At 38.9% G+C, this 105,824-nt stretch overlaps 5 protein-coding genes, 1 long non-coding RNA gene and 1 pseudogene across 6 annotated transcripts; 4 read left to right on the top strand and 3 right to left on the bottom strand.

Annotated features, from left to right (window-relative positions):
- Window positions 1-7,423: 7,423 nt before the first annotated feature.
- On the bottom strand, window positions 7,424-12,784 carry LOC122651382 (probable serine/threonine-protein kinase PBL7). The gene is made up of 6 exons (XM_043844755.1): window positions 12,398-12,784; window positions 12,063-12,308; window positions 11,839-11,974; window positions 9,369-9,627; window positions 8,558-8,690; window positions 7,424-7,868 (listed from the first exon to the last, which is right to left on the bottom strand). Exons 1-6 carry the CDS (start codon window positions 12,554-12,556, stop codon window positions 7,593-7,595), a joined length of 1,209 nt encoding a protein of 402 aa, XP_043700690.1. The 5' UTR covers window positions 12,557-12,784; the 3' UTR covers window positions 7,424-7,592.
- Window positions 12,785-16,224: 3,440 nt separating this feature from the next.
- LOC122651380 (50S ribosomal protein L1, chloroplastic) lies at window positions 16,225-31,121 on the bottom strand. Its single transcript, XM_043844752.1, has 10 exons — window positions 30,261-31,121; window positions 25,955-26,032; window positions 22,193-22,234; window positions 21,992-22,097; window positions 21,590-21,654; window positions 21,455-21,499; window positions 21,261-21,368; window positions 21,019-21,106; window positions 19,649-19,695; window positions 16,225-16,531 (listed from the first exon to the last, which is right to left on the bottom strand). The coding sequence occupies exons 1-10, from the start codon at window positions 31,059-31,061 to the stop codon at window positions 16,454-16,456; spliced, it is 1,458 nt and encodes a 485-aa protein (XP_043700687.1). The 5' UTR covers window positions 31,062-31,121; the 3' UTR covers window positions 16,225-16,453.
- Window positions 31,122-31,807: 686 nt separating this feature from the next.
- On the top strand, window positions 31,808-64,195 carry LOC122651379 (annotated as a pseudogene).
- Window positions 64,196-67,425: 3,230 nt separating this feature from the next.
- Window positions 67,426-69,789, bottom strand: LOC122651378 (calmodulin-binding receptor kinase CaMRLK). The gene is made up of 2 exons (XM_043844750.1): window positions 68,308-69,789; window positions 67,426-68,082 (listed from the first exon to the last, which is right to left on the bottom strand). The coding sequence occupies exons 1-2, from the start codon at window positions 69,704-69,706 to the stop codon at window positions 67,463-67,465; spliced, it is 2,019 nt and encodes a 672-aa protein (XP_043700685.1). The 5' UTR covers window positions 69,707-69,789; the 3' UTR covers window positions 67,426-67,462.
- Window positions 69,790-77,566: 7,777 nt separating this feature from the next.
- Window positions 77,567-83,272, top strand: LOC122653106 (large ribosomal RNA subunit accumulation protein YCED homolog 1, chloroplastic). The gene is made up of 2 exons (XM_043847041.1): window positions 77,567-78,158; window positions 82,664-83,272. Exons 1-2 carry the CDS (start codon window positions 77,614-77,616, stop codon window positions 83,112-83,114), a joined length of 996 nt encoding a protein of 331 aa, XP_043702976.1. The 5' UTR covers window positions 77,567-77,613; the 3' UTR covers window positions 83,115-83,272.
- Window positions 83,273-91,060: 7,788 nt separating this feature from the next.
- LOC122652074 (CBL-interacting serine/threonine-protein kinase 12-like) lies at window positions 91,061-92,497 on the top strand. The gene has a single exon (XM_043845744.1). The coding sequence runs from the start codon at window positions 91,108-91,110 to the stop codon at window positions 92,473-92,475; it is 1,368 nt and encodes a 455-aa protein (XP_043701679.1). The 5' UTR covers window positions 91,061-91,107; the 3' UTR covers window positions 92,476-92,497.
- Window positions 92,498-102,140: 9,643 nt separating this feature from the next.
- Window positions 102,141-102,578, top strand: LOC122649878. Its single transcript, XR_006331335.1, has 2 exons — window positions 102,141-102,269; window positions 102,374-102,578. It is a non-coding gene; the product is annotated as an uncharacterized LOC122649878 (long non-coding RNA).
- The last annotated feature ends 3,246 nt before the right edge of the window (window positions 102,579-105,824 follow it).

Below are 105,824 nucleotides of genomic sequence, written 5' to 3' on the forward strand. Positions count from 1 at the left end.
GGCCATACCAAGGCCTGGCCCAACTTTATGTAGGCCCCACCAAGTAGGCTACAATATATTTAGGGTTTTTTTTTTTAACGATACAATGGCAGTTTATTTTGTGGGATCTAAATTATGAACATGTTATTTATGAGATTATCTAATCATTGGGTTAAATTTCAAATAATATAAACTAGAAATAAAATCCCTGTTTGGTGGCATCTCCTACGTCCTCTCATAGGGTATCATAAAATGACACCCCTACCCCTAAATGGACACTTAGACGTATTCCTTCATTGTCCCAAATGTTGGTGAAATGACCATGAGATCATGTAGTGATCACATATCCAAGAAATATAGTATTTCTCAATAGAAGGGACGGATTAATTAACATATCTATAAGTGTATTTAGAACTTAAACATTTTAATTATCTTTTGTCTAATTTTCAAATACTTTTTAAATTACAGGAGCAAAAGAATTTTAAAAATAATTGAAAGTGATTTATCATTATTTAAAGTTGTCATTGTTATGCATATTTTTTTAGAACACTTGTGAAATGTAGAGCTTGTAAATGGATAACCGAAAATCTAAATTCGATCTGCATCCGTATCTGTTTCGGAGCATCCGAATTCGTTTAGAGATATCCAAAAAAAAATTCGAATACTCCGATAAAAATCAGAATCTGAATACTTAATTATAAAAAATTAAGTAAATAATGATCTTGAGGGTTTTTGAAGATTCAACATGTTCTAGAATATGAGGAAAAGAGAATCATGATCTAAAACTATGAATTGAGAGTGAATTATATCCACTAGGGGGAGGAAGGTTCGGGTTACACAAGGCAGAGGTGTAAACGGATGGTCGAAAATCCGAATTCGATCCGCATCCGAATCCATTCGAATCCGTTTAGAGGTATCTGAATTCGACTAAGAAATATCCGAATCCGATTACATCCAATCCGTATCCGATCCGTTTACAGGCCTAGTGAAATAATAATAGTTATTCTCATTGAAAATAAAAATATATGTTCTATTAAAAAGATAAAAAAGTCAAATTATAAATTTTAATACCTTGAGGGATATTAATAAGAATATAGCATCAATATAATGTTTTAAATATTATTTAGAAAAAATTAAATTTACTTCAAACAGTCGAAAAAAAAACAAATATGAGATATATGGTGGGTCATATGATCAAGCGGACCAACACATTTGACCTCATCTATTAGGGATGACAATTTACCTTGTTGTGGCCTCGCCCATCCACTGGGCCTCATTATTTGGGGGCCAAGCCTGCCGTAGGGTCGTGTCAAAGCAAGCTGAGCTTTGGGCCTTAAGGCATTGTAAACTTAATACATACTATATGAACTTTTCAAAATAAGTACTCATGTAAAACTGTTTAGCTAGTTCTATTTTCTTTTTAGAACCGAGTTTCCTCTAACCACAGGTTCACAGTGGTGGAGAATCCCTTGACTACGACTTTCGGATGGATAGGAAAGAAAATAATGCAACAGTTGGGGGTTGGGGGGGGGGGGGGGGGAATGTTTTAGGACCTTAGGATCATGGTTGAATCCTTCCTGTACAGTGAAGGAAAACATTCTCCATCTTTCTATGTAGTAAATCTTTTTCTTATAATAAAAAAACGGAATCCTTGCTGCCAATGAAAGAAACCATCCTTGTGTTGTTGTCACGTGTTGTAAGTTTTAATTGTCATTTTGACAATCATAGTGTTCATAACAAATGTTATTCACCCCTGTTAAGTGTTGATGCAATCAAATTTTACCATGTTTTAAAATAAAAGTTACAAATTTTTAAGTCATTACTAATAAAAAAAATATGGACTAAGTTTCGTTCCACCCATAGAGGACGGTTCCCCCACCATCTAGGGTTCGCAACCCCCCTCCTATGGTTTTAGTATATTCCTAAAAACTCTCCCGATACCCTTTCCCACAATGAATGGGACCTTGGGTGGAGGGAAACTCAATCCAAAAATATTAATAAATTCATGAGGAAAATATTATAATACATGGTAATTCATATAATTGTAAAGATCCATCAAATTTTAAATATGAGAAAAGTGTCTCTAAACCTATGTTGTTTCCTACGCCCTCTCACATATTAATTTTATTATTATTTTTCTCTCCCATAAAAGAAGACCATAACATCAATATTACCTATCAATTAAAATTTATTTATTTTTAGTAAAAACCTATCAATTAAATAACCACAAAAACTATTTCCACATATTGGCTTTTCAAGAGTTGGGGAAACTCAATGTTGAGAGGACCATTGAATAAGCTAGGTCAACCTCACTATTAGGATTGGAAGATTGGAAGAAGTTATGCATACGAGTCTTTAATCTTATCTGTATACCCATGACAACCACCATCAGTTGCAATAGTTTCTTAAAGCATAATCTTCACCACAATCAGGAAGACTTCATGCACTTGGTTAAAAAATTTCCACACAAGGAGCAAAATATATAATAGGAATTCAAAATTTTCATATTCCATTATATGCTTAAGCTAGATTTTTATTTAACAATTGTATGCATATGTTTATTGATATGTTAATGTTTTAAGGCGGTAATGTTAAGGTTTCATGATGGTAATAGTAAAAGGCAGTATTTAGTCAAAGTTAGGCGATAAACCAAGGTTAAGTATTAACCGATTTGTGATGGTTTGCCCAAGAGGTGGTGATTAATATCAAAGTAAATGAGGACCCATAAGGGTATGACAATAAGGGATATGTGATCACAGATTGGTTGTCATGGTTAATTTTCCAATGCAATTCTGGTTAGTAAATAGGCTTGTCTTTGTGACTGATAGAAAGTTGTATACCATATATTGAGGTGTATTTTCTACTGTTGTTCGACATGAGTCAATTTCTTGACTATTTCAAGTTTTTAAAGTGGTAATTTGCAATGTGACTCACAAGTCAAGCCAATAGGGAGGTGTGTATAATTAACGTAGTCCAAGTGAAAGATTGTAAGATATTTTCAATAACATATTGGACTTAATTAATTATGCCCTATTCTATTGGTGTAGGTCCATAGGCATAAAACCCGATTTTGGACTACTTTAAGGTTAATGGTGGGTATACTAGTCTTTTCTATTGTGAAGATGGATTGGATTAGAGTTTGTATTTATTATAAATATATGGTTAGAGTCCCTACAATCACTTGATCTCATTATCTGTTCTTTCTATCAAGAATGAGAGGCATGTGTGAGACAAGGAGACTGGAGAAAATCTTGATCAAAGTTTCATTGAAGAAGAATAACGACATAAAGGGTATTATTCTTTTCCAACATACGCGGGTGCAAGGTACACTATATAAAGATGGATTCGGGTTTCACAAAACCCAAAAAAATTCTAACACTCTCTTCCCACAATGAGATAAACTTGAATGGTTTCCATCTAAGACAAGGGTGTCCTTAGTTAAATTGTCTTATCACCACATCTATACCAGATACTGTTTTGAAAGAAAATCTGGTCTTGCTCTTCATTGGCCAAGTTTAAACAATTCTTATGGCATTGTTGCGCTTCAAGTTTAGCAACTGCAGATGCTCTTCATCGTGAGGATGTTGACGTTGATTTGAGATACTGTAAAAGTTCAGATTAAGAAACTATCACCCATAACCTCTTTGACTACTCTTTTGTATGAGCATTTGGCTTGGGAGTAATCTGGGATTTTATATCCCTTCACTTCCTTCTATTGTGAATTGGATTCAGGGGTGGAAATCATTTTCGCATTATAGAAGAGCTACAACCCAAAAAATGGTTACTTTATGTACTTTCATCTCTTGGTATTTATGGATTGTAAGGAATAACATTGTGTTTAGAAGACGGTTTTAGAATTTTGATGATGTAATTTAGGTTTCAAAAAGGATCTCATAATGGTCTCCACTTGCCATAGGGAGGCTAGCTCCGATTCACATACGAGAACATTCTCATACGTCCCTGAGTGGATGAGTCTGGTGACTCTTCACGTAAATGAATGACTCACAATTTTTCAAATGAAATATTCTCATAGATTGGATTTCATCTAAACGACGATGAGTCATTCACGTATATAAAGATTTCTTGCTCACCGGGCGGACCTGATGGAATCCATAAAATAGGATCCACAAAATGGATTCCATCAGATCAGCTCAGGGGCGTACATGAACCTGAGCCGAACTCTACCATAGGTTCCCCAGGGTGGTTTGGCAATTAGTTACTCGTAGGCACCGAAAGAGAATTGAAAAGCGTACGATGCTAGAACCCCTCTCGTCCCTATCTCATACTCCTCGGCAGCAGTAGTGGGTAACTGTAACTGCACTTCGCCATTACCTAACCAGAAAGAGGGCATTATAGCTTCCGCTCTCCTTCTCCTACTCCGGTCAAACTTGGACCAATCTAACCTTTTGATATTGATATTGATATTGATATAGATATCTCGTGTTGTTTTCTTCTTTGTTGCATTTATTTGGTCCAGAACTCTACCAGAGTGTCCAGGGTTAGACCTGTGATCATATCCATCCACTATCCTGGAGGACCATTCATTACCCACTTGAAAGACAGTCTTGGTCTGATGACTGTACTTATTAAGAGTTATATTATAATAAGTTATTATACGTTGTTCAAAGCAAATGCCCTGGTCCACCAGGTCCAGCGTACGATCCGACTCTTTGGCTCGGAAATCGAGATTCTCTTTTTTACTCTAGCACGGCATCCTCTCCTTTGACCGTCCAGAGACTGTGTGTCGTGTCTGTGATTACTGTGCGAGTCTATCGAGGAGCGTTGTTAATTGTTTCGGTGATTACTATTGCAAATAGTATTCCTCTTCTTGGCACTTAGTGACGTGTGCATGCAGAGCCATTAACTGTTCTTATTTAGACCTTTCGAAGCTATTTACTGAGACAAACTTTCTACATTCATTAGAGAGTTTGTATGGCCTGAGTAGAATTAATTAGTTCCAATGAATTTGGTGCAGATGGGTCATATGGCAAAGCGGGGCAAGATGAGCACCAAGCATTTTGATTACAAAAATTCAAGAGTTAAGGAGTGGAGATAGGCCAATCTATGTTATTTGTCACAGACAAAACTCTCTTGATTAGAGAGTCAATAACACTATTTGCTTTCAACTTCCATTGAAATACAAGACGGTTACATAATCCCATCTATTTGGATCACATGGAATTAGTGTTGATGCACTTCTACATTCAGACTATCCCTGTTGGTGTTTATATATACAACAATAACAATCATAATCTTATCCCCACTAAATGTGGTCGATTACATAGATTCGATTTTAGAAATATTCCCTTATAAGGGGTCGGTTACACTGATCTTTGTCTTCCACACCACTTTATCGACTATCATACTAGGATCGAACCCTACCACATGTATATCATTTCTTATCACTTCTTCAATAGTCATTTTAGACCTACCCCTACCTCTTTTAGTTCCGTCAATCTGAATCTGATTACTTTTCCTTATTGATGTTTATATATATGTTTGATTAAAAGGTTTTGCCAAAAAGATAAAAAAAGATATTTTGCCTCAAAGAAAAATGAAAAATATGGATAAGGGATTTTTATGTGCCACATGGAGATCGGATGGGTCTAAATTTGAATGACAAGGAGACCCCACCCTCCCTATGTATGTTCCATGTTTGTTCTCTATTGACTCTTGCATATTTTCTGAAATGGCAAAAGAATCACAAAACGCCCATTGAAGTAGGTAATTGCACAAGCTATGTAGTCTATGTGGTCAGTCCAAATTGTTGGTTTAATATCACTTTGTTGTTTGACTGGACTATTGTAGCCTATGTGGCCAATTGATTGTGGAGAAAAACTTTCGCAACTATTATTGAGCAAGAGTTCTTTGTGAGGGAGTGTGATCCTTACATTTGTGGGGCCAATGGAAGAATATGCAATGGCATCAATAGGGAGATCATTACCATCATTCATGGAGGCCGGAGCGATCATCGTCTCCATTATCAACTACAAGGCTGCCATGCAGTTTTGACACCTTTACTATAGATGAATTTGTAGTTTTTCAGGCCGGCTCCAGTTGCATCAAAAGCCACTGGACCCATTGACCCTAAAATATATTCATCAAATGAAAGTATTAAATTCTCACAAAAAACTCAGTCCAGCAACAATTACATAGAATCAACCATGAATTTATTGTAGCATCAATGAACTTTGACCATGCAAGATGTGCACAAAGACTGAGGCCCAAAAAATGGAGGTTTGGACAGCTTCAGTGGAGTTGTGGAGTTGGATGACTGAGGCTGAGAATAATTCATGGCCGTGGCACTCTATCCATATCTCTTTGATTTAGAGGCTTCACTTCGGCTCCTAAAGCATGTTATAATCCTTAAAAAAACCTAGACATTTTATTTTTCCAGCACATAATTTAGCTGTTACAACTCGTAGGTCTAAGATCCATAAGATACATATAAGAACAATGTTGTAGACTTACCCCGAGTCCAGTTCCTCTGCACGTATGTATGAGAGGTAATAACCTATACCATTTCTGCCATTTACAAGAGGAGAGGTATTAATGGAAATAAAAAGGACAAGTGGTTACCTCTCACATGTACGATCACCTGCACGCATGTGCAGATGATCCATTCTCACTTACACCTCCCCCCAAAATAAATTGTTGTATACTTTATTTTTTCTTAGTTAATTATCTTTGGATTCTCATCCATAAAAAAAACAAAACACATAGAATCAAATTTTGTAAATTAAAGTTGCATATAGAATGTATTCTATGTCGATAATGCATTCCAAGAAATCATACCAAACACAATCTTAATTTCAAGGAATCCACCATGTGATTTCAACAACTGTATAATTTATTCTCTTTAACTATGATTTAGAATTCAGTCTTGTGAGGGTAGCAATGAGGTAGAAAACATGAGATGACAAATATATGTTGAAAAAATCTTAGGTGGAAGACTTGGGCTAGGTTTGGTATGATTTATTGGAATGCATTATCAATCTAGAATGCATTCCAAAATTGAAAACCAAACGCAGCCTAAATGTGGCTGATGGACCCTGCTATAAAAAATTTAGAACACCAATCTTGACAAAGAATCTAAAGACATAGAAGTTCTCATAATGTGGACCCAATTACTTACTATTCACAATTTCATTGTCGCATGTTGTCCAGGAAGAGGAAACAAAAAAGGTCAATCATAACCAGAAATGTGTCTAAAGTGAGAAACGTGTAACTTTTAAGAGTTTTAAATACTATTATTGTTTCCCCACATTACACAATTACAAGATTAGCAATGGGGAGAAAAGAAGAATCATATGAGATTTCTAATTATATTTTATGAAAAAGCTATGCAGTTATTGAGGCTTTCTCGTCTCCCCAGTCCCACTTCAGTGATGACCTTACTGATTCAACGAACATTAATGATGGAAATTGCATAGTGATTGAGATAAGAACTGGTTTGTTTGAAATCTCCGAAGATACATGGGGTAGTTAAATAGATGAAACCCAATTTCTAAAACTTAGGAGAGAACAACTTTGAATCTTTGAAAAAAGACCTAATGACTACAAAGTCTATATATCAGCAAGAAGCCTGTGAGTAATGCTAGATTAAGTTATTCTCATGCACTGGCTTTACCAAATTCACTGTTGGTTGGCGATTTGATTGCATGGAAACTAGAGCAGCTGCCAACTTTTGCAGTTGATTTATGAAGCTTCACAAGAGGGACCAATGACTGCACTACATCTGCCATTAAAGGCCTATAATCCGCTTCAGGCTGCACGCACATAGCAGCAATGGCAGCCACCTGAATAACCTCCTTCATAGAGTACTGACCTTCGAGGGCTGGGTCCATAATCTGCTCAACCTTCTCTCTATCTGTAAGCCGGGGTAGAGCCTTCACTCAAACAAACAGAAAACAGATATTACAATGAGAATATGCATCAAAACAAAGGAAAGAGATAGTCTTGAACCTAAAGCCCATTAACTCAGCATGTGTCATAGGTGCAGAAAATCATGACCTATAGTTAGAATTTCATCTAAAAGACTTTAAAGAACTGAAAATCAGCTCTCTTATTTTTTATTTTTTTATTTGAGGGGGGTGGGGGGTGGGGGGTGGGGTGTGAATTTGTTAAGTAGCTTGATCATGGATGATTAACCATCCAATCTACTATTTCTCAAAGATTTTGGAAACTTCACTAGCCAGTTCAGTTACACAGAAAAAGGAAATGTCTATGCAAGCAGTTCTGAACACTTGATCTCTTATTGGAACCTAATGCCTCTTACAATGAAAGAAATAGCAAGTTATTAGGCCCCAGCCTGTTCTACCAGCCATGAAGCTCCAGAAAATAGATGCTGCAAAAGAAACTTGGGATGGGGGGTGGGTGGGGAGGGAAAAACAATGGACAATGAGAGTTCAAGACCTCAGTGTAACATAATTGTAAAATGTCTGTAAAGAAAGTGTATAAGCAGATGTTGCAAGTCATAACAGAGTGGACGAGTGGTCTCTCTACTATCTTCTTTTTCTTTCTTCCCTTCCACCCCCTCCTCAACAAGCCTACTGAGAAATGAGAGATAAGTGCCTACCCAAGATACAAGCACACCTTCCCCAGGAGCCCTTGTCATGTCTACTGGCACTCTGCCTGTGAGCAGTTCCAAGAGCACAACCCCATAACTGTAAACATCTGATTTTGTTGTAAGATGCCCAGTTAATGCATACCTATAGAGGAAACAAATACAAATTTTCAGATTAAACAAGAACGCAGGAAATACAATGTTTGGGCCTAATACTAATAGGAAGTCATTTAACAGTATCTGTTATCAAAACCTGAATTCTGAGAATTGCACTGTTCACGCAAACAGTGTCACAGCCCAAATTACAACTCTACCCTTGTTCAAAAGTAGATAAATAAAGCATAAATAAAATACCAAAAGTACCCTTATAATATTGGGTAATACATCTCAACAGTATCCAACATGTATTTTAATGGTCCATGCTCTGCAAAAATTTATTTTAAGACCTAAAACAGGTTGGATATACAATTTTGCAATGGTAGTCTAGTACTATTTGCAGTCCCTCTATTTTCAGCAATTTGTTTGGCCAACATAGGCAAAAGCATGAAATGGCAGGACCATGCCATAGTTATGCATTTTGCCCAAAAAACAAGTTGCAACGTATCTCTGATTTTGGGAATATTCTTTTCCCAACAGTTTTCCATTTCCCAACAGCTGGAAACCAACTCATCCCCACAAACTCTTGTTACATACATTTCAAAGGAGATATAAATGTATCCATGAAAATTCTTGTATGTGCACGTACATGCATGTGTGTATGGGTATATACGCAAATGAGGAGGGGAAAGGGAGAAATAATGAATAAATATCTTCTGATTCTTACTCAGGGGCCACATATCCCTGCGTGCCCAATACACGGGTTGAAACATGCCCACCGGCCTTTTCAGATCCAAGCTTCGCCAACCCAAAATCGGAAACTTTGGCATGAAAGTTCTTGTCTAAGAGGATGTTGCTGCTCTTAAAATCTCTGTGGATCACAGGGGGGGTAACATGTTCGTGGAGGTATTCAAGCCCTTTTGCAGCTTCCAGACCAATTCTCAACCGGGTGTCCCAGTCCAACTTTGTCACACCAGTGCTGGAACCTTTTAAATTCAACAACAGAACACTAATTCAACAAATGATAAATTGCACAGAAATATATAAAGGAATACCAGCTCTATGGGTAATACACGAATTCAAGCTTCAATGGTGGCCCAACATCAGCCACTAGGCAGTTTGATTGGCTGGCACTCACAAAAGGTCCAACATGTTGCACATGTGACATACCCCCTCCTACTCATGTGGTTCAATTGTTCAAAAGCACCCCCACCACCTGGCAAAAACAATGCCCTATTTTTGTTGGCATGTTTCACCTTATGAGTTGATATTTGGATGTCTCGAATGGCCATATTAACCCTCTAAAAGACTCAAATTAAGCGGCTACCCACCTAGGTTGGTTGAGTAACAAAGAAAACCTTCTCCCATGTTTGATACCAGATAGCTCAATTGATTCTCAAACATTGTAGCAACTAAGTGGTAAGATTCAGGTAAAACACAGTCTACAATGTGGCAAAATAAACCTTGGAGCAATGTGCTAACGTACAAAAGCCAATCATTTCTGTAAAAATGGCTTCACAGATAAAAGTACTAGGGACAAACAAGGTGCAATAACAGTTATAAATGTATAGCAATGCTGCAGCTGCCGCTTATAGATAAACTGAACCCAGAAACAAGACTGCGATAAAGTGAAGGCACCTTCACATTGCAACTTGCATATCACAGATGATGAAATAATCAACATGCCCAAAGTGTCCACAATTTGAAATATTCAACTCAAAAGCTTAAGATGTTAGGCAGAGAGACCCAACTAGTATATGAAGTCATCCAAGGTCCTAGAGTTAGGTCGATGTGGGATTTTTCCCAACAAGAGAGCGCCATGAACACACCTATTCTGTTAATATCAAGCCTGCCTCTCACAAAGGAATAAAATTTCAGGGAAAAGGAACTCTGTCTGGGAGTGTGGCCTACACCAGCACTCTCATGAGTCTATCTCTCTGCTCCCCATATGAAAAGACACCTTTGCCCCCTTGTTTTGAGGAGGGGAGATATAGACATATGGGATTGCTGGCGTAGGCCACACTCCCGGACAGAAAACTACTTCCCAAAAATTTAAAACCTTGACCACACAAAAGTCCCCACATTCGACTTTCCAAAATCTGGTCCAGTCCAGACACATACAAACTGCCAACAACCATCTAATTGATATATTTTTCCTAGTTACTGCCCTTGAGTTTGTGACCATTAAATAGTCTTGTCCCATCAATTTTAGCTATTTTTTATGTGGTAGTACATTATTGTCTAAATGTCTATCTTGCAGTTTCACAGCATAAACACATGTCCTTGGATTTTCAGGTAGCATACTTGCATACAAAATTTCTTAAAGATGCCATGGTTGCAGGCTTTTTGGGTTGGATTTTGTACTCTGATTGTGGCAGATCGTCTTCTCATGTGGACATGTCCACTTATGTCATGTGTGTTCTTTATATCCCCTCCCTCCCCCTCCAAAAAAGTGTGCACATTTGTATCAACCTCGGAATTCTGTCTCCACAACACTTTAAACAATCAAGTACCAATATTTAACAGTTAGGAAGCCTACTTGAGAACTATCCAATGATACTAATGACATGCTCGTAGACATGATTTCAACAAATTATGCCAAGTTCCTCATTCTCTTCGTAGTTCTAATTTGTTTGTTGACTTCAAAGGTTTGGTTTCAAATTTAGGGTCTGGTTCTAGGAAATTTGATAGTTTGTAAATATTGTTGTCCTCGTGATTTTAACAAATTTCCTATCAATGGACCAGAAAGAGGTTGTACTCTACAATTTGTTATTTTAATATTACTTATTCCCTTGATAAGCAATACTTTAATTGCTTCATTCATGGGGCAGTCGGATCACCTACTCACAGGTAAGATGCTTGACTTAACTATGTTTCACTTGAATGAATATGTGGAACAACACAAGTCCATCAACAAATTTTGAAAATATTTCTTTTCAAAGAGGAGAATATTGTGCTATATTAATGTCATAAGTTGTTTGAATCTATTCAAGACAGAAAATCAACTACTGAGTACTGGAGGAGTAAAATACAGAGCGAGCACTCAAAATTCCCTAGTTTTTGGAAATATACAGGAAGAGCCGTCAAAATTTTTCCCTAAAACTCCACACACAAAGCAAACCTGTCATATATTTAGACAAAGCTGAGAACAGCTCAACGGCAATGAAAACAGAACCAGCATAATGGAAACCACTTACCACCACTGGGATACAGGTGCTCCTGCAGACCTCCATTGGACATAAACTCGTAAACCAGTAACTTATGGTTACTATCTGAACCATACCCAAGCAAACCCAACAAATACGGGGAACGAAGTCTACCCAGCAACTCCACCTACCATTTTGAAGCTAATCAGACAAAACCCAAGTGGAAGAGAAACAAAGAGAAGAAAAACATGATTTTGGAAAACCGTTGAGCAAACCTCCATTTTGAACTCTTCTTCTCCCTGTTTTCCAGCCTGATCCATCAACTTAACCGCGACCTTCCTCCCATCTGAAAGCACCCCTCTGTAGACAGACCCAAACCCTCCATGGCCAATGACATTCGACTTGCTGAAACCACCAGTCGCCGAATGAAGCTGCTTGAAGGTAAACACTTGAAGCCCATTCTCAGTCGCAACTTGCACATCAGCTCGGCCAGCTCTTTTTCCCTCATCAGTAGAGTCTCCCAACAGAAAAAAATGGGGGAAAAATCAATAAAGAAAATTGCAAAAGAAAATGAAAAAACCACTCAAGGACAACAGGAAAGAAGGTACTCACTCATCTGGTTCTTCAACTTTAAGCGTTTGGAGACTTTGTTTCGGATGTAGCAGTAGTAGCTGAATGCAAACAACAGTGAGACCACCGACAAAGCTGCGAGGGCAACAATGACCACCAACCCAAGTCTCTCTTTCTTCCTATAGTCCTCTGCTTCCATCTTTAGAAGCTCAGAGCAAAGTAATTAACCCCTCAAATGCCCGTTAAATAACGCAAAGCGAGCGCCATTTTTCAAGAGAAAGAGAAGAAAAGAAGCGAGACGAGAGAGAGAGGGTTCGTAACTCAGTTCTCAATTTCTCACTTCCCACCCCCTTCACCCCCTTCTCGGCATTCTCGGGTTTCTTGAGTCTCGTTAACTGAAAAAGGCTAATGAAGGGTGGAGTAGTACACCACGCAAAGCATGCTTTTTGTAAATTGGGATTCGATCCAAAGCGAGGGAAAGATTATAAAAGGAAGCCTAATAACCAGAGAGAGAGAGAAAGAGAGGTTGAGATTATGGTCAGCAGTGGAGTAAAATGATAAATTGACGAGAATGAGAAGAACGAGAAGAAGGAGAAGAAGACAAATATGTTCACTTCCCTATGCCTTTTCTAGGCAGAAAAGGCTGGCAAATGCAAATACCACCTCTAAGAGGAGGAACTTGGGAAAGAGGGTCGGTGATTGTAGCGCTTGTGAATCTTGAACAAAGTCGTGATTAATGAACTTTTTTGAACTTAAAACCACAAATAGATCCCCAATGAGGCCACGACAATTCGACAAAGACTAGAGCGAAGGATCGCACCGCACGGCTGTCTTGCCCACTTGTCTTTCCATTAAATGAAGGTGTGATTGTATAGAGTTAGAAAGCGACACTTTAGAAGAAAATGGTTTGAATGGTTGAATCTAACTGGGCAAGGTGGTTCACTATTCTACTGATAATATCAAGTTATGATCTCAATATCCCCATCACCTGCGGTTTAATCTAACGGATGTAATGATCGATAGCAATTAGCACATGCTCACGCTCTTCTGAAAACAGTTTTCTGTCTGAGACTGTGTCATTGCACGGATTAATGGGAATACACGAGAAAACATCAATTGGGTTGAAATTTCTACTTTCATAGGGGGTGATCATTTTTGTGCCGTTTGTGTCTAAGTATAGGAGATACACTCTTGCAATTGTTTGGAGAGAAGCCGATGAGCCTGGTGATGTATCTTGGTTAGATGCGGAACGATGTGTAATTGGTCTGCTGCTCGATTAAAGGCGTGAACTAGTACAGATTGCGATGGTGCCCCAGGTTTGGGTTGTCGTGTTATGCCCTAGGAGACATCATCGCTTTGATCATGGTAGACAGTGTGCGCCTTCATGGCATGCCACCAGAAAACAATGGCATAGAATTTGAGCCTAAAGAATTTTGAGAACTTAGAGACTTTGCACCTAAGGTTGAATTGTTATGACTTAGACAATAGATTTGTGTCGTGGTGTGGAGAACCGTATCTGACAAGTTAAATCCTTTTACCCTGTCTTTCTATTAGGCCCATTTGTTTGACACGGAGGATGGGGTGAGAATGTATTGGGACTGGGTCCTACAGTGTGATGGGTTGGAAAAAAAAGGTGGTGGATTAGAAAAAAAAGGGTGAGATTATTTTCTTTTTCCATTACCCGTAATCAAAGTCCTTTATTATTTTTAGGGCTTTAGATAGCATAGGGGTGGGATTTTCAAATGCCACATCAGCAGATAAAACATTTAATATTGTTCCCTAAGTTTTTGTAAGTTCACCACCCCATGTTAAACAAACAAGTCTAAGGTGGGATTTTGAAGTGTCACATCAGTATTTTTTCACCCCACCTAAATCTCCGTCAAACAAACGGGGTCTTCGCGAAAAGGCTGGGCACACCGTTAGGTGCCCAACGTGTGTCTTCTCCTCTCCTCCTTTGGAAAGGATCCCTTTAGCCTGTTGTGTCCAGCCCTGTGATTACTCCCTTGGAGTAATTTCTCTGGACCATTTTCTATGGCATGGCCAACACTAACGATGGCTGTCCTAATGTACATTTCCTATATTTACTCAAATTTCTTTGTCTAATTTTTTTTTTGAGAGAGGGATAAGCACATCGCTAGTGTGTGATAAACTAGTGGGCGGCACCAATGGGGTATAGGATGGAGTATTAGAGAGGGATAGGCAAATCCGCACATCGCCTATTTGTACTTGATGTGTGCAAGATCATAGTTAGCAAAAACGGGAATGGCAAAAAAACAGAAACGACCAGTACAGATTTTAAACAATAAAAAATTACAAATGGTCGATCAAAAAAACATAGAATGGAAAATAAACGAAAAACAGACAATATGGGTTTTAAACTTAAATATTTCAAAAAAACGTAACAAATAAAAAAAAAAACCAACACTATTCTCATATAAATTAAGGAATTTTTACTTGAATACATACTTCTAATGTTCAAAACAACTGTAACATTAACAATTAATCCATATATATTCCACAATCCAGTGTAAGTTCCAAGACATGCCATCTAATGTCATCCAAAATACATCATCTAATTAATATCAAGTCTTGTTGAGCGATGTTGCTTAACTATGGTGTTGCTTGTTATTGTCAACACAATCAACACATTCAGGGAGTGATTCATGTTCAGTTGGAGTGGGAGTCATTGCTTTAAAAACCCTTTTTAATAGATGCAACAATTTGTAGCCCTTCAAGAGAATTAGGTCGATCAGAATCCGGAAGAAAAAGATATGGTCAATTAAAGGAGTCAGTGTAGACAACAAACAATTATATATATAAAAAAAACCTTTTTAAACATGTTTAATTTAAAACATAAATCATCTATTTTGGAAACAAATGTGAAAATACGTATAAAATGGTAAAAAAAAACGCTTTAATACCATATATTTCCAAGCTACATTAAATGATAATATTTATATCTGCTCCATTTCCTGCCCACTCCATTAATACCATATGTTCCCACTTTCTACAAATGAAGAAGCCGGTTCATCCAATAAAAGGATACCAACATGGTTTAAAAAATTAGATCAGAATTGACCCGTTTGATTACTTCCCCAACCCCACTTTCTTTTAGTGATTAAAATATCAAAAGAATCAATAAAACTTATCTTTTATAACTAGATCTACAAAATTTCAGGGGAAAAAAGAAGATCTATAACAATTCTTGCTACTTCTTTTCGATTCCATTTCCTAAGTTCTATTCCGATAAATTCCTGTCTGATTTGAATCAGAAACGATGGAGGCCAACAGAAAAAGATCTCTGAGTGCTTTTTTATTCCATTTTCTAAGGTTTCGGATGATTACAAGTAATTCTGATACCATTTGAATCAGAAACGACAGAGGCCGAACCAGTGTCGGCTTCTGGGTTTTAAACCCTTACTATAGATATCACAGATATATAATGGTTCTGAAAGGTCACATCAATCCAATATTTTCTGAAGGCAGATTTTCTATCATTAGCACCACCACACTAAAATTTGGTTTCTGAAAAGCTCCGAGGTACTGAATACTTGATTGCTATTCTGTTTCCTTTCGAACTGCATTATTGAGGAAGAGGCCTCGTATTGTTCAATTCTAGTGGGTGTAACAGTAACCCATATTGGTGCTTTTTTGGAGTGGAATCAGACTTGAATGAAGTTCAAATCATTCATTTTCTTGTGGCGGAAAACATTGCTTGCCCTGCTGCAAACTGAACATTTTACGGTCTATTGGATCTGGATATCTTCTTCTTTGCATAATTCTCATTCTATCATTTCCTAGCCTGAATCAGTTCTGAGTTATTTGTACGAATGAGTGAGACACAAAGAATGCAATGATGACAAGTACGATAAACAAAGAGAAACACACAAAAACCACATGTATGCTTCCTTGTGACCCATGTATAATCTGAATGCTAGTAAACAATTTATTGAGAGAAGAAACAAAATTGAGATAAGACGTATGGTTTATAATCATCAACAATAAACAAAACCCCCAAAAGAAACAAATTTGAAGGAATAATTCTACACTACGGATGCTGGCTTGAAATTTAGTTCCTGGTATACACAAGACCACATCATTTCACTTGTGATCTGTTGAAATGGTCAGCAGCCAATGACAATGATTGTATAGAAACCGGGAAACCAGGGCCCATCTGCATGTAAAGATCATCATTACCAGCCATTCAAGATACTTGAACTACATATTAAATGGACAACTACTACACTAAAAAATAATAAAATATAAGGAGCAGAACAGGAGAATTTAGCATGAGTGATGTGAGAAAGGCTAAAAAGCATTAATCACAAATAAAAGAAAAGGGATAAATTTGCTCAAATATCTACCATATGATAGATCATGCAGGTCCCAAATTTTGTGGATAGGTAAACCCTAGAGGTCCCAAGCTTATATATAGAATTTCAGAACAAACAGGGTTTGCCAAATGGTAGAATAGAGCTTTGAACATACAAGACTATGGGACTATGGAATAGTGTGCACAGTAGTCGTTAAGAGTATCATAGGCATGAATTGAGTACATGGTGATGCACGCCAATACACAAGGGTATGCGATTGAATTAGGCAATGAAATTCAACAAATGGTTAATCCAAACCATATACTATCTACCCAACAGATAAAATTGCCACATCATCATTCCCCGTGGTATAATGAGCATGGGCCAGCTATAAGAATTGGTGTTTTTCAAAGAAAAATATATATATATATTATAAACCATATGGATTGATATAGTTAAGAAAAAGTTTCCGGCACAGAAAATGCCCCGAAGTCAATCAGGCCCATTGCCTATTTCACACCATGTGGAGAAATGATTCAAAGATTCTGATTTTGGAAAGATAGGGAGTTCCCTAGGTAGGCCATGCACAAAAATTGGTAGCCCATCTGATCTCTATCGCCCACTACAAGAGGGTAAATGCATAAGATAAACACGAGAAATTCTCAACATTTATAATATGTGGAGGGCCCAATACTGGGTTTTCAGATTTACTCTCTCGCATCTTAATTTGCTGAATCAAATTCAGGCTGCAATGGGTTTATATCCAGACTAGCTACTTCATAGTTGATCTTTGGTTTGGTTTTTACAACTCCGGCATTAACAAACGGGTGTAGGTTTCCTGGTTGGGAAAGTCAGGAGATATCTATGGATGGGCACCTATTTCTGCCACGTACAAAGATGAGGACATGAGGCTGAAATCTTGGGGAAAGGTGGACCCAACAGTCCCCTGCTCACATGTCTAGTTTCAGCCCACATGGAGTAGGCCAAGTGGCAAAATAAAAGCATTTAGAAATCACTTGGACCATCGAGAGAGTGCATGCCAATACATCGTAAGCTAAATGATTGATTTGAGCCTTAATTTACGACGCCACCAATTGAGACCATTCCCTAAATATCCAACAGTCAAAATTGCCACATTACCCTTCCATGTGGCACGACTAGGTGTGCCTGTCCATACATACTTCTTCGGCATCCCATTCAGGATCTTTTGACAAATAACTTTCATTTTATTTTATTTTTTATTACTCAAAAAAAAAAAAAAAAAGAACAGTTTCTGGGCCCTAGGCATCCCCACAGCTGATTTTATCGATCAGCACAAAAGATTAAACCTTGATTGAGCAGGGACTAGGACTTGGCTCCAAGTAGACCCCCCAGGTACAAGATGATGGTGTCTTAGTTTATCCTGTTATCATCATGATGAACTCTCTAATGGTGGACAGGTCGCCTCTTTAGTGTTACAATAAATTTACATCCTGTAAGTTTCATTTTTGTCTGTATTTGCAAAAAGACTTGGACAAACTTTTGTCTGAGCAAGAGGTAGGGACACCCAGGTGGAGTTCAGGCCATTCATTTCAGCTGTTAAGTGTTTGGAAGAAAACACTTGTATTGGGAGGGTTGTTGTAACCCTCCTCCCCCGTGCGTGCAGTTCTAGTTTTCTTTGTTGTTTGGGGTGGCTATACCCAGCTACTGCTAGTCACATGCCTGAACAAACCACCCCCCCCACCCCAAAAAAAAGAGAGACTAATATGCCATTTTTATTGGTTTCGGTGGCAATCAGCAAATGGAAGGTCTTATGGATGGATATGGAGAACAAAACCATTGCAAACTTTGTACAAGTTGAAGAAATGTTAATTTGGTTGGAGGAACCCACACAGGGTACTTGTTAGGTTTAGAATATGTGATTAGATAGGATTTAATAAGTAGATTACGTGGTTAAAAAGACTTTGCTATGGGTTAGGTAGGTTATTAGTTATAGACAGTCGAAGTTGTGTGTAAAAACAGCAGTACTTAATTAATTGTAAGTGGATGCATGATCCTCAGGCTTAGTTGGAGTTATGGTCCCATTGTTCTATAACTTTCAGTGGGCTAAATTAGTATTCTTTTGATGCACCTAGATCTTCTAGAGGACCATCTAAGTGTTAAGTACGAGTTTGGCTATTGTTTTTTAGCAACTACTTACTATTCTGTCATAGCAGGCAACCATATAAAGATTGGTCGCCCAAGCAAGAATTTAAGTATCAATAAATTGCTGGGGAGTCAGTCTCTCTGTAGGTGGATTCCTATTTCCTAGGCATTATCTCTTTTCTGCTTATCATGCACTTCTAGTTTCTATTTACCATTATGGCAGCCTAATCTAGGTTCCCAATAACATAATCAACCATCATTCTCCATATTCTCTCCATCAAACCACTATGCAACAAAACCCCTAACCTGCTCACTTCAACCTTAGACACCGATTGGAGTGTTTTTCACCTATTTATTTTCTAAATTCCAGTTCCTGAAATTATTCGAGTCCCCTAAACCATTGTTGTTATTCACCTAAAGCTCCAGTTCTGACCATCCAAACTTACCCCTCACCCATCATTAATTCCAACACTAGCACTAAACTGATCCTACAACCCTCAAGCTACTAGTCTTCCCCTGTTGCAAACAGCAGCAGTTTTAGAATATTTTTACCTAATCGACTACCTAGTTTGGCTGGAGGCTGCATTAGTTGCAACTCTTGGAGCTACCACCATTGTAGCACCCTATTATTAGATCAAATTACTATCAAATTTGGGTATCCTGTGATTGTCCTACATATGGTCAACACAGAACAAGATTTGGGCAACAGAATTTAGTAAGACTTTAATTTTTCTTTTCCTCTATATATTTGCTGATGTTATTATATAATAAATCACGTTAAATGAATTAAGGCATGCCAGAACGGACATACAACCATACCAAAGAAGTAACTCACTGCAGGCTAACGAGCTTACCGTACTGCACAAAGTGAAGGAATTCACATATCCAGCATATTTGGAAGCTGCAAAATAGATAAATAAATGAATTTGTTTAATAATAAAAAGTTCCAGAAATATGTTCACACTTGTCAAAATGCAAATGCTAAGCACAACCTATGCTTGATATTAAAAAAATATTTGGTTAGACCCAAAATATTTCATGACTCATTTGTCATTTTGAAGTTCCAATTGACATTGGTGAAGAATCCTCCCTCTACAGTAAAAATAAATCAAAGTTTGCAACAGAATAGACAAGTGCCAAAAGAAAAATCAGAGATTTTTACTTTTTGATAAATAGCATTTCATTTCTGATACACCAGGAACTTTTAATTAGAGCTAGAGGCCATACCAAAAGACAACAATAGCGCTATCAACCAGACTGAAACAATAACTTCTAGCTAGCTCTAACATCTGTAAGTTTTTGGAAATTTTACCCTTTGGGTGGGGAGTACCTTCCGAATAAAATGGTATAAATTCCATGGAAAAAGTACTTGGTACATTTTGAATACATTGTAACCACAAGCGATGCAAATCAAACACCCCCCACCCCATCCCAAACAAAAAAAAAAATGGTTGCCTGGACAGTGCACGTAGGAAGGCATTCCTGTGCGACACTATTTGGAAGGTCAGATGGGGCCTAAACTTGTGGACAGGTAGAGCCTAATGTTCCCCTTACATGTTAAGTTCCAGTGCAGATGAAAGCTCAGCACATGGCTAGATGAAGCTTTGAAAATCCAGTAAACAAAAGAAAATTTCGAGAAATGATTGAAAACATGGACGGCCGAAACTACATGTGGAAAATGCCAATACATGGGGCTATTTTGTTGAATTTGGCTATCAAAAAATCCAGACCATGTCTTATCTGTCCAATGGTCAGAACCACCACATCACCCTCCCATGTGGCCCAATTAGAGGGATCACACAGGAAAGCCTTCCTATGTGGGCCATGCAAAGAACCTTTTACCTTTTTTAGGTTTGCTAATCTGCTCACCCCAACCCCCCCTCTTTTTCCAAATGTAATTAGCATGTGATGGCAGCTTATTTTTAAAATACAAATAGCCATATGTAATGTCCACAGTATTATAAGCAAGCTTATACGTTCCTGACAGCATATTAATTTCCAAACACAGAAAGCCCTTTGTCCTTTAGCTTGCATCACCTTTGTAAGTGAAAACGATTATTTGGGTGCGTGAGTAGTAAGTGCCGAAAAGTTTCCTGTATTAATATGTTCATTTTGTATGTTTACCGCAGGATATGTTCCTCAGATTCTACACTGAAATCATCATATTCCTTTCAGGGAAGAAAAAAACTAAAGAGGGAGGGGGGAAAAGATGTAGACTACTCACTCTTCTTTAAACCCACAGGCTTCGCAAGTAAAAGCGCGTTCACAAATGCACCAACATTCTCACGTATATACTCTTCTGAAAAGTTTACCTGCAATGTTTATATATTTATTGTTTTTTCATTGGAGATGGTTAGAGCCACGCAAAATCAAGTCAGGCTTACTAATCACACAGTACATTCACCCATTGTGATAATAAATTTGAATTTAACTATGCAGTTAAAAATGGTATATCAGTAATCATACCTTCCCAAGGCCCACATGCACAATGGCAGTTTTGTCAATTTTGAAATCAATACGACCACGTTTCGCCTCTTGCACTGCCCCAGTAACATCACTGGTCACTGAACCTAGCTATGTAGCAGCAAGAAAATAATTAAGGGCATTGCGATCGATCCATATGTGTACATCCATTCAATATCAACAAATGGATAACTCACTTTGGGGTTTGGCATCAAACCACGTGGTCCAAGAATTCTTGCTATCTGTCACAGGAAGATCAAAACCTTTATTTGAAGAGAAGTACTAGTTTGATTCGGTTATACATAATATAAATAGTAAAAAAAATCCCATACCTTTCCAAGACGGGGCATGAAAAGGGGCGTCGCAATACACTTGTCAAAATTGAGCTTGCCACCACCTGCAAGAATCCAAATTGAGAAGTTTTATAAGTTAAGATATAATTCAAATTAGAGAAAATATAATATAGTGAGATAACATGATAAAGTAACAGTGACTTGGTGATGGCCAAAAAGCAGCAAATTTTGTTTTCTCTCCACATGGTCTCAATTCTTATTCCAGATCCAACTGGTATGATATCGTTTATTGTAAGAATGTAAATAATAGTGTTAAAAAATTAAGGCAAGGTATAATGACAGTCATAATATATAAATTGAAAGGGAAAGTTCTCCCTTTCAGTTCTCAGTGGTTTATTTATCAGAGACCAGAGATTTCATATATTGGAGTTAGCAAATTACTATTTTTGATTTCCTCAATAAGCTCATCTGCTCCAACTATATCAGCCCCTGCAGCTCTAGCTTCATCTGCAGCTGCTCCTTCAGCAAACACAGCTACCCGGACAACCTGACAAGCAATATATTTCCTTTTAATGAACAAAGGATGTATATCATCTTTGCTTGGATCACATCATAAAGACCATGCATAAAATTGAAGGTCACCTTTCCAGTACCATGTGGCAGACTTGCAGCACCACGCACCATCTATGGCCAAGTCAGATACAATCAAAGTGTAAATGCAAGTTGAATATCCAATCAATTTAAACACTGAAAATTCTAGTAGCAATACTTCAAAGACATTAGAATTAAAATAGTTTCATACAACTTGAAACAACAAACAACTTGTATGGAACTTTTGATTTCCCATCTCACAAATATAAGCTTGAATGTGCCCCTATAAGAGCTGCAACTATGCCTGGCTTGTTGCTTTAGATAAATTTTTTGACTTGGATAATTTACAGTTTTCAGGACAGCATTTGGAAAATTGGAGCTACATGTGATTTGAGGAGGAATCAATTGTACATTTGTACCTATAAAAAAAAAATTTAATTGTACATTGTTTCTGAATTGCTTTAGATAAATCTTTTGACTTGGATAATTGTACATTTTTTTCTGAAAATAGAAGCAACATTTGGACTTTGGATGTATATTTTGGGTATTTGTGGACTTCATGACAAGGCCGTGAAGTGTGAAACACATATTTACTCAATGGCAGAGTATTCATTCTAGAAATTAGAAAGAGAGGATGGGTGTCCTGGAATCCAGCTCCTTGTGGTATATTCTTTTGGGATTGTGGAAGAAGAGATCAGAGAAGCATGATTTTTGCGGACCATTACAGATCATTTCCCATAGTTTGTGTTGATATTTATTGAGTGGGCTCTTGCAACCAGCTGAATTTTGGCCCAATGGGTTTTCCTTAGTAGATGGCCTGTCTTTTTATTTTCCCAGGATTGTTTTTGGCCCTCCTTGGTAAGGGTGTAAATCGGTCCGGAACCAGGTATTCAGTTCGGTTTCGGTTCGGTTCGGTTCCAAGGAGTATTAGTGTGATATAGATCCAGACCAAGTATTGTCTCGGTTCTGAAATTTGGTACTCGTATCTAACCTGTACAGTTCTGGTTCGGATCTGGTTACAATTCGGTTCTTGTATTCGATTCTTATCTGGTTACTATGTCCGATTTAAATTTGGTTATTCCATTCAGTTCTCATTTGGTTCTGATATTCAGGGGACAAGACCAATGCTCATTCTCTGGCCAAGAGATGTTTGGGGTTCAGGATAACTTTGGCTAAAATATTAATAAATATTTTAATTGAAAAAGAATATTAATCTAATTGGTATTTAGTAAGCCGTAAGGAGTAAGGACTAAGTCACTAAGCCACTAAGGTAAGTTAACCGTCAACTTAAGTCTCTTAAACCATTAAAAAACTAAAACTAATAAACTATTAGGGTTTTAATTTGTAACTTTTAAGGCGGGTATTCAGTTCCATCGGTTTAGTATCTAGTTCCGAATCCGATCCGAACCGAACCAAATTATAAAGACATTTTCAGATCCAGGATTTAACCACATTAAATTCGGTCCAGATCAGTGACGGTTATCCGGTTCAGATCCAGATTTGGTATTCGGTTCCGCTTCCTCATTGACACCCTTACTCCTTGGTAGACGACTGACCAATATACATTGTATATATGAGTATATATAAGTATTCTTTTTGATGTACATGGGGAAAAGGGACCGCTTTTTTTCTGCAGTAACTGATACATTTTGCACGTGTTTTGATCTTAATAAAAAAAAAAAAAATTTATTATGGTTACTGATTTGAAAAGGGGACAAAAAAAACCACTCCATTCACTAACAAACCTACTCTGTCAGATGTGTTGGAATCATTTGAATATGGCAGAAAACATTGGAAAAGCGACCAAGGTAAATTTTGGTCTTTGTCTTGCATTGTTTTTTTTTGTATCAAACATAAACAAACAATAGTAAGTATAATAAAATTCCCATTTTCATATTAATCTTAAGATGAATCTCCCTGTACCATGCCTGACCTTACTAAATTCATCGAACTGTCCACAAAGTTAAATATTGATTCACAAGATCATACTACCTCTACCTATCTTTACATGTTGAAAGAATAAACTGTACGAAAGTGTGAGAAATTTAATTACTACGATAATAGTATATAATCAACCCAGTACAATTCAACACCTTTGATCCCCAACCACCATTCTTCCCAATTAATCATAAGATGAAATTTTCAGATATATGAAGTCATTAGAAGCTGAACTTACAACTCTATCAACATCCATCCAACGTCCAAGATAGTTTACCTTCTGTTATCTAATCATTCTAGCTTAAACAAATTAGTTATAGCAATCCAGTTTGCTGACAAACAACTGGAACCAACACTTAATGATCACTCAAGCTAAATTACAGGTCATACCTCCAGTCTGCTGTAGTTGTTATTCCTTTCTTACACATTCCACAATTAATGTTCATGTTTAACCATTATCCACAGTTTTCCTTCGTCACATGAACGTACCTCCATAGAACAATCAAATCAGCACCAAAAACCAATAGAAAAACATTTCTTTTAAATTGAACTACCTCCGCAAAAACCTCAAATTTGAAACACAATTAGCAAAACCAATATGGTGAAATTTGAACCTAAATCTAAATGTCATCACAAAATCAATATGTTGAGCTGTTAAATCTCTAAATTATACAGACAACAAGAGAGACAAAGTTTGCAGTAAAGTCATTAGTCTTGAACCAATTATTTAAACAGAGAAGAACACAGGCCGAATTTCTCCGAGAAGAATACAGATGCATGTCCCTCTCAAAGCCAATTTCCACATGTCAGTATAATCATTGCAAAGTAAATAATTCAAAACTTTTAAATCAGAAAAAGTTACAGCTACTCCACATTCTAAGGAGGTTGTTACTTGTTATTAATGTATTAACCACCCACTACTTCAAGCCCTGTTACATTACTCCTACTAATTTGACTTATATAATAGAGGGAACCATGACAAGAGAATACAATAAATGTGTGGATAATTGAATAGGGGCATATGGGGAATCCAACAAAATTTCATATCTTGGTTTTTAAAGTGGACAAACATTTTGGGACAGTGAAAAACCTCAAACAGGACCATCTTTTGGTATGGAGGGAGTATTTACACATCCAACTTCAAATGTTCTTGATGACATAATCTGCCACAGACTAAACAGCACTCGTTCACTTCTGAGCATCTAAAATTTCTACAAATAGGTTGACCATATAACAAACAGATCAAAAGACTTCATTTAAAAATCAGCTTGTGACATTTTTTTAATAAGCTCTTGGTTCCTGCAGTGCCCACCTAAGAAGGGCTCCTGCACAACCCTAATATCTGCCACGTGGCAGTTCGGATGGGCCCAAATTTTGTGGACAGATAGAACCCAATGCCCCCCCCCCCCCCATATTTCAAATTTCATCCCAAACAGAGTTTGCATGTCACAAAAATAGAGATTTGCAAAATTCAGGAATCAGGACTAAGGGAGAGCACAGTAGCACACAGTAGTGGTTGGAGTACTGTAGGACTGCATGGACACACATGGGGTGTTTGATTGAATTTTGAGTGTGAAATATGACATGGATATTACAGACATGTCCTTTCTATCCACTGGTCAGAATTGCCACATCATTTATCCATGTGGCACAAAGATATTCAGGTCATCAGGAAGCCCTGCTAGGGGACCACATAAAATCCTTTTGACCTTTTCATAATTACACATGTAATTCAAAGTGCAAATATGAATTAATCTCAGAAGTTTCTAGAACTCCATTTTATTGTATCATAGTTTCCATTGGCAGATTAAAGGCAGAAATTACTTAGAAAACATTCTTAAGACAAATCATAAGGCATAGACCAGCAAACCATACCTGGTCACCTCGACGTGGATCAACTCCCAACTTCACATGTGCTTCAACAGTTTCAATGAAATTACGCTTGGCATTAGCCTGAACAATAACTAGAAATGACGCAGAGAAACTAATGAATACTGAGTTGCAAAATATAAATAATAAAATGAGAAGATGGTTGCACTTGAAAAATGGAACAAAAACAATGGCCAAGGACATTTTGAAACCTACAAGGCGTGACTGTTAAAGCTCAATCAAATCGCATGGATGCAATATGGTTTTCAAACTGAACCATAAAACACACCACAAATTGTAAGGTTCTTTCATGTCTTGTAAAGAGCTAGTACCAAAGTCACATACAAATACGATGAAACAATCAATCACACATGTTAAACATGCATACCCACATGCTGTACCATAAAGGGGTGCATGGTATGCACTATCAAGATGATTAATGAAGCACCAAATACTCACACAGTCACACATCAGTATGTCCCAAGAACACATCACTAAGAACTAGCAACCCTGCACTTTTAACAAAAGACTATTATCTTATTCACCTTAGGACTTATTCTTATGTTTGCTAGAGTAGCTCAAATGGTTGAATCTTGTAGTTGTTATTTGCTAATAAGAATAACTACACCTAAGAAAGTTCATATGTTGTTAAACATTGTTCAATGATTCCATGTAACATTCCATATTCTTTTAATCATGAGATAGAGAAACCTGCAAGTGGATTTGGAGAAAGAGAAAAAAAGATATATGTTTCTTTGACTTTTAAGCTCACAATATATTTTTTTTGGATGAATAAAAATTATATTACGAAAAAAAGGGGGAAGAATATACAAGCCCAAGGGCAAAGAAAAAGGAAAAGAGCAGGGAAGCAAACAGCAAGCCTAACCAAGAAGAAGGGGGGGGGGGGGGGAGGGGCAAACCCCAAGATACAACAATGAGCATGTTCCTTGGGGAATCCCTTACAGGTAAATGGGGGAGCAAGGCAAGCTTGGAGCTGATGTCGAAGGAGATGGCATTCCAAATCTTATCCAAAGAGCGGGAGTTGTAAGTCCATCTCCGAAGATTAAGCTCCATCCAGATGTGGGAGATGGAGGCAGAAAAAACAAGCTTGCCGATGGCGTCACAAATGGAGTTTCCACCAAATGTCATATCAACCCAGATCCATTCTCTCTGAAGGGGAAGGGATCTTCTTTGACTACCAGGCCAATAGCTACTAAGGACTCTCCTCTAGATAGAGGAAGAAAAGGGGCAAGAGAGGTATAAATGGTCCGCATCCTCATGACCATTCCAGCAAAGGCAACAGGAAGGGGATACCTGAATTTGACGGTGGATAAGGAAAGCCTGCGTGGGGAGGCAGTTGGAGAGAGCTCTCCAAGCAGTAAAAGCTTTGATAGGGGAAGTGGCCTTTGAACCAAATAATTTTGTGCCAGAGGGAGGGGAGGCCTCTGTGTCTAACCAATTCCCAGGCTGAGTGGGAGCTGATCGAACCTGAAGCTGAGGGGAGCCAAAGAACTACGTCACCTCGACCATGGTGACTAGGAGGGATGGGGGGAAGGGATCTCCAAATGTCTGATAATGGGAGGGGGAAGACAATCACCCTGAGAGATGATAGAAGCCACCAAGGAGCCTCTGTCTAGACCTGAAGAGTAAATATCACTAGAGCTCACCACGGTAGAGAGGACACTAGAGGGGTGCCACTTGTCGTGCCAAAGGGAGGTAGAGCTGCCATCATCAATCCTGGAGGAAATGGCATCAATAGCAATGTGCCTGACTTGTAGGATCCTACGAGGGGCTCCTTACAATATTAGAATTACCTGAATTTCCACCATTGTTGTCATGGTGTCTAGGCGACACAAGGCGTTAGAGGGGGTTTGGAAGCAAGACGACCAAGGCACCCGCTAATGGGTATTCTACTCACCTAAGGGATTAGGGTTAGAAAACCTGATGTAATTCAGGATCGTAGGGATTAGGGACTGAAAAATTGAAACCATAATTTAACAACTTCCCAAATAGCACCCTTGATTTAGAAACTCGTAAAGCAGCAAGTTGCCAAAATTAGTAACTATAAAAATAGCAACTAACAGATTTACAACTCAACTCAACTCAACTCAACTCAGCCTATCCCAGCAAAATGGGGTCGGCTAACAGATTTAGAAGGTAGAAAATAGAAACCGAAGTTAAAATTAGAAACAAGGGACAGAATTTGAAAGTAGATGAAATAGAAAGTCCAGATTTAGTACCTATTGAGAAATAGCAAGTCAAACTCAAAATAGAAACCAAGAATAGATTTATTAAGGAGGACAGAAATAGCAAGTAAATAAGAATTAGAAACTAACAAAGAAATAGAAAGTAATGGTAGAAGTAGTGCTGTAACAGCATCAAGGTATAAGCAATGAACTGCAAATACAACTTGTAATCGATGGGAGAAGAAGATGACAAATACCAACACCAGAATCCGATCAAAGAACTTGATTGAATGAAGAAAGAAAATATAGGAGAGGGATATGAACCACACTTCCCACCTAGAATAGCATCTCACCAGTCCAACTTTGCATCCCATCAAGCAACCTTAGCATCCCACCAAGGTTGCCATTGCATCTCACAAGAGCAAACTGCATTTCACAGCAAAGAGCTATAGCTTTTGCCAAAATCATTGGGGGGGGGGGGTCTAGGCCCTTCTCCTTTATTTATAACTCCACAGTAGTTACTAAAATAGGAAAATCCGATGCATGGTAGGAGGAATCCCTTACAACCTAAGTCTCTCTTCAAAATAGGAACTATTCTAGATCAATAAATTAGACTTAATTCCGTATAGGTCTTAAATCCCTAATTTTTGGGCTTATAGAATTTGCCCATAGTAAACCCAAAAATATTAAGCTCATGGCCCATATTACCCATTGGAAACTCAAAATCAAACATATTAGTCCATTCTTAGTTTTGTTTGATGGTTTGGTTTGCTACTGACATTCTTGTTGTTCTAAACTGCATCACCCGCCTAGGCGACCAAGGCTTCTAGACGCCTAGGAGACGCCTTGACAACTATGATGTCCACCAAAGGTTAGGTGCTTTCAATATATTTTTGCAAGTAAGTCCCCATTTGTTTCCACTAGGAAAATTTAACAAGCTGCACATTTTTCTGGGAAAAGCACTAAAAATGGTGAACATGAGGAAAAATTTTGCAGGGACTTCATTTTACTGGGGTGAAGCAGGCAGTGACAAAGCACATTTTATGGGAAAGTTTTCATTTGCAGGATATTTTACCAAGAAACAAACAAGGTCTAAGTGATAAGAATGCATTTTGTTGATTTCTTGGGGAGAAATACAGACTTTTCACAGGACGAGAAGTTAAGAAAATCCACTCAGAAACCCAATCTCACTTTTTTGAAGTGAAACTGTAAAAAAAATCTGGAATATCAAAACAAAAAAACTTAACCTTTTGATCTAAAGGGGGAGGGGGGGGGGGGGAGAAACCCCAAAAGAAATTCAAGTCTTGGAACTCTCAAGACTAATAGATCCATGCTGTGTAACTTGGTATTTACTCTTAATCAAATCATATATTCATCATCCAGTTGTGATTTCCTCCAAAAGATGATATTTGGGATTTTTGAATTATGGCATGGGCTATTGTGTAAGCATCTTAATTCACTAGGACTAGGCTTTCACCAGTGAAGGCAGGAGTAGCTGAGGGACATCACATATCAACTAGAGCACATATATCCCAATCAAGATTTGTTGGAACTCCTCCATTATGTTCTTTCATTCTCCAATTGATGCTCTATGGTGTTAAAATTTGCTGGATCGAGGAGATTAATCTACAAACCAGGGTAGAGAACAAGTTGGATCTGTTAACTGAAACGTATCACCAATTTCTAGGTAAGACCTTCGTTTTATTCTATTACAACTTAGGCATGCGGTCTCACTAACATTACCAGGCATGACATGAATATTTTGCTTCAAGACCAGAAGTCATTATATCACGAACTGGGTGAAAGAATATGATTATGCTTGTGTGTACTTAGGCTGTAGTATTCAGCTAGTAAAAAACATCAGGTCAAACTCAATGCATAAGAAGAACATAAAAATCGTGGATTTGGCACTAAGGGCACAATGAAGTACTAAGAATCAGGAGTAGAAGACAATCAGTTATATCGACTTCAGCTACGGCAGCATGTTCGACCGAAGCATTTCAAAGGACTGTGGCAGATAAAATTACGAGCCAACAAATTTCAAGTTAACCAGTCCGCAGGTTCTACATTGTCAAGTAATCATTCACATACCTTGAAGAAAGAGAATGAGAGAAGCTAATACGGACCTTGACTTCCCTAATTGCTTCCTGCAGATCGAGAACAACCTTCTGCTTCTGCTTCTCCACCTTGATTACGGTCGGAAACGGAAGCTTCTCCTCTTCGCCCACTCTCAGAACACGCCGCATCCGAACATCGGCTTCTATCCTCCTCCTCTCTTGTTCCAACTGCCTATCCTCCTGTGTATCTTCTTTCTTCTCTACCTCTTCCTTAGGCGCTTCTTCTGCTGAAACAGAAAGTCTGTCTTCCGGAAGAGGGGCGACTTTTACCGGATAAGATACCGGTGATATTGACGGAACATCCTTCACGTATCTAAAGTCCTCCCGGGTCCAACTACGAGGCTCTACAGTCTTCGCCGGCTCGGAATCGGTCTCTGTTTGCCGGACAAATGTTCTTTCAGTCTCTCTTGGTCTCCGAGGTACCGGTGTTTGAGTCTGTTTGGAAAGTTCTTCCTCAGCGGAGGATGGATCCTTAGGTTTTACAGGGTAAGACACCGTCTTCAAAGGTGCAGACTGGGAACGCCTTTCAACAGATTCATCCGTTCGAGCCTCTGATTTCGTGTCAGATGAGGAAGACGAAGAAGTACAAAAGGACCTATGGAACCGCAGAAATGAGTTACTAGAAGTAGAGTTGGTACCGTAGAAGATTGATGGTTTATCTAATAGAGTTGTGGATCTAGAAAATCCCAACCCCGCACTGCGAGGAGATTGCAGAGATGAAGAAGAAGAAAGGAAAAGATGGATTCGAGTAGGATGAAGCCTGCTGCAATGCCGGCGAGCCTGGGAGAGAACAAGTTCAAAGGCCGCCATGGTTACAGAGCTCGTACAACTAGTGCTGCTGGGGTTTTAAGAACTCGTGCTTAGACGTATCCAGACCGTCCCGACTCCCGACTGCGCATTTTAGAAATACAAGGGTTTTACAAAATTGTAAAGATACCAATCCAACGGTTGTCAAGGTCCATATATCCCTGAATCAATTCAAGGTTACTGCCTCTGAACCCTCCCGTCAGATCAGAATATTTGTATTTGCCTAAAGCCTCCACCGTGGACTGGTGGGTCCCAACTATGTCAAGTAATCTAAGAAACAGTTTCAGTCTTTTCCGTTCTCTCTTCAATCGTCACGCTTTGCTTACTTTCTTCGTATATTCTTCTTTCTCTTCTGCTATGAGTTGCCCCGATCTTCTCATAGCGGAATCTAGTGTTTCCTTCTTCACTCTCCTTTGTTCAAACGCTTCTATCCGAGGATGGAAACACAGGAAGGTTAAAGCAAGGTTGGTTCCGTCAGGTAGGAAGTAGTTGACAGTGATGTGATTCTTGGCCTACATTTTTTAATCTTCTGTTCTCCCTTCTCTATACACTCTTTTTTTATGCAATTTTGCGCTTACATTTCACTCTTCTATCGTCGACACCTACTTCTTATCTTATATTTGAATTCAACTACAAATATTCTGCTGGAATGCTTTTACTGGCTGGTGGGTCGCTCTTATAGTTCACGTTTCTCATGCACGTTGGACATGAGAGACAAGAAATTTGATTTAATCTGTGTCGGGCATAGAGGTTGATGCAATTCTTTTGAATATATTCTTAATTATGCTTTGGTGGTTAGATATATTTTTGTGTTTTTTGGGCCTTTTCTCTGTGTATTTTAGCGGTTTGACTTATAGGACTATGGTTCTAAACGGAAGAGTTGCCAAAATAGCAGTAGAAATATAGAAACTCAGATAACCTATTTCTTACTGATCAAGGCCATTTAGAGACAAGTCTAATGGGAAAGCAGGGATCTCTCAGAAGCCCACGTCTTCCCTTGGAAAGTAAAGCCATCTGTAGGAAGGACTAACTACCAGAGCAGATACTCAGAAAACTTATCAGGCAGGGAGACTTATTTTGGAAGGAGAGCATTTGGGGGAGATTACGTACGGAGCGAATCAGTTTTGATTAATGAGCTGAAGAACGATACCGCAAAAGTTGGTGCATCTAAGGGCAATTGTAGTGCAAAAAGACAGAAATGGCTTTATAAGTATGTGTGGTCGACTGCAGTTGCTTTTGGGTTGATGGGTTCCCTTTTTCTTCTTGATTCCCTTATGCTCTCTATTATTCATTCTATGAATCTTCAGAATAGTTCCTCTCAGAGAAAACAAAACAGGGTTGAGGTATGACTTTTCATGTCAATATGTTGTTATACTTGGTGAAGCCATTACTGGTTGTTGTGGGGTTAATTGTCTGTCTTTGCAATCCTTACTTGCAGCTTCTGTTGGAGCTTCTTTTTTGGATTATTCTGTTGGAATTCAATAACTTGCAGAATTTCATCTATTGCATCTTAGATTGACCAGCTCATCTTGGTTTCCTTGATTCCACTCTAACAGCTGTCACTTTGTTCTGTAGTTTGTTGGTCTCATTTCTTTTCTTTAAATTCTCGTTGAGGCTTTTTCTACATTTTTCCCTTTAATTTGTTTTGTCCTCCCCCCCCCCCCCCCCATCTTGTTCCTGTATGTTCCAGCATGTTAATCAATTGATATTGTGGATTTTTCTACTGCATTCCCTCTTGTAGTGGGATATCATTGGTTTACAAGCTCAGTCAAATAGCAAAGCCAGCTGCATTTTATAAGGACTCAATTCTAGCTTAAGGTTCTATTGTTCTTTCTAAAGCTAAGAAAAGTTTAGAAAAACTCAGAGAAACTTGATGGTGCTTTCTTGACTAAAATAAATTCTCTCATAGAATACCAATAAGATCTGAAAGTCTTATGTGGAAGCAAAAAAGACTTTTATATCTCTAATTTCTATTAAATCTGATCTTGAGTTTAATCTGCTTGAGCCTTGAGTTGAACCAAACTATACGGGTAGGTGATATTTCTAAAATCCTATTGTGACAAGAGATTTTTTTTTTTTGTGTGTGTGTGTGTGGGGGGGGGGTTGGTGTGTGTGGTACCCAATCAAGACAACGATTATAGAAGTACTGTGCATATAGAGATGTAAATGGATTGCCGAATATTCAGATTTGATCCATGGTTTTCATGTGTTTATTCAAATATTTATCCTGCTAATTGGATACCAGATACAAATTCTGATATTTTTTGGTATCCAGTTGGTAATTGAATTTAGGAATTGATATATCTGCTCCAATTTTATTTATTTATATCCATAAAATAGAGCTAATTATGTAATTTTTTATTAGGATTTACATTATAAAAATTAACATATATTATGCATTTGGATATCCAAATCCTTGGCAGATTCAATTCAGATACTCAAATGGAATATCCATCAGATATTGAATCAAATTTAGCTAGCGGATGTGCTAATCGGATATGAATTTGATTCTGGTGTATCCGCTCTAAATTTGCTCTGTTTTCGTCCCAATGTGGATATGGTAGTTACTCGTGTTGTTGGTGGAATTATTTGTCTTTTTCCCAAAAAGGGTTGTTTGGTTGGGCTGAACCCACACAACTATGACGAATGAAGAGAAAAAATAAGAGAAGTAAATCTTCCATTTCATTAGTTCAGGAGATTCATCAAACAAACTGTAGGGTGCCCTGGAAATCATCAGCTGAACATAAGAAACAATAGAACAAGGGCTTTTGTCCAAGTAAACAGTGAGCAAGATTCCAGTGCATGGATCCACTCTGCCTTCCTAGTAAATCTTAAATAAGAGTCTCTGACACCACAATGACAAAAATTCTCAACATTCTCTTCATGTTTATATAGTTCTTAGTTTCGGTGCTTGTACAATATTAACTTATCATCCATCCTTATGTTCTTGTCTCCAAGCTTCTGATACTGCCCACTTTACATCCTTATGTCTTCATTGTTATCTAGAGATTATTCGTCTTACAGTGCTTGAAATATACTGAAGGGCCCTTGTGTCTCAGTTTCAATAGGCCTATTAAATCCACCACACACTGCTGATTCTAATTTGATAATGTCTATGCAAAATGGCTTCTTGAATCGACTTGTGATAAAACATACTTGCATCCATCATCCGCTAGTTGCATTCTGGCATTATTCATCATACTTGCATCTATCATGGGCAGGTTGCATTTGGCATTATTTTATGAGGACTTCATTCTGTGGGTTATATGGATAGGTATTTTATGGAACACAGTTTTAAAAATTGGATTTTGATAAATGAATTGGCCTCGAAGGAGAGTTCATATTGAAAAATGCATGTGCAGTCAAACTGGTGCATCTTTCTGAAAATTTGTATAACATTCGCTTTGTTTAATTTATGTCATTTATCCATTTTTTTTTGACATTGATCATACTAGAATATGATATCTGATATTAAATTATGTTCTTTGACAAGGCTTGGTATGTAGTACATAAAACATTAGTATGCAACCATAAGTATTGTTTGAAAATATAAACACAAGTAAATATCATATTATGTAATACTATTATATACTGTCAGCATATGAACAAATACATGCTTCTCTTGCTAACTGAGCATGCTTCAGTTACCTTCTATCTTCGCCCGTTTTGACTATGCTGTTGTATATTATGCTTTTCTGTTTTTCACATGATTCCCCGATTACTTGTCTTTGAAAGCAATTGTATAGAGGAAAGTGCTAATCCACAATACCAGTAATGGTCCGAATCTTGTGCGGTCATTCTGCCATTTGGGGAACTAATTTGTTGATTTAGTATCTATGACCAAGTGGTCACAGGTTGGTGCAACGGTAAGGTTGCTCCATTGTGACCAAGTGGTCACGGGTTCAAGTCTGGAAACAGCCTCTTTGCTCTTTGCTCTTTGGGGTAAGGCTGCGTACATTATGACCCTCCCCAGACCCCGCGGGGTCCTCGTGCACTGGGTACGCCCTTTGTTATGATGCTTCATAGCTTGAGTTCATCCAATTGATGATCGTGTTTGTAATTTTCAAAGTATAATCAAGATTGAATTATTTTCCTGCTGACATTCTTTTATTTCAATGTGTAGCTTGCATTCTTTCCACACCAAAATAAGTATGTTTTCTTAAATGGGAAAAGTGTATCTGGTCGGCCTAATCACTGTTACATGGCATATTGGATGGGGCCCAAATTTTTTGGACAGGGAGACCCCTAGGTCCCCTGCTTACATGTCAAGTTTCAGCGCAAACAAAGTTTTTCCTAGGGGCAAAATAGAGCATAGAAAATCCTAGACTATGGGAGAGTACACTGTACTGGTTGGAGTACCATAGGCATGCATAGACATACATGGGATGTATGCCAATACACGGTGGAGTTTATGGTCCAATTTGAGTTTGAAATTTGACATCTGGCCTATCAAGACTATCCTTTATCTATCTTGTTGGAATATGGGTATTTGGGTATTACGTGTGACATGGGTCGATCCATGATATAAGATCGACCCGTGGGGTGTTATTTCTATTTTAGTTATTTTTCCTTTCCTAGTTCTATTCTAGCTCTATTTAACTAGTTAGAATTAGAGTTATATTTGGGCTGTGACACTGTGCACGTGAACAGTGTCGTGAACAGTGTTTTTCTTTGTAATCTCTTTTATTATTATTATTATAAATAGAGAGCTTGACTGATCTCATTGATCAATTAAGCCATTCACTAATTTCTACATGGTATTAGAGCCTAAACTCGATATCTGAGAAATTAATTCTGCTCTCCTCCATCGTCTCCCTCCACAATTGATCTCTCCTAGATCAACTAACCCATTACCCTAAAACCCTAAATCAACCGAGACCCTCCTTCTCTCTTCCCTTCTCTCGTTTCCATTATTTCATTGGGGCAGTACTTTGAGGTGATCTAAATATGATCTAGTACTTGCCCTAGAGTTTACCTCCTTTACTTTATCCTATTTTATGATCTCCATGCACAGTGAGATCCATGTTTGAAGACTGAAGCACTGCAGATTTTTTTTAGAAGACCTGCAGATTTATTTCTCTCGAAGACCTGCAGTATTTTTTTCTCCATGTTTGAAGACTGAAGCACTGCAGAATTTTATTTAGAAGACCTGCAGATGTTTTAAGACCTGAAATTTTTTTTCTCGAGACCTGCAGATTTTTTTCCCGAGACCTGTAGAATTTTTTTTCGAGACCTACAAATCCATATTGTGCGAAGATCTGCAGGCTCCTTTTTTCCTTTTTTTTGAAGACCTGCAGCTGTTTTAAAACACCTGCAGCAATTTTTTATTGAAGACCTGCAACAGCTTTTTTGTTGAAGATCTGCAGATTTTTTTTGCAGGAGTGCAATATTTTTTTGAAGCCCTGCAGATTTTTTTCTGTATATAGATCTGGAGCTTCTCTTTGTTTGACAACATTGTAGTTGTTTCTTTATACAACCTGCAGAGTTTATTTTAAAGCACTGCTGCCTATTGCAGAATATTCTGCAAATTCCTGCACTTCTCAGTTACTGAAGTTCTATCAGTATGCCTGATTCAGCTGCATCCACTGCTACCACCAACACTGGCCAATCTTCTACACAAGGGACCCATCATGATTATCCCTCTTTTCCAGTCAGCCCGATAAAGCTCGATGGCACTAATTATTTACTTTGGTCTACACAAATGTTCTTTCCATTGATTCAAGGGGCTATAAAGGATATATATATGGTACCACTGTCAAACCAAGTGAAGCTGGTATATTACATGACAAGTGGAGTTCCAGCAACTCTCTTGTTATGGCTTTTCTTCTCGGTCGCAATGACTCCATCCATTGCTGTGGCTATACACTACTTGATTGATCATGCAAAATTTGGAAAGTTGCTTAACGGTACCTATTCCCAGGTAGAGAATGATGCACAAGTTTATGATATTCAACGAAAACTCCATGCAACCAAAGCAGGGTGAACTTACTTTATCCGAATACTCATGTGAACTCCGTAGCTGGCAAGAGCTTGACTATTATGATAACTTTCACTTGATTGTCCTTCGATATTACCAAATTTCAGCTTAGGGAGGATAAATTCGAGTATACACTTTCTTGGTGCCTTAATGTGGAATATGATCAGCTTCGGTCTCAAGTTCGAGTCGTTCACCTTTTCCCACTTTGGAGCAAGCCTACTCTACGATCAATTGGAAGATACTCGTCGTTCCACCATGTTACCAACTACACGACCAGATAGATCTCGCTTTAATTTCTTAGGGGTGGCTCTTTAGTACTAGTACACGTTCCTCGTCCAGAAGGAACCTCTTAAATGTACTCATTGTGGAAAGGAACGACATACTGTGGATTTTTGCTGGAAGTTACATGGTCGGACATCTGACTCTTCTGATGGTCGTAGTGGTGGTCGTGATTGAGGCCATGGCCGTGGTCGTGGTGGCACACAGGCCCATCTTTTTGAAGCTACTGAAACAGCCCCTACTACCACACTTTCTGCAGAGGAACTTGCTGCCTTTCGTCGTATAATGACTACCTTCGCCTCTTCATCGCTCTGCCTCTACCTCATTGTGGTTCCCTCTTACGAATCGAACCTTGTTTTCTCCAAACCAGGTATTTCTTTTGCTGGTCATTGTGCTTCGGCATTATCTCATCTTTGGATAATCGATTCCGGAGCTACTAACCACATGACTGGTCAATCCAATTTATTTTTTCGTTATTCTCCCTGTTCAGGCAAAGATAAAATTAAAATAGCTGATGGTTCTCTTTCCTTTGTTTTAAGGAAAGGAGCCATCCATTGTTCTCCTTCTTTATCTTTGTCTTCTGTTTTACATGTTCCTAAGTTAACTTCTAATTTGCTTTCTATCAGTAGTTTGACATCTAATCTCAATTGCAAAGCTATTTTTTATCCTTCACATTGTGTCTTTCAGGACTTGGGGACAGGGAGAACGATTGGAACTAGTAAAATGTGTGGTGGTCTCTACTTGCTTGACGATGATCTTATCTCTCATGCTATTACTATGTCTGGCCAGGCTCTTACTGCTACTTCCGTTGAACATCATTTATCTGAATTGCACCGATGGCATCGTCGACTGGGCCATCCACCTTTAGGAACCTTAGCTAAGATTTTTCCTATTTTATTTCAGCATTGTAACCTTCACTCTTTATTCTGTGAGGCTTGTGTTTTTGCAAAACAAACTCGTTTTGTTTATTCTAGTTCAAATAAAAGATGTTCTAAGCCTTTTTCTATGATTCATTCTGATGTCTGGGGTCCCTCACGTACCTCTTCTATTTCTGGCTTTAAGTGGTTTGTCACCTTTATTGATTGCCACACACGCACCACTTGGGTTTACTTAATGCGACACAAGAGTGAAGTTTTTTCCTGTTTTAAAGTCTTTTATAGCATGGTTCAAACTCAGTTTCAAGCTACCATTCAAACTCTCAGGAGTGACAATGGTCGTGAATATTTAGATGGAGCCTTTCAATTATTTCTTGCTACTCAGGGTATTATTCATCAAACTAGTTGCGTTGACACTCCACCCCAAAATGGAGTGGCTAAACGCAAAAATAGACATCTTCTTGATGTAGCTCGCTCTATTATGTTTGAAATGCATGTTCCTTCTCATTTCTGGGGGGAGGCTGTTTTAACAGCTGCTTATCTTATCAATAGGATGCCCTCTCGGGTACTTGACTATAAATCTCCTCTTGATCTTTTGGAAAGGTCTTCTTCTTATATTATTCCTCCCAAAATTTTTGGGTGTGTTTGTTTTGTTCGAAACCACTATTCCCATGGCAAACTTGATCCCCGCGGTCTCCGCTGTATTTTCATTGGTTATTCTCCTACCCAAAAGGGGTATAAATGTTATCATCCTGCATCTCGTCGTGTTTTTGTTTCCATGGATGTCGTTTTTCATGAGGCCGTGGCTTTCTTTCCATCTTCGGCACCTCTTCAGGGGAAGTCCATTCCTACTCTAGAAGAAGTGCCGATTCCCATTCCTCCTCTCTACATGAACCTATTGATGACTATCATGTACCTTTAAATAATGATGTTCAAGGGGAGCAGCAGGTACAGCCAGTGAAAGATTTCACACAACAGTATTATCGAAAGAAAAAAGGGCAACAACAGCCCACCATTGTAGCATTACCAGACCAAGAGTTGTCCTCTGACCCAGGATCGAATGACACCTCCTCTGGTAATATTTCTAATCCTTTAGATGCTGCTACTTCTCCTATTACTTCTGATCCATCACTTGATCTACCCATTGCTCTTAGAAAGGGAAAAAGGTCTTGTACGCAACATCCAATATCACAGGTTGTTTCGTATGAATCTTTATCCCCATCATTTTATGCTTTTGTTTCCTCTTTATCCTCTGTTTCCATACCACAGACTTGGCAGGAGGCATTTGCAGATACTAGGTTGAAGGAGGCCATGATCGAAGAAATGCTAGCTCTAAAGAAGAGTGGTACATGGGATCTTGTCACACTTCCACCACAAAAGAAGCTGTGTGGCTGCAAGTGGGTCTTTGTAATTAAACAAAAAGTCGATGGGCGTTGATCGTTTTAAAGCAAGGCTGGTTGCTCGCGGATTTACTCAGACATATGGGATAGATTATTTGGAGACTTTTACACCTGTTGCCAAAATGAACACTATCAGGGTAATTCTCTCTTGTGCTGTGAACTTAGGATGGAGTCTACAGCAGCTTGATGTTAAAAATGCCTTCCTCCATGGTGAATTAGAGGAAGAGGTATATATGGATGTCCCTCCTGGGTTCTCATCTGCTGCAACTCATGGCAAAGTTTGTAAACTTAGGCGTGCGTTGTATGGGCTGAAACAATCACCACGTGCATGGTTTGATCGTTTTCAGGCAGCGATGTTGAAATTTGGTTATAAACAAAGCAATGCAGATCACACTTTATTTATCAAAACATCGGGCAGCATTATTACTCTCCTCCTAGTATATGTCGATGATATAATTGTAACTGGAAATAACCCTGTTGAAATTTCCAAGTTGAAGAATTATTTGGCCAAGGAATTTGAGATTAAGGATCTAGGCATACTTCGCTATTTTCTAGGGATTGAAGTGGCCCATTCTTCTCAAGGGCTGTTCTTATCTCAACGCAAGTATACTCTAGATCTTCTTTCTGAAACTGGCATGTTAGGCTGTTCTCCTGTGGATACTCCCATTGAGGCAAATGCTCGTTTCCGAGACACTGATGGTGAACTAGTGGACAAAGGGAGATATCAGAGGCTAGTTGGGCGACTAATTTATTTATCTCACACTAGACCTGATATTGCCTATGCTGTGAGTCTTATCAGTCAATTTATGCATGATCCCCGGTCTAATCATCTGGAAGCAGTATTCAAGATTTTGAGATACTTGAAGTCGGCTCCTGGTAAAGGAGTATTATTCTCTCATCATGATCATCTACAGATTGAGGCCTACACTGACTCAGATTGGGCTGGTTCCCATGATCGAAAATCCACCACAGGTTACTGTACATTTGTGGGTGGAAATTGTGTTACATGGCGCAGCAAGAAGCAAACAGTGGTGGCCCTTCTAGTACAGAGGCTGAATTTAGAGCTACGGCTCTTGGTATTTGTGAACTATTGTGGCTCAAGATTTTCTTACAAGATTTGAGTATTCCTATTACTCTGCCTATGCGACTCTATTGCGACATGCGACTCTATTGCGACAGTATATAAGCAATAAGCATTGCCCATAATCCAGTGTAGCATGATAGGACGAAACATATTGAAATTGATTGTCATTTTATCAAGGAGAATCTGGATAATGGGACGGTTTGTGTTCCTTATGTGCAATCTGGGGAACAGTTGGCTAATGTGTTCACCAAAGGCTTAAGTGGAAAAGTTTTTCAACCTCTAGTGTGCAAGTTGGGCATGACTGATAACTACGCACCAACTTGAGGGGGAGTGTTGGAATATGAGTATTTGGGTATTACGTGTGACATGGGTCGATCCATGATATAAGATCGACCCATGGGGTGTTATTTCTATTTTAGTTATTTTCCCTTTCCTAGTTCTATTCTAGCTCTATTTAACTAGTTAGAATTAGAGTTATATTTGGGCTGTGACACTGTTCACGTGAACAGTATCATGAACAGTGTTTTCCTTTGTAATCTCTTTTATTATTATTATTATAAATAGAGAGGTTGACTGATCTCATTGATCAATTAAGCCATTCACTAATTTCTACATATCCAATAGTCAGAATTGCCACATCATTCTGCCAAGTGGCAAAATTTTGTCAACAGTTATAGGAAATTTGTCTTGACAGGGCCTTGAAGTAGCATTTTTACCTTCTTAAATAAGATGCATTTAATTATTTTGTATTATACAATGACCACCCATCCTTTTTAAGCTAAGATATCTTATATTGTATACTAGAGTTTTGAAGAAATACATTCATGTCTGTTGCATCCAATCTGTTTTACTTTTAGCTTTTATTTTGCTAGAGTTTGGCTGGATTGGAGCACATGATATCACAGTTAGAATTGGTCAACCATTTGATACAGGGATGAAAATAAATTCTTGTAGATATGTCTCTGCATTTTTATTGTGAATCTTTCTCCTATGATTCAACATGGATTATGGTTGTTTGTTATATGTAAGTGTGCATCTCAATTCAAGTTTTCATGATAAAAAAATATGACATGCTTGAAAGCAGTGCAAACTAATCTGAGGTTGTAATCTGTGCTCTTGAAGGATGAGAGGGCTGATTTTGTCAATGAAGCAAAAACTCCCATACTGATGTATGGCAGGCTTCTAAATTTGTCATTCAGTGTGCTTGCAGAGGTATATTAATTAAAAAAAAAAAAAAAAGATCTTACCATGCATATCCGTATTAGATGTCTGAACATATGACTGATCTTTTATGGTATCTGTCACCTTAATTATGAAACAGAAAGAGTTGATTCATGATTCATCAACAATGTGGGGGGAACCATATAAACAGGCATCTGCATGGAAACCTTGTGCGGGTAAAACTAGTACCTTACACCAAGGTAACCTTGTCAGTTTGTTAACTATCTCAGTAAAGTTAATGTTTTGATTCTTTATTAAAAGTAGGCTTTATATATGACAACTTAACAATGATGTGACTAAGACTCACGAGTTGTCATCCATTCTTTGTCATATTCTAGTCGTGTACATAATAAGTTGTTCTCCTCCTCCCTTTCATTTCCATGCCCCTTCATTTTTTTGCAGGTAAGCACTCTGGAAGCATGGGCTTTATATTGGTAAGCGCAAATGGTGGTCTCAATCAACAACGAGTTGCTGTAAGGCTCTAAATTGCTTAATCACCTCTTCTTTATTATTAGAGAATGAAGCAAACATTGAAAGTATTAATAATTTGTTGAATCAAAATTTTATGTTCCATGGATGGGGTCCTGCATAACTAAATATTACAAAGAAAATATTATCAATGGGAAGAGTATTTAAGGAACCAAACTTTTGCCTCCGTAAGTAACTAGGACATGAAAATGCGGTTTAGTATTGAACACTGCAGCTGATTTGAAATCTACTTAGGCTTTGATACATAAAAGAGTCCTTGGTGTACATGTAGAACATGAGCATGGGTGTTAAACAAGGCAAAATTTTGAAAAATGAACGTCTTTGCTACATAGATGCCAGTGTTTCTTTGGCACCTCCAGTCCATGCTTGGATAATAGTTTGTCAGGTCAGCAACCACCATAAAAGCTTTGGAAAAGTTTCTTTATGATGATTTTACCACTCCATAGATCATATGTTGTTTCTTTTTTCTTTTGATTTTTCTACTTCATTTACCAAAAAGTAATGATTTGAGGCAGGTTTACCTACATGGCTGGATTAATAACAAATGTAGCTGTTGCAAAACCTAGTCTGACAAACCAAGACCTGTAGAGAAGAAGGAAAGAAGTAGAGGAGAAGAGATGGAGAAAAAAGAAAAGGGCTCACAGTTTGTGTGTGTATACACAAATTGTGAGTCTTGGCAGTGTATTTATAATTTCTATGACTCATAAGAGTCATTATCAATTACAACTAGAAATAAGAAACCCCCATCAGCAACAATACTTAACAACTTAAACACCACCACATATGATAAACATCACCATGACTCATAACACATATCTAAACACTACCACAATTTATACACATCACCATGACTACAAAAATATCACCATAACTGCTAAACATCACCATAGCTTCAGCACTCCTCCTCAAGCTGGAGCATACATATATCTCCTAGGTTGCAACTTGGAACAATAAGAATAGACACAACCAGCAGAAGCAAACTTGAACATATATATCAGTTGTAGAATCCAGTAGCCACAAAAAGAACTTCTTTCCAATTGCAGCATCAACGAAATCATAGCAGCCACCAGCACAACAACAATGCAAATTCTTCGTGAAGAAGAAATCCAGATATCAATATGTGCGGTAGGAAATACCATCCACAGGCCTGAAAATGGCAACAACAATAGCAACAGTAGAAGCCCAGAAAATACCAATAGGTGAAGATGAATTAATCATTGCTGCAGGCCAGAACACTTCAACTACAGTAACAAAAGCCCAAAAGGTAGCAGCAGGGGAAGATGTTGTGGGCTAAAAGTCTTCAATGAGAAGACAAAGCAAATAATCTCCAATAAGGAGACACTGGAAATAACCTTCACAAAGAAGGCAAACAAATAATCTTCACAAGGAAGACACAGGAAATAATCTCCTCGAAGGAGACACAATAATCTTCAATACAGAGACCCAAATCTACACGAAGGAGACATAAATAATCTCCAACATGGAGACAGGAAAATCTTGAAATAAGAAGACATGGGCAGATAATCTTCAATAGCTCCAATCTCCCCCTCATGTGTAGCACTACACATGGGCAAATAACATAGGGGAGAACAAGATAGTCCAGTCATCATATCGTAGCAACCATCATCATCCATATGCATACCATAGTAATATGAGAGCTGACCACAGAAATATCATATCCCATCTTCAAGAAACAGCACATATTGCAAGACAGTACAGCAGCCATCAACAACACATCTATCAAACCAGCAACTCCACTTAATAATATAATAATCCAGAAACTCCAGCCACAGGTCAAATCAGATCAGAAGGCATAATAGAATAATATAATCTTCAAGAAACAGCAACTTATATCGCAGTGCAACTCATATCAAATCTCAGATTTAATAACAAACTTCAATCACAGAATACCAAAATAATGAACCATGTCCGCAGGCCAAAGGATAGGGAAGAACCATCAATAGGTCAGCATTGCAGGGAAGAAAAACCAACACAACATAGAGCATATTAAAGAATTCTTCATAAAACAAAATCTACAGTTCTGATTTTAACAAAACCCTGGTCGGGTGCCCCTTTTAATGAGTAGAACAAACCCTAAAATATGAGAATGATCCAACGAAGCAGGGGGGGTAAGGCTGCGTACATTTGCCCCTCGCAGACCCTGCAGTAGCAGGAGCCTTGTGCACTGGGACGCTCTATTCTCTCTTTTTTTTATCCAATGGATGAATAGGCTGATATATGGTTACTCAGAAATACTAACTTTTAAATTGCAGAAATTAGCAACTGGCAGGATATACCAATCCAATGAACTAATCAGAACCAAATCTGGGTCGATGACTATGCTTAGTCAAGTGACATAAACCCCAAAATATTTCAGTGATTCAATGGCTGGATCTAGTGAAAAGACCAATATTCAGGTGCAAAAGTTCGACAAGAGTTCTGAAGGAACGCAGCGGAAGGGTTTTCCAACACTGTCACCATGAGAGCTAAGTGGAAGAAGAAGCGTATGAGGAGGTTGAAGAGAAAGCGCTGAAAGATGAGACAGCGATCGAAGTAGAACTCAAGGTCTGCTCATGGCGGTTTAACTCTTAGGAGTCGCTTTGTTTCAATTTTTATTTTAGTTTTTTTTTTTTTTTTTGGGGATCTTTTTGTTGATTTTCACCCTGGTCTTCTTTAAGCGGGGTGGATAGAAACCGTGGCTAGTGTATTTGGTTTAGTATTTTAATGCGTTTAGTGGATTAATATTTCCTTCTAACTCTATTAGATAAGAATGTGGTTTCATCTTTACCAAAAAAGATAAGAATGTGGTTTCATCATGATTATGCTCCAACTTTTTTTCTAATGTACGAGATGGAGATGAATGCAATTTGTGATTCACTTATTCAGCATTTCAAAAAAAAAAAAAAAAAAAACTGCAAAAATTACGCCTAAAACAAGGTTGCCGCAAGGTAGAGGATCTTTACCAATATAGAACAAAATAATTCAGATTGCAGTGAGCATAGAAAACAAATCAAATCAGTTCTGTTAAACACTTCATAAAAGGGCGTACCTAGTGCACGAGGCTCCCTCCACTGCACAGGGTCTGGGGAGGGTCATAATGTATGCAGCCTTACCCTGGATTCGTGGACAGGCTGTTTCCAGATCAAATCAGATCTGTTAAACGCTTCATGCTCAACATAAAAAAATAGAACATCATCCGCAGGAGATCACAATGCACAAGCCAAGAACAACTATCATAGACTGGAAGAAAAAAAAAAAAAGAAGATGATCCAGGAACCAACAATCGCAAAGCAGGAAAAACCTTCTATTGCAAGGTGAAAATTGGTTTCCATCAAGAAACCAGTAGCAGTAGGTTCACTGATGCAAGAGCACCAATCGAATCATCAAGAACTTTAAATACAGAACAGCCGCAGTAAGAGGCAGAGCAACATGTGCAGAACAGAAACCGAAAGGGGTAAAGCTCCACACCTGAAATAACAAGCACAAGAAACCCTAGTTTTTTCCCCCCTTTTTCTTCTTCATCGCTCTGATACCATGTTGCAAAACCTAGTCCAACAAACTAGGAGCTGTAGAGAAGAAGAGAAGAGAAGGGGAGAGAAGAAAGGAGAACCAAGAGAGAGAGAAGAGATGGAAAAAAAAGAAAAGGGCTCATGGTTTGTGTGTATATACAAACCGTGAGTCTTGGCTGTGTATTTGTAATATTAATGACTCATAAGAGTCGTTATCAATTACAACCAGAAATAAGAAACCCCCATCGATAGAACTACTTAACAACGTAAACATCATCACATATGATAAACAACACCATGACTCATAACACATCTAAAGACATCACCATGACTACTAAAACATCACCATAACCTCAACAGTAGCCATGCGTAGTGTTCAATGACAAAACAGGATTTGTGTAGCTAATACCATGTAGTTGGGATAAGGCGTAACTGAGTTGAGTTGAGCTGCATTACTTACCTAATGGCATTGATAGTTCCTTAAAGCATCTACCATTCCTTTTTGAATTAAACATGGAATCTTTGCCATATTATTGACTTTAACAAGTGTTCTTCATAAGAGTTCCTCAGAGCATTGGAGAGCCCCTAGTAGTCATGGACCCATGGCATTGCCTAGGTGATACCTAAGGGACAAGGTGCCCCTTGAGGTCCAAGGCAACCAATTGCCTAATGTGTCAAGGCGCACAGACCCAAAACCTGATGATGTTGCTTTTCATGTTATAAGTTTCAATCATTTCTCATTTCTACCTTTATATCTTTCTACAATCTCACTTTTACGCCACTCTATATTTTTTATATTTTTATATGGTCTGGGATATATCATATAACACTTGCCATTGTCCACATTTGAAATTCATATGAAGACTGTATCCACAAGCTGAGGATAGCTTGACTCAGAACTCAGAAGTCCAACAAAGTTGTTCAACACAATAGATTTGCAAAGCGAGTTTACTTAAGACACCAACAATTAAATTTGCATTAATATCTGAACAATAATAAGAAAAAGAATATGAGGAGTACTAGACCAAATTCTGTTTTATAACTTCTGCTACATGTGTATGATACTTGTAGTACACTTTCTGGATAGACCATAAACAAGGAATATAGGAAATAAATAATTAGAACCATGATAACTTGTTTTCCGTGTATTATAGTTAGACACATCCCTGATACAACTCTCCATCAGCTTTTGATACGGAAATAAATAAAAAACTATATGTAGTTTCCACTTTCCACCAGTAATCACTCCCTTTTTGATTGAGAAACATCAAGGATCAGGTTAATGCTACTAACTATTCATGCTTGCAGGTTTGCAATGCTGTTGTTGTGGCATCTCTTCTTAACGCAACTTTAGTTATTCCTAAGTTTCTCTATAGCAATGTATGGAAGGATCCCAGGTCAGATATCACCTTCTTTTTTTTTGGATAAATAGGTCTGATCACATTTTGTATTAAGCAATCTAGTTTAATTCCTATTTTCAAACTACAAATGATGCTGATATCATCATTATCTGCACTCAAGCTGAAGACTGTACTTCATTTATAACATTCTGTTGCAGCTGTTAATCGTTGTTCATTTCTCAATTATATGACAGTTACTTGTGTATGACTTCTCATTTATGTCTAATAATTTTTTTTTCTAAGAGTAAGACTTTCTAGTAAAAGGATAGAAACGTGCCTGGTGTACATGGTACAGTATATCATAATATTATTAAGGGAAAAAGTTCTCCATCCGGGAGTGTGGCCTACGCCACCACTTCCATGAGTCTATCTCTCTCCTCTCCATGTGAAAAGACACCTTTGTCCCCTTGTTTTAAGGAGGAGAGAGATAAACACATGTGAGTGCTGGCGTAGGCCACACTCCCGTACAGACAACTGCTTCCCTATTATTAAACATGTAAGATTGTCACAAGATGAGGATGTCTGTACATGAGAAATGGAGATGGAAACATTGAGGTGATGCGACAGATTTCAAATATCAATTATGATGTACGAAAATTCCCAGTTCTATTAATTAATTAGGACAAAAGAAAAGTAAAATCAAGAATCAGTTCCTTGTATTTTGTCTTTGTTGGTTTATTTGTCTTAAGTCTCAATGTAAACATGACTGCTCCCTCTCTATCTCTCTCTCTCATGTCTACCCCTTCCTTTGAGTTGGATGTTGGCACCTTTGGTTAATTGTACTTTTTCGTGGATATGTTTATATTCTCATAATTCTGAAAGTGTACATGACTGCTCTTTATCTGTCTCTTATACCTGTGATTAGGACATGGGAACATTGTTCATGTGAGCTCAATACTAACTGTTATAACATCGGGTTTTTTTTTCCGGGTGATTAATGATTACAACATTGATGAGTGAATTGTTTTTCTTTTGCTCAGTAATTAGGAGGCTTTTGTATAGCAAGAATTTAAGTATTAGTATCAGTATCGAGTATCGTATCGGAAGGGTGATTTTAATAGACATATCATATTGTATTAGAGAGACACAAGATACGCTAAAGATACTCATGGAAACACTTTAGAAACATATAGATATTCTTATAATAATCCAAAATATTTTTTGGAAGCATAATACACCTTAAACAAACAGTAATTTGGTTCGGCCATAGAATGTTAGGCAGTCAGACCCAATATCCGTCATGTGGCAGATCAGGGAGAGCCCTAGGTATATGTCAAAACATATTTAATTCTAAAGAAAACATATCGTGACCTTTGATTCTCTTTCTTTACTTTATTATTTTCTTATGTACTGAATTTTGGTGCATTTGAGATGCATGGAAATTGGAAACACACGCTTGTGAAATTAAAAAAAAAAAACGGGGGGGGGGGGGGGTGAAGTTGATCGAAACCCCACAGTCCCATTGCCACTCAGCCCACTCCCTTCCTCTGTGAGAGACCGAGAGCGCTTCTGCTGAAACCCTTTACGGAGACTTCCTTTGTGAGAGTTGCAACCCGGAGACTATGATCCCACCTGCAGCAACTCAACTGGTGCTCCGGCGGCGGCGGCTATGACTGCTGCTTTCTTCCTTCCTTCTTCTTCCTCCTCTACATCTGTTATCGTCCATATATATATATATGTTAAAGTGTCGTATCGGTACATTATTGTATCGAGAACTTATGATACCGATATGTATCAACCAAGATGGTCTGATACAATACTTTAAACCTTGCCAATACACATCACGAAAAGATTTTATCACCTACAAGGGAGTAAAAAGTTCAATGTTTAGTTTGTAGATCTTTTAGAACTGTAGAAAACAAAGACTTATCTCTTATTCGTTTTTATATTCTCTTGATTACAGTGCATGAGAACTGATAGAATTACCATAGAAAATCATATTAGCAATCATAAGTACCCTTAAGAAGATTCTCTCCATTTACCTCTTTACAACAACAACTCAGCCTTATCCCAACTAAATGGGGTTGGCTAAGTGGATCCTTGCCCTCCAATCAGCTCTATTCAAGGCCATACTTAAGGTCTAAGTTATGCGTGTCTTTCCTCATCACTTCTCCTAGGGTCATTTTAGGTCTGCCCCTGGCTCTTTTAGTTCCTTCAATCTGAACCAAATCACTCTTCTATATTGGAGCATGCAAAGACCTCCGTTGAACATGGTGATGCCACCTCAAACGACTTTCTCGTAGCTTATCATGTATTGGAGCTAGTCCCAAATCAGCTCTATTATGATCATTTCTTACTTAATCCTTCCTAGTTTTTCCACTCATTCATCTCAGCCACCTCATCTCCGCTACACTGAGTTTATCTACATGATGCTTCTTAAATGCCCAACATTCCGCACCATACATTATAGCCGGTTGTATGACTGTCCTATAAAATTTTCCTTTAAGTTTTAAAGAATACGTCATCACACAACACTCTGGATGCACCTCTCCACTTTATCCATCCTATTTTAATTCTCTGTGAAACATCATCCTCTATATCACCTTCTTTATTTATGATTGAGCCCAGATACCTAAAATAATCACTTTGCGGAATCTCCCTCATCAATTTTCACCACCTCATTATCCATCCTAGTGTAACTAAAGTTACACACCATATACTTCATCTTCATGCTACTTATCTTAAAACCTTTTGATTCCAAGGTTGATCTCTATAATTCCAACTTGGCGTTAATCCCTGCTTTTGTCTCATCCACCAAAACAATATCATCAGCAAAAAGCATACACTAAGGAACCTCATCTTGAATGTCTCTGGCTAAATCATCCATGATAGGCACAAACAAATAAGTGCTTAAAGTTGATCCTTGAGGTAACCCAATTGTTATTAGGAATCACTACCGTGACCCCCCACAGTTCTTACACTAGTCACCACACCATCATAAAACATATCTTTAATTATGTCCCACATATGTACTTGAAACACTTCTCTTCTCTAGTACTAGCCACTTTAACTCTCTAGGAACTCTGTCATAAGCTTTTTCAAGGTCAATAAAGACCATATGGAGATCTTTCTTGCATTCCCTAAATCTTTCCGTGAGTCTCCTAAGTAAATAGCTTATGTCGTGGATCTTCCTGACATAAAACCAAATTGGTTCTCCGTAATAGTAGTTTTGTCCCAGGTGGGTTTCAATAAACCTCTCCCATAAACTTCTTTCCATAGATTTTTTTTTTGGGGGGTTAAGTTTCTTAAATGAAAATTATTTTTGAATTAATTTGTCCAAAAATATTTTAAAAAAAGTGTAACAAACTAAAAGATTGAGATGAACGTATGTACAATCAGCTTATTTCATATAAAGTTCATGAATCAACATTCAATGTGGTTGTGCTTACAAAGTAAATATATAATAAGAACAAAATACAGTAGATTGCTGGAAAATATCTTTGATTCCTATGTGATTTCAGTTGACAGGTAACCCAAGTCAACTGAAGATAATCCCTTGAATTGAAACAACTAATCCCTTATATGAGAAATTGACCAATGGTGTTATTGGTGTTCCATGATTTACCAAGTCAAACATGATAACATACTCAAGGCAGTGGATGATAATGGGATGTGTGTTTGCATTTAGCTCCCTACCTGCATTGCACAAAATGCTTCCTTATTTGTTGTAGATATCAGATCCTACATTCTGATGCTTTCTTATTGGTATACTTATAGTGTGTTTCACTGTATGGGGATGCAGCCAATTTGGTGATATTTATCAAGAGGAGTATTTCATGAATCTTTTGAAGGATGAAGTGCATATTGTGAAGGAGCTTCCTTATCATCTTCAGTCGGTAGACATTGAGGCCATTGGTAGTTTGGTGTGTTCATTTCCTGAACATTCGCTTCGTTTTATTTCACAAAGGCAATGCATTTTAAGAATACCGTTTTATTCCATTTACTTCTCAGATTACCGATGCAGATATTAGAAAGGAAGCAAGACCCATTGATTTTATTGAAATTGTACTCCCCCTCCTACAACGAAATGGACTTGTTCACTTCCTTGGATTTGGCAATCGACTTGGCTTTGATCCAATGCCTTTTGAGCTTCAGGTTAAGAACATAACTTAAGAAGTTTAATATGGCATGATGGATGTTGCTGCTGTGGAACCCAACTCTCAGCCTCCCCTATATTGTCTTCATATCGTCAATTGTCTAAATGCCCTGTTAGAATAATAGAGATTTAGAGATGTTTGCGTACCCGCTATTTCATGTTTAAATGAAGTTGCATGCATGGTGTAGGTATTTAAAAAGAAATATGACTCAAACTGGTACATTTGATAAAAACAAACTGTGTTTCAAAGGTGATTTGTATATAATATCTCAAGATCTTATCATAATTATGGAATTTTGAACTCTTTCCTTTGGTTGCTCATTGTCCTTTGGTTTTCTCTGTTAAGGCACCAAAATGACCATATAAGCTACTTTATTTGATGGTTGTTAGGTAAAATCCAATATTGACTAGGTCTGGGACCTTGGATGACCATATCCTGGTTGGGCCTCTCCACCTAACAGTTGAAGTGAGAACTTAGGAGACTCTAACAATAATAAGTACTCTCTTGGACCTCTCTCTACTTGGACGTCCGATGAAGCTTTTCCCTGAGAACTCTTGGCCAATGTTGGTATGTCAGAGGCCTATCAAGAGTTTCCATTCTACATTGCCTCTTTGACTTTTACTTTCTTCAATAACAACTCTAATGGCAATTTGGCTGAAAGAGCTCCCCTCGGTGAGCTTGAAGCACCCAAGCTCTTAGTTAAAAATACCAAAATATCAATAAAACTCTGTAGTCTCCACCTTTAAATTACTGGCTTAGAGCTTCCAAGAATGGCTATCATCTTTTGTGACGTAAATGTCATACATCTTCATAGACATATTCAATAAGATGAGCATTGAGCAGAAACAAAATCGAGACCTGTCTATAGATTTCACCTTCACCCCCTTGACTAGAATTATTTTTTAAATCCTCATCAATGCTCAGCTTTGCTGAAACCGAAATAATGCCCTGAAGATGACTCAATTCTTAACTGCTCACTAAATTCTTGCAACCAATAATCAAATGTCTAAGTGAGCTTTCTTCTTTTCAGGAGGAGTTTTTCTTGGCAGGCAGGGTGGATGGAGACCTCCTGATGTATAAGGCTAGTTTAGAATTAAACTTTCATGCTATCCTCAAGCACCCTTAAGTATAAGGGTGGATAGAGACCTCCTGATGTATTAGGCTAGTTTAGACTTAAATTTTCATGTTATCCTCAAGCACCCTTAAGTATTGTTCCTTCAGAAACAAACCAAAACAGCACATTCGACTAACCGACTGACCAAAAGGGGTACATGCAGTGGCGGAAAGAGCTGTGAATTTCCACCTGCAAATCACTTTTGTTAAATAAATGCTCTGTGATCCTTTATTTTGATGTTAAAACTCAAAAACAGTTATGTTTATGGGTAAAATAAAATTTCATTGTTGAACACTAGTAATCATGTACTAGAGAATAACAATTTTGATACTACCATGCCCATAGACACATGTTAATCCCTGACTAAGGACCTTCTCAAAAAATAAAAATTACTACAACAACAAACTCAGCCTTATCCCAACTTAATGGGGTCGGCTACATGTACCAAACAAAACAAAGCAGGAAAAACCACTGTAAAAAAAAAAATATTGTAGATAATAAATCTCCTTGTCTGAAAAAATGATGGGACTTTAAAATATCTAAAAGAAAACAAAAAATAGGGAAATTCAAATCGGCTGATTGAAGTAGCTTGGATAGAGTTCTAATGAAATGAGTTATGTTGCTGTGAGATCAATCCAACTAAAAAGAATCCAAACCTGTTGAGAACCTCTAAGTGATTAAGCCTTAGCCATCAAGCTCTTAGATCACACTGTCTCCAATCTTTTCCCTGCCCAACTGTAATCCCAATTCTTGTGTTATGACTTATGGCAATGTTCTTAAGAATACTTGTAACCTCCCCCCTCGCCCCCTCCCCTTGCTGATCTATGGAAATCCCTCCCCCCTATCCCCCCTGGCCACAGGGGCAGAGGTGATACCACTATATGGCTCCCATCCCCATCAGGCATCTTCAGCTCCCACTTTGCTTGGGACATGGTTAGACATAGAGGGACGCCCTGTCCTTGGCATAAAGTGACTTGGTTCAAGGGGCACATCCCTTGCCAGAGTTTCACCACTTGGCGTGCCTTGGCAGACTGCCTTCCCACCCAAGCCTTTCTCATACGCCGTCACATGCAAGTCTCTCCCAGTTGCTGCCTCTGTTGGAATGGGCATGAAGACATAGATCACTTGTTCTTCACTTGCCCTTTTGCAGCCTCCATTTGGAACCAGGTTCTCCATCATTGCTGGCCGGCTCGAAGAAGGCCATTCCCCCTATCTAGGGAATGGATTTGGATAGATATGACTTTTGGAAGGAACTCGATTTGTGACATTGTGGGCAAGCTCGCCTTTTGCGCTACTATATCCCATATTTGGATGGAACGCAATCTTAGAAGATGGACTTCCAAATCCCGCTCTTTCGATAGGATTTGGAAGGCCATCTTATTTGATGTTTCATCTAAAGCATGCTCCCTTCCTCTAGGTAGTGTTAAAGATACCCCAAGGAACAGGCTGATTGTTGTCTCCTGGGGTCTTCCTACCTCCATTTTGTGTCCCAGCTAGTCTCTAGATTCAGTTTTGTTGGCCCTCGGGCTTGTACATCCCCTCTCCTTTCTTCAATTTAAATTTTCATTCATCCAAAAAAAAAAAAGACCCATTTCTGAATAATTTTAGGAACAATGACAAGTAAACTAGTGGTCAGGTGTTGGAAGAGTGCTTTCTAAGAGAAGCTAGAGTATTTCCTGTTTGTGGACCTTAGAGATAATGACAATAAAAGCTAAAATAGATATGTGGAAGTGAATCTCAATGAGAGAAAGCCCACATTCCTACACACATCTTTCACAATATTCCTGCAACTGGTACTAAACATATATTAAAAAAAAAGAAAAAAGAAAAACAGGCATTAGAGCATTAACAACTTCTCAACCAGCATCCCTCACAAAAAGCTCCCTAATCTCTTCTTCTATGGAAAAAATGGTGAGAACCATAGTCTGCCTTAGTCATGTGACATCAGAATATCAATCATAACTCCTTCTTCCCGGACTCATAAAAAACAATTAAATTAAATATAATATTGATCACCACCATGGATCCCATTACACACGCTATAAGTTAATGTGTTCAATTTCACCACATCTTATTTCCATTAGAGATGCTAGAGGCAGAGCAACATAGTATCCGATTCCTGTTCTGCCTATCATTTGATCAATCAATGATTTTTCCCACCAGACAATTTCTAGTTAAAGCATCTAGTGCATCTCTTTATTAGACTTGGCTTCTTGAAAGGAATTTCTGTTCTCCCCTGACCAGCTAACCTCTTGTGAAAAATATCTTAAAGAGTCCTAATTCTTCACCATATTTTTCAACCATTGTAGACAAATTCAGAATCTGGAAAAGGAGGATCTGGACCATAAATAAGCTTTCTCCTGTTCTTAGCGATCATTGCTTGGAAATGTACCAATCCAAGAAAATTTGAAAATGAAACAGGTTAACTGAAAGCAGCAAGATTGCATAATCATAGTTAACTTGTTCAAGTCAAAGACATACATCTAGCTTGATAACATGCTTTGAATGTGCCTATAACATAAAGATACTATAATGATAAATTTTTGTATAAGATAATAACTTGAAATGCCTTACCAGATATCGTTTCAGCATGTGTGCAATGTCTTAATCATATATTCTTCTTTTCCAATTCTTCTAGAGATCAGACATAAAATATCAAACATCATGTCATCAATATGGTCTTCTGCCTCCTTGTGAATCTAAATCATGGAATAAAGCCATTATTGCCCGCTGATAAGAGGTGCTGGCATGTTGTAGCCCTATTTTTAGACTCGTGAGCTGTCTTATCTCCAATGAAATGATTCTGGATTTTTTTTTGGCAGAGATTAAGATGCAAATGTAACTTCCATGCTTTGAAGTTTGTGCCTCAAATTCAAGAAGTTGGTTCTTCATTGGTTAGAAGGCTACGGAAATATGATTTTGTCCTGGGTCAGTTAGATAGGCAACTTCTTGGAAACTTCATACCCAACAATCCATCAAAACAACAGCATGCTTCAACGTCTCAATCAAAGTATCTTGCTTTGCACTTGAGATTTGAAATTGACATGGTAGCATACTCACTATGCAAGTTTGGAGGAGGAGAGAATGAGAGAAAGGAACTCCAAGCATACAGGGAAAATCACTTTCCCTTGCTTATTGAACGGTTGAAAAAGACAAAGTACGTATGCTTTTTTCCTCATCCCTCAAAATGCTTACGTATTTAATAAAATTTTGGTAACAAACTCCTGGTGGAGTACCTTGCCCCATTACAACAGCAATGGTTTGCAGGTTGGTTTCTCCAGCAGACCTTAGAAAGTTTGGCAGATGTCCATTAACCCCAGAAGAAGCTGCTCTTGTGCTTTCTGGCGTTGGTTTCAGACGTGGCACCTACATCTATCTTGCTGGATCTCATGTATATGGAGGAAAATTAAAGATGCAACCCTTCACTAGCCTCTACCCCAACTTGGTTACAAAGGAAGATCTCCTCACACCAAGTGAACTTGCACCGTTCAGGAATTTCTCTTCTCAGGTAAACTGGCATATTATCCCTTTCATATTGATAAAATATTTACATTTCAAATTTTTTTTGGATACTCTACAATTGGTGATTCACTCTATAGCATTTTATTATTGTTTACAACTTTGTTGTCATAAAAACAGAGCTGTAAGAGATTTGAGCCACTGTCATGGCCCAAACATTATAAATTTCAGAATAAACCAGAGTAGAGCATTGAGGGGTACGAGCCTTAATACAGAGTTGAATGGCGGAACAGAATTCATGTTTCTGACCCAGTTATTGGGGATAAGGCTTTTGAGGAATTGAGTTGTGTCCATTGGGGGAGACCCTAGTAATTTGATGGGACAGTTAAGTTTTTTATTAGTGCATCATTGTTGCCTGCCCCATATTCAAATATTTAGAACTTTGAAGTTTATCACTAGTGTAGGATCGAGAGGGGGTAAATTGGGTTATGTGGAAAGATATGACAGTTTAAAAACTTCTACCCATATCAAATGATGAAAACAAATTGTTGTAAAGAAAACACAACACAGTTGAGAGAAGGGGGAAAGAGACAATGTTGAGATGTGTTACCCGATATTATAAGGGTATTTTGGGTTTTTTATTTATGCTTTATTTATGTACTTTTGAACAAGGGTAGGATTGTAATTTGGGCTATGACACTGTTCATGTGAACAGTGTTGTGAACAGCATCGTGAACAGTGTTTCCCTTTGTAATCTCTTTTATTATTATTATTATAAATAGAGAGCTTGATTGATCTCATTGATCATTCAAGCCATTCACGAAATTCCTGTTTTGTTAACATGGCATCAGAGCCAAATACACTCTGATCTAGGTTTTCAAAACCCACCTCCCTCCCTTCGATTTTTTTCTCCTTCCCTCCATCGAGCTTCTTCCCTTCTTCTTTCTTCCTTTCTTTTGGTTCTTCTTCTCCCATTAGGGCAGCACTACTGAGGTGATCGTAATGATCTAGTTGCTGCCCCAATATACCTCCTTTTTTATGCCTCTTTTTTGGATCGAGTAGAGCTGAAGCACTGTCTGCGATTTGAAGATTCCTATTTTTTTTGGAGATCAGGCCTCTACATCTATTTCGGCTGCATCTTCTATTGTGGGATCTTTATTTGATATTGTTCTCAGCCCCTATTCCCTTCATCAGATTGGTTGAAGCCCCAGCCCCTTATCGATCTCTCTTCTCAGGGTTTTTTTTAAAACCCTGACATTAATCGATCTTGGGGTTGGGCTGTTGGTTCCTGCTGCATCTGATTGGCACCCGTGCTGCCTTCATTCGACATCATTCCCAGCCTACATATCTGAGATTTTTTGCTCCAATACAACCCTTTTCTATTGGGGGTCGATTCCATAATTTTTTGGATATTTTTGGTTGTTTCGCTTCATTGAAGATTGGTTACCGCTGCAATGAGTGGTTCAGATTCTTCTTCGGCCTCTTCCGGCATTGATGGCCAGCCCGGACTGATTTTCTTCCCCTTCCTGCCCCAATCAAACTTGATGGCTCTAACTACCTGAAGTGGTCTCGGTCTACCTAGTTGACAGTAGCTGGTCGTGGCCTCACTGGCCATCTTCTTGGGACAACAACTAAACTAGTGGCAGAGGGTTCTCAGCTCAACAAGTGGTTATCGAATGATGCGATGGTGATGTCCTACTTGATCCATTCTATGCAAGGGGATATCTCGACAATTTTCTTCTTGGACACTCGCCCATACTATTTGGAATGGTGCCAAAGAGACTTATGGTCGCACGGGGAATGATGCACGTGTCTATGAGATTAGAAAGAAGGCTAATGCCACTACCCAACAGAGCTCTCGTCTCTAAATACTATGCTGCCCTCAAGAACATGTGGCAGCAATTGGATCATTACTCCGACTATCGCCCTCTCACTCTGCATCGACGCTGCCTATCGCAAACACGTTGACAAAATACGTGTCTATGATTTTTTGGCTGGACTAAATATGGAGTTTGATCCTATTCGGGTGCAAGTACTTGGGCAGTCCCCTTTTCCATCCCTAGAACAGGCCTTTGCCTTGGTTCATAATGAGGAATCTCGTCGGGCTGCTATGCTGCATTCCTCTACTGTTGATCGCTCCGCCTTGCAAGTTGCTTCCAGTACTCCTTCTCTTACCACTACTGATGGTGGTACTGCTGTCCCTAAAGGTCCTGTCAAGTGTGAACACTGCAACAGGCTCTATCATACTAAGGCTCAATGTTGGAAGCTCCATGGGAAGCCTGCTGATTTTGAGGAAAAGAAAGCCCGTGGGAAGTTTAAGCCCAAGGCTCATATGGCTGATTCTCCTACTCCCTGTTGCGGGCCCCTTCATCTCGACATTGGGCTTACTCAGGATGAGCTCCTAGCTTTCCGTCGCATGCGCTACAGGCCTCTTCCGCTGCCTCCACTACGGCATCTACACCTGCTGCCCCTCCTGGTTCTAATTTTGCCTCAGGTACTCCAGTTAGTAGTCTGTGTGCATCGGCTGTATCCAGTCCTTGGATTATAGATTCCGGTGCCACTGACCACATGACTGGCTCCTCCCATGTATTTCATCTTTATTCTCCATCTTCTGCCAAAGACAGTGTTCGAGTAGCTAATGGTTCCCTTTCTCCTATTAATGGGAAGGGTTCCATACGCTGCTCCCCTACCCTTTCATTAAAATCTGTTTTGCATGTTCCGTCCTTTTCTACCAACCTTCTCTCTATTAGTAGTCTAACTATAGATCTGAACTGCAAACTGACTTTTTTCCCTTCTCATTGTGTCATACAGGATCTGGAGACGGGGCGTACGATTGGGGGTGGTAAGATGCAGGGTGGTCTCTACTTACTTGACCCGGGTCAGCCTTCTACTTTGCATTCGGCTTCCTTCTGACTCATCATTTACGATCCACCTCGTCCCCGACCTTCATCTCTGCAGCTGCCGACTTGGTCATCCATCCCTTAGTACTTTGTCTCTTTTGTTTCCGAGCTTGATTAAGCATTGTAATAGGAATGAGTTTTTATGTGAGGCTTGTGTTTTGGCCAAACAAACTCGTTCTAGTTATTCTTCATTAAATAAAAGAAGTGAGTTTCCTTTTGCTTTGGTTTATTCTGATGTGTGGGGCCCTGCCCGTTGTACTTCCCTTTTTGATCATCGATGGTTTGTCTCGTTTATTGATTGTTATACTTGTGCCACTTGGGTGTACATGATGAGCCATAAAAGTGAGGTATTCCGCTGTTTTCAGTTATTTCATCGTATGGTTTAGACCCAATTCAATGCCACCTTGCGCATTTTACGCAGTGATAATGGCGAGAGAGTACATGGAGGGTCGGTTCAACTTTATTTGGTGCACATGGTATTGTCCATCGGACCATTTGTGTTGACACACCGCCAGAATGGGGTTCTTGAAAGGAAAAATAGACATCTCCTCGAGGTAGCCGGGCCATTATGTTTGCACGGCAGGTTCCTTCTCATTACTGGGGTGATGCCATTCTTACCGCTGCTTATCTCATCAACCGTGTGCTTACCCGTGTCCTTGATGGTCGTTCCCCCGTTGATCTCCTCCAAGGTTCCTCCTCCTTTGTGGTTCCCCCCAAAGTTTTTGGTTGTGTTGGCTATGTCCGCAATCATCATCCTCATGGGAAATTTGATCCACGGAGCATTCGGTGTATTTTTCTGGGCTATTCTGCGACCCAGAAAGGATACAAGTGTTACCATCCACCTTCTCGTCGTACTTTTGTCTCCATGGATATTGTCTTCCATGAGTCCTTGTCATATTATTCCCAGACACCTCTTCAGGGGGAGCAGGATCAGGGTTTTGAAGATGTGTCTGCTATTCTTCCGGCTTCTATTCAGGGGGAGCCCTCTGTAACTTCAGCTCCTATAGTGGCTCCTATTCAGGGGGAGCGTAGACCAGTCAGTCAAATCCCTGTTGATAAGGTATATACCCGGGAGCGCACAGGACAAGTTGAGACTACCACCACCACCATACCACCTCCACAATCGTCTGCACTTGATCCAGATCCAGACCCTACTACATCATCTGGTAAGGATCCTTCCCTTGACTTACCTATCGCTGTTCGTAAAGGCGTTAGGTCATGCACCCAACACCCCATCTCCAATGTTGTTTCCTATGATGCTTTATCTCCTTCCTATCGTGCATTTGTTTCTTCTCTTCCTCTGTTTCTATTCCTCAGAAATGGCAGGAGGCGATTGCAGATCCAAAGTGGAAAGCAGCCATGATGGAAGAAATGACGGCCTTACTTAAAAATGAGACATGGGAGCTAGTTGTTCTTCCTTTGGGTAAGAAACCAGTCGGGTGCAAATGGGTATTTGTTGTCAAGCAGAAGCCAGATGGAACAGTGGATAGATATAAAGCCAGGCTTGTGGCCAGAGGCTTCACTCGGACTTATGGGATCGACTACCAGGAGACATTTGCCCCTGTTGCAAAGTTGAACGTCCGGGTCTTCTTGTCTTGTCTTGTCAACTTTGGGGGACCTCGAGCGTTGGATGTAAAAATGCATTTCTTCATGGGAGTTGGTAGAGGAGGTTTATATGGATGTTCCTCCGGGTTTTTCCTCTGACAAGACCCATGGGAAAGTTTGTAGGCTCAAAAGGGCACTCTATGGGTTGAAGCAATCTCCACTGGCATGGTTTGGTAGGTTTCATAAAGCCATGGTCTCCTGTGGATACAAATAGAGTCATGCTGATCACACTCTGTTCATCAAGCGAAAGGGAGAAAAGGTCACTCTTCTCATAGTTTATGTTGATGACATAGTTGTGACTGGTAATGATACAAATGAAGTTTCTCACCTGAAGGCTTTCTTGGGACGAGAATTTGACATAAAAGATCTAGGACAGCTAAGATATTTTCTTGGGATTGAAGTTGCCCGTTCTCCAAAAGGCATCTTTCTCTCCCAGAGAAAGTATGTTCTAGATTTACTATCAGAGACTGGTTTGCTTGGTTGTCATCCTTGTGACACTCCCTTGGAAGCTACTACCCGTCTGCAAGAGAAGGATGGTGAACCTGTTGATAAGGGCAGATATCAACGATTGGTGGGCAAGCTAATTTATCTTTCCCACACCAGACCAGATATTGCCATTACTGTGAGTCTTGTGAGCCAGTTCATGCATGATCCTTATTCCACTCACATGGCTGCTGTTCTTCGTATTCTCCATTACTTGAAGTCAGCTTCAGGAAAGGGGATCTTTTTATCTCCTCATGACCATCTTCGCATTGAGGCTTACACAGATGCTGACTGGGGTGGTAACCCTGACAGGAAATCTACCTCCGGCTATTGTACTTTTGTTGGAGGAAATCTAGTCACATGGCGGAGTAAAAAGCAAAATGTTGTGGCAAGATCTAGTGCTGAAGCTGAATTCCGTGCTATGGCCCAGGGCATATGTGAGTTACTGTGGCTTTAGATTTTACTCCTTGATATTCGTGGTTCTGTCCATCTTCCAATGATGTTGTACTGTGACAACAAAACAGCAATTAGCATTGCCCACAATCCAGTGCAGCATGACCGTACCAAACATGTGGAGATTGACAGACACTTCATCAAGGAGAAGTTAGAGAGTGGGCAGATTTGTATTCCTTTTGTGAAGTTTGGAGATCAACTGGCTGATGTCTTCACCAAAGGGTTGAGTGGGAAGTTGTTTTATCCTAGTCTAGTCAAGTTGGGCATGTGTGATATCTATGCCCCAACTTGAGGGGGAGTGTTGAGATGTGTTACCCGATATTATAAGGGTATTTTGGATTTTTTATTTATGCTTTATTTATGTACTTTTGAACAAGGGTAAGATTGTAATTTGGGCTGTGACACTGTTTACGTGAACAGTGTTTCCCTTTGTAATCTTTTTTATTATTATTATTATAAATAGAGAGTTTGACTGATCTCATTGATCATTCAAGCCATTCACGAAATTCCTGTTTTGTTAACAGACAATGATAAAGACAATACGATTTAAAGTGGTTCGGCAACCTTGCCTACATCCACTACCAAGTGATGTCAACAAATTGCCATTTTTGTGGTTCGGCACGAATGACGCAGACGTCTCTGTCGGAACGCGGATTTGATGCAGACTTCTCTGTCAGAAAGTGGACATCTCCTATTTCTCATGGACGTACTCTTGTTTTTTGCCTCAAACAGTACTTGGATTTTGACCATAACTTCCTGTTTGAGCTTATAGTGACTTGATTCTTAAACCAATGGAAAGCAGAATCAGAGAGCTACAATTTTCATGTTTGAGCTAGGGCCAAATACAAATGTAAGGGGTTCCAAATTGCTCATGAAGCTGTTGCATGTGCAAATGCAGGGTTCTGAACAGCTTGGACGAGTCCCGTTGTACGACCCATAACTTCCTAACTTTTATTCCGATCAACTTGATTCTAAATCCCAGTGAAAGAAGACTTAAAATCCTACAAATCTCAGTTTGATTACTTCATGGCAAAACCATTCTTTGATAAAGCATTTTATCCATTAAGTGCCTGAAAGGGATAAAAATGAACGTCACTTGAGTGTGGACGTTCGTGCTATTGTCCTGACTTACACAGATAGAGGTTTTGAGAATCACTCAAAAGCTCCCCTTTCTGCTCCGACGTCTGCGCGAGGATGCAGACATCTGTCCAGAAGGTGTGGATGTTCGCGCACTTGAGTGCGGACGTCCGTGACACAGAACTGTGTGTCTGAACAGAGCAAATCACAAAACCAAACCTCCCAAGTTTGGGGGTTTGTTCCTTTAGATCTTTACTGACTTAATTAGGGATTTTGAGAATATATTACCACACTTAGGAAATAAAACATTTATAAGATTGAAACTACTTCCTAAATCTTGATCTTTATGAGGATTCCTTGAAACTTCATCTTCAACTTGTACTCTTTAATCCTTCAAGACTTTGACCTTACTGAAGGGAAGCTAGAGTCTTCCACTTGGGCTTCTCTACTTCATCCCATTTGGCACTCGAGCTTGTCTTGGATCTTCCATTTGCGATGCTTGCTCGATGACTCTTTCACATTACTATTCATGCTTGATTGAGTTTTCTCTTGATCAAAATCTTCTCTGATGCATGACAGTCCACTTATGCACTTGGGATTGTATAGATCCTTTCATATTACCACACATGTTAGTAATCCCATGGACCATCATCTTGTTGTGAGTTTTATCACCAGAACCTAAGGCAGAATGGTAGACTCCCCATATGCTAACAACTAGTACATTTATGACTTCATAGTCTGGATGGTTGGATGTTTGGACCATGAACTAAAAGGGCTCAATGATAGTAAAGGTATATATATTTATGATTTCAAAGCATAGCAGATCTAGAAGAATCTAAATCTACAAGTGAATGGATATTCAGTTCAGGTTGTTCTGCGATTCATCGGGTTCTACCAAGAAAACTTTTAGAGGTCGTGTTACCTGTAACAACTGTTGTTGAATTATGGCCCAATACCTACAAAATCTTTATGTTGTAATAGTGAAGCAACATGATCATATGATAATTAGACATATTTGGACAAGGCATGTTCAACCTCATAGTTGACTTTGATTTTGCAAAATGATAATGAAACGATAACATGAAAATCTTCCTAGAGACTGCTATTCCTGAATGATCTTATAGGCTTTTTTGCCACTCTCAATTACTAGATATTGAGTATTGAGTGATTGACAAGTGTGTGGGTCACCAATTTCCATCATCTAAGCAATCAGCATGATAACATAAAAAAATTCCTGTAACGCGGCACTGCTTGCTACTGTCCAGTAAGGGTCAAATGGTTTAGTAACTTTTCTAATCATATGTTGTCTCAAGTGCTGCTTTAGAAGAACTATAGAACCATCTGCAATTTCTGAAAAGAAAACAATGTTATTGAATGCAGCTAGCTACACTGGATTTCATTGCTTGTGCAACTGCGGATGTATTTGCAATGACTGATTCAGGGAGTCAGCTCTCATCTCTTGTGTCTGGATACCGGGTTTACCATGGTGGTGGTCATGCTCCAACCTTGCGGCCCAACAAGAAGAGGCTTGCAGCCATTTTGTCACAGAATGGTACCATCGGATGGAGAAGGTTTGAAGAGAGAGTACAAAAGATGATCAAAGAAGATCAAAGGGTACGTGCAAGGGTTTTTGGTCGAAGCATTTATCGGCAACCAAGGTCCTCAGAGTGCATGTGCAAGGCCAACTAGCAATCCTCATTCCTAACCATGACCAAGTCATTTTCATCTCTTCTTCCAGAGACCTTTTATTCATTCATTATTTCGTAGCCAAATTATATTATTGCCCTTGTCCTACATATCAGGCACAATTCAGACAATCCTGGGTGAAGAACTAGGCCAATCTCATCAAGCTGCCACACCCTTCTCTTTTTTCCCCTTTTCCCCTTTGGGGCAGAGCTATATTTGTGTCTCACATTGATCAATGCATATAAGGAATAGATCTGTACATCACAAAGAGTTGTTACAACAAAACATGGATCAATACAAAAAGTTTTTTCATCTCTCTTCTAACATCAGGGGCTGCAAGTACAACCATGGTTTTAGTGCACTGTATCGGAACGGGTATTGGCAACACGCAAAAGCGATACAATACTAATACGGTATCGGCTTGGATCGGTTGTATCGGATAAAATTACCCCTGAATTTCTTTTAAAAATGAGTTTTCTGATCATTTTACCCCTTGTTCGTATCGTGCTATTGATACGGTATTGGCATGGTATCGATATCGGGAGATACGATACCGATATTTAGAACCATGAGTACAACCCCCCCCTGCCCCCCAACCCCCAAAAAATAAATAAATAAATAAATGATAATCCTTTTTTCTCCCCACCCAACAAAAAAAAAATCCCAAATTGCTGATAATCCACATTCCTTGAAGGCCGGATCACCACTTATTAAACTTTGTCACTGCAACTCTTTGATTAAAAGTGAACTTCCAAAATGATCTGCTCTTGCTTAATGATAAAATTAGTCACGAAACGACTATCTCAAATAAATAAACTCTGAATTGACAAAATGGAACCTATTAATTGATTTCAGGGAAAGGATTCTCTAAACCTATCCAATGGACCATGGACTAAACAGCCACTGCCCGAAAGGATTTTGTCCAGGGGATCGTCACCCCCGAATTTGGATCTGCTACCCACATGGGGACGGGTGGGAACAGATCTGAACCCTCCATGGGGGTGTGGGACCCACCTCTAGGGTACAAGACCCACTACCCATGGAGGGGTCAGATCTGTCCCCACCCGTCCCCATGTGGGTAGCTGATCCGGATTCGCAACCCCTCATCCCCCTCCCCACTATTGTATTTTAATTTATTTCGTTTAGTCAATTTTCATAAAAATTTTTGACATATTTCACTTTATTATTATTACGAGACGACACACACAATCCTATTCTTAGTCCTACACGATCATCCACTTCTTAACCCAAGTGGTTGTTACCTGATGTGGCACAATCTTATGTATGTGCAATTGGTCAACTAAAATGTGGGAGATTTTCTTTTTGGGAAAAAGAACGCCACCCAATTATACAGCGTACACCGCCCCTGCATTCTTTCTCCCCTTTCTTATTGTTTCAATTTGAGACAAAAGAAAAAATAATTTTCTTAAGATATTTGGTAGGAAACCGATGGATATGAACAATGTAGAAAGTATGAAAAGTGAAGTTCCTCACAAACCTATTAATGATATAAGGGGGGGGGGGGGGGGGAATGACGGGGGAGTTCCTTAAAGCACACGGTGAAGACAACAGAGTTGAACTATAGTGGCAAGGTGAACACTTTAAGTTACAATTCAACACACGCAAGATACAAGGTTATCTATCTCTCACTCTCATGTGCTGTCTGGATTCAAAAAGATTTTTCTTTCCCTTGATGAGTGTAGAATCTATACTCTTAGCTCACTCTTCCTTATTAGTTCTCTTTGATGGAACTTGGAAGTTTTATGAGGGATTAGATTAGTATACAGATATATAATGATAATTAATTTGTTATGTGTGTCTCGAATTTGTGGATCCGTTTCGAAGAATGACCCGCTTTGATATTTTTTGGTGGCAATTTGAATGGAATTTTTTCTGAGATTTGTGATGGTAGTGGAGGGCTTGGGCTGATAGACCCATCATTGATCTCGTTGGGGGTGCGGGGGGTGAAGCCCCCGTAGTACGATTTGACCCGACCCGATGGAGGAGTATTTATGTTATTTACTCGTTTTGTTGTAAAGAGTAAGATTTGGGGGTTTTCGTTTTAGCGTTTTAGGGAGAGAGCAGCAGTGCCGTTTTGGATGTTTTTGAGAGTTCTTCATTGTAACTTTCTCCGATTTACATGGTAAAATAGCTTCACCTTCGCCTGTGAATGTCAATCGCTAGAAAAATATGAAGTGTATGGCTAACCCAATAACGAAAGTTTCGTAAAGGGACTGGAACAGGATACCATGAAACAAAAGATCTTCTTTCTAAAAAGATTTGATTTGAAATTATTATATGTCCATATTGGTATGTAAACCACGTTAAATCTTTGTGTTATTTTACTCTGATTTTATTTCTTTTCATGTTTTGCTTGGTGTTTGTTCTAATAAATCTGTTGTTAAGCTCTTCCTAACAATATCAATTACGAGACAAAAAGGACATATAAACGAGAGACTCCAACGAAGGTGGAACGTGGAAGGGTATATGTCAGCATGCATGGTTGCATGTTGGAAGTGGGTACCCACCCACCACCCCACAATGCATATATGGGACCCGTAGAATGAAAGCAAAAGGGCCTTCCTAAATTTCCTCCTCCATGACCCACTCAAGCCCAGCTGGGTTTCTTTCTCACCATTATCCAATTTCTTCCCTTTTCTTTCTTTCTTTCTTTCTTTCTTTCTTTCTTTCTTTTTCTTAAAAGCTGATTCACTAATCATGACCATGCATCCATGGGCCCAATTCATTTTAATTCTTGTCAAACTTTTATTGTAAAATAATAAAATTCCCCTATATAGGTAGAATCATTTAAACTTTCTCCTTTTATTTCTTTTTTCCAATAAGAAAACCTTTTTTTTCTTTTAAAAAAGAGAAAGAAGGAAAGAGACGAGAAGAAGAACCTTGCACTATTCACTACAAGCCCCTTTCACAAAAGACAAACAATTAGTGCGGTTGCTTTCTGCTCTCACCAATGAACTGAAGACATCTCAGCTAGTTCGGGCCCACTATCTCCCACTTCTTTTGTAGTTCTTGTCTTATCTGCTTCTCCAATCTACATCTCCTTTCCTCTTGCTTAATAACCGTAATTCTAGTTTTCCATAATTACAACATCATAAATACCTTTTAATTGACAACACAAAGCATTTAATTAGAAAGGAGAGAACGTAAATCCCACGCGCGCGTACGCTGGTCCCATGTGACTTCTCAGAGAGAGAGAGAGAAAAGCATGACTTTACGTGAGGGCGCGAGTCATGGAAACTGACGAGACAGGACGAGTCAACTCAACTCAACTCAACTCAACTGATGACCGCCGGCGAATATATATCCTTGAGAAGACCAACCACCTGTTGCATCGTCGGTCTTTTCTCTGGAGACTCGGCTGTACACAGATACCCGACTCGCATCGTCTCTACCATCTCACTCACCCAGTCGTCCCCAAGTCTCAACCTCGGGTCCAACGCCTCCTCCATGCTCCGCCTCTCCTTCACCAACCCCCGAACCCAACCCACCGTCTCTCTCGTGCCTGCCTTCCCCATCAACAATTCTATCAAAATCACCCCGAAGCTGTACACGTCAACCTCCGTTCCACCGGTTTCTTCCTCTCCTCGGAGTCCAAAACCGGCAATTCGCGGTTCGAAATCGTCTGCGACGAGGATGTTAGAAGACACAAGATGACCATGAACCACAGGCTTCGAACCGGCGTGGTGGAGGTACGCGAGTCCACGAGCGATCCCCAAAGCGATTCGATGGCGAGTCCGCCATCCCATCTTCTCCACCAAAGAGATCCCATTGTTCTGAAGCTCCCACGTGTCGTTGCTCCAGTCTTCCACATTTGTCTCCCCCGCCGGCAACTCATGCAACCACCGGTGCAAGTCGCCGTTCGGCATGAACTCGTATAACAGCAGCTTCTCCTTCCCTGCCATGAAAGTGAGACAAAATTAATCCGAAATCTGCCAGTTCGATTGCAGAAATTCTGGGACCCGCCAGTTCCGTTAGATTGTGACATCGACGGTGTCGGAACCCGTGAATCCATTTAATAAATAGAGTAGGTGGAAGAAGAATGAAACTAAAAAAAAAAAAATTCCCAAAAACATGAATTACGATTTAAAAATTATAGTTGCAGTGACGAGAAAGTAAGTACCTGCAATGCAATAACCGGAAAGGGGAAGGAGGTTAGGATGTTTAAGCCGAGAAAGATCATGGAACAATGCCACGGCGTCTTCGTGGGCGACATTTCTGCTCTTCTCCAATACCTTGACGGCAACGTGTATTTCTCCGGGTAACACCGCCGAATACACGGGTCCACCTCTCCCTTCTGCAAGCTGCGATTCCTTTCCGAAGTGAGAAGTGGCCACAATCAGATCCGTAAATGTCAGATTCATCAATGGTTTCTCAAACATCACTACCGGCGCCGACGACGGTTCTTTAATGTCTGCTACCCATGTCCCTGACTCGGTCTCGAATGCAAACGGTCCTGATTTCTCAATCTTAATCGGCAACTGAGTCGGTCTCGAGATCACCCATTGCTTTCTTTTCGCTCTCTTTCTCCTATACATGCAGGCTATGCACACAGCCATGGCGAAGACGATTGAAGTAGCTGCAATGACTGAACCCAGAACCAGAGCTTTTGGTTTTGAATTGGGTTTCTTCTTTTTCTTGCTTTGGACCTCGGGTTGGTGGTGTTCTCTGGGGGATTTGGGAGGGGCAGCTTTTCTCGGATGAGTTCGAATTGCCGGATTTAGGGCCTTTGAAGCATTGAAAATCCTCGTCTTGATGAAAGCTGAGTTACCAAATCTCTTGAGTTTATCCGGATCAACTCGGCCGGTGAACTTGTTTACTGAGACATTCAAATACTTGAGATTATCGACTGGAGGGAAATCAGAAGGGAAGCTACCGTTCATGGAATTCTCAGAAACGTCGAGGTATTTCAACGAGAGAAGGTTGGATAGGAGATTCGAATTCCCTGAAATGTTGCAGGTTGAGATGTCGAGATGCTCGAGCTTCCGTAGATTCTTGAATCCAGAAGGAAGAGTCCTCAGGTTATTGATCGAAAGGTCTAGAACTCTAAGATTAGGAAATCCCGAAAGATACACCGAGTTAGAGAAACTGTTGCGGGAGAGATTAAGCGTTTGAAGCGAAGAAGTAGAAACGATTCCTGATGTCAGCTCGAAACCAATACTCCCTCCAAGGTGATTCATGGAAAGATTGACCTCAACAAGACTCGGCATCGACCAGAATCTCCGTGGAACATACCCCTGAAGCAAATTATCCGAGAGATCAATCAATTGCAACTGCGACATGTTTCCGAGAAACTTCCATGAAACGGTCCCGCTCAGATTCCTCGAAGGAAGCTTTATTTCCTTAATTGGAGGATTCGGGCACTCTGCATCTGTAGAATTGAAAATCGAGACGTCGAAATTGGAGACAGAGCTGAACGCCTCTAAGATTAACTTCAGGTCTGTAGTGTTGCAGATCATAGACTCTGCCAAAAAAACGAAAAGAGAAAGAAAAAGAAAAACTTTGCAGAAGAAGAACTCCATTAGAGATTCAAGAGTGTAATCTCTCAGAATCTGCCATGGGAGAAAGAAAAAAAGAGAGCAAGCAAAGCTTATCGTATCGAATATTAGAACAAAGGAACAAGGGAGCGGAAACAGCAGAATTTTATCGTTATGTAAAGGGCAGAGAGCAGGTTCTTAGAAGTGGAGTTGACAGCGTTAAAATTAAACGGAAGGAGTTGACGGCGTTAGTGTGAACGTTTAATGAGTCAGAACGGTGGATTTGCGGTTGTCCCACAAGACTACCATAAGTGGAGTAGAAGAGAAGAGAGTCAAGCAAAACAGTCAGACCTGACTCTTCACGGATTCACCGCCTCTTTTGTGTTTCAAAGTCATAAATAACAACAATGGATGATTGGTGGAAGGAATGGTTGAGATGAGGTAATAACTTTGGATTTTTTTGTTTGTTCAGATCTAGCAAATCGGCCGTTTTATTTGACGAGATGAGTTGTAATACCACGTCAGCATATGACAGCTGGCTAATTTTGGATGATGTGGGGTAGGGCTGACCGTATAAGCCTGTTAATACTCTGATGGAGTGTTGGACATGTGATTTGTGTGCAGCGATTTGGGACAGTTGTTGGTCCTCCACCGCTGCCCTAAGCTGTACATTTGTATTTTCACGTGTGTAACCTGAAGGAGGCATACCTTATACCTACGTGGCTATTATGCCTTGAGAAGTATTTTGTGAATGTTGGGTGTAATGAGACACACTTAGTTGTGCCATGTGGCAAATTGAATCAGAGTTGGCTAAATAACAAAATGAAGCATTGAAATAATACAAGAGGAAAATTGGAGAGCATGCCAATTCATGAGAGACTGTATGATTGAATTTGCCAATTTAAATCGATGAGTCCCTTGACTATCTGTTTATACCCTATTTTCGGTTCGAAGATTGAATCTAGTAAATTTGAGGTCCTAAAGGCAACTGGGCCATAAAAGAATCGGTCTAAGAAATTATCAATCTAGAGTAATCGACCCGGTTAGACCTAGTTAGGAACTTATGCGTGACTTCTTGTACCATGATCAATGCAGTTATAGTCGGTCTGTCATGTTATAGGGTTAGCAGTTGCGATTGGTCACTCAAGCAATTATAATTTCTACAAGGACAACATGGAAAGTGGACCAGTTTTCAAATTGCTCAAATTTGGATGTCAAGAAAGACGAATATAAATAGAAAGTTTGACAAAGAAGAGGGGCCTTTGCCAAAATTCACACCTGAGCTACTCATTTTTTTTCTTTGTTTTTACCTTTCATTGTTGTAACTAAGATTAGGATTAGTTGATTTCCAAAATCATAGTGTAACAGTGATCTCCAGCATACTGATATGTTCCTATTTGTTGAAATTTATGCTCTTAATCATTTCGATTTTAATCTTTGTTAATAGTGTTTCATTTCCTTACATTTTAAACATCACATTTCAATCATGTTAAAAGTCCTTGGAACAATTGAAGGAGGAGAGTAATTTGCATTATCCTGATAGAAGTAAGACTGATTCTTTTAGCAATCGCATCATTTGAGCCTTTGTTGGCTCTAACACATCTCGCAACCAACCATATATGTGTGACCAAAATTATCGTCAACAACATCTAATGATTAGAATTGCCACTTAATGTATCTATAGGAAAAATTACATGATTAGCTACTTTTGGGTTTTTATTTTCAAAACGATCCACCCTATGTTTGAATTAATAAAAATAGACAAAACAAGTTAAGGTTTACAAAACTGGACAAAGTAGTGTTTCTCCTTCCCGCACTTATTTTTTTAGACTTTTTTACCCCTGCCATTGCCTTCTCACCCAAGCATCCTCTCCGTTCCCTGCAACTCCACCCCTGTCCTAGCCACCGTCATTCTCTACTACCCCAAGTAATAGAGGGACCAAAAAAAAAGAGATTTTTTGAGAGGGAAACTGCCGAGGAAGACGAAGGATGAAGGAGAGTCATTGTTTTGTCTAGTTTTATAAAACTAAACTTGTTTTTGTCTATTTCTGTTAACTCAAACATAGGGTGGACAGTTTTGTAAATGAAAACCCAAAAATAACTAATCATAAGGTAATTTACCCTTTTCCATATGGCATAATTAGGTGTACCATCCAGCCAACCTTGGTGGGTAGGCTGTCCAACCATGTCACTCAAATAAATTCTGCTCTAAGCCAATCTTTGATAAGCAAAGTCAACACAAGAGAATCTTGTCTCACAGTCCGGTTACAAGTTACAATAGTAGGGTACAACAAAAACAAAAGAGGTACTTACCTCCATTAGGCCAAACATCCTTGACATATGTGTCCAATACATCTCCTTTAAGCAATTGTTAAAGTTCGAGTTGAGTTTCCTGGACTCGGCTCCTGGCCAGCACCTTGCTCGGGCTGCATGTGCAGCACCGGACACAGTGAGGCGTGAAAAGATCGCTTCACCCCTACCCGAGTGTCTTGCTTAAGCAGGGGTGATGCGGTCTTTTCACGCCTCACCTAGTCCAACTGTGCAGCCCGGGCAAGGTGCTAGACAGAATCCTTTCTCGAGTTTCTCCTATGGTTACAAACCATTAGAGGAGTTTTTGGCTTCTCTCCATGATCCCTTACAATGGACTTTAACAAGCATTTGCTGACAACAAAAATATATGATTATAGCATTTTTTTTATTTTATTTGCAAAATGTTTTATAACCACACTTATTTATTGGTGTAGCTAGATTTTATAACTTCATTGAAATACAGGGTCCTCCCCTCCCCTCCATTATGTTGTTGCAAGCAAATACTACTTTTCACTCCTACAATCACTTAAGGGCCATTTGTTTGACGGGGACTTAAACGGGTTGGGAGAATTGGGATGGAAAAGTGCTGATGTGGCACTTCAAAGTCTCACATCAACTTTGTTTGGTTAACCTTGGGTGGTGAACTTACAAAAGCTCAGGGACTGAGTGGTCCCATAGTGTAGTGGGTTGGGGAACGGTGAGAATTTTACTTTTCCCATGAAGAGTAACCAAAGTCCCACCATTTTGGTGCGACTTTGGATAGAATAGGAATGGTGATTTTCAAGTGTCACGTCAACAGACAAAGCATTTGCAACATGAGCTAATCTAAATGCGCATCACAAAGAGAGAGAGGTTGTAACTTGTCAAGGACGACATAAGAGGTGGTTAAGGGTTTTGCAAAAATGTAGAGACTAAACAACAAAAGCATGTCTTTACTTTGGGGCATTATTGTTGTAAGAGGTGGATAAGGATTTTGCAAAAATGTAGAGACTACACAACAAAAGCATGTCTTTACTTTGGGGTATAACCAATTAACCACATCTTTACTTGTAAAATAATCTAGGAGGATAAGGCTGCATACATTATGACCCTCCTCAAACCCTGCAGTGGCGGGAGTTTCGTGCCCTGAATATGCCTTCTTATTTGTAAAATAATCATTTGAGCTACGAAATAGAGACAAAAGGGAATAGAATAGATTAATCGAAGGGAGGAAGTTTTAGATATCAAGAAACCTAGAATAATACACCTAATTATTCTTGATTTATCTGTTATGACAGTAAAGCCTTCTCCTCAGTGGGATATGGAGGATGTGACAACAAGCTCTAATTTAATAATCAGGATTTTGATATAACTCTCTCGTGTGATTAAGTATATTTATGCCTACACATTACGTTACCAATCAATGTCATTCATAAAATTATGATTTAATAATGCTTAGGAGAAGCAACACATTCTGATCCATGGAGGTTTCCACAAATAAGATCCAATTGACATTACTTTTTAAATTTTCAAAAAAAAATCTACTTCAACAATAAGCTTCATCAGTAATGCATGTGGACATCACATTCCACATGCATTGTACATTGAATTCCTAAAGGGAAAAAAAATCTCAAGAAGTTTTCTTTAATCAAGTCTAATGGTGGCAAGAAAAGTTTTCATTATGGGTAGAGAGCTTAATATTGAAGACTGGTTATTAATTTAGTTTCCTAACTTTTCCCCAATTTGCATAGAATTTTAAGTTTAATTTGTTTATATTTTAAAATCAATCATTCAGTTAAAGACGGATTGATTTTTCCTTCACCCACGATATGAGAGAACCTCTTAATCCATGGGATCTAATACTCTTATTGAAGTGAGAAAAGATATTTCTGACCTTCAACTACAATAGGGGTGAGAGTTATTGATGACATTCACTATTCTAGGAGTCTAATAAGAGTGTCAACTCACTATGAATAAGGAGAATCTCTCTTCTCGTTCACCTTAGGTGAAGAAAAAGTTTCATTTTCAATTAAAGAAATAAGATTCATTTAGAAAGAAAATGCTTTACCAAGGCAAGTGTAGGTAGGGTGCAACTGTGCAAGTTTGGCCTTGTTGACCCGAACTCGCTAGGCCCACCCTAAGCCTGAATAGGGCCTAGGCTTAGATACCCTGGTCCTAAGGTCAGGTCAGGACTGAGAATATTTTTGGCCCTGAGTCAGGGCTAAGCTGGACCAGGGTTGAGGCCTTGGGCTGCGCCTGGCCCGACTCTACCCAACCCAACCCAACCCGATCTTCTTCTTCTTCTTCTCAACCTAGCCTAGCCCTTGCATTTCCCTTCCCCCTCCCCATGATCAGGGCCTACCAGGATCAGCCTGGCCCGATCCTGAGGGTAAGTCAGGGTTGGATTTTCAAGTCATGAGTTAGAGTTAGGTTGGGCTGCGGCCCAACTAAGGGAACTCAAGGTTGAACTCAGGGTTGAGGGAGAACCTTTTAATGATTAGCGATAACATGTTGGAGACCCTTTTTTTTAAGTCATCTTCTCTTTCACAAGTTTCAGTGGATTTTAGAAGGGTGGAGCAAGCATAGTAGCCCACCTTCTCCATCACCTTTGAATCACACATGATGATCACATAATTAATTACTTACTTACCCCCATCACATGGTTTTGATTAATTATATACCCACTTTGTTTAACCTAATTCACATAAGTCCAAACAAACAATTCCAAAATGGAATGACAACTAAGACTTGAATTCATAATAATTAATTAAACAGATGATGTTGTTAATTCATCCTTACACCTAAAAGCAAAAGCCACAATGACTTCAAATTAATATTTATATCTTATTCTCTTCATCACCTATATAGTTTGCTACGCAATTTTAATTTTGTTTGGTTATCTAATCAAACTGATCGATGCCAGTACAAGAAATGAGACCAAGTTAGTTGTTCTTTGCTTTAAAGAAGGGGCGCAATTCAATTGGAATTTTCTTCTATTTCGGCTATTCTAATTGGTACACTTTATTTCTTTCTACATATATAGGGTGGGTACGTAGTGGTAGTTGGTGATTTCCACTTCTTTCTCCTTAATTTCTACTTTGAAAGATCTATTTATTAGAGCTTCACATAATGTGTCTGTCCTTGTATTTTACTTACAAACAAGATCGACAACATATCAGATGAGGAGGATAAATACATTTTTTACATGTCTCCTTCAATATCCAAATGTCCCCTCACCTGTTCTAAGGCTTAAACAACTTCCTTCACTCGAGAGTTTGAGCTGTAAATCTGTGGACCAAAGAGAGAGAGAGAGAGAAAGAGAAGCTGGATGGGCTTTCCTAATTGTTTATCAAAAACAGTTATTGGATCCAGATCTTCTAAGGTACGGGCTGCCCGTCTTGTCGTGTTGCGCAGACACAAGGTGGCGCGCATTAATCATCTTACTCTTACTCAAACGTCTTGTGTTTGCAGAGCACAGACAGGACAGGGCAACGCGCTGTAGAAGATCTGTATTGTTATTGTTGCTAGTTTTGGCTATGCATGGACAGGCGGCCAGACTGACGCAAAAACCATGTGCCTCGGTCAAAGGCTCATAACAACCACTAAGAGACAGATGGTGGAAATGGAGGTCTGGTCTACCTCGTGAACACTGGTATCACCTTTCGAAAGCAAATTAAAGCACGTGCATGGCTTGGCCATAGAGGGCTTTTTTATGGTTATAGAATTTCAATGTGTTATAATATATTTAAATCATCTTCTATCAATCTTTGTAATATTGACTTGATTATGTTAACTAGGCTCCTAGTTAGGGAAGCTAAGAGGAGAAGGTGGAATTCTATAATGACCGTAGATGTGGAATAGTTTGTATTCTTTTTATTAACTTAATGTTAGTTTTTCTTTTTCTCATCAAGAGAGAGAGAGATGGTGTTAGTAGGGGTGTCAATTCCAAGCCTAGCCCGGCACATTTAATAATCTAGCGGTCCCAATGTGGGGTTCTAGTCCGTTAGGAGCCCAATCAGACCGATTGATTCAAGGCCCGATCTAGCCCAAGCCTTTAACTTGTAAACTTCCCTTGTCCTTCCCTCTCCCGGTCTCCCTTGTGTGGTTGTGTCAATATTTACCTGTATATGAAAATTTAGAAGAAATTATATGGAATTTACCAGATTGGAGATACTTTACCTCAAAATATTGCACCAATTACATATTTACACTATTAGAGAAGCGGATTTCTCACCAACTCCAATAGCACCCAAGAAAGCACAAAGAAATGAAGAAATTATAGTTCAAATAATAATAATAAAAAAAGCAACAAAAAAAGGCATACAAGTCTGGAGGTGAATAAAGTGACTAAAATGGTTCACTTATCAAGATTTTGAAAATTCCAACTTTAGGGTTGTCATTGATCAGAGTCCCATATTTGAAAAAGAACGAAATGAGGCATCACACTACTCAAAAAGGACTGCACCATTTACAGTTTGTTTAAATTTAAACAGGCCCATAGCCCGATTTTGCACCATTTAAGGCCTGATTAAGGCTCGATTATAACCCGAGCCCTTCCAGGCCCAACTAGGCCAGACAAAGCCTGATCGATTGACACCACTAGGTATTAGGGTGCAAGTTTGGTCTAGAGAGTCTAACCCAAGCCGAAGCTAACACAAAAATTTTAGGGGTTGAGCTGAGATTTTCATCCCATGGGCTAGGGCTAGGGTTGGGTTGAAATTTCTAGGCTCAAGGTTGGGCTAGACCGGATCTAGTTTGAGGCTACGGTCGAGATGGCCATAGAATAAGTTCCATATTTCAACATATGAATATTTTGATATTTTGGGCGGGAGCCAAAAATGGCATCTATTCGTCAAAGTCAGGCTACCATTTTCTAAGCAATAAAAGGGACTTTGAAGACAAAAACTCAACATAATTCTCAGCTCAGCCCCACCAACTTCAAATTCCTCCGGTGACTTGGAAAAGGCTATGGAGCTGTAATACTATTCCGAAAGTGAAGAACTTCCTATGGAGAGCTTGCACAGAAGGTCTAGTTACAGCCACGATACTCAATCATCGCCGAGTTCCAATTGAACCCTCCTGCCCTAGATGCGCAAAGGACTGAATGGCCAACCTCCACTCCTTGGCTGTCTGATTGTTGTAAGTTAGACACCTTGTGTTCTTCGTGCACTAATAAATGATCTCTTGATTACCAAAAAAAAATAAAAGAATATTTAGATATTTTTCTTTATTTTGTAGAGTTTTTTACATTAAAAAATAAATAAAAACAAAAATTAGGCAACCTTAAGCCCAATAGGGTCTGGTCTAGAGACTCTAGACTGAGATATTCCAGCCCAACCTCAGGCTGGGCCAGGCCTGGGCTGAGCTCTTGGAATCTTGGGCTGGGTCTGGGTTTTTAAAATCCCGGCCCGGTATCAAAATAATAGACATTGGGTGCAAGTCAAGTCTGCGGTGGGCCCAGAATTGGGGCAGAACCAAGCCTAGCCCATCTCCAGCTGAATCGCTCGACTCGTTTATATCTACACTAACTGCCAAAGCAGACTCCGAGCCGGTCCAGGTTTCGAGTCGTAAAGCAGTACTGGCCTTATCCACTCCTTTCTCCTTCATTTGTTAAACCCTCGAGTAACTTGAGCTTCAACGAAACGATCGTCAACCAGGTTAAGATGTCTGTTGTCTTTCCTTCAACCTCGGTCGCCAACTCTCATATCGACAAATTCAGGTTCTTCACTTCAAATTCCTTCGTGAATGCTCCTTCGTATGCAAATTGTAAGCTCTTTAACCGCAGAACGCCATGTACAATCTTCTCATTATTCAGATATTACCCTCCCAAAGCTCAAATTCTCCCCTGCAATTATCGCCTCAACACTGAGTTTGAACCATCCGAGGGAGAACCCAGGGTCGATTTCGATATAGGGGAATCGGAAGACGAAGATTGGGCATCTCCATGGGAAGGGGCGATTGTTTACAAGAGAAATCCTTCTGTCTTACATTTGGAGTACTGCACAACCCTAGAGAGGCTGGGGTTGGAGCAGTTGTCGACGGAGACTTCGAAGTCTAGGGCTTCGACAATGGGGTTGAGGGTTTCGAAAGCTGTGAAGGACTATCCGCTCGGTACTCCCGTTCAAATCTCCTTCGACGTAACCAGGAAGAAGCAAAAGCTGAGGCTCGACGGGATTTTAAGGACCGTAATCACTCTCAATTGCAATAGGTATTCTCTTGATCTCTTCTAAAATTTATTTGCTTCTTTCTCGAATATTTCTTCCTTTTTATTATTTTTTTTAGAACAATGTTCATGAGCGTAGCTTTTGAAACGGCCTACAAACAGTACCATATATGTGCTCACCTCCATTCGGATATCCGAAACCTCCGGTTAATGGTAGTGGAATTAAATTATATAGAAGAATATGAACTCACCTCCATTCTGTCCCATCATTCCTCCAGACATTGCAGTTCAACCCCGGCAACCTTCTATGCTTTCCTACGGCGTCCTTCTTGTTTCTGGCAGTCACCGTAAGGTAGGTGTTGCCTCAAGGAGTTGCTCTCTGGCTTGTGTCTCTCCCCCAGTCAGAGCGAAAGATGGAATTTGTGTTGCTATCAACTTCACAAGCCAGAAAACCCTGTTAAACCAACTACATTTAACTCCCTAGTTACGGTTGGTTATGGATGGTCACCGCCCCTAATACATTTGTCAACATTTTCTCACTTTGTCTATATTGCCAAAGCCAATGTTCTTGGCCCATATTGCTACATATTGAGTAATATTTTGAGCTGTATTTGAAGTATTGTCATACTTTAAAAATCAGTTTTCCTCAACATTCAAAATGAAAACCTCACCAGCTTCACGTTTGATTGGCTTGCTGAAACAAGACTCCAACTTCAAGAACAACAGGTAGTCTCACAACTGTAGTAGGTATTGAACAACTCCACAGAAACCAAGGTTGCAGTAGAAATAAAATAGAAACAATGAGAAGGAGCAGAGGAAAGGGAAGAATAGGGGCATATGACCAAGGCCTCTCACCTATGGCCTTGGTCGGGGTATCCCACTAGCCACAATGGCATCTCACCACTCAGTGATTCTCACAGCAACAAGGCATAAAGCCAAAGCAATTCTTCGTTCCATAAATCATGGGAGATGGTCTCTAAGGACCTTACAATATAAAGAAGGGTTTATTCCCTTCAAAAGGAAACTTAGAAAAAATAGAAACTGCTAAAGAAAGGTCTACACATGTAGTAGTGGATCCTTGTATACCAAGGGTCTGTATGGCAACGTTCGGAAAAAAAATTCTTCTAGTGTTTTTGTGTTTTTTTTTGGAATACATATGAAATAGAACGTGTATGTGACGTACGGTCTGTTTTTGTGTTTTTTGGAATGAACTGGCTAGAAAAAACGCATATGGAACAATTTTGAGAAACAGGTTGACTATTTCATATATATCTATCACCATTCCAATACGATACCCAATGCCAATATTTTAAACCTTGCTCTCGTCTATCGCCACCACCTCCACTTCTACTGCCTCCACCATCAATGCAACTTCAACCACCACCACAGCCACCTCTACTGCCACCACCACCTCCTCCACCACCATCGCCACTCCACCTCCACCTCCTTCACCCCCACGGCCCCACCTCCTCCACCATCGCCACCAGAAGATATACTTCTGTTAATATAATAATATGCATTCCATACGTGTTTCTGTTTTTTTTTAGTGGCAAAAATATTTTTATCTAGTTTTACCGTACACATTTTCTTGTACAGAAATATTCCAAATTAACAGAAACATTGCCATACACACCCCAAGTAACTAATAGGAATACAAACAACTTAATAGAAACCAATGGTTTCCTAAATAACAAAACAGAAACCACAATTAATTAAGCAGTAGCACTACTATATGGACCCCCATGATTCTGGTTTTTGGTGAACCAGTAACACCCAGACCAAGGCTGGCTTGGCCTGAATCAAAAGAGGTTCAGTTGAATAACCCTGGCCTAGTGAAGGTCCTGATTCTTCTTCTTGTTGCAGCTATACTGTTTGGAGTATAACTTGTGTACATCACTCTACCTTTTACAGCTGTTAAGTTGAACAATCAGCAGGGCATGAACTCGCAGAAAATCAGGTTAGCAGAAAACCCACTCCACAGCTACAGCTAAATGGGATGTTGAAAGGGTAGTTCTTCCCGGAAAACATGACTTTCATCTGGACATTCTGTCTCTCCCTCACAACTGATTTAGGACAGGAAATAAAAGCCAATTCATCTGGACATTCTGTCACTCCCCCACGAGTCACGACTGATTTAGGACAGGAAATAAAAGCCTGTGGATACAATAGATTCAATATGCAGGATCACAATCACACCAAATATGAATTCATTTAGTAATCCCAACAAGGATGCACTTCAGATTATTATGTACCGTCTCAGCAAAAATTTTCTCCCTTGCTTTCAATCGTACAGTCTTCAATGCAATAATCTAGAGCCCCACTACAACCACCCTCCAAATATCAGCTCAAGCAAGAGGAATATAAACTGTTGGATTGGCAAGTTCATTCTATTTTGTGTGTAAATAATCTCGAACTTCGTAAGATACAAGGCTTCCTAGTGTACCTAGAGCTTGAAAAATATCAAACAAAAAAATAGAGGCTGAGTGGGGACTGATTTTAATAATCTCGAACTTCGTAAGATACAAGGCTTCGTAGAGTACCAAGAGCTTGTAAAATATCAAACAAAAACTAGAGGCTGAGTAGGGACTGATTTTATTGATATTACTGCTCAAATTTATTATTTCCACTAAATAAATATACGAAACAGTAATAACCAAAATAATCAACTTTATGGCATTGCACGTTGTAGAAATCCCAACTAAATACTTAATAACAACAACAGATTTAGCAAAGTATCTTAATAACAACAGTGGAATTCAGAAACTTATCTGTTCTTTATAGATTTGTGCAATTGAATATCAAGAACAGTGAAAGATAAAGTAGAAGATAATAGTAATCCTTCACACAGGTCCAACCATATGTAGAATGAAAGTGGAGCATCTTCTCCTCAGAAGTTTGACTTGTAAGGAACTCAATTCATTCATTAAAAAAGGGCGTACCCAGTGCACGAGGCTCCCGCCACTGCGAAGTCTGGGGAGGGTCATAATGTACACAGCCTTACCTCCGCTTCGCAGAGAGGCTGTTTCCTGAAACTCAATTCATTCATAATAATAAGTAAAAAATAAAAGCTAAACTCATTGTGATTAGGAAAACCCAAGATAAAAAGAAAGATTCACTTGGATCCCCTAAAAATAAAAACAAAACCTTTAAGCTAATTCAAGACTCTTGTGGAACTGAATTTAAGCTAAAAGGACAAAGGACAGGACATGCGGATGGGGAAGGCAGTTCAGTGCTCTGATTTCTTTTTGGCAGATGAAATGAGAAAATCTGGACTGTGGAAATGAAAGAGGATACCATTTATTTTCCATGGCAAATTTTGGGGCCCTATTGCAATCATATATGGCCCACTATGTATTGCCCACTTATCCTTGTTCTTTGAATAGTCCAAAATTGTTCAAAAATTAAAAAAAAAAATTCATCATTTTTCCTTTTTTATTTTGACCTGTGGCAAGTCTATTTGGGCCCTGAATTTGCACATGAAAGGAGGATCAGGCCTACTGGTCACTACTGGTCAGTTGTCACTGAGAATTGGGCCACCAAGCCCCCCAACTAATCCACCATGTGGCAGATATTGCCTACCATATTGAGACTGGATGCATTTCCGGCATCTTGGTTCCATGCTTCTAAAATTAAACTAACTAAACACTATTGTTCACCCAAAAAATATCTAATCCAATTGCTACTAAATAAGTAATATTGATAGAAATAAGACTAGACCCATTTCTAAACACAGCCCAAGCCCACAACTCAAACAACAGCAATAGAATAAAAGTACAGACCAACAAACTGGCTCAAAACAAAAGACTACACTGAAATTCTTGGGTGAGACCTTACTGGACCCCCTTAATCAGTTTCCTTGAATTTCATCTATTCTACCTCTGCATCACCATTTTTCAAACTGATAACCAATTGTGTTTCATTTTCATTCCTTTCCTCTTTATCGAGTAACTGGCTATATAAATTCTCATATCAGCATTGATAGTCCATCCCAAACAATTGCTTCAGAATGTAGCTTTGACCTGCTAATGTCCTACCTGACTTTTTGGTTTCTGGGATCTTACCTAGTAGTGCCTCTTTCTCCTCTGGTCGGAATATAGTAATCCAGATTAGGACTGCATATTTTCTTGCCAAAGCATTTATACATTATGCGACACATGTAGAAGTTTTATAATTTCCATTTTGGTGGATCCCCATCACGAGGACTATTACCCAATCTGGTAATCATAACCATTCAAATTGTTACATTTATTTGAAGGTAACTTCACTTATGGTATTTGCTTAATGTGATCTATCTAATGGTATGACCTGGCACAGGTGTCTTTTGTAAAGATGGTTGGTGCATTATATTGTCCTTTAATATTCCTAGGTTGATCTATCTAATGATGTGACCTGGCACAGGTGTCTTTTGTAAGGATGGTTGATGCATTTTATTGTCCTTTAATTCCTAAGTTGCTACCATTCAATGGATAGGCTTTATTCAAAATTTTTGCAGATATAAATGACCAATTGTGTGGTTTTGTATCTGAATTTCATTTTCTTCTGTGTGACAGGTGCGGTGAGCCAGCTGCTGAGTGTGTCTTCACCAACTTCACACTCTTACTAACTGAAGAACCAGTTGAAGAACCAGAAGTGATTAATATGGGTGTAATCTTTGGAGAAGACAAAACCAAAACCTCCACTACGGGCAATGGTGAGGAAGATGATGATGATGATGCTTTAATCGACCTAGACAATTGGCTTTACTTCCCTACCGAAGAAAGAGAGATTGATATCTCGAAACACATAAGGGACATGGTGCATTTGGAGATCACCATTAATGCAATATGTGATTCAAAATGCAGAGGTATATGTCTCAAATGTGGCACAAATTTGAATACTGGTAGTTGTAATTGCAGCCAACATGTGGTAAAAGAGAAAAGTTATGGTCCTCTTGGAAATTTGAGAAAACAAATGCAACAAAAATCATCTATCAAGAGAACCACTAACCCCATGAGAGATTAATAGATGCCTTTGTTATTTAACAGCCATCATTTTAGCAGTTGTTTCTTTCTTCTATTATGGGCATCTAATCAAAATCAAGTTGTTCTGATAAACTCTTTTGTTACAATTCTGTTGTACATATTCTTTACCTTCAAGCTATTTGTAGAATCATTTGAAAGTATTATTATAGGGCTCCCTTTGTTTCCAGGTCAAAACCGTATAAAAAGAATTTGCAAACGGGTTAATTTGTGAAATGTGGGTGCAGGTCGGCTGGATCACATGCTCCACATCCAGATCCTAGTTTGATACCAATGACTTCATTTTCAGTTTCAAACATGAAAATAAAGGCTCCGTTTGGTTGCAAGGGGAATTCAAGGGAAGGGAAGGAAAAGGAAAATTTTCAAATCTAAAAAAAAAATATTTGTAATCATTACCCCATGTGATTGTATGAACTACTTAAATTTCTTACCATATATAGTAAAGATACATTTTACATATAATATTTATTTTACATTTTAAACCAAAGGGAAATGGATGCAAAGTAAAGTGAAATTTAATAACCAAAATATGGAAAGATTTGGAGTTAGATATATTGTCACATGGTGTCACATGGGGTGATAATTAAAAAAATTCTTTTTTTAAGTATGAAAATTTCACATTCCCTTCCCTTTGGAAAAGCGTATTATGGGAGAATTTTTGGAGCATAAACACGGTTATACACAAAACCTTTTGCCATATTTATATTTACATCTTTATTTATTTATTTTTGTCAATCCCCGATCAAGGGTACATAGGCCGACTAAGGGTTGGTGTCCCAACTCAAGTAAGGGCGGCAGGGGCATTAAAGAATGTACACATTCGATGAGCAACACATTTTTTTCTCATGCACCTTTTTCTTCGTACCTTTGTAAAGGATTCTAATTTAGATGGCAACACATTTTGCAAAAGAATTTCAAGTCTAGAATAAAAAGAATTCTAGTTTAGAGCATAGTTGGAAAATCAAGTTTCGTGATTCGACTCGCCTTTTAGAAAACCTGATGACTTGACCTGATTAAACCTAGTCAAGGTGAGGCATGTTTTTTTTTCCCGGGGGATTTATTTAGGTGAATTACCTGCATTGCACCTACTATTAAGTTTTGCTAAACATTAGAATTGAGAGGGTAAATACGACTACTTTTTTTTTCCATTAAAAACAAAAACTTCTTTAGATTTTAGAAAACGTAGTGTTTTAAATTTCAATATGGGAGTAGATTGCAATGATGGACCAGTTCTCGTTATTCCTTGATTTACTTCTTAAAGACTTAAACCGCTAGGCTCCAATTTCCCACCAAGGCCCTCCATTGACCATTCATGTCCTATTTCTTGACTATTACTTTTTCTTCTCTCCTATAGATTGTTAAATCAAATCTTACCTAAATCTCTCAATGAAGATTTTCTCAAGAAAGACTAGTAAGGCAGTAACTCACAATGATCCATCTCCCCCAACAACAGGTCTTCATCAAGCTGTGCGTGTTGTTGGCCTCCTGAATATAAATAATTACAATCGAAATTTTCTATACCCTAGTTATTCTATTTTTCTTGTCAATCTTCGTCTATGCTTTTCCTGTGTCCCTAATTTCATAGATCCGACAAGTTTCATGAAATCCCAGTGTACTATTTGTTTTCTCATCTTCGACGATTACCTTGAATCTTGCATCTTTCTTTCTTTGAATCCCTCCCTGTCTCTGTAAGGAAAGTGTTTGATGAGTTGCTACAAAGGAATTTGAACTTGTGGACTGATTAACTATGTAGAAAATGGTAAATTATAAATGACCTAACTCGGTGGTTAATGCATGACTTGGTTAAAAATACCAAATCAAAGATAAATCGGACTGACCAGGATCGAGTTTAGTCATTTTTAAGCCTGGTGAGTTCTCCGTGATTCTTGATTAGGTTTTATGATTTTTTGACTCGACTCAAGTGACTCGACCGAATCAAAACCTGATTTTCCAACTATGGTTTAGAGGGCAATACATTTTGCATATGAAGAACGTGCTTCTTGCAAATAGGCTTTACTCTTAGAATCAATAGGCCATAAAAGAACTTGAACAGATAATCAAAACTATATATTTATTTGAACGGATAAGGAAAAAGATCCCCACCACATTAGAGTGGGGATTTCTTTCCATATCCTCTCACATAATGAGTCGTGGCTCATGGGTTTACACTGACATTCTCTCTTTTTTTCTCCCTCTTCAGACTTAAATGTAGACTCCTTATTGGATAAACCCATCTCCCAAGTCCCACCCTCTTATTTGTTTGGTTTTCCACTTTAACATCATGGATAATAATTTTTTATAATAGGACCGACTATTTATGTAATCAATCCACTAGTCAACCCAAAGTTTGCCAGATCTGTTAGTCCTGCATCTGGAAGGAAAGCTTTTTCCAATTCTTTAGTTTATCCAGTTAAGCTTGCCAGATCTGTGGGTCCTGCTCCTGCATCTGGAAGGAAAGCTTTTTTCAATTCTTATGTTTATCTAGTTTTGAGTCTTTTCTTATGTTAAGGTAGGTGACCATTCCAAGTTGAATTTTGACTCATGGCGAGACTAAACAACCAAACAAGTTTTCCCCATTTTTTTTCTGTTTTATTGGTAATGTGATAGGGACTAAAACCAACAAGGCCACAAATCAACACAGGCTTTCTTGGGCCGGTTGAAGATTGATACTGAACTGGATTGGAACTCACAACAGAGTAAGCTTATCAATCGATTCGGCTCCGGGTATTCGGTTTGATCTAAGGGAATGCTAGTGTGAATTGAAATCAAACCAAATATAGATTTGGTTCTGAACTTTGATGCTCAAACCAAACCTGCTTGGATCATTTCAATATGTATTTGGTTCTACTCAGTTCCTTGTATTCAGTCTTTTAAATCAGTATTTTTCCGCTCTTACATTTTGTAGGACCTTTATCAGCTGCTGTGCCATCATGCGGCGCAATAGCAGCCATGTGTGCACAGTGGGGGCGACATGGCTGCTGCTGCACCGCACGATGGCACAACAGCGGATAAAAATTCCATTTTGTAACCTAATTTAAATTAAATTTATTCAGTTCTTACATGTTGAACCAAATTTATTTGATTTGGTTTGATTTATTTGGTTCGGTTTCAGTTTCCTTTTCCAATTTGACACCCTTACAACTAGGGGTATCAAAATTGAGACTGAACCAGATAAATCGGCCAGAACCTAATCGAATTGATCCGGATCGAACTGCATTGATGATTTATTGGACAGATTTCGGATTGGAGTATTACAAACCCGAACTGAACCACACTGAAAACTGAAAAAACCCAACATCAAAACCAAACTGATCTACCCGATAAGGAACCAATAACAACCCTAAATTCATTAAAAAAAAACAAAATTTTCATTGTTAAATCGAACTCAAAACCGAAATCAACCCCCGATACAATCTGAAACCGAAACTAAACTTTCCTTATACATGTTTGGTTTCAGATTCATCGTTCCACACCGAAATCGACTCAATTTGAACTGAAACAGTGAAACCTGCCCAAACTGAACGATTGACACCTCTACTACCTACTTACAAAGTTACAAACAGAGGATATCGGGCCCATTGCTATTCCATGTTGAAAATTTTCTTATAGTAAGAGTGTATCTGTAGAGAAGGAAGGCACTCTTTACCAAGTGGACAAATAAAAAAGTAGTAATGTTGAACTCATGGTATTTCTTAGAAGGGCTTTTCTAGCTTTATCATCAGACACGTGGAGAGTTAGTCAGTAAAATAAATAAGGGGACCATTTTCTGTGGGGGAGCGTGGCCCTTATATGTGCAGGGTCAATGGAAACGTGTGAGAGCCTTATAGGAGTGAGATTTTTGCTAATGGGGTGGTGGGGCTGTACATTCTCCCACATAAAACTTTTCTTCAATAAATAAAAAAAGAAAAAAATTTTAAAAAATATATTGAATTTGTTAACATTTTGATTGGACAATCAGACCACGTGTCGGTGTGGGTCGCCTCTCTCGTGGGCTGATTGCCACTTACCGCCTAAGTCTCCGGATCAGATGATCAGATCAACCGCGGCTTACGCTACGGCAACAGGTTCAAACGTAAATATACACCTGATTATTACTCAAATACCCTCCATGACTCCTTATATCTACTATACTACCTCTTTGTATTTACCTTCTTTCCTCATCTTAAGATATGCCATGTTCTGCATCATGAGTGGATTGCTATGATAACGCTTGTGTTCCCGTAACGTTAAGCCACCGCCCCAACCGCCTAACTACATCGAGTGCCCCATCATCATCTCTCGGATGCTCAGTTTAGTCAATGCCTGAGGCCGCTATGTAAGGAAGACCTCTTCTATCCTGTTTGATGATTGGTCGGTGCCCATGGTTGTGATTATGTTTTTTTTTTGGTGCAACATGGTTGTGATTATGTATAATATAAGAAAGGAACAAAGCAAACAATCATATGTGTGATTACACTTTCATCAAAAAGAGCTGCGTTGTGTGGTTGGGTGCATGGGTTTAGTCCCATATTGCGCGTGTGTGTGTGGTGTGCGTTGTGTATATTTATCATTCTGTGGTTCCAAAAGTTAGTTAACCTTTTGAGATTGGTGTGTAGTTTGTGGGATTATATTTTCATAAAAAAGAAGCAAAACATCATACGTAACGTAGTTTTTTTTTAATGGAATTTTTTAACATAGTTTGATACGAGTACATATATTAACGATCTCTCTTGTTTGCAAACTCTGGCATTGTCTATCATACCCAACCGACATGATCGACACCCTCATACTGTGTGTCCTTGCTTGTCTGTTATACGTGATCGGCATGACCCATACCCATACCCCTACCCCTACCCCCACCTAAAGTATCTCGTACATCTTACTGCTACCGCATGATATGACGTGGTTCTACCTCTCCTATCATTACAGTCCACTTTGAGAGTTCGTTGTCACTCACCAAATATGAAGCGAAATACACTAGACTTGCACTTGTTAATCGCTTGAACCATCTATGGTCTTTATTGTCCACATGTATCTCATACTTGAGTTCCAACAATACTTCTACATGTTCAACACTTCGTACAAATTTTTACAAGTTTTTAATGTCTATCCTTGCATGACAACTATGATCCCTCTAGAAATCCTGAGAACACCTTCAAATGAGCATCTGAAACTTATCGAATCCAATGTTCTTAGTGAAATCAAATTCTTCCATAAACTCAGCACATTTCTCATCCCAATCAAAGTTTGCAAAATCTAATCAATACATGCGAATCTATGTAGTCTCAATCCCGTTAATTTTACTTTTCGCGTTTGTCATTTTGACAATCCTATTATCACTTTTATGATATATAGCAAATTGATCCTTAACCAGGGTTTTAGTAATTGGTATCAGTAATGGTCTCTGTTGATACCGATCCGAATCGATATGGATTGGTCATGTTTTCTTCAGAAAACTTGATTTTTTTTATACTTAATTTCAAGCAACATATTATATGATCTATTTAGGTTTGATTACAAAAATATGATTAAATAATATTTTATGATATTAAATACCCTTATCAAACTCACAATATTACAAATAATTAAACAAGAAATTAAATGAAAAAAACATAAGGATATCTATGTAATTTCATATATGAAACATCACCATCAACCCTATTGGTGTAGTGGATTCAGCCCATCACTTTCTCATCTTCTTGAATTTTTGTCTTCTCCAATTCTTCGTAATTCAACACAAACAGTGAGGCCGTAGCGCCACTCTCCAAACTCATAATTCCACGCTCTAGTCACCACCAAGTATGTAAATGAAGTATTCAATTTGTGTTTGTATCCATTTAAGGGAATCCATACTAGAGAAACTATTCAAATATATTCAAAAGCTAGATAGATAGGGATACTAATAGTGTTACATTTAATTCGAATTCAATATGCGTACATCCCTAGTTCCTCTTAGGAGTTAGGATTCACAATTTGGAGGACGAAAATTTCATTTTCCGATTTGTGAAAGAATGATAAGTAAGCATGTCAACCAGACCCAATCATGCCTAGTTGGTCTCCACCAATTTAAGACCTCAAGTGGTTTCACCCGCTTAGGTAAGGGACAATTTCCAAGATCTGAGATAAAAAAAAATATATATATATATGTTGCTATTGAAATTTGAATCGTCATGCTGAGAGGAGACTTGTGCACCAAGAATGAAGAACCGAATAAGAGACAGGGTTGGAGAGAACTTCAAGGGAGACTCTCCGATGCTTAAGTCAGAAATCCAAACAACAGTAATATGAGTTGAGAAACTGAAAGAGCACGAGTTTGAGAGAATAATTGAGTGTATTGCACCTTATACCCTACATTTCTATTTATCAAATGGAAGTTGGAGAAGCTTGAATCGTAGTAAGAGGTAAGTAAAGAGAGTTTCCTTGTGGAGAATCCTTAATCTCTTTGCAATCGTGGAATGAGAGAGTTCGAGTCCCAATGAGTCACACTTTTTTTTTTTTGTTTGGGTAATATCAATGAGTCACACTCGCTTTAACCCTAATCTTCTTTTTTTTCTTGATATTTTGTCACATGTCAATCATCCATTGATAAACTATTTATATTCATATAAAAAAAGGTCAAAAAAAAATAAACTACTTGATATGTCGGCTCTACACATAGAAGCGTACAAAATTACTGCACTCACCCCATGAAATAAAAAATCACATCATGTTGATCATGAACAAATTTCTATTCCATCTGTCAGTTATCGATCGGACTCAAGATAATCAATCTAATTAGACTATAAATGATGATTTAAACGAGCTACAATCAAACTAAATGAGCTTAGATTATTCTATAAATGTTCACATTAGTCATGGATCCCAATCAAACAACTGTCCTTTTACCAAAAAAAATAAAAATCAAACAACTGTCCACCGAAAACCCTCCAATTATTAATCGATCTGTTTTTGAATTCGACACGTTATGGAAGGTTGGGCGAATCTCAAGCTTCAACGGACCAATTCAAGTCGGGCCTACCATTTTCACACCCTCATTATGGAAAGTTCACATGAAAAAGAAGCAACAATGCCTCCTGTATCTTCGGAGTAGTCTCTCCAAAAACGCCAAAACGTGGCTGCCCTTACTGGGTTTCAACGATGAACAGCATGAACCAACGGTGATAGATTCGATCACTCAAAAAGTCTTACTTTCAAACACCCAAATTGGGCCCCACACTAATCATGGACCTTACCGGACTGTTACATAATCCCGGGCCCCTACTTACCTAACAAACTTAGGGGTATTTTCGTCAAAACCATTTATTTTATCTGGAATATGCCTTTTAACGATTCCTTCCGTCTGCCATTCCAGTATTCAACCCTACTATGAGTCTCTGAGCCTTTCGTTGTTCCACTCGTACACGGAGTAGGAATAGAAACCGACACGAATTGCTTAACTGTGTAAGGCGTCTCAGCCACCGTTCATCAGGCATATCTACCAGTCAACAGGATATTTTCCCTTAACCTAAACCCAGAAGCTACATAATAGAATAGACCACAGAAACACCTCATCGGCCTAAAACTGTCAAAAACAAGTGAAGTAGGAATATACTTTTATACACGTAAGAGTTGTGCGACACAAATACATGTGCTCCTACGAGGTCCACCCACGTGGTATAGGAACAAGTAGTGGACCTTTGCTTGGAAATCGCTCTCTCGGGTTAGAGTTAGACACGTCAAATTTCCGTCACCGTCAATGTTTCGCCGTTAAATCTCCCACTTAAAGTTGAGTAAAGTTCAAACCCCCAATGGCCTACTCGGGCCACTCGGCTATTTCTCATTTAAAAGCGATTGTCGGCTCATCTTCCTGTTTCACGACTCATACGAAGTCAAAATAACTGGTGAGAGCACCGAAATTCGAAAAAAAAGAAGAAGAGAGAAAGAGAGCTGTGAACCAGAGCTTAAGAATTGCTGATTTGCAGAAGTAATTAGGCTTTGAATTTTCTGAAAGAAATCAAATGTCGGATAAGAAGAAAGAAAGTCAAGCTCTCCTGCTCGGTCGATACGAGATCGGAAAGCTTCTTGGCCATGGTACTTTTGCGAAGGTCTACCACGCCAGGAACGTTAAAACTGGCGAAAGCGTTGCGATTAAGGTTCTTGATAAGGAGAAAATCCTTAAAGGAGGTTTGATTGCTCATATCAAGCGTGAGATCTCGATCTTACGTCGTGTTCGACATCCCAACATCGTTCAGCTCTTCGAGGTCATGGCTACCAAGGCCAAGATCTACTTTGTAATGGAGTATGTGAAGGGAGGTGAGCTATTCAATAAGGTTGCTAAAGGTCGGTTAAAAGAGGAAGTTGCGAGGAAGTATTTCCAGCAGCTTATCTCTGCTGTCGGATTCTGCCATGCGAGAGGTGTTTACCACCGAGATCTCAAGCCTGAAAACCTTTTATTAGACGAGAATGGTGACCTCAAGGTCTCCGATTTCGGCCTTAGCGCTGTATCGGATCAGATGAGGCAGGACGGATTGTTCCACACTTTCTGTGGAACCCCTGCGTATGTTGCCCCCGAAGTTCTAGCTCGCAAGGGCTACGATGGGGCCAAGGTCGATATCTGGTCTTGTGGTGTGATTTTGTTTGTTTTAATGGCTGGTTATCTTCCTTTTCAAGACCAGAACATTATGCAGATGTATAAAAAAATCTATAAAGGGGAGTTCCGATGCCCTAGGTGGTTCTCTCCTGAGCTCTCCCGTCTCCTTTCTCGTCTCCTCGACACGAATCCGGAGACCAGAATCACGATTCCTGAAATAATGGAGAATCGGTGGTTCAAGAAAGGATTCAAACACATTAAGTTCTACATTGAGAACGATCGCCTGTGCAGCTTTGCCGACGACGACGTTGAATCTTCATCCGAACAATCCGTATCAGAATCAGAGTCCGAGTCAGAAACGCCGAGACTGCCCGTCCTTGGGTTGCCCAGACCAGCTAGTTTGAATGCTTTCGACATCATATCGTTCTCACCGGGATTTGATCTCTCCGGTTTGTTCGAAGAGACAGGGGAAGAATCAAGGTTTGTTTCGGGTGCTCCAGTGTCGAAAATTATATCAAAATTGGAGGAGATTGCCAAGGTGGTTAGCTTCACAGTTCGGAAGAAGGATTGTCTTGTAAACTTAGAAGGATCAAAAGAAGGCGAAAAGGGGCCTTTGACGATTGCGGCTGAGATATTCGAATTAACACCCTCATTGAGGGTGGTAGAAGTTAAGAAGAAAGGAGGGGACAAGGGAGAGTATGATGAATTCTGTAACAGAGAACTCAAGCCCGTGTTGCAGACCCTTCTGCTTGACGATTCTCCTGTTCCTCCCATTATCCCTTCAGATACCGAGTAGAGAAAATAAACAAAAACACAAACAAGAAAATGTATGTTTCTATCTTTTTTATGTTTTTTTTGGGTTTGTCATTTTGATTTTGCACTTGTAGTTACTTGTTTCTTCTCTTCGGGGGCATCTGTATGATATTTATATATAATATAATTTTCCTGTTCTTTAATTTGTTCTATTGTGTTAAACTTTGTGTGAGGTCTGAGGAGTTCCTTTGGCCTTTGTACAGCTCTGCTGCAGTATTTCTTTGAAGTCTTGAACTTACAAGGGGAAATGAAGTGTGACCCTTTTTCTGATCCTAAAATGTATTTAGTGTTGAAACTTGGAAGGTGATTCTTTTCTGTAAATTTTTAATTAGCATGGAAAGAATAGGTTCTTATTATTATTGTGTAGGATTCTTGATTCTTACACTTTGGTGACACCTCATTGAAGGAGTCATTTGGTTGTGCGTAAGGCCCAGGTAAAAGGTGGACAGAGCATGACGCAAATGGAGAAGATGCTAATCCAGAAGTCAGAAATAGAATTTTCCAGAGCATAAAGCAATGAACTTTGGCAGCTGTTTTGAGTTGTTTTAGAGCAAGGCATAGGTTAAATCATTTAGTATCCATGAGGAACCCATGAAAGTTATTGAATCTTATAAGATGATATCATTTATGATTTCATATGGAAACCGGTGGAGGAAAATTCAGGAGGAGAGGTGCTTATTATGTGCCCATACCTTTTTTTTTTAAAATGAAGTAGTTCTCATGTTTGTTAAGTATTTAATTTTTATCCTCTGAGAATCTCAATCAAGATGGAAGAAGCTATAAAATGCAGAGAGCCGATGTGTCAGTAAATCAGAAAGATATGGAATTAAACTCTCTAAGGTAAAAGCTTTTGACACACAATTGTTTAATTCATTTGGAGACATTATCAAAAGGAAATATAAGATATTACCTTATATTTGTACAATTCTTCAGAACAAAAACCTTGGAGGGTAAAAGTGTCATGTTGGTATTCACACTCCTGAAGGTGAAAGCTTTTGATCCAAATTGTCTTGTTGTCACTACTCACTTGGCACCATATCATAAAGAAATTCAATCATCATAGCAAAAACCTCATTCTCAAATTGTTACTTGGTAGTATATGAGAGGGGGAAATAAAGTTGATACCTTATCTTGATGGTACGTGCTCTAAAATCTGAATAGGGATTGAGAAAAGGAGTATGAACAAGTACTCCCAAGACAAGTTTTTTCATTTTTCCATTTTTCCATTTTTCCATTTTGGGTCTTGTCTGACTAACAATAATGCGTCATCAAAAGACACGCAATATGTGTGGAAAAAATTGGAAGTTGGAAGTTTCCCTTTTTTATTTTTTTTAAGCTGCTTCTTCTTTAATTTTCCCTCATTGGAGTAGATTTTTCCGAGTATAGCCAACGAAACGATGTGACATCTAAATGCAATATTGTCCACATAATTCTATTACTATTAGCCTCACACTCGGTGAAGATATATCTCTGTCAATGATGTAATTTCTGGCTATTATATTGCTTATGTGATCTGTTGTTCAAGCTTTGGAGGTGGTCAATGAAGGCTTTTGTTGTTGGGTTTATTATGGGCATATGCTTAAAGCTTGGTTATTAGAACATGGAAAGAAATGAAGAAAAAGGGCTAAGGAAAGAAGGATGAACCCATGAAGCCTTCTACCAATATCTAATGTTATGAAGTGATTTAATTCTAGGTCTGATGTTCTCTGTGCCGCAGTGCAGGCTGCGCCCAGACACGTCAGCCTCCCACTCAAGGGGGCAGGGTGGTCATTGCACCCACCCCCATGTGTCTGCTGCGCCCCGGCACAGAGAACATTCTCCCATATATTTCAGAGATGAAACTCTTTACTTGTACTGTTTCACTATGTTTCTGCAGCATCAGCAAGGGTTGTGATCTTTTGATTGGAGCCAAGACATCATGGCCCATTACAATGATATCTTTGGAAGGGCATGATTATGTCAACTAAATTGCAATTAAGAGCTTTCAAATCAAAAGTTTAAACTCATGAAGCAAACAAACCCTTTCAAGGAGGATATAGTTGCAATTAAGAGCTTTCAAATAATCAAAAGTTTAAAACTCATGAAGCAAACAAACCCTTTCAAGGAGGGTGAGAGTGAGTGAGAGAGAGAGAAGGGTAGATAGTATGGGCCTCCAAAGAAATGATGGATGGCATTGTATGGTGGTGAGACAAGTAATTTGATGATATCCATATAAGCTGGGTCCATATCCTATTTATTGCATATGAACTTTAATGTATGTGGATCACATCAATTAATCTTCAACTGAAAGTACTCTCTGGTTTACTGATATCCTCAAATCACTGATAATGGTGGAACAGTTGTGTTGGCCACAAGAATTTTATGTTCTATGCAGGTGTGACTGTGATCCATGTGGTTCAGATAATCCCTTAGAAGTACCCCATGTTGAGTGGCAATATTTATTATGAATCATGCTCAGTTTACCAAACTTTAAACATTATTAGTACCTAAAGCTAAAGACAAGGAAGTAGTTTTCTATACGCGAGTGTGGCGTACGTTAGCATTCCCATGTCTCTATCTCTCTCCTCCTCAAAATAAGGGGGCAGAGGTGTCTTTTCCAATGGAGAGGAGAGATAGACTCATGGGAGTGCTAGCATAAGCCACACTCCCAGACAGAGAACTTTCTCCCTATTTTTAATTTTATGCTGATAATGAAGGTTGATTTCTCCATAGTAGAAAATTCTCGATAGTAATCACTGAGGCCAATATACTCATCTTTTGGGTATGGAGATTCTAGTTGCCAAGTTGATCCATACCTCAATTGCTGCTTGGCCTGAAATCTGTGAAACATAGCATCCTCTGCACTTACCTTACAACAGTGCCCTGTAGAATGTAGATACCCCCTTCATCTACAATGAGGCGACAATGAAAATCTTCTCTGAAATCTTCTTTTAGGTACTTGAAAGATGTGTTACCCCAGTCCGCACAAACAGATGGATGATCCTTTTCCTTTAGTGGGTGGAGGAGAGGATTTTTCAAGCCACTTAAAAAAGCCTTTTTCTTTTTACCATCTCTCTCTCTCTCTCATTCATACACCCCCACAAGCATAGACATGATGGGGTTGGGTGTGTCTTGTGATGCATGCGAAAACTACGGGGGATGTTGATCGTCTGATGGATGGACTAACAACTAAAAGGATGAGCACAAGGGGAAACCAGAGATGACTTGGGGAGGGGGATTCTCTGATGCCTAAGTCAGCTCTCATAGCAACCAGGTGAAAAACTCAGGGTGAGTAAGATTGGATTGAGTCCAATCCTTTTACCCAAGCCCTTGCTCCTTATTTATAGAGGGATCGGAGGATTGGTCTGACTGGGATTGCCAAAGTTTTTCGGCCTCTGTAGGATTGGCTTGAGCGTGCCAGCAATAAATGCCAGGCCTTGTCAGTGGGGTGTCCCAGCCTTTCGGGGGTGCAGGATCAGATCGAGCGTACTAGCATTAAATGTTGTATTGTATCGTATTTTGGCTGCGGAGATGGGACATACACAGTACATGAAAGGGACGGGCCTGTCCCTGAACCTCCAGCAATAAATACTCTGGCTCTGTCCCATCCTGACATTTGCAACAGGCGAAGGGTTGTAGCCTATGGGATAGTGCTCCATAATCTCTAGAAATGGGTTGTACCATCATGATTCACTTTAGATTTTGCCACGTATTGATCATCCATAGACTAAATTATTTTTGGTATATCATCTTGTATTCTTTATTGATCTCCATAATTATTATCAAGCTTGTGTTTGTAATTGGGTCAGGTTTTAGGTTTATTACACATACAGGGTAAAATTTTAATTATGTGGGGACTAAGATTTTTTTGGATTCCTTATATATTGTCTTCGTGTAGAAAATCCTAACCATTAAACAAGGTGAAATCATGTTACAAGGTGGATCCTGGTGTAGAGAGTTATTCAAGTTTAATGGAAAATCTCTAGTTCCTTGGGTGGATATAGGCATTATGTTGAATCACATTAAATTCTTCGTGTTGTGTGTGGTTGTTTACTTGATTTCTTCTAGTTGGTTATGCATTTGTCCTAACAAATGGTATCAGAGCGATGTTTGACAGATTGTTACAAGATACACACGAAAATCTAAAAAAAAGGCGGTGCACAAAAAAAGAGAAGAAGATTTCTCTTATGTATGATGTATCCATGTAAGAGAGGAAGAAAGTATGCAAGGTAGGAAGCATGGTACATAATCTCGGATCAGATTGGTATCGGTTGAGGCCAATCTCGAGATTAGACCGATCTTGCAACGCTAGTCTGGATCGTTCCCTGGATCAGCAAACTCGATTAAGGGAATATTTCATTCCATGTAAACATTGATCTACTTAAGGTGATTAGGGTTTTAAAACCTAGATTATCATGTTCTTCTCTCAAGTCTTCCACGTTGTTACTTAGAGATTTAGCCTCAAATTCACAAGTGGAAAAAGAGGAATCTTACCATTTTGAATTATGAATCTATTATGAAAAGATTTCATTCCTTGAAGACATTGATTCGATCCTATAAAACCTGGAGTTTTTAGATAATGACGGTAATGGGTGAGGTTGAAAAGGTGGAACAGATAAGTTCAACCTAAAAAATAGGATTAGGAAAATAGTCATAATAGTGATTATCGTTTTTTCAGCCTTTGTTTTTTTTTATTTTTTATAATATTTTTATGATGAATACAACCGATCCAATAAAACCTAAAATTTCATAATTTTCGTTCGATCTAAGACGATTTTGATCAATTCAGATTGATATCGAATCGATATCAGTCCTGACTGATCCCGAGATTAAGAACCTAGGTAGGAAGGGAAGGGAAAAAATAGGAGCCAGATAAGCTTATTCTGTGTTGTGCAAGATTCTTTGAACAAGGAATAGGCAAGTCGGCCTAGGCATTTTGTGTTTGTCTACATGGGAAAATCATTTTGGCAGAAACAGGGAAGATGGATGCTCATCACCCACTGGAACCAGACTTTTTGACGATAAAGAAAGGACTCGAGAAGGCTCAAACGATGGATCTCACACTACAGGAAATCTGGACTTCGAGTGAAGGTGTTTTACTTTTTGTTCTCCATCCAAAAGACCAACCATGGCCATGGTTATTAGTCCCCTTAATTGTTGATATTTTGAATGATGCTCAGAACTGTAATTTTGTTCATATGCTGTGGGATAACCATATTCTTTTTGGGTTATCTATGATGATCAGAACTAACTCCTCAAGCACTGACCTATTTGGTTTCATCTAAAAAAAAAAATTAAAAAATTAAAAAAAAAAGGTGGTTAGAGAAAACTCACATTTCGCTTGAGATCGGACTGTGCATGATCGTGGCGTGTCGAGCATTTTAAAATAATAAAAAGAACTCACGGTTTTCTTGGATGTGGGAAGATGATTAATTGATTTCACGTAATTCAAAGGGAGGTGTAATCATTGTAATCATTCTCCATTGGCAAAAGTAGTGGAGAAAGGAACAAAAGGTGAAAGAGGATTAGAGACTGATAATCTCTTGATTTTTAGAATCCTCTCTGGTTCCTCTCTTTTAGTGCTGTGGATAATTCGATCCATTGTCTAGGACTGTAGGACTCTTTGTCAATCCTTTGCAGTTATTTATTTTGTTCACTCTCTTAGGGAAGCAAATGCGATTGCGGATCGCTTAGCCTGATAGCTGAGGTGCTACATTCGCCGAGATAATCGCCGGAGCAGTAGCCGAAGTGGATCCAGACGACACCATAGCGAAGAAATCACAGAAGCAAGAACACACAAAGATAGCAGAAATCTCAGAAGCAGAAGCAAGAAACGAAAGCAAGAAGCCAGAGTAGGCCAAAAAATTCAAGAAACGGAAGCGAAGAGACCAAGAACTGAGACTTGTGGCTCAGGAAAGAAAAAGAACTCGCTGGAGTGAAGAGGACTCATGATACCATGTGAAGTATTCTTATCTTATTAATTAACTTGAGTTATACATGTATATATAATACAACAACCGAGTACAAGAAGCTGTAACAAACTCAATAACTACGTGACAGCTGGACAATGGTCTTTCATAGGGTGTATGACAGAGGAGCCACTCTACTCAGCGGGGAATAGGGAGGGGGAAGGTACCAACCAGGAGACTCGAACTAGAGACCTCTTGGTGAGCATGGGCTTGAAGCGCACTACGGCTCACCAACTACACTAGACAGTTGTTGGTAAATTCTTTGATATTGATGTGTGTACAAAAGGCACACATCGGTTAAATCATATGATTTCTAATCTGTAAATAGTTATTGGATGTGTTGAAATAGGTAGAGCTACTATTGGAACTCGAGCAAGGGGTACAAGTGGACAACAGAGATTGCAAATGGCTCAAGCAATGAACAAGTGCAAGTCTAGAAAGAAGCAAGTGTCTATCACTTTGGATTTGGTGAGTGGCAATGATCTCTTGGAGCGTGCTACAACAATAGGAGAGGTGGATTCACAACACATCGTGTGGTAGTAGTGAGCTATACAGAAACTCCGGGTAGAGGTGTGGGCCATGCTGTTTTGGCTATAGTGGATAGGCAAGGACACGCCGATCAGGTTGTTAGCCATGCTGGTTGAGTATGGTAGACATGCAGAGACAATGGCGGAGTTTGCAGAGTCGACAACAACAGTCTTCTTTATGGTGGTTTGCATAATCTAAGCCAAGTTGAGGATTGTTGGGGTTGGATCTATCTTGCATTCTATTAATTATTATTGGGCTTATATTTCTAATTGGATCGGGTTTTGGGTCCATTACATGTACATGGGTAAAGTCATAATTGTGTGGGGATTATGATTTTTTTTGTTCCATATACGTTGTCTTGTGTGAAAAACCCTAGGCATAAGCAAAGTGAAATCACATTATGAGATGGAAAGTGGTGTAGAGAGTTTTTCAGGTTTAATGGAAAATCTTTGGTTCCCTTAGGTGGATGTAGGCATTGTGCCAAACCGTCTTAAATTCCCCGTGTTATCTATGACTGTTTACTTGGTTTCTTCCTTGTGCTTGCGCATTCGTTTCCAACAAGACAGACAGAGCAATCCAACCAGTTTTTGTTTCTGTATCTGTTTGGTTGCTGCAACTGATGGCTTTAGTGATTAGTTCAAGTGAAGTGAATACTTAGGAGCCAGGCAACAATCATTCTTTGATTTGGTTGTTACTCAAGTTAGACTATAATCCTTTGATTTGGATGGCTTGAGGGAAGTGAGTGCAATTTGAGGATCCTTAGATGCTTTTATGAAACAAATTTGAGCTTTGTATTTGGCAAATTTGGTTTTGGTTATGGTGGATTGTAACTAACATGTACAATGAAACTAATTGTTGTGTATTTTATTCATGGAGATGTTTGTTATTTATAGTGCTTTAAACTTTTTCCTTGAATTTTGTTTTTTTTCCGTAGATTTCCATCTAGCGGATTCAAAGTTGATCATAGATTATATTTTTTTTTGAGAAAATTTAATTAAATTAACCAGAAAGAAATTACAAACTTTGGTCTTTTATTCTTTTTTTTCCCGATAAAAACATTGTTCGTTACACATAGGCTAATCTTTTCCATTCTAGTTCTAATGGCTAAGTTATGAGCTAATGAAACCCTATCACGAGATTGTTTGATATAAAAAACTTTTGAGGAAAACTTATTTAGAGTCTTAATATTCCATAAGATTGAAAATATTTCTCACCGATAGTCCTCATGATCATTTTGGTCAATCAATCCATCATATCTTATTAGTCCAAACATTGACGGTTGCGGCACCTAGATCTTTGGCTCTTTGTAGTTCACAGTATGTGATTCTTGCCTTAGTGCACTCCTAACAAAACTGAATTTTGTTATTGTAGTCATCAATTGTTTATCCAAGACATAGATAGCTATCCCCCCCCCCCCTCCCCCTAGCTTCTTTAGTCTCATTGGAAAAACTTTCATCATATATAATTATGAACAAATTAGGTTTGAGGAGAGCATAAAAATTGGAAGGATTAAGTGTTAGAGTGGCAGATTTGATGAGATTTGTGAATGACCTATTGTTAGTCCAACATTTGAAGAGTTGGACTTTGCATTTGGAAGATAAACTATCATGGAATGACTATCATCATCTTTGGAGGGACCTTAATCAATTAGCGGATTACGTTGCCTCTATGCCTTTGGGAGATGTGGATCATTTATCCTTTTGATTTCCTAGATGAGCTTTGTATAATTATAAAAGTGACTTTGACTAGTGTGTTTAGTTTTGAATGTAATTTCTTCCTTTATTAATCAATTTTTATTTATCATTTTACCCATCAAAATAAATAAATAAATAAATGTTGTATTTTCGGAATGCTAGAAAGGTCAAACTTAACACAAAACGCCAATGGAAATAGAACAGTCACAAATAAATGGTTAGGGTATTTACAACGTAGTGTAAGAAGGAATCTACATGTTGCATCAATGAGGGGTTGAAAAATGATATCATCTATATATGGGGCCCACAAAAGGGAATATAAAAATTCTACTCCCTTTGTTTTAGGTGATAAAGAGATTTTTTTCAAGAAATTGAAATTGTTTGGTTGTAAAAATTGAAAAAAATTGATGAATAAAAAATTCTTTTGGTAACCCTAATTTTTGAAAATAGAATTCTACTCCTTTTTTTTCTTTGAAGAATTTGTCTTCAAAAGAGAAGAAGAAGAGAGAGAGGGATTTTAATCCTCTCCAATCTCTAAAGTGTGTAGTGCGGCAGTTTGGGTGGAGATGTCGACATCTGGCAGCTAGGACATTCAACGGTCCGAACTCATTGATTTCTATCTTTTTTCTTCTTCTTCTTCTTGAGCTTGGCATCGTTGGATGTTTGAGCTGGTAGGTGTCGACATCTCCACTTTGAACTACCACACTGCACACTTTTAGGGAATTGAAGAGGATTATTTTCTAAGAGACCGAGGGAGAGCCGGGGCGAGACCAAAAAAGGGAGAGGGCGGAGCAAGAGAAGAATAATTATCACCTTGAGCAATGTGTGGGTGGTCATTTCCGCTCCTATGTAAGGAATTTGAAGGAATTGAAGCGGGCGACGAATTGGAGAGGATAACGATTCAGCAAGAGAATGGTGAGGGAGGAGAGAGGGATGGGGGTCCGATGTTGCTTCTTCTTTTTCTTTTTCTGTAGAAAATCAATAGATATAAAAGTTGAGAAATTAGAGTTAAATGACATGTTTGTCCTTGTTGCAAACATGTTGCTCATTACTATTTCAGTTGAAATTGATTTAAATTTCTTATAATATTGTGAAAAAATCATGCCAAGCACCCTAATTTTAATTTACCCTAATTAATAATTCCATGATATTGAAGTAGAAATCATTACCAAAACAGCCCCAACTTTCTCTTGCCTAGTTCTCTTCCAAACAAACAAACATAGTTAAATTCCACCGCTTAGGGGGCATTCAGTGGTTGAGTTGTATCGCACACATCTTGGCACACTCCTAGAGATGTGTGCGATACAGCCCAATGGCTGGATACACCCTGGGCATGCTGAGCTCCCTGGAGACGAGCTAAATTCCTTCTAAACAACCGCACTAAATGTAAATAGCGGTTGGGCCGCTCGACCCTTGACCGGCCTTATTATCTCAAGGGAAGCCCGGTAGTCTAAATAAACCAATTGTTAATTTTACAATCTTTGTACGTGGGTTCTCTGTTCGTTTACCGAGTTGAACTCACCGGAGAAGAAGAAGAAGAAGAGGAATGGCAGGAGAAGAGGCCGGCTCAAAAGTCGTTCGTCTAGTCTCTTTCTTAGGTGCCGGAGGTATTCCTTGTTGATATAATATTGTTGTCTTTAAATTATTTAATTCTGATTATTCTTCGTTTTTCGAACTCTCTGATCGACGGCGATGTCCCTTGATTTCTCAGTAATCTGCACTGCTGCTATCAACATGTGGAGAGATCTAGAGCGGAAGTCCGTTCTGAAGAAGACACAAGCCTCAGAAAAGACTTCAAACGTGGTAAATAAAGCTCTCGATTCTTAGCTAGGGTTTCTTAACTCATGGATCCGGTCTACTACTGTAATAGTACTGAGCATTTTTGTTTCTAAGTTCTACCTTATCTTCGGATTAAATCCATTTTTTTTTCTTTTTTGGAAGAAGCCCCCTATTTTGCAGTTCTCAATGCAGTTTGTCATCTTATTGCCAAAATTTGTTAGATTACTTTTGGCCATCCCAAGTTCCTCTAGTTATGCAGAGATAGGGGAGGAAAAGGAGAAGTAAAATAATAAGACGTTCTTGGATTGGAGTGGTAAGTAGTGTGACCTATGAAACTAGTGTTTGTGTTGTTGATCACTTCCTTTGTATAGCCTTTTATAGAAATGGAGCTTCTTTTAGTCTCTCTCTCTCTCCGTCAAACAATGGAGGATAATTGAGATAGGGGAGGAAAAGAAGAAGTAAAATAATAAGACGTGCTTGGATTGGAGTGGTAAGTAGTGTGGCCTATGAAACTGGTGTTTTTGTTGTTGATCACCTTCCTTTGTATAGCCTTTTATAGAAATGGGTTTCTTTTAGTCTCTCTCTCTCTCTCTCTCTCTCTCTCCCTCAATGGTGGATAATTGAGGATTTCTGCAAACGCCAACTGCTTATTCTGGATGATGACAGAGTGACTACTTTTCACTGATGATTTGGTCCAGTCGAGGCTTTGTTTGGTGTATGAATGGCCACAGATGCTATATCTAGGTGTAAGCAAATCTTTCCTAACAATGTTTAGTAGATCTCTCTTTGTTGTCTACCTCTCTAACTCTTTTACGATTCTGGATTTGTTCCCAACTCAGCTTCTGTTGGGGGCATGGCCATGTTCAGCAGAGGCCTTTGGATGCTCCAGTCTGGAGGACTGACTTGATCCTTGTTAAGATATGTAACATGATAGGGGGAGTCCCCCTATCGTGTTGCATATCTTAACAATCCTGATTGAAGGTTCTAAAGGAGCTAGGGGCAGGCCTAAAATAACCCCAGGAGAAGTGGTGAGGAAAGACATGCATAGTTTAGGTCTTGTTTCAAGTATGACGTCGAATAGAGCTGATTGGAGGGAAAGGATCCGCATTGTCGTCGTTGTGTCCCTTTTTTTTCTCTTAATCTTTATCTTGGCCTATGCTAGGATCCATGTATCCGTCCCCATTTAGTCGGGATAAGGCTGAGTTGTTGTCTTCTCTAAGATTTATCTTGGCAAAGTTCCAGCTAAAGTCTAGTGAAGTGCCAACACTGCACTCTTGTAGGAGTTAAATTTATGTTTCATGGATGAAATTGCTTTAAGGAGATACATGGAAACCTCTATTCTTCGAAGCACTGTTTAGAAACATCTCCAAGTACATAACACCTTTAGTTGTCATGAAGTGATGACCATTATAGTATTATGATCTTGTACTTAGGTCTATGCACTTAGCAAGTCATGATGGTGGAGAGTTTTTAGTCTGGAAAAATCATTTTACCCTATGCTTGTGGAAAAAGAAAAGGAAGAAAATCATTAAGTCTATGCAAACATGATCTTATAAACCTTCAGCTCTGTTAGCACTTGACAGGGACCAATACAGACCTGATCCAAACTCTCCTTTTTTTCTTGCTTTTTATAGAGATAAAGCAATAGATTTTAGGGAGATGGTTATCTAAGCAAGCGGCATAGGGGAGCACACCAATGAGGTGCGACAAAGCATTATCGTACATAGGGGGGAAGTGAGGTCATTTCATGTGAGGAGAGATAGACAACAAGGTGCAGCGCACCCTGCCCCGGCAGCTCAAAGAACCTTTCCCTAGGATTTAATTGATGGAGGGGGACAAATTTCCAGTTAGAGCAGAGTATCCGTAAACGCTATACAATGACACATTTGAGCTGCCAACCCCAGAGTGGCCCATTCAGCCTGAACCTGATAGGATTCAATTCTACCATGTGCTTATTTAACCTTAAAATATTCAATTTCGATTCTATACATGTGGGTCCTTAGGCCAGAGGGCCTTATACTTTTCTGCTAAAGATAAGGGATCCTACAGGGACATCCTCATGATATGAAAGTGCTCTTGATTAGAGTTAGAAGTTGAATTAGTATTGGAGCCACCTCCATGAGAACACTCGTCAGGTAATTGCCAGTTGAAGCAGAAAGTGTTTCTATCATCCTATGTTCCCAGAATTTTCTGTGGATCCAGCTAATCAGGGCTTTGGGCTTGGTCTAATCTCTGTTTTTTCAGGCTTCGCTGAGGCAAGTCTTTCTGTATGAAATTTGGTCAATTCTACCCCAAAATATTTGACTTAATCCCACGGTCTGACCATAGAGAAGCCAGGCTAGGTCCTGGAATCTGGTCTAGTGTCAGCTATGGCAACTCATGTCCCTCTGTTGCGAAATATACAACAATAGGTTTCCTACGTACTAGATATGACACCAGTTAAGTTGGTTCTCTAGGACCTCCATCTGTGCTGCAGCAGCCAGGACAGAATGCTTATGGTTTTGTTTTGGAAAAATGTGGTCATCACATACCATGTTGGCAACAGAAATTTTACTATTTCCCAGTTGCTGAAAGCTTATATGAAGTGAGATCAGTTTCTGATTTTGTCTTCTTTTCTGCACATGGCCCTTTAGTTGGGGCAGGATACATGTATATTTGTATTTCCACCTTTATTTTGGCCATTAGGCTGAATAATGTTTGATTATTCAAAAAGAACTAAAAAAAATCTGACCTCATTATGATAATTGATATCATGTGGGATGGGAGCTATTGTGCCAAAATTTCAATGATGGTGGCTTAAGTTTACACAAAACTTAATTTTCTTTTGAAGTGAAGCTTTTGGTACAAGACTCTGATGGATCTACTCTATCTAGGTCCGGCTGGCATTTGGGTGGTGGTTCACTCCTTCAGCAGCTGTGGCTTAGTTAATCTCCATTATCATCTCCTTGACTTCGTTACTCAATCACCACCACATCAAACTCATTGTTTTCTTAATTATCTACTGTTTATTGTGGTAATTACCTGTGGTTCATATGAATATTATTAAAAACTGAGAAAAGTTGTCCATACAGTATCATTTGGGTGGTGGTTCACTCCTTCAGCAGCTGTGGCTTAGTTAATATCCAATATCATCCCCTTGTCTTCGTTACTCAATCACCGCCACATCAAACTCATTGTTTTCTTAAGTATCTACTGTTTATTGTGGTAATTACCTGTGGTTCATATTAATATTATTAAGAACTGGGAAAAGTTGTCCATACAGTATCATTTGGGTGGTGGTTCACTCCTTCAGCAGCTGTGGCTTAGTTAATCTCCGATATCATCCCCTTGTCTTTGTTACTCAATCACCGCCACATCAAACTCATTGTTTTCTTAAGTATCTA

Source organism: Telopea speciosissima, chromosome 2 (genome assembly GCF_018873765.1).
Source record: "Telopea speciosissima isolate NSW1024214 ecotype Mountain lineage chromosome 2, Tspe_v1, whole genome shotgun sequence".
Lineage (NCBI taxonomy): Eukaryota > Viridiplantae > Streptophyta > Magnoliopsida > Proteales > Proteaceae > Telopea > Telopea speciosissima.

Coding starts and splice junctions, on each gene's coding strand:
- LOC122653106 (XM_043847041.1), top strand. CDS start 77,614: ATGTCTGTTGTCTTTCCTTCAACCTCGGTCGCCAACTCTCATATCGAC. Junction 78,159..82,663: donor ATCACTCTCAATTGCAATAG/GTATTCTCTTGA, acceptor TCTGTGTGACAG/GTGCGGTGAGCCAGCTGCTG.
- LOC122652074 (XM_043845744.1), top strand. CDS start 91,108: ATGTCGGATAAGAAGAAAGAAAGTCAAGCTCTCCTGCTCGGTCGATAC.
- LOC122651382 (XM_043844755.1), bottom strand. CDS start 12,556: ATGGAAGCAGAGGACTATAGGAAGAAAGAGAGACTTGGGTTGGTGGTC. Junction 9,628..11,838: donor GCACCTGTATCCCAGTGGTG/GTAAGTGGTTTC, acceptor TGAATTTAAAAG/GTTCCAGCACTGGTGTGACA. Junction 7,869..8,557: donor AAGGTGTGCTTGTATCTTGG/GTAGGCACTTAT, acceptor GTTTGAGTGAAG/GCTCTACCCCGGCTTACAGA.
- LOC122651378 (XM_043844750.1), bottom strand. CDS start 69,706: ATGGAGTTCTTCTTCTGCAAAGTTTTTCTTTTTCTTTCTCTTTTCGTT. Junction 68,083..68,307: donor TTCCGGTTATTGCATTGCAG/GTACTTACTTTC, acceptor CTTTCATGGCAG/GGAAGGAGAAGCTGCTGTTA.
- LOC122651380 (XM_043844752.1), bottom strand. CDS start 31,061: ATGGCGGCCTTTGAACTTGTTCTCTCCCAGGCTCGCCGGCATTGCAGC. Junction 21,655..21,991: donor TATTGAGGAAATCAAAAATA/GTAATTTGCTAA, acceptor GGATTCTTGCAG/GTGGTGGCAAGCTCAATTTT. Junction 21,369..21,454: donor GTTTGATGCCAAACCCCAAA/GTGAGTTATCCA, acceptor GCTGCTACATAG/CTAGGTTCAGTGACCAGTGA.